Consider the following 119807-nt stretch of genomic DNA (forward strand, 5'->3'; position numbering starts at 1 on the left):
AATAATAATTAGGAGCAGGAGCAGTGATCTGCTTCGCGTCCCTGGAAAAATTGCATACTCACAGCTGAGGATTATGTACGGAGTGCCTTCAACAATGCAACCCGCTCCTCTCCAATTCAGGTCGAGAAGTGTGGTTTGTTAATAGGTGGATTAAAAGCTAATGAATGCACAAGGCTTTGAAAGAGAAAAGCACTGTAAGTACTGAGAAATATTAAGGCTAAAGCAATGGGGATCATAGCCTGCTGGGAAATGGAGTTTAAGTAACGACCAATTAAATTAATAATATTGTAATGGACTGCAGAGTTTGTGAGAGATATTGAAGGAGAGCTGCCCTCTCCTGGATGGAATTGAAACAACTCAATTGTGTGTCATATGCCCTATACATAAATGGAGATTCTCCTTTAGCTCAGGTGGTAGGGGCATTGGCTTTGGGAGAAGAATCCACATGCTATTCCCCCTCTTTCTATAAAGTTCCCAGAGGCTAGCCCTGCAACAGCACCTACATGGACAGATTTTCTTACCAAAATAATAATGGTACTTTGCATTTCTCTCACACCTTCTATTGGAAAATCTCAAAAATTTCCCAGACACTAAGGAATTAGACCCCTTGCGTCTCTGAGAAGAGCTGTGATCCCAGTTTTATAGGTGGGGAAACAAGTCAAGTAGCAGAGTCAACAACAAAACCTGCATACGTGAAGAATAGAAATTAGAGAAAGGACTCTCGAATACCAGGGGGTGTGTTATGATTGAATGCAAGTCATGATGCAGGGTATCGGAAGAGCTGGGGTTGGGGGGCAGAATAGCGGGTGATGGGAGGCCTGTAGGTCAGAATTAAGAGGCATCGGGAAAGCTGTTTTGGGCTAGCTCAGGGCGTCAGGGCAGCAGCTGCAGGTTGGAATTGAGGGGCATCAGCAGAGTGGGGGTCGGGGGAAGCCCAGGGCTGCGGGTCGGGACTGAGGAGCATCGGCACAGCTGTGTGAAGGAAGTTTGCCCAATATCTGCCGGGACTATATTTTTCTCTGTTCAGCCACGAACAGGCCTGGCGCAACAGGGTAACATGCCGAACAATTAGCAGTTCCCTCCTCTGACGAGCCTCTCTCCTTTGGCATTGCCCAGCTTCCCAGAACAGATTTATAATCAGATCAGATAATAAACATCTTGTGCTTTTCATCCTGGGATCTCCACTCTCTGGGCAAAGGGAGGTCTGTACCGCCATTTTAGGGGGAGGCGGAACTGAGTCACGGAGCACAGAAATGAGATGCCAGGGGGTCACACAGCATTAGGATTAGAACTCAGGAGTCCTGCCTCCCTCTACCATGCTCTCATCTTTCGCTTATTAACTGTTTGGCTCGCGGCAGTCTTTTTGTTCAGTCTGTACAGCCCCTAGCACTGTGGGGGTCCTGGGTTCAGTGACTGGGGCTCTTGGACACTACCATAATACACCTAATAAATAACAATAATAATAATAGCCCTCACTGCCGTTCAGACAAAGGTGGGACGGGCAGAGAGCAATAAGGAAGCTATGCCAGGCCGTCTGGGAGAAAGCAGAGAGAGAGAGAGGGAGGGGGTGTGAACGGCGGGATGTTGAGAGAACTGGCCTATTTACTGCAGATCTATAGCATCAAGCAATAATAATCTACCCTCTAAAATTGAATCATGCAAGAGTCTAAACTCCAGGGGACAGTGTGGCCTCATATTGCACCAGGAAATTCAGTCAATAAAATCTGGCCAACTCAGGGTGTGGTACAGCAGCTTCCCTCCCTCCCCAGCTGGCTTTGCCAGGCAGTTAGTCCCTCGGACCTCCGGTACCAGGAACCTGTCCACAGCCTGAGAGATCCTGCAGCAGTATCTGTCTTCAAAGCTGCTTGGCCCCTGTCCAGCCCACAGAATCTCTGCATCAGAGGCAGTTTGACTGGCAAGAGGATCTGGCTCACTGGCCCCAGGTGTTTATTCCAATCTTGGGGATGGAGCCTGTATGCCGGAAGCTCCCACTGCTGCCGATGGGAGCTCTGGGTCTGTGAAGAGCACAGGGTGGGGCCCTGGCAGCCAGGCACTCCCGACTCCATTGCTGCATTACAGTGGGACGCAATGACTACTTTTTCCATGCAACCTGCCATTAGTCAGCGGAACTCACTTCCACATGATAGCATCAAGGCTAAGAGCTTAGAGGGATTCCAGAACGGCTCAGACACGGATGTGGGTAATGAAAATCTCCAGGGGGGAGGAATGAAAGGTGCTGGAAAAGCTGTAAACCTCTCTTCTTAGGGGCATAAACTAACCTCTAGCTCCTTGGGATCAGCCAGGGACTTTCCCTGGGGGGCAGATTATCCCAGCGCTGCAGGGTTCTTGCTCCTTGCTCAGAAGCATCTGGTATTGGCCACTGTTGAAGACAGGATGCTGGGCTAGATGGGCCCATTGATCCAATCCAGGCTAGAGAGTCCTGTGTTTCCTAGGTTTCAGAGTAACAGCCGTGTTAGTCTGTATTCGCAAAAAGAAAAGGAGGACTTGTGGCACCTTAGAGACTAACCAATTTATTTGAGCATGAGCTTTCGTGAGCTACAGCTCACTTCATCAGATGCATACCGTGGAAACTGCAGCAGACTTTATATATACACAGAGAATATGAAACAATACCTCCTCCCACCCCACTGTCCTGCTGGTAATAGCTTATCTAAAGTAATCTTCAGGTTAGGCTAGTGATCCCCACACCGCCCACCTCCTCCACTGCCGGGATCCCTTCCCAACCTGTGCTGCCCAGGCCACCCCTCCATTAGCATCTCTGCACTTGCTCACGAGGCCCAGGAGCAGCGTGCGAGAGGTAGGCAGGCTGGGCGCACGCACGCGTGCAAGCTCACACACAGACACACTCAGGCACACGCAGGCAGGGCCAGATTTAGGGGCAGGCGACTGCCTGGTTGCTGGACTCGGGGGGCGCCAGGCTCGGGGGGCTGGTTTTGTGGCTAGCAACAAAAGGCAAAATAGAACGTCTGAAGTAAAGCGTTTCCGGTATTCCGTACGTGGCTTCATTTTTCACTAACCTAGAATGTTGTCAGGCCTGCCCTGTACATTTCAGTTATTCTTAAAAGGTTTCCATAAGCTTAGAGGAAACTAATTTTTTGTTATTTGCTTATGTCCGGCACGAATAAATACAGCTGTACAGATCCCAATGCGCAAATTGGTCAGCTTATATGACAGGGATAAATCACACAGGCAAATCGTGCTTCAGCGTCGTGACATGGGCTACAAACGCAATCAGAAAGAAGGTATTCAAAGGTTTAACAAATGGGAGGGGGCATCAAAGACGCTCCTCACCTGGGGCGCCATGTGATCTAGGGCCAGCCCTGCACGCACACGCAATGACACATGCATGGACACACACACACACCCCCCAAGTCCCAAGGGCCCAGCAGTGCCCACTTGCCAGGACAGGGAGCGTCAGCCTTAGGCCTGCCCCCTGCAGTTGCCTGATACTCAGCCCAGCTGCACTATTGCTCCCCAGCTGGGCTGCGGGCATGTGCCCGGCTTTCTGGCTACCAGGGCTGCTAAGCCGGCAGCCAAGACTTCCTGCCCCTTCCCTCTCCCTAGGTCCCTCCCCTGGACCTGAGCAGCTGCAATACAGCCCTTCTCCAGGAGGGGACAGCATTGCTCAGGAGCGGGGGGGGCGGGGAGACAAGGCATGTTGGGGGGCAGCACTGGGGGGAAGGAGACAGGTGCAGAGGGGTGAGGAGATGCAGGGGAGGGAAAAGGCTGAGGCTGGGGGGAATAAGTGGGGAGTCAGGCCAGGGAAGTAGGGGAGATGGGGCTCTTTGTGGGGCTGCAGCAGGTGGGCTGGGGAGGGGGCTCTGCTCAGGTGTGGGGCTGGGAAGGGAGAGCAGATGCCAACAGAAGAGTTCAGGGGACGCTTGACAGCAGCAAATACCCTTTGGGACAAAAGAGCTGGGGGGGCGACTTCGGCTGGGGAGTCAGATGCCACGGGGATGGGCAGCACATCCAAGCCCTAGCTAGGCAGACAGGCATGTGTAGGGATAAGATAAGATTCCTCACCCCGAGTGTAGAGATGAACCCCAAACCCAGGATTTAACCCCTCTAACTTTGGGGGGGATTCCGAGTTCCCAACTCCTCCTCTCCACCCCCAGTTCCAAATACCTCCCCCCCCACGGCAAGAGCTTTGGAACCCAGCGCTGGACTTTGCTCTCTGCCCTCCAGCAGCGACTGCCCCACAGCACTCCAGGCATCAGAGCCAGGAGTCAGGTGCTGGCAGGTACGGAAGCCTTTGCCATGTTGTGTAAGCGGCTCTGGGCCCATCTGATCCGCCCTCCTCAGTGGTTTTGTTACTTATTCCCCCTTTCTCCTCTGAGGCAGGAATTGTTTGATCTTGTTTGACAAGGAAGGAATTTCTGCTAGGAATGCAGTCTGGCAGCAAGGAGCCCAGCTGAGTCACCCAGGGCCTCCGGGCTCCTTCCCCGGAGGTTGGAAAAATGGCCCAGGATTCCTACCTGCTTGAGATTATTCTGCTTTGGCCTCCACCCCATAGCCACTGATCTGTTTAACCCCAGGTGGGGAATAAAGAGAAGTGAATTCAGCCTGGGAAATACCATCCACATTTTACAGGTGGAAAACTGAGGCATGAAGTAGTTAAGGACCTCACCCAGGAAGTCTATGGCAGAACAGGGAATCAAACCCTAGTCCCCAGAGCCCTGGCCCAGGGCTCTATCACAAGGCCATCCATTCTCCCCAGACTGTTTGATGACTGAGATGGTGGGCCGGGCCCACTGGACCAAAAGGCCCCGCACTCCTCAGGTGTGGGAGGGGCCACAGGACCCAGATGACAACTGAGCATGGGGGACAAAAAAAAAGTAGAGGGATGGGAGTGCAGGGAATAGGGTCAAAATGAGGGACCCAGAAGGGTACACCGAGCAGAGTGCCCGCTGCCCCGAAAGGGCGTCTGTGGACGCCACCCAGAGGAACTGTGCGTGGACACATGCCTGGTAGAAGCCCCCAGTCACAGAGCTCTCCCCGACCCCATCCAGCTTTCTCCTGCTGGCTTGACGGACAGGGCCTCAGGAGACAGAAATCCCCTCTCTAGCCCCAGAACAAGCACAGCATGGGGATGGCCGGGGCAAGCTTTCCTCATCCCACCTGGCTCATTGCATGCAGACCACCCACCGGCCGCCGGCTCGGGCGTTTGCTGTTCGCACCCTAGAGCCAAGCGGCTCCATATCTCACTCCCCTGAGCTGGAAGCACTGGTCCTAGGCGGCTCGGCGTCAGACTGGCTGGCTCGGTGCCCCCCTTGATGCAGCTCCAGACAGCTGGGAGACACCCCCGCGTTTTCAGCCCGGCACACGCAGGTGTGGGGGTTTATGCAACAAACGCACCACTGGCCATCTAGACGGATCCAGCCGACACCAGCTTTTGCTTGATAAGGGGCAGCAGCAGCTGCTTCTCAACCAGCGTGGCTGCAGGATCAGTGGGGGCCAGAGGCACAGGGCTCTGAGTTTGTGGGGGCTGAACTCCAACGGTCCCGTTGAACCCTACATTCCATGCTCTGCGATGTCTCCTTCCGGCATTCTCTGGTGGCAGCTGGGTCTACTGCAGCTGCTCCAGCCCTACCAGACCTTCAGTGGCAGCAGGTGGTGTTGCACCCCACAGTACATCAGTGGGGGCACTGGATGGGCTTAGCCCCCAATGATCCTACATTCCACACTCCTCTGCCCAGTTTCCCATCTTAACCGACCAGAGATGCCCTTTCCACGCCGTGCACTGTGTATCTGGAGGGGTAGGTCGTTCTGCCTTGAGAACCTTCCAGGTAAAGAGGCCTTTTCCAGAATGGCAGGCTGGGAATCTAACTCCGCCCCCAAATCCCAGGCTCCACCCACAGCTAGATGTGGCTCCTGAGTGACATAGTTATACCAATATAGGTCTGCAGTGTAGACCTGGCCTAAGTCCCAGATTTCAGGGGTAGTTAGTTACCTACATATCCTTGCATAATGACAGGTTTCAGAGTAACAGCCATGTTAGTCTGTATTCGCAAAAAGAAAAGGAGGACTTGTGGCACCTTAGAGACTAACCAATTTATTTGAGCATAAGCTTTCGTGAGCTACAGCTCACTTCATCGGATGCATCTGAAGTGAGCTGTAGCTCACGAAAGCTTATGCTCAAATAAATTTGTTAGTCTGTAAGGTGCCACAAGTCCTCCTTTTCTTTTTGCTAAATATCCTTGAGGATCTGGGCCTAATTGATTTGCCCAAGGTCACAGAGGCAGCGGTGGGAGTTGAAACCAGGTCTCGCTACAGGCAGGCTGGTACACTAACCCCTCCGCCACCCATCTTCTCCACTAAACGATCTACGTCGGCAGGCCTGGCCTCTTGCCAACCGCTCTCTGGCTTCCCAATGGGAACCTGTCCCCAGGTCATGCTGTAGCAAGTCCACTCGCTGCCTCCCCACTAAGAAACCCACAGCCGGTCACGGTCCCAGTGCTGCCCGCCCCAGTGCTCCCCCTGGGGCACGGCCCGTCTGGCGTCCTCCAGGAGGAGCGAAGCTTGGCGTGGTGCACAAGCCAAGCTGAGAACCACCTGACACCCTGCTTCCACCCACCCTGGCTCTGGAGCGACACGCTGGACAGGTTTTTCTTTGCACTTCTCATCAGCAGCTCCATGCCCAATGACTGATCGCCGCCGGGGAGGGGCATCCCTCCAGTGCCCACTGTCCCAGCGGGTCCTGGCTGGCGGTGGATGTCACGTCAAGCTGGGGACTGCGCAATACAATGCAGCCAGTGTCCGGAAAAATCCGGGTGCTGGGAGGATGGACAGGCTGTATGTGTGGGTTGCCATGGCTGCTTCTGGGTGAGTTAGGGGGCGGAGGGTTGTTTATATGCCCCCAACTGTCCCCACGCCTGCACAGGAGGGTGTTTATTCGGGAGTGGGACAGATGATACACGCCCACCAGTTGTGTGGACCTCAGCCGATCAGATTTCTTTAGTCCTGGCCACTCCCTGCATCAGCCGAGCACACACACTGGTCGGGTCATAGTGTGCACTGATCCGGACTCTGACTAGTGCGGCTTGGGGTAAGTGCAGCCTTGTCAGGTCTGTCTCAGTCTCTGAGAAATCCAGCTCTTCTGCTGGCCAGCTGAGCTGCAAACAAGGAGAGTCAGGACCCCTGGGTTCCTTTCCTGGGTCTAGGAGGGGAGTAAAGTCTAGTGGTTAGAGCGGGGGGGGCGGGGCGCGGGGGTCAGGACGCCTGGGTTCCCTTCCCAGCTCTGGAAAGAGAGTGTGTTCCAGTGGTGAGGGCAGGGGACTGGGAGTCAGGACTCCTGCGATCTAGTCTCAGCTCCCCCCGACTCCCACCATGGCCGTGGCCCACTCACTTTCCCCCTCCGCGCCCCAGTTCCCCCATCTGTGGAATGAGGATGACGCTAATTAACAGGGGTGGATCCGCAGCTGGTGATCAAGAGCATGTCCAGTACCTAGATCTCAATGGGGATTAGCTGGACAGACACATACATCTGCCGGCTTCCCACAGCGTGGATTAATTAATTAATAATCATTCTTAGCATTTCTATGGGGAGCTTAACTTCAATTAGTGCTTGAGATGCTGTGGGGAGATGGAGCCCCACTAACTGGCCAGGCTGCCTTACACTTTAGGGGGACTCCTGCTTTTTATGGCTGCCACCCCCAGGGCTTCAGACCAGTAAGGGATCCCTGAGTCCCAATGGGGCTGCAGGGAACAGGGAGAGGAGTACAAAGTGGGGGAGGAGCACTGGGCACGGAGAAGACGGAGCGCATGCCGCCCCCCGCAATGCCGCAATCCCCAGGGCAACACTCCCCCGTGCGTGCTGTGAAAGGCTCTCCCATGCAAGGCTCCCCAGCGTACACCCCCCACCCCGTGCACCAGACTCCCTGCAGACCAGATTAGAATCTCAGCTCCCTGCTCGCAATAGACTAAATGAGTTAGTTCTGCCTGGCAGCTCACTGGGCCGTGGTCACGAGCAAGCGCAGCCGGGAGGTGGAGGCGGGAGCCAGAGAAGGAGGCCATCTCCGGGCCCGTGGCAAAGGCTCCAGCTCCGTGCTAAAGGCCAGGCTGGGAGAGGCAACCTGCAAAAGGCTCCGGGCATCTCGAACTGTCTTTCCTCCCAAGATGTTTGAGTTCAAAAGCAACCCAGAGCCTCGAAACAGCCCAAATAAAAGCCCCCCGTGGCGCTCGCTTCCCCTTGGCGCCTGTCCAAGGCATAGGCTCTTCCAGCCTGTGTCACGGCCTGCGCCCTCCCATCCCCCAGCCTGGTGCGGTTTGAGAAAGAGAGGCTGGGGACGGGGACTGGAAAGCAAGAGGTTTGGGGAGGCTGTTGTGGAAAGTCTCTGGCTGCACTGACGAGCTGGTTGGATCTCCAGACAAAGCAGTCTCGCCTCACTCCAGACATGAGGCCTGGATTGCTAGCACGGGCCTCGTTAATTTCGCCCCTTTGGAGGTTGCTTGTAAAGCCCCATCTGCAATGAACAAATTCCCTTCAAAGGCCACCATCCCCCTCTGCCTGATGGCCAGCGCTCTGGGCTGACACGCCAGGGCCCTCCGCCGCTCAAAGCGGGAGCTGTGACGAATTGGGCGAAAGCACCAACGCTCTGTGGCTGGAGCTGTCACCACTCGCACCCTCCGCAGGTCAGCACAGAGAAGGACCCAGAACACACACTCATCGGTTAGGCTGGCAAAACTGGCTTCAGCAATGGATCCACGCTTTTTAGCTCAGGGAAAATCTCACTGCAGGGAAGTGTGTCTAAGGGCAGATGTGTTCCAGCTGCAGACATGTGCAGGCCAGGTCCCCAGCTGTTGTCAATGAGCAGTGCTATGCTGAAATCAATGGAGCTCCAGACAATGACCGAGCTGTAGGAGTCTGAACATTGGTGTGCCGGGCGCTGCCCAGACACAGAGCGACCGAGATCGGGGCCCCGTCGTGCCGGGCGCTGCCCAGACACAGAGCGACCGAGAACGGGGCCCCGTCGTGCCGGGCGCTGCCCAGACACAGAGCGACCGAGAACGGGGCCCCGTCGTGCCGGGCGCTGCCCAGACACAGAGCGACCGAGATCGGGGCCCCGTCGTGCCGGGCGCTGCCCAGACACAGAGCGACCGAGAACGGGGCCCCGTCGTGCCGGGCGCTGCCCAGACACAGAGCGACCGAGATCGGGGCCCCGTCGTGCCGGGCGCTGCCCAGACACAGAGCGACCGAGATCGGGGCCCCGTCGTGCCGGGCGCTGCCCAGACACAGAGCGACCGAGATCGGGGCCCCGTCGTGCCGGGCGCTGCCCAGACACAGAGCGGCCGAGAACGGGGCCCCGTCGTGCCGGGCGCTGCCCAGACACAGAGCGACCGAGATCGGGGCCCCGTCGTGCCGGGCGCTGCCCAGACACAGAGCGACCGAGATCGGGGCCCCGTCGTGCCGGGCGCTGCCCAGACACAGAGCGACCGAGATCGGGGCCCCGTCGTGCCGGGCGCTGCCCAGACACAGAGCGACCGAGAACGGGGCCCCGTCGTGCCGGGCGCTGCCCAGACACAGAGCGACCGAGAACGGGGCCCCGTCGTGCCGGGCGCTGCCCAGACACAGAGTGACTGAGCTCAGGGCCCCGTCGTGCCGGGCGCTGCCCAGACACACCTGAGAGACAGTGCCCTGCAGGGTGCACAGACGTTTTGGGGAGCCTGAGACAAAATACGAAACAGAGGCTCCCCACCCTTCCAAAAATATTATCCCTGGGGGAAGGCCCTGGACTCGCCCAGCAGCGGTGGCTCCTGTCCCACATGGCTGAGCCTGGCTCCCCACTCTGGGCATTGCAACCTAGTGCATGGGGTTGCAGCACCACTCCAGTTAGGGGGCCCTCTCAAATGGGAGGCCCAGGGCAAAGGGCCCCTTTTGCTCCCCCAGGCAGCCCTGAGTAGCTCACAGTCTAAATAGAGTAGGCAGCTAAGGATGGAAGGGGAAACTGAGGCACAGAACAGCCGCCAAGAGTCTTACAGCAGATAGTGGAATAGAACCCAGGTGTCCTGTCTCCCATGTGGCTCTCTGGCCAGTGCCTTACTCACTGGGGTACATTTAATCCCCTTCAGGGCAGTGCCGGGGGACACACCCCATGAGCAGGGGCACTATGCAGGGGAAGTTTGCTCTGCTGCTGCCCAAGCTGCGTGGATAAGGCAGCCTACATGGCTCCCAATTCCGCCCCTGTGAGTTTGCACCTACCCACGGATCTCCGTCCTCCATCCCCGAGGGCTGCCAAAGGAGCAGGGCGCGTGCAGGAGGCCTGGACCGGGGCAGGGAACCAGCCCGCATACCTGAATCGGATTGGGCTTGAGGAAATCAGGCCTGTGACTGGCCCTGTTGATGGTGGCTGTTTTGGGATGCTGGGGGGATGGTTAAGTCTCCCTGTGGGGGCCTCACCCCCGCCCCTCTCTGCCTTTCAGAGCTGTCCAAAGACAAAGACAACGCCATGCTCCTGGGGGACGGGATGGACAGACGCTCCCTCACCCATGAGATTCTCAGCCAGCTGCCCCTGGCCCAGCAGGTGACTGGTGCCACGGAGCGTGGGAGGAGGGGGGCACCATGGGCATCCCTGCCCGGGGCATTGTGGGCATGGGTGGAAGGGTGTTTTGGGGCGTCTCTGCAGGCATCATGGGTATTTTAAGGATGTTCTTGGGCACCATGGTGAGCGTTTCACCCTAGCAAGTGGGGAGTGGTGAGCACTGTGGGGGGGTGATTTGGGTTTCCATTGGGTTAACCCCAGTGATAGCCAGTAGCATGGAGACCCACAGGTATGCCCCACTAACATCAAGTAGCAGAAAGTCCCACAGGTTACCCTCAATAATGGCAGAAGTCCCACAAGTTAATCCTAGTAATACCCAATGACAGTGAGTTCCAATAATATCCAGTATGAGGGATCCCACAGGTTAAATCATTTCCAGTAGCAGTGAATTCCATGAGTTAACTCTGATAATGATATCCAGTGGCAGGGAGTCCCACATGCTACCCTCAGTAATAGCCCACTGCAGTGAGTCCCACAGATTAACCCCAGTACTATCCAATGGCAGTGGGTCCCACAGGTTAAACTGAGTAATATCCAGTCGCAGGGAGTCCCATGAATTAACTTCAATAATAACCCGGGGCAGTGAGGTCCCACGAGCTAATCATGTTAATATCTAGCAGGAGTGAATCCCCTGGGTTAACCCCACCAATAGCGAGTGACAGGGAGTCCCGCAGGCTCACCTCAACAATATCACACAGCAACAAGTTCCATATATGAATTTCAATAACCACTACTTGCTTAACCGTCTCCACTCTTGCCATAGACAGCAGCCTGGGGGACCCTGGGCACCATCAAACCCTACCTGGGCTTTGACGTGGAGAGTGACGTGCAGCACCTCACAGAGGCCATCGTGGGCAATGGTAACGTGATCCCACCGTGGGGGGGGGGGGAGGGGATCCCAGCACCCAGCTGAATGGGTTCACACCCAGCTTCCCTGCCCGCTTGCTACAGGTGCTGACCATGGGGCCATCCTGGACGTGCTGACCAATCGGACCAGCGCCCAGAGGCAGCAGATCACCAAGGTGTTCCAGGCCCTCACCAAGCAGGTGATGGGAAGGGCCCCGGGGGTGGGGAGCACTGGGCTGGGCTCTCAGCAGCAGCGATGCTGTCTGCTTGGGGCCCATTTCAGGCACTGGAGTCTGGCTGTCCTGCAGAGAGATGCCGTAGTGCACAAGATGGGGCCGTGTGCCGGGCGTTTGGCAACGCACCAGCCATGCGGAAGACAGGGCAGCCACTCAGTGGGCTCCTTTCTGTGTCCCCATGCTCCTTTGGGTTCAACCCCCACCCCGTCATATTAATAACCCAACACATCCTGGTTGCCGCTACGCTGCACAGTGGGCCCCTGAGATCCTGACTGTGACTGTTCTGATCCTCCTATGGCCATAGCCCAGGCCCCAGCACTTGCGCCAACAGAGAATCCCTATTAGCTGTGGGCAGTATAGGGCTTATGCCACATTGCCGAATCTCTCCACTAGGGGGCAGCGGTGCATCCGCAGACACTGGCCGCCTCATTACAGCCTTTTCCCTTTCTCTAGAGGCTTCCATCTGAAACTCTGTGCAAATAATATTTATTAACCCTTGCAGCTCCCCTGTATGGGAGCCCTTATTCTCGCCACTTAACAAATGGGGAAACTGAGGCTGTGCTGAGGTTACACAGCGAGTCAGTGGCAGAACTGTGAATACAGTCTAGGAATCCTGACTTGCTGCCTCTTGCTCTACCCACTGGACCACACCCTCCCAGAACCCAGGAGTCCTGCCTTGTTTCATGCTCCAACTGCTAGACCAGCCCACTTGGGGTGACCATTCGCAGGGCCCTGAGGAAGGGAGCTGCCATGGGGTCCCCCAAATGCATGAAGCCTCCTGTCTCAGGGGAGTTGGGGCCTGGAGCTAGGCCACTGCTTGGCCCCAGTTCTGACCACTCCTGGGCTCTCTTCCAGGACCTGCTGAAATCCATGGAAGCGGCTCTGTCTGGGAACCTGGAGCGGGTCATCGTGGGGCTGCTGAAGCCACCGGCTCAGTACGATGCTCACGAGCTGAGGGCGGCCATGCAGGTACGGCCTGGGGACACAGCACCCCTTTGGGAGGCCAGTGGGGTGCACGCGGCCTATCAGCCCTGCTCCCAACTCTGCGCATGGCCGCGTCCAGCAGTGAGGGGCCCGCCAGAGAGACTACAAACACAGGTGGAAAATACCCAGAGGAAATTTGACAAATTCATCTGGTCAGTGGGAGGGGTTCAAGAGCAGGAAGGGTTGAGGAGGGGGCAGTGAGTGAGGGGCTTGCAAAGGGGATATAGCGGCAGAAAAACTCAAGCGGATTTTGGACTGGCCAAGTCAAGGTTGGGATGTGATATTATCATATATAATATGTATTGTGTTTGTCAGGGTTCCTTCCCCACTCTGAACTCTAGGGTACAGATGTGGGGACCCACATGAAAGACTCCCTAAGCTTATTCTTACCTAGCTTAGGTTAAAACTTCCCCAAGGTACAAACTCTGCCTTGTCCTTGAACCGTATGCTGCCACCACCAAGCGTGTTAAACAAAGAACAGGGAAAGAGCCCACTTGGAGACATCTTCCCCCAAAATATCCCCCCAAGCCCTACACACCCCCTTTCCTGGGGAGGCTTGAGAATAATATCCTAACCAATTGGTTACAAAATCATCAAAAACCCAAACCCCTGGATCTTGGAACAATGGAAAAATCAGTCAGGTTCTTAAAAGAAGGGTTTTATTAAAAAAAGAAAGGTAAAAATCATCTCTGTAAAATCAGGATGGAAAATACTTTACAGGGTATTCAGATTCAAAACACAGAGGATCCCCCTCTGGGCAAAACCTTAAAGTTACAGAAAACAGGAATAAACCTCCCTCTTAACACAGGGGAAATTCACATAAAACAAAAGATAAACCAATCCGCCTTGCCTGGTTTACCTATGCTGGTTGCAATATTGGAGACTTGGATTAGGATGGGTTGGAGAAGATGGATTTCTGTCTGGCCTCTCTCAGTCCCAAGAGAGAACAACACATAAACAAAGGTTTCAGAGTAGCAGCCGTGTTAATCTGTATCCGCAAAAAGAAAAGGAGGACTTGTGGCACCTTAGAGACTAACCAATTTATTTGAGCATAAGCTTTCGTGGGCTACAGCTCACTTCATTGGATAAACATAGAGCACAAACAAAACCCTCCCCTCCACCCCCCACCAAGATTTGAAAGTAACTTGTCTCCTTATTGGTCCTTTGGGTCAGGTGCCAGCCAGGTTAGCTGAGCTTCTTAACCCTTTACAGGTAACAGGATGTTGCCTCTGGCCAGGAGGGTTTTTATAGCACTGTATACAGAAAGGTGGTTACCCTTCCCTTTATTTTTATGACAGTGGTAGAGGCCCCATGGTGCCAGGCGCTGCATAGACACAGACAGTCCCTGCCCCAAGCAGCTCACAGTCAGAACAGACCAGACGAAGAGTTGGAGAGGAAAGTGAGGCACTGTGAGGGGACAGGACTTGCCCAAGCTCACCCAGCTGGTCCGTGGGCATAGAACCCAGGTGTCCTGCCACTCTGGGGTGACCCCTTGGAGGGAGGTCCGAGAAGAGCAGCACAAACAAGGAGGATGGCAGGAGCTGTAGAGAGAGGTTAGAAGGGGGACGTGATAACAGGCGTCAAATGCCGTCCACGTCCCGAGGACTAGCTTGCCATAAAGCAGCATCACTGCCCATCCCCGCTCCTGGCTCAATGCTTCCCCTTTGGGCTGGCCCTCTCCACCCCCTATTCCAGTGAAGCCAGCAGTGGGCTTGCCCTCATCCCATGGCCATGCCAGCCACTCCCATGCCAGCCACTCCTGTACCCGCTCTGTGCCCTTTGCTTTCACAGGGCATGGGCACTGACGAAGATGCTTTGACCGAAATTCTCTCCACTCGATCCAACCAGCAGCTCAGAGAAATCCTGGCCTTTTACCAGCAAGGTAAAAGTGGGGGCGGGGAAGGCCAGGGGCTGTGAGGGGAGCCCCAGTTTAGTGCTGTCTGAGCCCTGGAGGAAGGGCCCTGCTACCCTGAGGACATTTGGATCCGTGTGTCTCTACAGCCAGCTGGGATTCCTTTTTCAATAAAAACGGGCCGGGGGGTGGGGGGAGGGAATCATTTTGTCATCTATCAGCCAGGCTCCTTGCTTGAACTACATCTCCCATGATGCACCACACTCTCCCCTTTTGGTGAGGAAGGTGGTGCATCATGGGAATCACTGGCCATGATGCATCATGGGAAATGTAGTCCAGCCAGGGAGCCTAGCCCAAGAGAGGAAAATGGGGAGCATGAGGCACCTGGACTACAGCTCCCGTGAGGCACCGCAATAGCATTTCCTAATTGAAAGAGTTCAATTTTGGGGCATTCTGCTTTTCAATGAAAAATAAAACTTTTCTGTGGGGGAGTAGGTATGTGTTGCGATTTTGTGTTTTTTAGTCAAAACCCCAATTTTCTGTCAAAAAACAGTTTCAATGAAAAATTTTGGACCAGTCCTATGTGGTCGCACGTTAGGGTCGCTTTCTGTCCCCCCACCCCAAGGCTAGAGTATATATACAGGCTTCGGCGGCTAGCCTAGCAGGGGTGCTCCTTTAACTCAAGCAGAAGAGGTTGCTGCTTTTAAATCCAGAGGTCTCTTGGTTTGATCCCTGCATATATTCTAGCTGGCGGCCGTGTTACCCATGCAAGCCCACTGAGCTGAATTCCCCTTTAACCAGGGTGGTTTCTCTATCTCCAGATTTTAAAGCAGACCCTGAGAAGGACATAGCCTTGGAAACCAGCGGTTGGTTCAAGGAAATTCTCCTGGCGCTAGCAAAGGTAAAACTTTCTTTGGTTCCTTTTCTGCATGACCTGAATGGGCACGTACACTGGGGACCACTGCTCAGCTGCAGAAACCAGCAGAGCAAGGGTGGGGGGCCGAGCATGCACCCACCTGCTTTACCATCTCCAGCACTCCCTTCCCTCAGCATTTGTGGGCATCATGGTACATACAGCTACTGGCAAACAGACAAGCTTCCACCCCACTTGAGACCCAGCTTTGTTTCTGTTAATTACCAGACAGCCACTCTCTGCCTCCTCCACGCAGCCCACCCAAGGGTCCTCTAGTGGCTGAATGTTGTAACTGCGAGCGGACATCCTGTTAGGTGGGTTGTGGGGCGAGGGACTCCAGCTCTGACCACGTCACAAATCCATCTCTCCGGCCTTCTACCCTGCAGGGGAAGCGTGAGCGCGACACCGGGATCATCGACTATGCCCTGATACAGCAGGATGCTGAGGTGAGCCTGGGGATGTGCCCAAGGTGGTGGGGGGTGAGTTGTTGAAATCCTCCTGCTGGACTGATTGGGGGGAGTTCCATGCCTCCTGGGGTCCCCAGGGATCCATGCTCAGAGAGAGGCATTGGGATGGGGTCGCTTTGGGATGGCGTCAGCCTCCTGAGGCCAAGGAGCCGTGGCAGCAGTCAGTACTGCACCTTGCTGTACACCGGCCACAGGCCACAGTAGTGACACGATTGGCACCAATGGGCAGCTGCCCATTGCACCTGTTCATTCCCGTGCTTCTGGATCACGTGCCCCATGCCTGCCTCAGGTCTGAGCTTCCCCAGCGAAGCCAAGCTCAGTGCACCTTTGCTCAGAGCTGCCTGGTTATGGCTCTGGAATAGATGCCCCCGGTCCCATCTTGCTGCATCCCCCAACCCAGAACACAGTGGGGTTAATTCCAGGCTAATGGGGAAGCCGTCTGGGGGGGAATCACTTCTCGCAGCACCCACAGCCCATCACCGCTCTCCTCCTCTTCCAGGCTCTTGCAGACCCAGGAGCCAGCAGCGAGGGGGCTGGTGAGAGGACATGGATAAGCATCTTCACGCAGCGAAGCCCTGAGCATCTCAGCAGAGGCAAGGCCCAGATGTCCTGCTGCAGGAACCTGGCGTCACTCACAGCTGGGAGCTGGCACAGGGAGTCGGGGCATTTCTCTCTCTGTGTCCATGTGGCCTGACCCAGGGGTACCCTGGAAATTTTGTCCATGGGCTGCCCCACCCCCTTGCAGGCATTCGCCACTAGTCCTGCAGGGACATGGCCTCCTGGAAGCAGGGTGCGGCTGGGCAGGGCCCTGGGGGGAAGCCCTGGTACAGGAACCAGCCCCAGAGCAGCGGGGGAGAAGGGGCACTGGCCACCTCACTGTCCACTCAGGTTTGGACCTGCAGCCCCTCTGTCATGACAAGGGTGCTGGTCGGGTCAAGTCTGAGTGAGTGGTGTCATGATCTGACACATGGGGGTTCTAGTGCTGCTTAGGTCTCACCCATGGTCAGTGGGGTGGCCAGCACTGCACCCCCTTCCCACTGCCATGGGGCTGGCTTCTGCACCCCGGCTCCCCATTGGGGGGCTGCCCGGCCTCCAGCGGCCCATGTCCCCTCTGCTCTGCCCCCAGGACTCGTTCAGCAACAGCCTGGAGACCTGCACAAGCATGGGAAGCTGCAGTGGGTACCCGCCCGGGGGAGCCGGCCAGGACGGGGGTGGCAGGCGCACACCATGTGAAAAATGTCTGCAGGCATCCTGGCCCCAGGGTAGATGGTGTCATGTGGGCAACGCTGTATTTCACCAGTGTCGCTCGTTTCGCTCGGCAGGGCGGGAGTGAACCCTACCCTAAGAGTGCAGTGTGGCTGGTCTGTGCAGCGTGTCCCTGCCCCAGGAGTGCTTTGCTGGTACGGCGTCCCGGGACAGCCCCCCGGCAAAGCACGCCACATGCAGGCCAGGACTAACTCTCCCCTTTCCAACTCTGGTAGTGTTCAGTCAGTACCGGAAATCCCACGGGCTGGAGGTGGAGGAGACCATCTGCAAGCGCTTCCGGGGAGATGGCCAGATGGCCATGCTGGCCCTAGGTAAGCACTAACCTGGGCTGCAGTTGGGTCTGGGTCCCCTGAACCTGAGAGCGCCATCAGCCAAGTGCAGTTCAGAGGCAGAAGGGCCCAGGGGTTAGTGTGCCAACTGGGGGTTTGTGCTCTGCTAGGGACTCCCAGGGTGACCTTGGACCAGTCGCTCCATGCCTCAGTTTCCCATGGGGACCGTGGCATTTACCTGCCTCACAGCGGGTTGGATCAATCCGCTAAAGCCTGGGAAGTGCTCAGGGATGGCGGCCGGAGAGGTAGAAGAGAATATTTAGTGGGAGTCACTATTGCAGATTCCCTGTTTTCTGATGGCGTCATCCACGGGTGAGGGCCCCATTTATAAAGGGCTAATCCCTGGCGAATGGACGGGGGATGCACGGTGCAGACATGAGTAGTGGGTGGTGGGCGTGGCTTTGCGGCCATCAGAAGAAGGGAGCATAGATGGTTCTAAGGACCCCATTTGACTTCGTCTAGAGCACCCGATTGATTCACATAGGTTATACGTTCTGTGGGACAGGGACTGGATTTGTACAGTGCCTAGCTCAATGGGGGCGTGGGCCAAGCTACTCATTTATTTATTAACTCGTTATAAACAGACCCTGCAGCATCAAGTGAGAGCCAGGCTTTGGGCTCCACTCAAGGCCTGGAAGAACACGAGCATGCGCAGGGCAGTGGGCACGAAGGGTTCTGGGCTCGATAGGTGACTCAGGGCTGGCACCGAGCTGCCTGGCCTTGAGGGACAAGATGGGCGATCGCTGCCTCTGGGGCACCAGGACAAATGCCACCTCCTTGCTAAGGAGCATTGCCATCCACTGGCCTCTCTGTGCAGCGAGTGCGGTGGGTCTCAGCGCAGTTCCTAGCAGGCCGGTGTTTGCCTGGCAGACGCCAGCTGCAGCGTTGTCTCTAGCGAGCCCCTCGGGCTGGCAGCCCCCCCTGAGTGGCTGAGCACCGAAGGGGTTATGGGGGTGGAACCGCCTGCCCCGTCAGCTATGGGAGAATCCCCAGGAGGTGTGTACAGTACAGGGCTTATGACACCGAGTGGAGCAGTTCTGATTCCATCCATCAAAGTGCAGTGGTGCCCCGTGCATGCCAGCCAGCATGTGCCATGGCTTGAACCCTGGGCCCCTCCTCTCATTTCAGCCTCGGCGTGCAGGAACACCCCACGCTACTTTGCCGAGAAGCTGCACAATGCCATGAAGGTGAGTCGCCTTCAACCCGTGCCAGTGAATCGGCGGTGTATGGGCCCAGCGGCCTTTTGGAGCAGCCCAGCAGTGATGTTCGGGCTGCAGGGGGTTCTGTGCATGCCACTAAGATCAGGCAGGACCTTTAGCCGTCGGGAGGGGGCCGATGCTGCATTAGTCTGCTTGCAGGGGGCAGTTACTGGGCTGTAGAAACCAATGGGGATACAGTGACCCCTACCACCAGAACTTGGGGCTCCACTTCCCATCTATCAGCGGCTGAAATTTCTCCATCTCTCAGCCTGAGCGTGCACCTCCCCTCTCCTCCCCTCCCCCACAGGGCCCCGGCACCGATGACAAAGTCCTGATCCGTGTCCTGGTCTCCCGCAGTGAAACCGACCTGCTGAGCATTCGCTCCGAGTTCAAGAAGTGCCATGGGAAGTCTCTGTACTCCTGTCTCCAGGTCAGCCTGCCGCGCCCGCCCGGGGGCAGAGACAGAGACAGAACCAACACCAGCATGCCCTAGAACCCGGGGGCATAGAGCCGCCAGGCCAAGCACCCCCCCGTGGTCCTGACTCCCACATTCCCTGCTCTACCCACTAGACCCCACTTTCCTCCCAGCACCAGGATTAGAACCCAGGAGTCCTGGATCCCAGCCCCTTGCCTAGTGAGAGCAAGACCGGACCCTGCTCCTTGGAGTCAGGCATAGAATCTGGGCCCTCCACCACCAACTTTCCTGTCCTACCCACTAGACCGCGCTGCTTTCTTCCAGTGTTTGCTGTAAAGGTTTAGGTTGGGAAATGTCTCATTGCTCTCTCCTTTCCTTGCTCCAGGTGGAGATGAGAGGCGATTACCAGGCAGCGCTGCTAGCCTTGTGCAGGGCGGAAGACCTGTAGGGCAGCTGCCAGCTTCGGAGAAACCCGCTGAGCCCATTGGCCTGCAGAAAACGGTGGGGAACAGTGCACCAGGGAGGGAGGGAAGCATGAGTCCGCCCAGTGGCATCGGGTTCATTCCTTTTATCACGTTCACTCATTTTATCATGGAAACAGCCATGAGCTGCACTCAGCAGGGTGCATCTACGCTGCAACCGGGGTATGTGATCGCATCCCCGAGCCTTGAATAACAAGAGCAGGGATGGGGGGCTGCCCGGGCAAGCCCTGCCCTCCCAGGACCCCGGGTATTTAGTTGAGCGGCCTCCATTCATGCAGTGTTTCAACAGGTGCGCGCATCACTGCTGTTGTTGTTGGAGCGAGCTGGCTGGATCCCCGCTGCACGCTCTGCAATCACACTTCCCCAGGGCAGGGCAGACCATTTTTAAATCAAGGTTGGAGGTTTTGCTAAACGTTCTGCCCTAGGAATTGTTTCGGGGCAGGTCTCTGGCCTGCGCAATCCAGGAGGTCAGTCTAGATGATCACAATGGTCCCTTCTGGCCTTGGACTCTAGAAATACCAGGACCTGCAGCCGTCCCGGGGCTGAGAAATCAGGAGTGCTGCCAATTCTTGCGATGTTCTTGAAGTCCCAGCTCCAGGAGTCATGTGATTCTGGCGGAACGTTAGCTTGCATTTTCAAAAAAGGCTTTGTCCACATGGGAAAGTTTTCCAGTATGTTGTTTTTAAACTGATATAGTTATACTGGTATAACCTCCTCCATGGACACGCCTATCCTGGTGCAAGAGGGCCATTTAGCTACGTCACTTGGGAAAGGGTTTAAGTGAAATCCAATACACACCACCGTCCTACTGAAATAAGAGGGGCCACACCCGGGGTTACCCCAGTATTTCTCTCTCTGGCTAATTATAATACCTAGCTCTGATATTGTGCTTTTGTTCAGCAGAGTGCAAAGTGTTTTCTAAGAGAGGGCAGTGTTCCTATCCCAATTTTACAAATGGGGCAACTGAGGCACAGAGCAGGCGGTGACTTGCCCAAGGTCACCCAGCAGGCCAGAGCTGCCATGTCCTCCCAGTCCAGCACTCCAGCTACTAAAACACTGCTGTGTAGACACACTCTCAATTTTTAGCCCTTGGGCTGGTGGAAAGAAGCTTGAGAATGTGACCTGAGGGCAACCCTCAAGGTTCAGAAACCGGGAGCTGGGGAACAGGGAGCCAGACTCCAAATTTATTATTTTTCAACAATCTCATGATTCTTCAGCCATGCTTGTGATATTTGCAGGCCTGATACCTGGTGTTTGATCCCTTGATTTTAGCAACAGAGAGTCAGGAAAATTGGTTTTGGCTCCGGCTTGGCCACTATTAAAATTTCGACCTTCATAACTGTCAATCAGGAGGTGATTTTTTTAAACCAGTATAGTCAGACCAATGGGTCAAACCGTACTGTGTATACCCGTATAAAAGTACCTTATTACTGGTACAGCTGATTCCCCTTCCCCTATAGAACCAGCTATGCTGGCATAATGCACCTCTCTCCTCATATAACTGCATCCCCACTAGGGCCATGCCTACCCTGTAGATCAGTGGCTCTCAACTTTTCCAGACGACTGTACCCCTTTCAGGAGTCTGATTGGTCTTGTGTACCCTCACTTCTGCTTACAAAACCAGACAGAAAAATACAGTTCTGGAAGTTCTCTGCATAGCGCTGGTTGAGAACCACTGCTATAGCCTTCTGCCAGCATCTAGCTGAGATCTAAACAGCTGAGAGCTGCCCCTTTAAGGCCAGGGCTACCCCGACCTCGGCTGGTATAGCTATGGCAGCCAGTAGCATCATCCCCGAGCTACAGTGTTATACCCCCACCGTAGACACAGTTACACGAGCGTTGCTCGTTTCGCTGGGCAGGGCGAGTAAAAGTGCGGTTTTGCCAGTGCAAGCTGCGTCCGCACTAAGCTTGCTTTGCTGTTCTATCACTGTAGTGTAGGGCCAAGCAGGGCCCTGGCTGCAGGGGGGGTTGGCTGCTTTAATTATACCAGGCTGTCGTTCAAAGTGGCACAACTTTCTAGCAGAGACACTTGTGCCTATCTGGCCCCACTCACGGTGGTGTGGACTCAGAGTGCCTCGGAGGCAGGGCCGTGCTGTTATCCCCCTCGTGTGGATGGGGAGCCGGCGCTCACAAAAGTGACGAGATTGGCCCAAGGCCATGCGGGGAGGCTGGGGGTTCTGGTAGGACTGAACGCTGCTAGAATCGAGCACTCGCCATGTTCGTTTCCTGGAAAGAAGCCGATGGGAGGCCCTGCGGCTCTGCTGAACCGAATCACTCCGCCAAAATGAAACACGCATCATTTAAAAAAATAAATGATGAAACCCTTGGTTATGGAAAGAATGAAGCAACCGTCCCCTTTAATTTTCTCAGCCCAGAGGTGGCATGGTGCAGGGTGACCAAGGATCCAGTGGTGGAGTCAGGAAGAGGACCCAGGAGTCCTGACTCCCAGGCCTTCTCCTCACCCCACGTCCCTCCCCAGAGCTGGAAACGCAACCCAGGTGTCCTGCCTCCCAGGGGTCAGTTGCTCAGTGACACCTAAAATGGTCCACTGTTGCTGCAGTACCATGTATTGTTTTTAGGCAGGTCCTACATAAACAGCGACTTTTTAAATTCACCCTTTGCTGGCAACGGAGACTAACGAGAGAAGCAGCGGCTCCCGCAGGGTGACTGACAAGCTGGCAAAGGGGGCCTCAGAAAAGTTAGAAGAAAGAAACACAAATTGGATTCCTGGCTCACTGCTCAAATCATGTCAGTTTCCCACACCGATGCGGTCATAAATATGAAAGGAAGGATAACCACCTTTCTGTATACAGTGCTATAAAATCCCTCCTGGCCAGAGGCAACGTCCTGTTACCTGTAAAAGGTTAAGAAGCTCAGGTAACCTGGCCGGCACCTGACCCAAAATGACCAATGAGGGGACAAGATACTTTCAAATCTGGAGCGGGTGGGGGGGGAAGGCTTTTGTCTGTCTGTGCGATACCTTTTCCGGGAACAGATCAAGGATGCAAGCCCTCCAACTCTTGTAAAATTAGTAAGTAATCTAGCTAGAACATGCTTTAGGTTTTTTTTGTTTTGGCTTGTGAAATTCGCTGTGCTGGAGGAAATGCGTATTCCTGTTTTTGTGTCTTTTTGTAACTTAAGGTTTTGCTAAGAGGGATTCTCTATGTTTTGAATCTGACTGCCTGTAAGATTATCTTCCATTCTGATCTCACAGAGTTGTTCTCTTATCTTTTTTTGTTCTTCTGATAAAGTTCTGTTTTTTTAAGAATCTGATTGGGGTTTTCAGGTCTTAAAAATCCAAGGTTGGTTTGTGCTCATCTTGTTTATTCTCAAGCCTCCCCAGGAAAGGGGGTGTAAGGGCGTGGGGGGATATTTTGGGGAAACAGGAACTCCAAGTGGTCCTTTCCCTGTTCTTTGTCTAAATCACTTGGCGGTGGCAGCATACTGTTCAAAGATAAGGCGAAATTTGTGCCTTGGGAAAGTTTTTAACCTAAGCTGGTAAAAATAAGCTTAAGGGTTTTTTCATGCAGGTCCCCCCATCTGTACCCTAGAGTTCAGAGTGGGGAGGGAACCCTGACAGGTGCTGTGTGGGCCTGGCTGAGGTTAGGACCCAGTGAGGTTGTGCTATGGAGGTGCAGCGTCTTTAGGCTCCTAGATTGGAACAAACCGAATGAAGGCTTGTCTACACTCAAAAGTTAAGTCAGATTAAGGTAGGGCATGAATTTAAATTGCAATGGCTATTCCCGAATAGAGACACTAATTCTGGCAGAAGAGTGCCTTATTTCCTTTGTAGCTTAATCCAGATTAAACTACAGCAGAACAAATTCCCTCAATCCAGACTCAGTGTCCACACAGGATGCTAATCAGGTACAGCTATTCCAGAGTAACTCCACAGGTGGACAAGCCCAGGCACCAAAATTGGGGAGCGGACAGGGAAGGGGGAGGATGGGCTTGGTCCTGACCCAGAACACGCTCTTCTGCCAGTGACCGGCAGGAAGGGAGGTTGTCGAGTCTCAGTCATCTCCAAGGGTGGCCGCATCCCCCAAAGACACTGCAGGTAGCCTGTTTTGGAGGCCCCAATGGTTGGAAGGAAAAGGCAGCTGGCCTCGAGACGTGCTTTGGGCATGGGTGAGACATCGGGGACTTTCACTTTTTAGTCTCCGTTGCCACCAAAACAACAACAAAAAACCCGACAGTCTTCACTGTTTATGTAGGACCGACCTAAAAACACTATGCCTGACTTGCAGAGGAGCAACTCCCACTGGACTTTAATTGGACTTGGAGTGGGGGGGGCCTTCAGGCCCCTGGGAAAGTCAGGCCCCCGGGAAAGTCAGGCCCCCCAACACTCTAAGCTCCTGGGTACTGGAGCAGCTACACAAGCCTCAGTCCTGGGACAGTTACCAGCAATGCCCCCCATGAATTAAAAACCACCATGAGTGATGCTGTGTTCTTTGCAAGAGGCAAAATGCCCCCCCTCCCATGCTGGATGGACAAAAAGATGGACATTCCCGGGGCGGGAGACAAACACCCAGCAGACTGCAGCCCAAGGGCTGGATCGAACAGACAAGCCCCAGAGACTGACATACAGAAAGTCGTCAGACCAGTCCTAGGGAGACAGATGCCCCATGAGCACATAGGAACAAGCCCCCAGCCCTAGAGACACCCCCCACAAACCATCACACCAGTACCCTAGGGAAAGACACTTTTATTTCCAAATGTCTAAGGCAGTGTTACAAATAACAGAGAGTAGAAAAGAGACTAAAACTCCTCAAGCCCGAGAGCGTAAGAGCAGGGGGACAGAGCCAGCCCCCTGGGAAGGCAAGTGCCCAGGTGCTTACCACAGAAGGTTCGTTAGTGTCCTGAAGGTTTGATCCTGATCCCATTCAATCCACGGGGTGGAGGCGGGGGACGTCACAGGATGATGAGGAGCGGGGCAGGGTTAACTAACCCATGGGAGCCACCCTGATCCCGGGTCCTAAATGTGCCCCTCCCCACTGCAGCTTTTCTGGGGAGGAGGCTGTCTGGAAGAGGAAGAGGGATTGGGCAGAACCAGCAAAGGACAGGAACAGGAGATGCCATTCCTGTGGGCTCGGCTGCTGCGGATATGGAACAGCCAGCGAGCATCTCGGTCCTGGCGCTGGGCTCTCTGCCTCTCCTAGGGGCAGGCAGCACCCCCTCTGCCCCGGCCAGCACTGGGATCCAGCCTGCAGTCACCTGGGAGCCGGCGTAACCGCGCTCCCCCGCACTCGAGCTGCAAGTCCCGCTGACTCCTGCATCACTCGGCGTCTCGCGAGCAGGAGAAGGGGCTCCGAGTACCTCCCCTGACCCAGCTAGGTGGCTGCTGATGCCAACGGGGTGCGATAACCACCATCCCGCCTCGGGTTGTTTTCCACAGGGTCTGGTTTAAACCCTCCCTGCTGGAGGGAGGACGGTGCCATGGCAGACAGGGCTAAGGGAAAGCTTTGTCCCAGCAGGGAATTTACATCCAAACCTTCCCCCTGCTCCTACGCTCTGGGCGCTTTACCCTGCAAATTATTTCAATGCACCCTGAAAACGCACTTCCTGCAGCTTGGATCGCGTCATTGGGCTGGAGAGAGTTTGGACCCGACAGATCCCCTCCCCCTGCAATCCACTTGCCCCCCGAGCCACCGCTGGCTCTGCCTCCGTGCCAATGCTGCCTTAGTTAATTAGAGCTGATGGCCTTGCCCACTGAATTCCCAGCGGGACCGCTGAGTGCAGGATCGGGCCCACCCAAGGGGAGACTACACAGGAGGGGGCAGGGGGGAAATTCTGCACTCGCCCAGCCATGAGAATCGAATCAAGGAGGCAGCAACTCATTGGCTAGCACCCTGGGGACCTTCTGCATCCTCCTGTCTGCGTCAAGGCCTTGCAGAGCATCTCTTGGCCCTCCAGCAGGAGGGGGACACACGGGCGTCCCGCCAGCTTTGTAAGTGCACCCCCTGCCCCAGAGACCCTGCACAGGCCGTTGCTCCTTAGTTGCACTGGATTCACGAGAGGCACCGGGCAGCTGCCTGGCACACTCGGTGGGTTAGCTGCCCCCGCTCGAGGGAGGCTGGCAGCTGCTACGTCGTGCCTGTTAAATAAGCCTCTGTGTTTTCACAGCATCACAGCTGCTTCTATCTGTGGATCCCAAAACGTGTGAGGAAGGAGTGGGTGAACTGGTACCATCACCCCCTTTTCTCCCCTCTGCCCCTGCTATATCCGATGGAGAAATGGAGGAACAGGGTAGGGAAGCAACTTGCCCCAGCATCCCACAGCGAGTCAGGGTGAGAGCTGGGAATGGAACCCAGGAGTCCTGGCTCTAAGTCCCCACCAGCTCTAATCACTGATCCCACTCCCCCCCGAGAGCTGGAAAGAGAACCCAGGAGTCCTGGCTCATACTCACACCCCCACCCTCCGCTAAGCTCTAGATCCTACTCTGCTCCCAGAGCTGGGACTGGAACCCAGGAGTCCGGGCTCTGATCACTGAACTCTCTGCCTCTGGGAGAGGAGAGCACTCGGTATCTTTGGGGAGAGCTCAGAGGTACGAGGTACAGCTGAGGGCGTCGGGGGTGAGGAGAAACTGCAGCCAATGCACAGCCCGGCTGGACTCCGCCCTGCACGGTCCCTCCCGCGCTGCGATGCACAGGCCTGGGAGATGCCAGCAGCACGGAACGAGGTTTCACCCCCGCAGCGCGGGAGCCAGGGCTGGGTTCTTCGGGAAGCGGGTCCCGTGCTGGGGAGGGCGGGGGCCGGGGGAAGCGGAGGCGAGGCGAGCCCCACCGAGGCTGTTGTCTGGGAGTCTTCACGGTGACGCGGCAGGACCATGGGAGGGCGAGGGGTCCGAAAGCAGCAGGCAGGGGGGCGAGCGGCTCTAGAGCAGGACACAGTCCGACTCCTGCTTATGTCTGTGCCTGCGTTCACCGGCCAGCCGGCCGGCCGGCTGAGCTCTCCCCTGAAATCAAGGAGACGAAAAAGCAGCTGCTACCTTCAGCGATCTCAGGGTGCTTTTCAGACCAGTCCCATTCCCGCCCCCCGCCTCCCGCCCCAATATCCTCTCCTAGGAGGAGGCGATGGAAGCAAAGAGAGGGGGAGTGACTTGGCACGTGGCCTTGGCGCAGCCAGGGTTGGAACCTGGGGGTCCTGGGGCCAGCCCCCTCTCTAATCATTAGGCAATACTCCTCCCAGAGCTAGGCATCTGAGTCAATGGGCCCCAGTTTCCAGGTCTCCCCCCTGGCACCCTCCACAGGCTTGGGAACAGAAGCCAGGCGCCCGGCTTCACTTCCAGGCTCCAGTCGCTGTCCCGAGAGATGCAGCTGCTGCAGGAGAGGCTTTGGAGTTAGATTCCCATGCAAAGCCACAGATCCCTGATCCGCCCGCTGCCACGGAGCAAAGGCCTGCGGGCCGCGGCTAAGCCGTGGCGAGGAGGAGACAGAATTGCACAGGACAAAGTCGCTGTCCCAGCGCCACCGAGAGTGACCGGCGCGTCGGCCCCACACAAGGGGGAAGACGGGCCTGACCAGAAGAGGGATGCTCGGGCTGAGCTGGGCAACTCCTGGGTGGGAGGGTTAAAGGGAGGCTGGAATGGACCCACCCTGCCCCACCAGGCACGGGGCACGGGTTTGAGTTTCCCTCGTCCTAGCCACAGCACCCCCTGCTGGCTGGTCTCGGAGCAACGCTGACAGGCTCTCCAGGATCCCGGAGGAAGCAAGGTCCTCATGGCAGGGGAGTGGGAGGGGGCTGCAATGTATTCTGGGAGGGAGGCCAGGGCCCATTACCTGCGCGGGAGGCGCTGCTGGCTGCTGGTGCTGCTGGTATTCCTCCTGCTGCAGCTGGCGTGCAAGCTCTAGGTCGCTCAGGGCAGAGGGGCCCTGCTGCTGTTGCTGCAAGGACAGGGCGATCATGTAGTCCTGGGGGCAAGGGGGGGTGGTGGGGAGAGACGTGGTCAGTGCTGGGACTCCCAGGGAGCGAGACACACGGAAGAAGAGATCTCATACCCCAGAGGGTCCCGAAGCCCGACACTAATTGTGCACATACAGGATCACTCGCCCAGCACTGGGAAGCAGCCACCTCTGGGGAGCAACGCCGCAACCTTTTAGCGACGGCGCTGCAAAACGCTTGGAGGCAGGAACGAGAGACAAGTCGCTGAAGGGGTACGTCAGTCTCAACAGGCCTCTGCACGAATTCACTTAGCAGTGATTATCGGGGGGCGGGGGGGGGTTTGGAAGGCTCGGGGGCTCTGGGCTCGGTCACCTGTCCACAGTGACCCCCCTGCCCAGAGGTTCTATCACCCTCGCTCTACAGGGTGTGTGGGGGGGAACGGAAGCTCAGAGGGGTTACGAGACTCAGAGCCACCCAGAGAGACCCTGAGCTCCTATCTCCCTCACTGACCTCCCAGGAGGCCTGGCTCCCAGCGTCACCCTGCTCTAACCACTAGACTACATTGCCCTAAAGATAAGGATCCTGCTACAGTAGATACCGATTCCTGGAGGTGATACATTTCAGTCAGAAGAGCAGGGGAGCTACAAATTCCATTCTCTAGGCCACATATCCTGTCTGGAGCTGGAAAGAAAACCCAGGAGTCCCAGCTCCCAGTCCCCTTTGCTGTAACTACTAGGCCACATTCCCCTCCTCTAGCTGGAAAGGAACCCAGGAGTCCTGAAGCCCAGCCCCCTCTGCTCGAACCGCTCAGATATGCTACTGTAACTAACCACCTCCCAGCGTAGTCGGGCCTCTGCTGAGCCATTTGTTTCCTACCTGGTCCACCTGCCTCTGCTCCTGGGGGGAGCTGCCGGCCGCCTCCTTCCCCAGGGTGTGGCTCAGGTGGAACTCGGCGTCACAGAAGCAGCTGTCCCCATCCACGTTGTGCAGGCTCTCCCAGGTCACCTTCTCCTCCTGCAGGAAGCCCTGGTCCGTGACCAGCAGGTACAGGTGGCCCTGTGGAGAGATGAGTAAGAGACAGCGTCCCCTTGAGAGCCCTCAGAGGGTGGGCAGAGCGGCAGCCTGTGATCCACTAGGGCACAGAGACAACAACCCCTGGGGACGTCGCAATCAAGGGGAACCATCACCCCACCTCTAGTGGGGCACACAAGCCTCCATGCAAGGCAGGAAAGGAACCTAGATGGGAACCTGGGAGGCAGTGACCAAGAGATGGTCAAGTTCAGGATCCTGACACAAGGAAGAAAGGAAAACAGCAGAATACGGACCCTGGACTTCAGAAAAGCAGACTTTGACTCCCTCAAGGAACTGATGGGCAGGATCCCCTGGGAGAATAACATGACGGGGAAAGGAGTCCAGGAGAGCTGGCTGTATTTTAAAGAATCCTTACTGAGGTTACAGGGACAAACCATCCCGATGTGTAGAAAGAATAGTAAATATGGCGGACGACCAGCTTGGCTTAACAGTGAAATCCTTGCTGCTCTTAAATACAAAAAAGAAGCTTACAAGAAGTGGAAGATTGGACAAATGACCAGGGATGAGTATAAAACTATTGCTCGGGCTTGCAGGAGTGAAATCAGGAAGGCCAAATCACACCTGGAGTTGCAGCTAGCAAGAGATGTTAAGAGTAACAAGAAGGGTTTCTTCAGGTATGTTAGCAACAAGAAGAAAGTCAAGGAAAGTGAATGAGGGAGGCAATCTAGTGACAGAGGATGTGGAAAAAGCTAATGTACTCAGTGCTTTTTTTGCCTCTGTCTTCACGAACAAGGTCAGCTCCCTGACTACTGCACTGGGCAGCACAGCATGGGGAGGAGGTGACCAGCCCTCTGTGGAGAAAGAAGTGGTTAGGGACTATTAAGAAAAGCTGGACGAGCACAAGTCCATGGGGCCGGATGCGCTGCATCCAAGAGTGCTAAAGGAGTTGGCGGATGTGACTGCAGAGCCATTGGCCATTATCTTTGAAAACTCATGGCGATCGGGGGAAGTCCCGGACGACTGGAAAAAGGCTAATGTAGTGCCCATCTTTAAAAAAGGGAAGAAGGAGGATCCTGGGAACTGCAGGCCAGTCAGCCTCACCTCAGTCCCTGGAAAAATCATGGAGCAGGCCCTCAAGGAATCAATTCTGAACCACTTAGAGGAGAGGAAAGTGATCAGGAACAGTCAGCATGGATTCACCAAGGGCAAATCATGCCTGACTAATCTAATTGCCTTCTATGATAAGATAACTGGCTCTGTGGATGAGGGGAAAGCAGTGGACGTGTTGTTCCTTGACTTTAGCAAAGCTTTTGACACGGTCTCCCACAGTATTCTTGCCAGCAAGTTACAGAATTATGGGCTAGATGAATGGACTATAAGGTGGGTAGAAAGTTGGCTAGATTGTCGGGCTCAACGGGTAGTGATCAATGGCTTCATGTCTAGTTGGCAGCTGGTATCAAGTGGAGTGCCCCAAGGGTCGGTCCTGGGGCCGGTTTTGTTCAATATCTTCATTAATGATCTGGAGGATGGTGTGGATTGCACCCTCAGCAAGTTTGCAGATGACACTAAACTATGAGGAGAGGTAGATACACTGGAGGATAGGGATAGGATACAGAGGGATCTAGACAAATTGGAGGATTGGGCCAAAAGAAATCTGATGAGGTTCAACAAGGACAAGTGCAGAGTCCTGCACTTAGGACGGAAGAATCCCATGTACCGCTGCAGACTAGGGACCGAATGGCTCGGCAGCAGTTCTGCAGAAAAGGACCTAGGGGGTTACAGTGGACGAGAAGCTGGATATGAGTCAACACTGTGCCCTTGTTGCCAAGAAGGCCAATGGCATTTTGGGATGTATAGGTAGGGGCATTGCCAGCAGATCGAGGGACGTGATCGTTCCCCTCTATTCGACATTGGTGAGGCCTCATCTGGAGTACTGTGTCCAGTTTTAGGCCCCACACTACAAGAAGGATGTGGAAATATTGGAAAACGTTCAGTGGAGGGCAACAAAAATGATTAGGGGACTGGAACACATGACTTATGAGGAGAGGCTGAGGGAACTGGGATTGTTTAATCTGCGGAAGAGAAGAATGAGGGGGGATTTGATAGCTGCTTTCAACTACCTGAAAGGGGGTTCCAAGGAGGATGGACCTAGACTGTTCTCAGTGGTAGCAGATGACAGAACAAGGAGTAATGGTCTCAAGTTGCAGTGGGGGAGGTTTAGGTTGGATATTAGGAAAAACTTTTTCACTAGGAGGGTGGTGAAACAGTGGAATGCGTTACCTAGGGAGGTGGTGGAATCTCCTTCCTTAGAAGTTTTTAAGGTCAGGCTTGACAATGCCCTGGCTGGGATGATTTGATTGGGGATTGGTCCTGCTTTGAGCAGGGGGTTGGACTAGATGACCTCCTGAGGTCCCTTCCAACCCTGATATTCTATGATTCTATGAAAGGGTTAATGGGCTACTGCAGGCCCAAATAGAGACATTGGGGAAACTGAGGCACGGCTGCCACAAATGCTGCAACAGGCCATAAAGGGCTGTGATGGGGCAGCAGCTGTGCCTCAGTTTCCCCAGTGTCTCTATTTGGGCCTTCAGTAGCCCACTAACCCTTTCCTGCCTTGTGTGGAGCCTCCCCAGCTACAGAGCCCACATGTGCAAATGCACGCACCAGCGGTTATGGAAGGCAGAGGTGTGGGTGGAAGGGGCCGGGCTGACCTGGTGCTTGATCATGGTGCTGAAGTGGTTGTTTCTGAAGAAGACACTTAGTTCCCCCTCTTTGACCGCAGCCGTGAGCTCGCACAGGCCGTGGTAGGTCAGCTGGGTGGCTGTGGACTCCAGGAACTGCTCGGCGATCAGGCCTGGGGCGGAGAAACAAGGCGTCAGGTGGGGTGCGGGCATGAACTGGGGGGTTAGACCGGCGCTCAGCGTGGGTGCACCGATGATGGGCGTGAAACCGGTTCAACTTGCGCCTACGAATTTACCGACAGTAGCTAAACCGATTTACCAAACCAGAGAGACACAAGGCGGGACGGAAACCAGCGACACAGGGAAGGGAAGTGACTTGCTCAGCGTCAGAGCAGGGAACAGAACCCAGGTCTCCTGAGTCCCAATCCAGCACCCTACCCACTGGGCCACTCTGCCTAGCAACGCACAGCTTGGGAAGCGAACAAGCTGCAGCCTCACCGAGCAGCGGTAGGAAAACGCATGGGGGGGCTGAGCGGGAATACCTTTGGGGTGGGGGGCAGGTGCTCTGCTGAGCAGCGGTTTAACTCCCTCCACGCCCGTAGAGGAGTCAGCGTTTCTCCAGGCAGCCAGGGAACGGCTCGGATGCCTCGTCCCCAGCTAAACCTCCTGGCGCAACCCGACGGCCTGTTTGTCTGATGCAGGTGCAACGTAACAAAGGCAGGTCGGGAGAGAACAGGGTTTCAGAGCAACCTGGCAAGGCCTTAAACGGAAACGCAGCCAGGCGCGGGGTGGCTCCTCCCTGAGCTTTTCCCACCTGACGACACTGGGTGGGCTGGTGGAAATGGGGTGGGGGGTGGAGTGTCCCTTAACTGCAGCACCCCCGCGCTCAGCACAGCCAGGCCTCTTAAAGGGTCGGATGCACATCCTCTGATTCCCTGGGGAACCCCAGTTCCTCGCTGCCCATGACCAAGCCTGTATCCTGGCTATTCTGCACTCTTCCACTGGCACATGGGGGGGTCCCCTGAAGATGGCACAGGCTCCCATAACTCCTGATTAGGGGAGACTGTACCCACCCCCGTACCAGTGCAGCAGTGAATCTGGCCACGCCGTTTACCCCACTGCAGATCTGAAATCGCTTCCCTCATCAGGCACCTAATGGGGGCGGAGTGCCCTCGTTGTTCCTCCTCTGTTAACGATGTAAAGAGCCCCCAAAAGGCCAGGGGAGCTCTAGCACCCAGGAGGTCCCCCCAGCCGAGGTTTGGGGGAGGGGAGTTGAGCTCTCCAGGGAATGGGGATTTACCTTCGGTGACCAGGTTGGGGTCGCTCGAGTGCTTGCAGGTGATGATCTTCTCCACCAGCTGGTTGTAGCTCAGCTTGCCCACGGCCTGGGCCGCGTCCGGACTCTGGAGCAGAAAGGGGGTGGAGGGGGAGAGGAGACGGCCCAAGGAGCCCGGGGAGGGCTCCAGAGAGGGCTTTTTAAGCAGAAGGGAAAGCCCAGGCCTGACCGGTCACTACCCTGCGGCCCCTTTGCGCCCGTGAGGACGGTGCACGGGGAGTTTAATGCCCAGGCAACCTGCCCCTCCGCCCCACAAGGGGACGCTCCCCTCAAGCAGAGCCAGCCCTGCCCCCACTCCAGGGGTTCTGGCACCGTCCTGTGCTCTGGCTATCCATTGCCTTGCAAAGCCCCATGGGGGGCCAAAGAACCAGAGGTGCCAGTCAGGGCCATATGGGTGCCCACTGCCCCTGCACTGGGGCGGTGCAGGCCGCCTGCCCTCTGTGCCACTGCCAGCAATGGGGCAAACCTGCCCTGGTGTCTCCATTGGTCTTTTAGCTGCACCTTTGGTTTTACGTTGTAAATGAAAGAGTCAGGAGACTGGGGCCCCTGATTATTCCCAGATCTGGGACAGCCGGGCCACCACGCTGCTCCCCTGCCCCCACCTCTCCTGGAAGAAGGCACCCCATCCTTCTGTATGGGGAGAGCTCAGCCACAGTAGCCCGCTCCATCCTTGGCTCTCTGCTGGGCAGCCAACGAGGGCAGCTATTATGTTGGTGGCCTTTTTGGGGTGCAATTCAGACACATCTGCTTTGAAAACGGGACCAGAGCCCTGCTCAGGTCACTCAAACAGCCCTGGGGGGCAGAGTGCTTGGTCACTACCAGCCCGGCTGGATTCAAACTGGCAGCCGACGGGGAAAGAAAGCCTTGCTCTGTTGAAGCCCACAGGAATTTTGCCATCGGCTTCAGCGAGGCCAGGATTTCACCTGCAAAACCCCCGACCCACCCACTCACCCTTGTGTCTCAACATTGGCCCAAACCCTGGCTCTTGGTCCCAGAGATGTTTCTGCTCTTCTCCCACTATCTGGGGGCTGGGCTCGACTTCCTTCTGCAGTCGGGGCCGAAGCTGCCGTCAGCTTGGCCTGACCACACAACATCGCAGAGACAGAATGCACCATCTCCTGCCCAGTTAGACTGGCACCTCCCATGGACCGTCCCCTCCGTTCTTGGAGCGGACGTGGACGCGTGTCACCCCGCTGGGTGGAGTGACGGCCCTTGAACGTGCTCCAAACTCTTCATTTTTCCCCCAGACGTTCCCAGCTACCAGCAGCCATAAGAAGCTGAATTAAGAAGCTCTGGACAGACTTCAGCTTTGTCAATTCCTAAAAACCCCTCTGAGTTTACACCTGCCTTTGTCCTTGCTCATATAATAACCATAATGCCATCCAGCTCTTTCCGACTGCTCTTTCATCAGCAGATCTCACAGCACTTTGCAATGGGAAAACTGAGTCAAGGGGCGGGGACATGACTTGTCCAAGGTCACCCAGCAGGGCAGTGGTAGAGCTGGAGATGCAACTCAGTGCTACAAGGACCGGTCGAGTGCTCTATCCACTAGATCACACTGTCTCCCCCTTCCCTGCTCCACCCCCTCCACACACTGGCTCTGGCTTGTATCCATTCAACGCACAGGGTGGACTTTACAACAATGGCACTCACCTGGGGGTCCACCAGCCAGCCGTGGTACAGCGGGACGTTCAGGAGGTCAAAGACGATGCACTCCGGGGTGTACTCGAAGTCAGAGACGCCCGTGAACCTCACGTTCACGTCAAGCCCCGTGGACAGTTTGGGCAAGACCATCATGGCATCGTTGACGTTCTGGAGTTGGGAAAGAGAGAGGAGAGCACCTTGTGTAGATAGGAGACAGAGGAGCGGTGGCAAAGGAGGGGCTGGGATTCCTGCTTTCCTCCTATCCCTGCCTTGTTGGTCTCTTACATCCTGTTGTCACATCGTTCATAAGCACTCCAGAGTGGGAACCGTCTCTCTGTGACTTGTCCGTGCAGCACCCAGCACAACGGGGCCCTGATCCTCGGCAAATGTTCCTAGCGGTAACGACTGGGAGTCGGGACTCTTGGGTTCTCTTTCTGGCCCTGGCCACTCACTTCACCAATCTGTGTCCTCCCAGCGCAGGGACCGTCTCTTGTGAGGCCAGCACAGCGTCCAGTACAATGGGGTCCCAATCCTGAATCGGGCACTATAACTTAAATACTTCCTAGCCCGGCAGCTATGAGACTCAGTCACGACTTGTCCATGCAGAGACATTAACCAGAGGAGCCATTCCAGAATCGCTCCCCGTGTGGGCACTCCACTCCAGAACACGAGTCACTCTGCCCTAGAACAATCATCACACTTCCAAAGCGGAGTAATTATTCTGGAATGTCACTTTTATTCTGGAACTGAGCATCCACAAGGAGAGCTCCTCCAGGAGAGCTTCTATAGCACTAGTTGAGTCAGTCAATTTCCTGGTGTAGACAAGCCATTAGTGCTTGCAAAATGCTTTGAGCAGAGGAAAGGCCAGCCTGGATCAGACCTGAGCCCACCTACAGCCCAGTATCCCAACTCCCACAACGGCCAGCTCCAGATGCCTTCGAGGAAGGTGCACAAACCCCACAGGAGGCAGACGTGGGATGACCAGTCTCTCCGAACAGCTCCTCCTAGCCCCTTCAGAGATGGATTTCAACCCTGAAGTTCTATCTCCCTTCCAGTGCTCATTTAGTCAGCACTAACTATTCTAGTTTTGGCTATACTTGTTCTCCATATGGACACCCAACTCCTCTTTGAGACGTGCTATATTTTTGGCCTTAGTGGCCTCCAGAAGCAAGGAGTTCCACAGGTTAATCACACATCTCCTTTTATTATCTCAGAATTTACCACCTTTTAATCTCCTCAACTGTCCTCTTGTTCTCATATAAATGAGAGAGAACAGAAGAGCCTGCTCGACATTCTCTGTCCCATTCATCACTGCATATGCTTTTACCGTGTCTCCTCTTATTTGCCTCTTCCGTAAAGGTAAAACAATCCCAATGTTTCCAATCTCGCTTCATTGGAGAGTCTTTTCAGGCCTCCAGTCATTCTTGCTGCCCCTCTAAACCCCAGGCTAGTTCTGCCCTATGCTTTTGGGGCTGGGGTAGCTGGAACAAGCTGCACAGCTGATCAAAATCCAGACAAGATGCTCATGTGGGATGGAGGACACAGGTCTGAAAGGGGCCTTCTGGCTCGCTGAGTCCACAGTCCCTTCTAGCACAGACAACCCTGCCGCGGCAGCCCGTTCAGAAACTGATCAAGCTCCATCTTCAGACTAGTTAGGCCACTTTCCCCTCCTATTGGAGGCTGGTCCAGAACCTTCCTCCTCTGGTGGCTACAAACCTGCTTTTAATTTCCAGCCTCCGTTGACTCCTGGCCAGTTTAATCCCCATTTGTCCTTGGGCCAGCGCTCTCCTTTAGCTTCAATGGCTCCTCTCCCTAGTGGAAAGGGCCGTAGAAGCAGAAGGTATCCTTAGGGTAGACGCAGCTCTGAAATTGCACTCAATCAACTATTCTGCAACTTATCTAAGCAGGCATCTATCTGGCCTTCACCAGCAACAAATGTGAGTGTGGATTTTTTTTAATCCCTATAACCCAGATGGAAAGTGTTACCTAAATAACTTTTATTTATTTTATATCAGGGCTGGCCAAATTTACTGACCCTCCGAGCCGCATAGAACAATCTACAGAAGTTCGAGAGCTGGGGCATAACTGCCGGAGCTCGGGGCTGCTGCCCTGCGGGAGGCACTTACCGGGGCTCGGGGCTGAAACCCCATTCCTGCTGAAGCCCCGAGCCCCGGCAGGCACACTCCATGGAGCGGAAGCCCCGAGATCATCCTCCTCACTGGGCAGAAGCCCCTACCCAACCACCCCGCTGCAAGACAGAGGTCCTGAGCTCGCCCCACAAGTCTGGTAGGTGGAGAATGGGGGGAGCACTGGGGGCTCTGTGAGCCACACACTAATTTCAAAAGAGTCCCATGTGGCTCGTGAACCATGGTTTGGTCACCCCTATTTTATATAGACACACAGATTGGGGTTTTTGTTTGTTTAAATAGATGGAGAAACTGAGGCACTGGGTAGATTAAGTGGCTCGCACAAGGCCATCAACTGGGCCAATGGCAGAACAAGTCCCTGTCCAGTGCTCTAACTTCTCGACTACTCTTGATAGCTACACAGCTCCCAGATTTGCAGGTTCCTTTGCAACATGTGAGGCCTCTCCCCCTCACAGTGGGGCTGCAGTTCAGGATGACAGGATAGGCATTTTTAAACAGGGTTCATGTTGGAGCCCTGCCGCCCGGACCTCCCTCGATACTCTGCAGAAGGAGGGGGTGGATCCAGACGGTCTCACCTGCTGAAAGTTGAGCTGCAGCCCTTCCGAATTCTCTTGGGGTTTGATGGATAAGATGCAGTCGCCTTTGAGACAAGAAAACACCCAGTCCCGATTACTAATGGATGGTACTTACCTAGTCCCCCAATACTGTAATACCTGGGCACCATTCTCTAATGTTTTTATCCTCACAGCCCCCCCGTGAGCCAGAACAGGGCTATTATCCTCATTGTACAGATGGGGAAACGGAGGCACAGAGAGGCTAAGTGACTTGACCAAGGTTACACAGGGAGTCTGTGGCAGAGCCAGGAACTGGAGTATCCTTTTTGCCTCTAGGACCAGGGCAAGGGCTTGGCCTATCCCTGGGCGTGGGCTGGATCTAGATTATGGTCAAGATGGCAAGACGACGATTCCTGCACAGGCTCAATTTGATGGCTCTCTGTCTAGCCCTGCAGCATGGTCCTCATGGGATCAGGGGATGAAGACTGGGATGGAGGCGGGTGTGGGGGGGAACAGAACGGACACACACTAAATGCAGCCTGTTTCCCATTTGTGTTTGGGGCAGGGAAGAAAGGCACCCACACAAGCAGGCAGGAGATAGCATTAAGGGTCCAGTCCTGCCTTCTTCTTTGTGTACCTATGTCATAACCATACAGATAAGAGTAGCATAAAATCCCTCCTTTACCTGTAATGAGTTAAGAAGCTCAAATAACCTAGTTGGCACCTGCCCAAAAGGACCAATAAGGGAAGAAGATCCTTTCAAATCTGTGGGGGGAGGTTTTGTTGTGCTCTCTTTTGTTGTGTGTTCTCTCGGGACAAAGAGAGGGACCAGGCAGGAAAAAAAAACCCTCTCCTAAAACCCTACCTGAAATAAGTATCTAGATTACAAAAATTATAAGTAAAGCAAGGAAATGCGTTAGATTATCTTTTGTTTTAGCTTGTGAATTTTCCCTATGCTAAGAGTGAGGTTTATTTCTGTTTTTTGTAACTTTGAAGTTTTGCCTAACGGGGAATCCTCTGTGTTTTAAATCTTATTACCCTGCAAAATTACCTTCCATCCTGATTTTACAGAGGTGCTTCTTTTACTTTTTTCTTTATAATAAAGTTCCGTTTTTAAGAATCTGATTGGGTTTTAGTGTCCTAAACACCCAAGAGTCTGGTCTGTGCTCACCTTGTTTACCTATTTGGTTGGTATATTATTCTCAAGCCTCCCCAGGAAAGGGGGTGAAGAGGCTTGGGGGGATATTTTGGGGAAACAGGAACTCCAAGTGGTCCTTTCCCTGAATCTTTGTCTAACTCACTTGGTGGTGGCAGCAATCCCATCCAAGGACAAGGAAGAATTTGTGCCTTGGGGAAGTTTTTAACCTAAGATGGTAGAAGTAAGCCTAGGGGGTCTTTCATATGGGTCCCCACATCTGTACCCCAGAGTTCAGAGTGGGGAGGGAACCCTGACATGGTGGCAGCGAATGGGATCGTTTTGAACCAGAAGCACAGACCTGATGATTTTAAAAGAAATTTTTCTTTTGGCTGATTGAAAACCAGGGAGGGTTTTTTTGTTGTTGTTTTTGTTTTTTAAGCTGAGAGCAGCTGGAGATTTTTTCTTTACCTGGAGGCAGAGGAGTTAAGTTACAGCAAGGGAATTTATAAGCTGATTCCCCCCCTCCCCTTTCTAGCTCTCGGGTTAGGGTAGGCTAAGCGCAGGAAGGCTAGGATGATGGAAAGTGAGGTCCAAAAGAAACTAGAATTAGCCAGATTCGAAGCTGAAGAGAGACAGAAAGAACATGAAAGACAGATGGCCTTAAAATGCTTGGAGTTGGAAGCAGAGGAGAGGAAACAGGCAAAACACTTGGAGACAGAAATGGAGACAAAATGCTTGGATACGGAGTTAGAGCTGAAGTGCTTAGATCTGGAAAGGGCTAAGCTGGGTCTACCAGATAACCCTAACAATCCTTCTCCAGGTGCCGCTCCCCATTCCAAAAAATTCCCTACCTACAAGGTAAGTAATGATACAGAGGCCTTCTTAGAAAATTCTGAAAGAGCCTGCCTTGGGTACAGCATCTCTACAGACCAATATATGGTGGAGCTGAGGCCGCAGCTCAGTGGACCCTTAGCAGTGGTGGCAGCAATCCCATCCAAGGACAAGGAAGGATTTGTGCCTTGGGGAAGTTTTTAACCTAAGCTGGTAGAAATAAGCTTAGGGGGTCTTTCATGCGGGTCCCCACATCTGTACCCCAGAGTTCAGAGTGGGGAGGGAACTCTGACATGGTGAATTCCCAGAGAAGCTGATGGGAATTTTGAGCACCCCAGGAACACAGGATAGTTCCAGGAAGCCCAGTGCCCTCAGGTGCTCTCCTGAATTCACCACTTACCGAGATGCGCCATCAACTCGTCTGACGTGATCACTTCCTTCTGGGGGGAGAGTTTCACCTGCAGACAGACGGAAGGTGGGGAAGTTAGTGAAGGACCCTCTCTCCCAGCACTGCTTTGACCCTCAAGGCTTCCCCTTGAATCAGGGCACAGCGATAATCAATACCAATAACATCCTTACGCAGATTAGCCATGCCACATGAGATGGTCCAACTAACCCGGTAGCCCCGCTTCAGCCATATTGGGGTCAGACACTTGGTCCATCTAGTCTGGCTCCTGTCATACTGATTCAGACCATTAGCCCTCTTAACCCATTATCCCACGTTGGGAAACCCACATCGCCACCAGCCAACACTGGATGTTTCAGAAGATGGCACTAAAACAACCACCTCACCATAAGGTGGACTTTTCATCCATCAATTGCTAAACACCTTCCCACACTGCATCAGTCTTGTTACCCGTTTGACAGATGGGAAAACTGAGGCACATAGAGAGGCAGTGACTTGCCCAAGGTCATAGAGCAAATCAGAGGCAGGGTTGGGAATAGAACCAGGTCTCCTGAGTCTCAGGCCCTGATCTACTGGGCCATGCTACCTATCAACGCTGCACAGAGGTAGAAAAATCCTTCCTGACCGCTGCGGTAGCCAGCAGGTGCCTTGAAGCATGAGACTTGACTACACTTATTTTTACCGTAACGGCAGACGCATCCCAGGATACCAAAACCCACTGTGAGTCTTTCCACGCACTTCAGGGGGCTGGCTCTGACCCCGAGATGAGAAGAACCCTGACAACGGGAGTTCAGAGCGCAAATGCTTCAGCGACTACAGAACAGTTCTGCAGCAACAGCAGCTCGGCACGCATTCCCCATGCATGCACTGAGAGGGACCATGTCCTCCCAGGGGTCGCTGGAGAGAGCACACAACAGCAGATAGCTAGCATCAGCCCTCAAGTCCCCCCCTGGAGCAGGTTTCCCCAGTGTCCTGGATACTTATCTGGGTCCCGTTGTATCTGAGCACTTTATAGCCCAAGCGCCTGTGTGGGGCTGGGCTATTATCCCCATTTTACATCTGGGGAAACTGAGGCACGGAGATGCTAATGATTGGCCCAAGGTCTCTCAGAGTCTGTGGCAGAGCAGGGACTTGAACCTAGGTCTCCCCAGTACTAGGTCAGTGCCCTAACCCTCAGGCCATCCAACCTCTCAGTACAAGTAGCCTCCTCTGTGCCACTAGATAACAGCCTCTCACATGAACTACATTAGATCTCTAGGTCCTTACCGCCCCCTCCTCGCACCCAGCACACCTGCTCTGAACAGCAGTACTGGGCCTCCCCTAGCTCCCACCTACCTTCCACTGCAGGAACAGGATGTTCATGATGGCCAGGAGTGGGCAGGGCCCGTTCTCACACTGGGTGATGATGGGTGTCCTCTCCCCTTTCCAGCTGATCCACTTCACGCAATAGAAGTCAGGCTCGGTCTCGCCGGCTGGGGGCCGGGCCTTGGTGGCATCAGACGCCTGCTCTGCGGAGCCTGGGCTAGGGCTGGCGATGGGGTCATCCGGTGGGGAGGTGACCCCTCCCGCTCGGATGCTCCCGCTTGGGGGAGGCTGCTTCTCTTTGGGGTCCGCCCTTCCTTCTGGCTCCCCACGCTCCAGCCACTTGGCTTTGTCACTGGGCCCTGCTCTTGGGGACGGATCCTTCCTTGGGGTGTCCTCATGCTCCTGGCCTGCGGCCTGTTGGCAGCTCGAGCTGCCCTGCCCAGAAGGAGCCTCCTCACTGTGCGTTACCGCAATCCCCTTTGGGCTTTCTGGCTCCTGCCCATTCAGCATGCGGCCCTGCCCTGCTGCAGCCTGGGTTCCATCCTCCATGCCGGCAGCGTCCTCCTCTAGCCCCAGAGGGGCCTGGCAGATTTCAGGTCTGGTGACTTCTGAGTTTACATCGTCCCCTTTCGTGGCCATGGGATCCACCTGCTCAAGTCGGGGCTCCATCTGGCCCAGACAAAACCCCTTCCGCAGTGCCCCTCGATGTCCTTAGTACATTCACCGGGGCAGAGAGCAGATCACGCAGGCTGGTCCCTCTCTGGTAACAAGCTCCAGCTGCAATCCCGGTTCACTTTCCGCTGCAGTCTGACTCTGTCGCGTATTTCGCTCCCGTCCCTGACTCTACAAATTCTCACGGAAGCCAATTCCACTGAACACGACTGGAGGGGGGTAAGCAACAACCACACCTGCTTCTGGAAAAGAAAAAAAAAAAAAAATCCCCACGTCTCAACCTAGCCTTTACAAACCCGTCAAGTCCGTCCAGTAACAATCAAGGACTATGTTTCTTTCAAGGATATAAAAATAGTATGTTTTAAGCAAAACAAACTCTTATTCATTGATCAGGTTCAGAGCTCTTTCCTCTTCCTGTCTATTAATTTAGATTCCCCATTAAATTTGTTCAAATTAATAAAAAAAAGTATATCTAAAAAGAATAAGATTATAATAAATAGCTCCTTTTAAAACAGTCTAATTCTTGTTCCAGAATCGATTTAGTGCTGCTTGGTCAGTCCAGGGTATTTAAAAAAAAATAAAAATCTTTGTTAGGCACTTTGAGGTTTCTATGAAAGTTGGTTTTTTAAAGGTCGCCCCCTCCCAAAAAACCTGATTCCAAACTGATGCCTGGCCTATCCCTTATCAATCAATTTCCTCAAGGCAAATTAATCCCAATCCCTCTTCCTTTCATGTTTTAAATTCAGTTACTCAGCACTGATGAAATGCAATATTCCACCTGCTCTGTGTGCGTATACTTTGGATAATTATAGCCCAAGATCACCTTTAAAAATAAAAAAGGTGTCTGCAACTGGCTTCTCAATGCTTTTCAGGGTGTAGAAAAGTAACAATAATCTAGAAAGAAGGGGAGAAATTTTAACTCAAAACAAAACAAAGACAGAACAACTAGCTTGCAAAACAGGCCTGACGTAATTATAGAAAATGTATGTTCCCACCTCCCGCAATCTATAGAGCAAAGATTTTCCTACAAAAAGTATTTTTAAGTCATGAAATAAAAAAAGCAAAGTCAGTGGGGTTGTTTGGCTAATTCTTGCCCTATCAGTGGTCTGGAATCTCCTGATTCCTCCCAATTCTTTACCTAAAGTCCTTTTCTCTCTAGCCTTGAGGTTATGTCAACAGAGCAGAGGGCTGGTGCTTTCTTATCTTGTTTTGACCTGATCTGTAGATCTTTCCACCTAGTGCGTTGACTTGCCTTTCCAGTTTTTCTCCCGTAGCTGTTTTTCTCCCGTAGCTGTTTTTCTCCCGTAGCTGTTTAACTGGGTTGGGGCATTGGCAGCATTGTCAGATGGAGCTCCAGTAGGAAGACTCCTCCTTGTTCACTGAACAAACACACAGAGGAGAAGAGAAAGAGTGAACTAATAATTCCATTATGAGATTTCCAGTAATCGTTACAGGTCAGCTCATTTGCAGCTGGACAGACACACACCTAATGGATATCAGCTTTGCTTGGCACACAGCAATACAGGCCAGGACTTTCCAGCAACCCGTGTTTTTTTAGGTGCCCAGCTTCAGATGCCTTAAGGGGACCTTGTTTATCTAGGTCCTTTAAAAAGTGTCTGAAGTTGGCTCCCCAGAAACAAAGCCAGCAACATCAGTCCCCTTTTGGAAATCTTGGCTGCATTTCCCGTTTCCGGGCCTTTTTTCCATGCTGATCCCTAGAGCACTGATTCCCTTCCCCATCCCAAACCAACTGCTTCAATTCATTCAAATCCCCCTGCTGTAGCAGGTACAAATTCATCACAGGCAGAGTGGCATAATGGAGAGTGCCCTGGCCTAGGAATTTGGAGAGCTGGGTTCTATTCTCAGCTCTGCCACTGGCCTGCTGGGTGACCTTGAGCAAGTCACTGCCCTGTTCTGTGCCTCAGCTTCCCCACCTGTAAAATGAGGATAATGAGACTGACCTCCTTTGAGATTTACTGATGAAAAATACTAGGGATTATTATTACATGCCTCCGCTGAGTATCCAAGAGATTTAATCACCTTAATCCTTATTCTTCCTCACACCCTCCCCATAACCCCCCCAAATTTATGGCTCTCACTTTTCATATCAAGTCTGAAAGCAAATGAACTGTAAACCCTCCAAGGCAGGGTCAGTGGGTAGATTCTTACAGGGAGACCTTTCAGAATCCTACTCCGGCCCTTTTTGTTTGGTATGGAAGTTGCTTGGCTCACGTGAAGCACAGAAAGAAAGAAAGAAAACCTCTAGCAGCAACAAAAAATACACACCCAGCCAGAAAACAGCACTTAGGGCATGTCCACACACACCACTTGTACCATCTTATACCTGTATAAGTATAAAACAGTAACACCCCTCCAGTGTGGATGCAGTTCCAGCCATTCATCGATTCTAAGGCCAAAAGGGACCACTGTGATCACCTCTAGTCTGACCTCCTGCATAGCACAAGCCATAGGACATCCCTGAATTAATCCCTGTTTGAACCAGAGCAGATCTTTTAAAAGGACATCCAATCTGGATTTTAAAATGGCCAGTGACGGAGAAGCCAACATAGAGAAGAGGTATAAGCTATCCCAGTGTAATGTTTATACTTGTATAACTGCGTTCACACTGGGGGACTGGACTGGTATAACTATATCAGTTAAAAAAAAAGATCCCCCCCGATATAGTTAAGGCTGTGTCTACACTAGAGAACTTTAGAGAGCTTACGACACAGCCGTAAGCTCACTCATGTAGCTGCTCTATGTTGATGGGAGGGAGCTCATGCTACCACTTACGCCGGCGTAACTTATGTCGCTCAGGTGGGCGGCTTAAGTTTTGCTGACATAAGCGGTCACGCAGACATAGCCTCAATCAGTCCAAAAACCTGTGTGTAGACCAGGCCTTCTAAGTTAAAGGAATGATGCCAATCAAATGCATGCAGCCAACACCCTCCCTTGCTTTAAACCCCTCCTTAAGGCGCACTTCCAGAAACCAATCATGATGCAAAGTTAACGATATGCTAGGTAGGTGGCCCGTTAGCACCTCATTAACATCTTGGTCATTTATCATTTAGGCACACAAACCAGCTGTATGGTTCCTTAGCTAAGCCCTGGTCTACACACCAGAGAGAGATCTTAAGGCAGCTTACATCAACCTAACCCTGTAAGCCTACACCCTAAAATGCAGCTCCCACTGGTGTAACTCGCCCACAACACCAACTTAATAACTCCACCTCCGCAAGAGGCGGAGCGCTTAGGTCAAGGTAGTTAGGTTGATGCGGTATCAGTGTAGACACTGCATTGCTTACATCGCCTGTTGCTACTTTTCAGAAGCCGTGCCACAATGCCCCGCACTGACAGTTAAATCGCTGCAAGCGCTCCTGGTGAGGACACAAGGAGCGTACCACGCACGTGCAAAAGCAGTTTAATTACTCTGGTGGCTGTACATCAACATAACTCAGCTCGCCTTCATTTCGTAGTGTAAACTTGCCCTAATAGAGTCTGCCATGCGTGCCACCCATCTTCCCCACACCCTTCTGTCTGCTCTGCGCCCCGCCGGCACTTCTCCACATTTAAACCCTGATCCTGCAGAGACTTAACAAACATGCTTAACTTTATATACTGCAAGCCCCACCGAAGTGGGTGTATTGAGATTGAGCCATTGGCTTCAGCAGGACCACGCCATACTTGGAGGTCATGGGCTCAGCGCAGGAATCAGTGGGCGAAATTCTATGGCCTGTGTTATACAGGAGGTCAGACTAGATTACCATAATAGTCCCTCCTACCCTTAAAAATCTAGGACTCTGAACTGTAATATCTGTAGGGCAAAGACTGTCTTATATTTGTATAGAGCCCAGCACCCTAATAATAATCATAGCTCTCAGCTGGCTCTTTTCAACAGTAGATCGCAAAGCACTTTACAGAAGAGGTCAGATAGGGAAACAAAGGCACAGAGAGGGGAAGCCACTTGCCCAAAGCCACCCAGCAGGCCAGGGGCTGAGTCAGGGGCTGAGTCAGGAGCAGAATCCAGGTCTCTTGAGTCCCAATCCAGAGCACTACCCACTAGCCCACACTACTGGGACCCTGCTCTTGATTTGGCCCTCTGGGTGCTGTTGAAATAAAAAAACAAACAAACATAACAATAATTATTGAGTGAAACAAAGATGCCTTATACCGGTAGGGTTTTATTTGCCTTCCCACACAGGAACAGCTATCCCAGGATACTGCACCTCTCTACCAACATAACCATGTCCACACTAAGGTTATGTCTACACAACACACTTCTGGCGGTCAGCGATGCGAAGAGCTGCGATTCCTGACTGAAACAGCTGTACCAACAAAAGGCCCTAGGGCGGACACAGTTGTGCAAGCAACACTGCGCTTTTCCTGGTCTCGCTTGTTTTGCTCCGGGCAGAGGCTGGAATAAGCTGTACCAGCAAAAGTGCAGTTTTGCCAGTATACACAGGCCCCGTCTACACTACAAACTTACGTCAGCATAACTACATCACTCAGGGGTGTGAAAAATCCCCCCCCGCCCCGAGTGATGCAGTTATACCGAGCTAGCCCTGGGCGCAGACAGCGCTGTCGGCGGGACGGCTTCTCCCGTTAACACAGCTCCCGCCTCTTGCGGAAATGGATGAACGACGCCGACGGGAGAAGCGCTCCCAATGGCGTAGCAGCATCTCCACTGATGCGCTACAGAGGCTTTGGTGCAGCTGCAGCTTTTAAGTGTAGACCTGCCCGCGGCATCCGCTGCAGGAGTGCTTTGTTGGTACAGTATACCAGTATAAGAACGGCCATACTGGGTCAGACCAAAGGTCCATCGAGCCCACTATCCCGTCTTCCGACAGTGGCCAGTGCCAGGTGCCCCAGAGGGAATGAACAGAACAGGGGATCATCAAGTGACCCACCCCCTGTGGCCCATTCCCAGCTTCTGGCAAACAGAGGGTAGGGTCACCATCCCTGCCCACCCTGGCTAATAACCATTGATGGACCTATCCTCCATTAATTTATCTAGTTCTTTCTTGAATCCTGTTATAGTCTTGGCCTTCACAACATCCTCTGGCAAGGAGTTCCACAGGTTGACGGTGCGTTGTGTGAAGAGTATGGCTACACCGGCTGAGCACCGTAGACATGGGCTTGGAGTGGGAGGTTTACTGCTTTATAGTGAAAAAAGAAAAAGGAGTACTTGTGGCATCTTAGAGACTTACAAATTTATTTGAGCATAAGCTTTCATGAGCTACAGCTCACTTCATCGGATGCATTCAGTGGAAAACCAGGCCAATGGGGGCTGCGGGAAGCAGTGCGGGCCAAGGGACATGTTGGCCGCCCTTCCCGCAGCCCCCATTGGCCTGGAGCAGTGAACCACGGCCAATGGGAGCCGCGATCGACCGAACCTGCGGACGCGGCAGGTGAACAAGCGGCGGATCGGCTTTGAGAACCACTGTTCTAGGCTCTTCCCACCTCCTGATGACATGAGCAGCACTAAAGCCTTGGCAGTCAGCTGTTGACGGCTCCATCAGATGGGGATGAAGAACTACAACCAAGGCTCAGAGCTGCAACAGGCCTGAAAACTTGCCTCAGTCAGTCAGGTCTACTGATCTGATTCACACGAGCAGAACGGAAAAAGCGACCGTGTAAAATTTGCCCTTTTCCAGCTACAGCCACAGCTTTAAAAAAAGAAAAAAAAAAGAGGAAAGTCAAGTCATTTCAGCCCAGATCCAGGAAAGCGCTTAATCACATACTAAACTATCAGCACATCCGTAGTACCACGGAAGTCAATTGGAACGGTTCCTGTGCTTAAAAGTTAAGCACATGCTTAAGTGCTTTGCTGGATCAGGACCAGAGAAATTTAAAAGCACCCTTAAAAGCAGCCAGGATACATTAAAGCTTCCTCTATTTGCATGCTGAGTACATAGGGGATTCCAGGGAGAAAGGAGAGTGGTGAAGAGTTGCCAGCTACAGTGCTTTGGAAGCCAGAGTACCCTGCATTGGTAGAAAATGATACGGACGCAGCTGTGAATTCTGTCTTGCCATGGTAATTCACTGCCAGCTCCCTTAATGCCAAATCACGAGCGGTAATGGAGTCTGTTGTGACAGATTACAGAGAGACAGGATCCAGGCGCCCACCATTCACGACAGAAGCATCCAGCTTCCACCTTATTCTCTGCAGTCTAATGTCTGAAAACAAGCTTTCAAAGCCACCTGCAATTTAGGCACCATCTGACCCCTCCTCCGCAACCTCTCTGCCGAGACTAAGGATTGAATGGGTCACGTACATGAGCTTCCCCTTTGGGGGACCCCTCCCCAGACCAAGGTTGAGGCACATTGGCAGTGGGAGAATTGGTGGGGGTTACCTGCCTTGCCAGTGATAGAGGGGACTTGAGATCGGAGACTGTCAAGCCAGCCCTGTTGCCAGCTGGAAATGCTCTTGCTTTAAGAGTATATATCTGATGTTTCTTCCCAAGGAAAATACGATCAGAACATTTGCAGTCACGGTCCTGTCACCAGTCTTGCCTGCCCCAGGTATTAAAATAAATAAAAGTCACTAGTCAGGATCCTAAAGAAATCACGGATTTGTTTTGGGTTTGTTTTTGTTTTTTAATATAGATGTGGGGTTCTTTCTATTCACTTCTCGGCCTCTGAGAGCACTGGCCATTATTTGTCTCCTTGTGCTCCCCTGTCTGAAGTATCCATCTAGTCTCTCTTTTCTTATAGTTTTCTCAGACTAGAAGCTCTTTGGAATGGAGGTCCTCTTTTTGTTCTGTTTGTACAGCACCCTAGCACAGTTCGGTCCTACTTTATGACTATAATACAAGTAATAACTGAGCCTTCAGGTTTCATGTTTTCAATCTTTTCTCCACCACCACCGGGGCTAGACACTTTAAAAAAAGGAAAGTTGCAATTCTCCCACACCACATGACACCAGGAGCTGGGGCTGTAAGAAACACATCAAATATCACAAGACTTGCAACAACAAAACAAAAAATTACAAGAGATGGCAATGTTGTGCTCCAGAATCTCACATTCCTTCCCTGGGCCACTCCCCGGAGCTGTCAAAACAGCCATTGCATCACAGCCGACAGAGACAACTTATCAGAAGTGAAACCCTGAGAAAACACTTTTCACCCAAATTCCTCCTCAGCCATAGTCCACTAGATTGTGTCACTTGCTTATTTCCGTGCTCAGTCTTAAATGGCTAGCAGGCATAGAGTCTAGTGGGGAGAGCAGGACTCCTGGGTTCTATCCCCATCTCTGTCACTGACTTGCTGTAGCCCACTGGGTAAACCAATCCCAGCTTTATGCCTCAGTTTCCCCACCTGTAAAATGAGGATAACAGCACATACCATACCAAAACACATGCGGGGGTGGGAGGGGAGAGGGGGAAGAGAGGAGGGCTTTTAAATGCAAACCTTATTCAGTTAAAAGTTTTGTGACAGGTAAGAACGGTCGTTTACTTTGTACAGGCAGCAAGCAATTTGCTCTGCAAGCCCTCGGACGAGAACACAGATTAGAATCAGAGCTGGTGAAATCATGGGGCTGGATGGGACTATGGCACTGCATTGAAATCAGAGTTGCACCCATTTATTCTGGCGGTGAATTTGGCCCCAGGATAGAAAGGGTTAAGTCGGCAAGGCCTGGGTGGAAAGGGGAAGGGGTCTCCGTTGCCACATGAGAAGCTGGCTTCAAATATCTAGGCCTCAGGACCTAGATGCCACGGGGATGGGAGCTCTATAAATAGCTACAAAAAGGGAGGGCTGACCTTTTTACTGGTGTCCTGTAGGATCATCTGAGGGGACAGAGTCATGGGGACCGCAAAACAACGAAGAGAGCTCGCGTGCCATTCTCCGTGAGAGATGGGTTTAAGAGAGCAGCTTTTAAACAGGCAAACTAGGGTGATCCATGGCACCCATCCCCTTCCCAGAACAGGAGCCGCTTCTGACTGCAAATTACGGGTTTACGAGCTTAGCCTGGAGTGACCCAGTTTCTTAACTGGGGTCCTGTTGTCTGGGCTCTCAGCAGCCACCACGGCTTGCGTGGCTCTCCCGGGCACACTCAGCATGGACTCTCTGAGCCGCTCCCTCCTCCGGGATCCCACGCTCCAGCGCAGCACAATAAAAGGAGCATCTGCGAAGGAGATGGCAGGCCTTAGGCCGGAACCAGAGAGCAGCCAGGGTCCCAGCAAACTTTCCACACTGGATTCATTGCTTAGTGAATTCAGGCAGCCGCTGCCAGGAGGTTGGATGCCACCCAGGCAAAGTTTCCCCCCTGCTTTGGATAACTTCTCCAAGCCAAGTCACAAGCCTCTGGCTCCACCCCTCCTTGTGTCTTACCACATAACAATCTTTTCTCAAGCTTTGCAACACACACACATGCAAAGAGACGCTCCCAAGCTTGTCCATTAATTGTAGGAACACCGCACCCTAGGTGGCTGGGCATTTGTTCCATAATCGTCCTGAGTTCCCTTTGCAAACAAGCCACCAGCAAACCCCAGAGAATGGTTCTGAGCAGCAAAGCATTGAGGCTGGGTCTGCAATGCTTCAGAAGCGGGGGAGCATGCTGCTCTTGGAGGAAGGGGCAAGATGGGTTTGCCCATATGGGTGCCCCCTGCCGACATTAAAAGCAAAGCTTTTACACCATGCAAACAGACACTGCTTGCTCTGGGGATGAGGGAAGTGGCCTGCAGCAGGTTTAGCACTTACAGGAGAGATTATTAGCTCTTAAGAACAACCCCAGTCCCCCCCCCCACCCCAATATTTTATTACAGTGCACCAGCCAAACTGAGTCAGCCACCCCTGCCCCAAAGACAGCCAGCAAATGAGTTGTCGCCTTGCGGCTCCAAACAACCCCCCTAAATTACAGCTGTGACAGTGATCACAACCCACTGATTAGCCCCCTCCCGCACACATACACCCTCTGCAAACTCCCTTCCTCAGCAGCCATATTTCTTTCACAGCTGGCATCTGTCCCACTCCCCACCACGCAAGCCGCGGTGCCTCCAGATTTTTACCTGGCATGGGGGTGCATGTAAAAGTTTCTTTGCAGACTTCACTCTGACGCTGCTTCAGGGCAAAGAACGACTTTTCCTCACCCTCGTCCTGTTGTCAGCACTGCGCTGCTCTCCCGTCCCCTCCCCTCTTAGTGCTCATGTAAATGCAACTAATCCAGATTCTCCTATGACTGTGCTAAATCCCTGTATCTTTCCTCCCCCGGACATATAGATGCATGCAAGCTCTCCTGCCTGCATGGGGTGCCCCAAACATCCCTGGAACTCTCTGAGACTACTTTGCTGCCTTCTCTAGGAAGTTTTTTATTTTTTATTTTTTTCTCCCCCCCTGGGTGCATTGATCAAAGACAGGACTCCAGGCTGATGGGGAAAGAAAAGCCGCGTGGGTTTCTTGGCCTAGCTTTTGAGTTTGCAGAAGAGACATCTGCTGGGTTGGAGGATTTACAGCAGCCAAGGGGGAGGGAAAAGAGATTGTTTCCCCCCTTCCCTCCCAGTTGAAGCAGTGCACAAGAGCTGGCTGGAGAAAGAAAGGCAGGGCAAACAGTAGCAACGAAATTAGCCTTACTTGGTATGTGCAGGAGCTGTCTCATAGGATAAGAGTCCAGGGCCAAAGCAAAGCAGAATTAGCAAATCAACCTACTGGGGATTACACTGAAATATCATCATGCTCATATACGGCCTGCAGGATATGACCTAGTGGGTCAGGTGGCTGGTCCATCAAGTGTCTTATCCAACAACAGCCGGTGCCCAGTTCCCGTGATTTTAATTGTGAATCTGGCAATATTTGGTGCGTGTTTCTTAAAGCTCCAGCTGCTGGAGGCATGTGATTAGGTGTGGCTCTCAGGTGGGGTATGTGTGTTTTAAGTAGGTTTCTAGCTTTCGTGGTTACGGAGAAGAGCTGGAAAATGTGATTGAGACAACAGATGACAAATAAAAAGAACCTCGCTTTAAAAAATAAAAATAAGCAAACAAAAAAGCGCATGTGATTCTTAAGCCAACCTTGTCAGATTTGGGGGGCCTGACTCATCTTTAGGGGAAACGCCTCCATTAAGCAGGTAAACAGTTGTGGGATACTCTTTAAATTTAGGACAGCAGCTGCGGGGGTTGTAACAGAAATGATCAGATAATAATTCAGAGAGTACAATCTGCCTAGCCCTGCAATGACATTAATTAGGAGGGTACACACTTTGTAGCTTGCCTAGGCTGAGCTCAATGCACACCCCAGGGGCTTCTTGCATCCCTCCATTCCCCCCACCCCACAGCTCCCTGGGTACCACACTTCCATATCGCTCTCTTCTAGAGACTCCCTACAATCCCCCCATGCCAGGGGCTGTGCACCCACCATTCCTCCGATATCCCCCATTCCCCCATGCTAGGCACTGCATGCCCCTCATTTCACCAATGCCCATTTCTCTCTCCCCCCATACTGGAGGCTGTGTGCTACCCCATTCTCCTCTCCCTCCATTCTCCCCCTATGTTTCCCATTCCTCTCTGCCCCCATACCAGCAGCTGTGCCCCGCATTCTCTCGTCCTCACCCCAGTCCAGGGTCTCTGTGAGTCACCCCTGCAAACTCCCAGATGAAATAACAAACCCCTGTTGCCTATCTTCATTATAAGGAGTACATCACAGCTCATGGGGTTTTTATACCAGATGCCTCCCTCCAGCAGAGCCAATTCTACTCTTGCCCTGGACAAATATCACCAGAAGACCTTTAAAAACCATCCTGATTGGCATAATGAATGGCACAGAAGCGTGCAGAGCCATTCATGTTTAGGTCACCGGTTCCAACCTAGCCCAGGTTATTAAGTGGCCAAAAAAATATCAGCCTGTCTGAAATGAGCTGGCAGGGACAGGCGCGTGCAACACAAAACCCACCTTCACTCTTGTAGCGTTCCTCCCACGAGATTCATGAGATTTCCAGCTGGGAATCATGAGATTGCAAGAGACTCTTCAGCTTTTCTTAGAAAGGAAACAAGAAAAAAAGTAACTTTCTTGTCCTTATGGTTGAAGAGAACTGCTTAAAAACATGAAGCAATTGAACCCTAAAGTCTCAGATACCAGAAAGCAAAGAAGACCACCCCCCCCCAAAACGTTGCAGTGCTATAAAAAAGTTCATAATTTTAAGCCAATAATGATTTAAAAACAAATATGATTTTTTACCCTTTAGACGTACCCTTTTCTCTTTAATCTGTTCTGTGCTTCATCGGGAAGTGAAACTGGTTCACAGACAACATTGTCGGCCTAATTGCAATTTGCTGCAGGTTATTTTTGCCCTGTGATTATTAGTTTTTTTAATTAAAGTATTTATTGTAAAGGGAGTGTGTGACAGACATGCAACTCACACACTGGCCTCTCTATTTCTGAACTGCAGCTGTCAAAGAAATGCCATCTCCCACAAGCCGGCTGCAGCACTGAATTTGGGTCTCATATCTGAAGCTTAGCTAAAGGCAAGAGGAGTAATTCAGAAGACACAATAAGAAGCAGGGCTGCTGCAACAATGTAGGAAAAAGGACCAGTCCAGAAATGAGCCCTTCTTAAAGGAGAGCCAGTGGGTTATGTAAATAACACAAGTTGGAAGTTAGGTAGCAGGGAATATTGTTTTCTGGCAGTGGTTTTCTGAGGTTTTGGATCAAAGAAATGTAGCGAACAACAAATCAGGATTCAAGGCAACAACCGTTACAGGGTGTGCAAAGCTGGAGGGGGGATGGAGAATCGTGTGACTGTGAAAAGCCAGACCCCCGCCCCATCAGTACTTCCACAGAGCTCCCTCTGTCCTTGTCACTTGGCCTGAATGATCTGCCTCACTTCTGTCAAACTGGATCAACACACAACCCCTTCCCTTTCCTACACACAGCCCCCATATACTCCAGCAACTACTCACCCACCCCTTTCCCACAAATCCCACAACTACACACACTCACAGCTGCTGCCCAGGTGTATTTCCATATAACCCCTCACTTGCAAAGTACTTTCCCCCGACACGGTCACCTACCCATCCCCACAGCACTTGAACACCCCTCATAAGAATGGCCTTACTGGGTCAGACCAAGGGTCCATCTAGCCCAGTATCCCGTCTTCCGACAGTGGCCAGTGCCAGGTGCCTCAGAGGGAATGAACAGAACAGGAAATCATCAAGTGACCCAGCCCCTGTCGCCCATTCCCAGCTTCTGGCAAACAGAGGGTAGGGACACCATCCCTGCCCACCCTGGCTAATAGCCATTGGTGGACCTGTCCTCCATGAACTTATCTAGTTCCTTTTTGAACCCTGTTATGGTCTTGGGCTTCACAACATCCTCTGGCAAAGAGTTCCACAGGTTGACTGTGTGTTGTGTAAAGAAATACTTCCTTTTGTTTGTTTTGAACCTGCTGCCTATTAATTTCATTGGGTGACCCCTCGTTCTTGTGTTATGAGAAGTAGTAAACAACACTTCCTTATCTACTTTCTCTACACCGGTCATGATTTTATAGTCCTCTATCATAGCTCCCCTTAGCTGTCTCTTTTCCAAGCTGAAAAGTCCCAGTCTTATTAATCTCTCCTCACACGGAAGCCGTTCCATCCCCCTCATCATTTTTGTTGCCCCTTTTCTGAACCTTTCCAATTCCAATGTATCTTTTTTGAGATGGGGCGACCACATCTACACGCAGTATTCCAGATGTGGGCATACCAGAGATTTATATAGAGGCAACATGATATTTTCTGTCCTATTATCTATCCCTTTCTTAATGATTCCCAGCATTCTGGTCACTTTTTTGGCTGCCGCTGCACACTGAGCAGATATTTTCAGAGATCGATCCACAAGGACCCCAAGAGCTCTTTCTGGAGTGGTAATAGCGAATTTAGACCCCATCATTGTATATGTCGAGTTGGGATTAAGTTTTCCAAACCCCTCGGCACACAACCACCGCCTCACACGGCTCCCTGCAAACACGCTTATTCCTACATACAAACACACAACTACACACACACTCCCCATCACAACCCCTAGACTACCATCCCTCTACTCATTACACACAAATACTCCCCATCACAATCCCTTACACTCACACCAAATTACACACTAACTACACACACGGTCTCCCGACTCAATTCCCTGCGTTCAGAACCCTCCTACACACACTCCACCATCAGAACCCATACACACTCACTCCCAACTACACATACACATCACAACCCCCTAAACTCACAACCCTCCTATGCACAAACTCACAACTACAGACCCTATCCTGCACACACAACCCTCCCACACATACACCATCGCAACCCTTACAAACACACTCCTGATCAGAACCCCATGCACACTCATTTACAACTACACACACACTCTCCATTACAACCCCCACAATCACAGAAAACTCCCAACATTCACAACCATACACACTGCCCAACCACACTCCCTCCTACACACTCCACCATCACAACCCTTATACACTCACTATACACATACACTCCCCCATCACAATCCGCTACAATCACACCAACCCCATACACACTCACCACACAAACGTACTCTCCCATTGGAACCCCTATGCACTACTCACAGCTACACACACACATCATAATCTCTGACATGCACAATCTTCCAACACATTTACAACCACATTCCCTCCCCATCACAACCCCCTACACTCAGACCAGATTCCTATACACTCTCCACACACACCCCCACACAACCCCCCACACTCCCTTCTAAATTCAGAACCCTCCTATATACTCACAAGTTACCACACACACTCCTGATTACACACACACTCATAATTACTGTACAAACACATCCATCACAACCCCGCACAGTTTCTCCCATTAGACCCTCTCCTACACACAAAACCCTCCGACACACACAAACTCCCCCATCACAGCCCCCCGCAGTCATACCTTTCCCTACACAAACCCCACAGTCACACCCTCTGCTACAAACACAGACAACCCCACAGTCACACTCTCCCCTACACGCATAACCCCCGCAGTCACCCCTCCACTACACACACACAACCCCGCAGTCACACCTTCCCTTACACACCCACACACAACCTCAGCAGTCACACCCTTTCCTACACACCCACATACAACCCCGCAGTCACACCCTCGCCTACACACACACAACCCCGCAGTCACACCCACACCAACACACACAACCCCGCAGTCACACCCTCCCCTACACACACACTACCCCGCAGTCACACCCACACCAACACACACACTACCCCGCAGTCACACCCTCCCCTACACACACACTACCCCGCAGTCACACCCTCCCCTTCACACACAACCCCGCAGTCACACCCTCCCCTACACACGCACTACCCTGCAGTCACACCCACACCAACACACACAACCCCGCAGTCACACCCTCCCCTACACACACACAACCCCGCAGTCACACCCACATGGATACACACAACCCCACAGTCACACCCTCCCCTACACACGCACTACCCCACAGTCACACCCTCCCCTACACACACACTACCCTGCAGTCACACCCACACCAACACACACACTACCCTGCAGTCACACCCACACCAACACACACAACCCCGCAGTCACACCCTCCCTTACACACACACAACCCCACAGTCACACCTCCACTACACACACACAACCCCGCAGTCACACCCTCCCCTTCACACACAACCCCGCAGTCACACCCACACCAACACACACAACCCCGCAGTCACACCCTCCCCTACACACACACAACCCCGCAGTCACACCCTCCCCTTCACACACAACCCCGCAGTCACACCCTCCCCTACACACACACTACCCCGCAGTCACACTCTCCCCTACACACGCACAACCCCGCAGTCACACCCACACAACCCCGCAGTCACACCCACATGGACACACACAACCTCGCAGTCACACCCTCCCCTACACACACACAACCCCGCAGTCACACCCACACCAACACACACACAACCCCGCAGTCACACCCACATGGACACACACAACCTCGCAGTCACACCCTCCCCTACACATGCACTACCCCGCAGTCACACCCACACCAACACACACAACCCCGCAGTCACACCCTCCCCTACACACACACAACCCCGCAGTCACACCCTCCCCTTCACACACAACCCCGCAGTCACACCCTCCCCTACACACACACTACCCCGCAGTCACACTCTCCCCTACACACGCACAACCCCGCAGTCACACCCACACCGACACACACACAACCCCGCAGTCACACCCACATGGACACACACAACCTCGCAGTCACACCCTCCCCTACACACACACAACCCCGCAGTCACACCCACACCAACACACACACAACCCCGCAGTCACACCCACATGGACACACAACCTCGCAGTCACACCCTCCCCTACACACACACAACCCCGCAGTCACACCCACACCAACACACACACTACCCCGCAGTCACACCCACACCAACACACACACAGCCCCGCAGTCACACCCTCCCCTACACACACAACCCCGCGGTCACACCCACCCAGTGACACTCCCGCTCTCTCGCTCCCCGGGGCCGCCTCCATTTCCCGGCAGCCCCGCGTGTGGCTCGTACGGACGGGCCGGGCCGGGCTCCCCAGCCCGGCGGGAGGAGCCGCCCGCTCGCTCCGGAGCCAGGGCCCGCTGCGGCCGCCGCCCCCTGCCCCACTGCCCGCCCGCCATGGAGAGCTTCGTGCGGAGCCGCCGGGCCGCCCTGCAGGTACCGGGCGGGGCGCTGGGGGGCAGGGGCCGGGGGGAGCCCTGGGGGTGAGGGGCTGGGGGAGCTATGGGGGGCAGAGTCTGGAGGGGGCACTGGGGGGTGAGGGGCTGTGGAAGGAGCAGGAGCTATGGGGGGCAGGGGCAGGGGGGAGCAGGAGGGGGGCACTGGGGGGGTGAAGGGCTGTGGAAGGAGCGGGAGCTATGGGGGGCAGGGGCAGCAGGAGGGGGGTATGGGGTGATGGGCTGTGGAAATAGGGGAGCTATGGGGGGCAGGGGCTGGGGGGAGCAGGAGGGGCATGGGGGGTTGAGGGCCTGTGGAAAGAGCGGGAACTATGGGGAGCAGGGGCTGGGCAGAGCAGGAGGGGACATGGGGGGTGAGGGGCTCTGGAGCTATGGGGGGCAGTGGAAGCAGGAGGGGGGCATGGGGGGATGAGGGGCTGTGGAAGCAGTGGGAGCTATGGGGGGCAGAGGCTGGAGGGGAGCAGGAGGGAGGCACTGGGGGGATGAGGGACTGTGGAAGGAGCGGGCGCTATGGAGGGGCTGGAGGGAGGGCGTGGGGGGCCCATGGGCTGGGGGGAGCACAGGGAGACCATAGAGGGAGCTTCATCTCTGGCTCCCACAAAGCTTCCCCTCCATCGGCCTCCTCACAAACCCCAGCCCTCCCTGCTGCTCCCCCAGCCTCGGTGCCCCCTGAACTTCCCCTTCCTGCTCCCCCCAGAACCACACAGCCTGGTCCTGTCTCTCCCGCACCCCAACCCACCTCCCGCACTTGCTGCTCCCCAGCCTGACCTCCACTCCACAGCTCACCCCACTCTCACCCTGTCCATCGCTGCCCCCCACTGCTCCCTGCTCCTTTAGTCCATGGTCCCCTTTGCCTCCCAGCACCCACCAACCGCTGCCCCCGATTCCTCCCCCATCCATCCATGCCCGGTCCTCCAGCTTCCTCCATGCCCCTCCAAACCTCCCCATCCCCCCTTCAATCTCTGCTTCCCCTAACCCCATGGTCCCGCTCCATGCTGCCCCCATGACCTTCTATCTCCCCTCATCCTGGCTCTGGGACTGGCCTGGGATCTAGGCTAAGGTGCCAAGATGCTGCAGGGATGGGCACCAACGTAAGAGCCTAGTTTGATGTAGCCCATTTACACCTGCAGAACTAGGACAAAGTGTACCCGGGGACTGAATTATTCTCTCTTTGGTGGCGGGACTGAAACCAGCACTTAGCCAAACATATTGGTCCTGGAACTGACCTTATACCTCGACCTTGAAAATCACGGTGCTCTGATTACTATCGTGCTTTCCCCCTGCCCCTGCAGCTTTTCGAAAATGACATTAGCAGCTGATCTCTCCTGATCCAGGAGAGTTAGAGACAGTTAGAGACTGAGGTTGGCATCTTCAAAGGATTCTTACAGTGAAGTTAGACTCCCATATCCCACTGACTTTCAGTGAAAGGTGGGTACCAAACTCCTTTCAAGTTCCGAGGAGAATCCCAGCCTAAGACTTTCTACTACTGGGGTGCTGGACTCTGAAGCACTGTCTGCTGTCTTAAGAACCCCTAGAACCAGTGACAGCTAAAATCATGGGTGAATTTAAGTAGAGAACGAAATTTAAACAAGATACACCTTTAAAGTGACTTACCAGAGATTATAAGAAATATATATACCCCACTTCAAATCACAGGAGGGTCAATTTTCCAGGGGTGTCTAGTTCTGATGTTTCATGTGATGCTGGACTTAAATTCTACCATCAGGCTAGCGTTTTGTTTTGGTGCTAGTTCAAATTGGCTTTTGCATATCCTGGACCCATATAATTTCCTTTACCTGTGGGACCCGTTGACTGACAAATATTATGAAAACAGGCTGAAGTTGTGGAAACAAAGGGGCTGGTGTTTAATGTTAGTGTGTATGGGCAGGGAGAGGGAGTGTCAGAAGTGGATGCACAAAATGACTCCGTTTTTGCCCTTAGGGAGAAGCTGTTGTTTTCATGTCTTTAGCATTTTCAGTTCTGCTGTGATGGGCAGCTGTGCACAGTGCTAAAGTGAACAGGTTACAGTGTCAAAATAAGAAGCGCAGGAAATAGAGGTGGTAAAGACCTGTTAGAATTTAGTGTCGCCTTGTTTGTATTGGAGACTTATCTCCAGGAATGAGGTAGACCTTGGCTGTAACACTGAACAGATACATTTTAGAAATTAAGGTGCTCCACTAATTTGAAAATCAGCAAAGGTCTCGCTTGCTAGTGTACATGTGATCTCTGCCCAGGCTATAAACTCATGGTAAGGGCGAAGTTGTGTGTCAGATCCGAGACTTTACTGCACTGTGAATCTGGAGAGAATTCTCTTTGCACTGGGCTAGGGCACCCTCACCAATGTGTAACTCTCCAACAGCAGTCACAGGCTGACAGCTCTGTATGATGTGGGGCATTCTGACATATGAGCAAAGTGGCAAAAGAATGGACTTGTGGTTAAGATACGTGACTGCGAGTCAGGAAACATGGGTTCTGTTCCTGCCGCAGACGTCCAATGTCACATGAGACAAGTCTCTGGGCCTCAGTTTCCCCATCTGTACAACACCTCCCTATTGCACAGGGCTGTGGGAGCGGAACATCTGACATCATATATCTTTGGAGCAACCTTTTCAGAGACGGGTTAGCATAGAGTGCTGTAAGCATGTTCAAAAGGACCCTATAGATGAAGACCTGTCAGTCAAATGAAATATGAGTGGGCCCTCCTTTAGGGATTCATTCTGGCCTCCGGGCCCTGCTTGTCTTTTCAAGGCCTAGTACTTTTTTGCTTTGCTTATGTGAAATAAATTAGTAAGGCTGGGATATGCAATTAAACAGTCATCGCTGGCCTCTGAAGTATTTGAGATGGTGATATACATGAGAAGCTTGGGGATGTCGTGATTAGCATGAACCTATCAGAAACAGCGTAATCCATGTGGGGAAATGAAAATGGAAGATTCCCTGCCTCTTACAATAGAGTGTGTTTCTTCCCATCTCCCCAAGTGTGCCAAAATTCAAGTGAAGGCAACAGTTCTATGCAAGCAGGTTTGTGTGGGGTAAACAGCTGAGAATTGCTGAGTGTTTTATTACAATGAGTTTTGACATCCCAATGCTGTTTGTGGCCATTCCACGAGTTTGCGTTTGGGCAGAAATTCTCATGCCACGAGCTCCTCTGTCTCTCTGCATCTGGAAAATGTCATTCATCTTATTTGATCAAGGGATACAAAAATATTAAAACCCCCAAAACCTTGATAACGTGATACAATGCTTTTTGCAGAGACATTCTAATGGATGCAATGGAGAATTAGGTCACTCAGTTAGCTACAGGCCGTGACAATATCAGTGTGCTTGAGGAGCAATGGAAGATATGAAAGAAGAGTCTTGTCTATTTTGATCCTGTTTACTATGCAATTTAAATTACATTTCTCTTCTAATAGCTTTAGATTTCCTAACCAGAGTTTAGCGCTGTCATGCTTCTCTACACTGATACCTTGTTATGGTAAGGTAATTATAGATGAGTATTTTAATGCAGTTCTTTGAGGAGAGACATGAGCTAGTCAGCAGCAGGTAATATGTTTAATCTCTCTCTGCACAGAGGTGTAAAAATATCAGCTGAGATTTAAAAGGAATTTATTTGACATTTCAGTATACAGTAGAAACTCCCTATTTCTCGGCTAATCCCCGGCTTTGATCGTTCTTTCTGAAAACCCTCCCCAGTTCTTGGGGGGTGGGGGGAGGGAATAAATAGCAAAGCTAATGCAGTGATGTCTCCTGTTACTAATACTTACTGTTGTTATTCGTAGTAGGGTAACACTCAGAGGCTCCAGCTGAGATCAGGGCCCCATTGAGCCTCGTGCTGCACAGACACTGAATAACTGAGATGAGGGGCCCATCATACTGGCTGCTGCACGCACACAGAGAGACCGAGATCTGGGGCCCATTGTGCCAGCCGCTGCACACACACACAGAGTAAGAAACGGTCCCTGTCCTGAAGAGTTTACGATCTAAATAGACAAAAGGTGGAAGGAGAGGAAGAAGATTATCCCCTCTTTGCAGATGGGAAAACTGAGGTGCAGAGCAATTTCACTGACTTTCCTAGAACCCAGATCTCCTGGGTCCCAGTCTAGTGCCTTAGCTGCAAGACCAACCTTCCTCCCCACAGTTACAAAGTGCTATGAAGAATTATCCCCACTTTCCCTAGTGTTTCTTCCACGGTGAAATGGATAGGTTAGCAACATGGTGTCTTACCCATTCCGGGAGCAGCTCATCTTCCCCAGTGTTGAGTGTGTGTTTTGAATGCTAGGCCATGGACTGCATGCGTTTCACATGTCTGTCTCCAAGGGTGAGGCCGTCAGCAGATGCCCAAAGGACTCTTGAATTAGTGCTAAAATTGCCTCATCGCGATCTGTTTGTGCCCCCTGCGTCTGTTCCTGGAGATGCTGCTTGCGGTGACCCTGAAGTTGCTGCTTTTTGGCTGGTGACACTTGTGGGAGAAGCACAAGGCCTCCATAAGGTGAGGCAGGCATTCCTGTCCTCCCATCCCATGGAGGTTATGCTGAAGGACAGTCCCCCACCTTTCCATGTTGCTAGAGTCTTGAAGGCAGGTGACACCCAATAAACCTACCTTCCAGTGCTGCAGTGAGGAGGGGAGGGCTGGGACACTGACTCCCAAAGAGTAGGACTTCACTTTTCCTTTCTCCTTCCCGCCCTGCTGCCTGGTATCATTGCCCGTCCTGCTCACCGACCGGCCCGCTTCTCTGCGCTGGGTGGCAGAGAGGACGTAGCAGTGGGACTAAGGCCTTATTTAACACAAGGGTTTTTAGCCAGTGGTGTATCGTATTGTGTTCACTGCCTCGGGCCTGATTCTTCCTTGCTCTGCACCATGTGCAATCACTGACACAGTGCAGGTTTCAAGATCGGGTATTTATTTTTCGGGGTTGTAAAAATGCAAGGGGTGGTTAAAAAGGAATAGTCTTCCCCAGTGCACAATTGACTTCCTGTATGCTGGGGTTATTTTTGCCTTCCTCTGAAGCATCAGCGATGGGCTACAGCTGGAGACGGGAGACTGGACGGGGTGGGGCAGTGCTCTGAGGTGATACCGAGAATCCTTTTTTCTTAGATGCCTGGCTGGTGGGTCTTGCTCACATATTCAGGGTCTCGAAGGAATTTCCTCCCCTGGGCACGTTCCACCTAATCAGTTCCCTGCCATGGTGGCACCTTGGTCTCTCCTGTTCTCTGCCTGTGGCACACAGTTCAGTCTCCTGAGAGCTGAAATGTTTTGGTTTAGTCTTTGGGCTTAATATTGGGGTGTCTGGGTGAAATGTGTGATACAGGAGGCCAGACTAGATGATCTAATCCAGGGGTCAGCAATTTTCGGCAGGTGGCCCATCAGGGTAATCCACTGGCAGACCGCGAGACATTTTGTTTACGTTGACCATCCGCAGGCACGGCCCCCCGCATCTCCCAGTGACCGCGGTTCGCCATTCCCGGCACCTGATCTAATCGGTCTCTTCCAACCTTAAACTCGCATGAAACTATAAAAAAGCAGCATATGTCTTTGGTTCTAAGTGCTCCATGGTGCATGGTTTGCTCTAGGAAGCCTCCTTCGCCCCATTGTTAACGTAAATCATCACCCAGCTCTTAGAACCGTATTTCCCGTCTTTATGGTCTCCACTGGAGTTGTCTGGGTTACCAAAAGCAAATGGACCTGGCAGCGTACCCCGGCAGGACTGTTTCAGACCAGGGCGGAAGGAACTAATTCAAAGCTAAAGGGCCCTATCAGAGAAAGCTCCACCAGCTGCTCCATCTCTCTGATGGGAGCGGGGAGTGCCCTGCTCTGACTGCATCTGTGGCAGTAGGACCTGGGGAGAAGAACAGTTGTTGGTAAATAGGTCCCTGGCCATGTACTCAAATCTGCCTCGCTGCTGAATCAGTGTTGGGTTTATACAGACTTTGCACCGGGGTGAATGAGGCCCGTACGATACACACGCTGCATTGGTGTAAGGCTTCGTTTATATCTGCACTAGGGATTGGCCTCAGCATAACTACTCCGGTGGCTAAAAGCCAGGCCATAGACAAAGCCTGAGTGGTGGGGTGTAACCTAAATGCTGACCTGGTGAAGGGGTCCCCTTGTTCTGGAGATCAAACAGGACACAGAGAGGGGTGGAAGTGTGGAGAGCTGGGACAAAAAGCTGCTTTCTCCTGGCCTGACGGACTCTGCTGGCTGCAGAGAGGAGCTGGGAGGATGAATGCAGGGTGGGTGTTCTTCCATAATAACTGTTTGTTTGGGGCTGCACATAAACAACCTCTGTGTGCGGCTCACTGAGTGTGGCCTGTTTGCGCCAAGCGCATCAGTGACGTCGTCTGGCTGCTATTTGTGTGCGTCTTTGCCTGCCGCAAAAATAAGTCTGCTGCATTTGCTTGAGACTCGCGTGAAGTCATGCTTATGCTGGGCCTGCAAATTAATGCTGCCTGCCTGTGAGACAATGCGCGTTACCTTTGCAAGGCTAAAAAGAAAAAGAAAAGTTGGGCAGGAGAAAAGTTGATGTTAAAACCCTGAGTGGCAGTGTGGCTCAATGGGACAGCACGTTGAACTGGGCCTCCTGGGTTCTAGACCTAGCTCTGCCAGTGACCGCAGGCAAATCATTTTCCCATTCTCTGCCTCAGTTTCCCCTCCCTTTCTGTTTTGTTTACTTAGGCTGTAAGCTCTTGGCAGCAGGAACTGTCCTGGGTACAGTGCCTGACATAGTGGGGTTCCACTCTCAGTGCAGACCTCTCTAGGCACTGCGGTAAATTGCTCTGAATACTGCCCTGGCCCAAGCAGAGTGGTGACCCAAGCACCCAAGTGATTTATTCAGAGTCGACGAGGTTTGGACTCTTCAGCGTCTAGATTTTTTTTGAAAATGGGAGTTAGGCTCCTAAGTCACTTTTGAAAATGTTCCACTAAGTGAATTGTGTAAGGAAGTCTGAGGCAAAACAGGGACTTGAACCCACATCTCCTGAGCCCCAGGCTGGTATTTTAACCACTGCACCATCCCTCCTCTCTAGATCCAGCTCACTATCCTGTCTCTCATAGAGGCCAGAACCAGCTGCTTCAGAGGAAGGTGCAAGCCACCCTTACAGTGGGCCGCTACGGAATAACCTCCTTGTAAAGGAATTTTCTTCCTGTCACCTTCACTTAGAGTCAGTGTATGCCCTGAAGCAGGAAGATTTATTTCCCTTCTGATCTTTTCTTTAATCCCACCTAAAGTATCTTTGGAGGCCCTCATTACCAGTATAAAAGACCAATCCTTGTGAATCTGACTGAGCTGTTCGCCTTGCTGAAATCTTGTGGCAGTGAGTCCCACAGGCCAGGTGCACGCTGTATAGAAATAAAACCATTTCCTTTCCACAGTCTGTTACTGACTGCCTTCTGCTGAATAATATCCCCTTGTTCTAACCAGGCCCCTGGACTGAGCACGAGAGCATACTCCCTCCCGGAGCTGAGTCTTGTGTTCTGGGAAGATAACTCGAACTGTTCCAAGTTCTCTTCTCTCCATTGTCAGCTATTTTCATACTCAATCATATTCCCTCTCACACGTCGCTTCTGAAAACTAAACCGTCTCCGCCTTTTCAATCTGGATGTTTTCCCATAAGGTCCTCTCTGTTCTGGCAATCTCGTTCTGGAATAGCGGGGCCAGAATTGAATCCAGTATCCCAGGAAGAGAGCTACCATTGCTAGAGGTATTATTATTTTTTGTTTGGATTGCAGTCCCAGGATCAAAAATCGAGATATGCCCGGTGTTATAGAAGTGAGTCAGTGCTGACTAGGATAAAGCAACTCTCCTATATGGTGGTGCAGTCATTGAGTCAAGGCGGGATGTCTTTGTACAATATACATGCCTGCCCACCCAGAAGGTATGGGCTCGATGCAGAAGTTACTGGGTGAGGTTCTGTGGCTGGTGGTATGTAGTAGATCAGACTACATGCTCAGAATGGTCCCATAAAAATCTAGGTCTCTATGAATATGCTGCTTGTATTATTTAGATGGAAAGACAATTTTAATTGCCTTTGCTCCCCTGAAAAAAATCCATTCTGATTCCAAAAGGTGCCAGGGTGTCTCTTACAATCCTAATGGATCAGACCTGTCATGTTGATTTAATGTGTTTGCAGGAATGGCTGGGACATCGCTGCCATTCCCAGATAGCGCAAAGGTAAATTAGCTTTGAAAAGGCTGCACACATCCCTCTCCGAGACCTTTGAGTGCCTTTTAGTGCAAATTGCTTGTGCATTTCTCGGTGAGGTTGTTTTCTTTCCTCCCCGGGGGCCATATGCTGCTGTTTTGCATGTTCGCTCGGTAACATGCAGCTCTTAACTCTGCTCCATAAATGCATTATCCCAGCCTTGCTTATCTAAAGTGCTTGGCCAGCCAGCGCCCAGCGCTTCGAACCCGGCACCGAGTGTGTCCGCCTGTTCTCTTGACGGTAACTGGGAAACGGATGCTGCCTCTTTGCACCTGGGAGGAATGGCAAATCGCTTTTAGGGAGCTGGTGCAAATCTGCCTTGTTTGCTGTCTGACAAGGAGGGCTTCTTTGCTGCTGCATCCGTTTGCTTTTGCAGGTACCAAAAGCTTCATTCATAAGCGGTCACCGAGACCTTGCTACCCATGTGTAGTTTCCAGGCTCACTTTTCATTGGCAAGTTTCAGCACCGGAGCAAAAGGGCCAGTGTAGAGATTGGAGCGTCGGAACCAGCTCAGAGGCCGTAAGAGTCTCAGCCAACCCTTCACCCCACATTCACATTGAACCTCAAATGTCTTGGGGCTGATTCTCCTTTTGCCCTGCACTTCGTGCAGTCACGTACGCTGTTGTAAAATGCTGGCAGGTCAGCATAGTTGTGCTGTTGTAAATGACTTCATGGCAAACAGAGAATCATGCCCCTCCGTTTTAAACTCCCTCCTTCATCCCTTTCCGTTTTCCTTGCATCTGAATTTCTGGCTGCAGCCAGAGGAGTCTGCTTATCTTCCCACGTGCACTGACCTAATACTGGTCTAAACTGGAGTTACAGGAGTAAAATGGTGTGAAAGGAGAATCTGGCCCACAGCTTGTTCTTGCAGCTCTCTTTGCACATGCCTTCCCTTCCCCCCCCGCCCCCCCCCCCAGATGTTTTAGAACCAAAGAGAATCGATAGTAGCTGGCGTTTCGATTGCGTCTCTGACGAGCCGGTTATGGGCTTGCTGTGTTAGGAGCACAGCGTCCTGAGATCTGGCTGCCTGTGTTTTGTTATAGGCTGCCAGAAACCTTCTCTTTTGCTCCGTGAACCCCAGATGTTTATCTCCCCTTCAAAACACAGAGCAGCCTACTGACCCCCTGTGAGCACAGAGCAAAGCAATTGCCAGTGGTACCGACATTGCCTTCCTCCAAGGGCCATTTGTACGCAGCAGGCCTCACACCCTCTCTGTGCTGTTGGACAATATTGGATTATTAACCTTATTTTACAGGCACAAAGTTTCAGAGCTAGGAATGGGCCCCAGGAGTCCTGATACCCAGGGCCCTGGTCTGAGCACGAGAGCGTGCTCCCTCCCAGAGCTGAGTCCTGGCTCCCAGTCCCCTGGTTTAGCCACTGAACGACGCTGGCGAGTGGAAAACATTGGTGCAGCTCCTTCTTGCTGTGTTCCCGCAGGGATTCCATTCCTTTGTCAGTTTCATGCTGGGTCAAGGTGGTCACTGCGGGGCTGACAGCCCGGTGTGCGTCTCTGAACACTGCCAGTCTGTAAACCTGGGGGAGTGGGAGGCGAATCTGGCACTACAGAGAGCGCTTGCGGGTGCGTCTCTAATCAGCTGAACGTCTCCCCCTATATTGGCTCCTCTAACCCAGAGGTGGCCGGTGACTGTTACCTTTGGAGCATCTTGGTGGCTGGGTCGGGCATATGCTCTGGGGGCCCGGGGATGATCAGGTTCAAGTGTGGTGCTGGATTGCTCAGCAGATGAACTTGGGAGCCTCAGGTCCTTAAGCCAGCAAAGGGTCTAGAATGACCAAGGCTTCCTGGGCCAGACAGAGAGGAGCCGGGCGGGAAGACCCTGCCATGTCAGCCCCCGATGCCGCTCACGGTTCAGCCTGCCCACAGGGGAGACGGTGCGTGTTTTCCTTCTTCATCAGCTCATAGGAGTGAGTCTTTTTCCCGTGCAAGCGACATTGGGCCTGCTCTGCCTGGATTCAAAGCCTGCTGTCTCTTGGCAGGAGCATGTCCAGCACAGGCAGGAAGTCCACGTGGTGCTGGGGAATGAAGCCTGCGATCTGGACTCCATGGTGTCGGCGCTTGCCCTGGCTTATTACTTGGCAAAGGTGAGTGCTGCCCTGAGGCTTGGCTCCGCTTTGGAGCTCTGCTTCGGCTGGGGTGGAATTAATGGGGATGGGGAGGGAAGGGGCTCTCTCTGTGCAAGGGGGCACATGGGGCAATTGGGTTGGTGACCACATAGCACTGAGACCAATGAACACTAGGGCTGCTGTGTGATGCCTGGACCCCCCTGGGCTGGGCTTTCCATAGCCAAGGCCTGCTGCTAATTGTCCCTGAGGTTCACTGTTTTCTCCTGCAGACCTCTCTGGAGTCCAGGGCGGCATTCGTCCCTGTACTGAACATCCCCCGCTCGGAGTTCCCCTTGCGCACAGAGAGCACCTTCCTCCTGCAGGAGCAGCAGATCCCCGACAGCTGCCTGATCTTCCGGGATGAGATCGACCTGCATGCGCTGCACCAGGCTGGCCTCCTCTCCTTGACGCTGGTTGACCACCACATCCTGCCGAGGCAAGTGGAGAGGCGGTGCGGGGGACTTTGGAGATCTGGGGGGGGGGGGCTAATCCTGGCTCTGCCACCGACCTACTGGGTGACCTTGGGCAAGTCACTTCCCCTCTTCGTGCCTCAGTTTCCCCATCTGTAAAATGAGGCCAAGGACACTGAGCCACCTTTATAAAGTTTTGAGATCTACGGATGGAACACGTGATACGGCAGCTCAGTGTTATCATTAAATCACTGGTGGGGGCTCCAGGCAGGACGGAGTGGGGAGTAAATGATGGGCAAATGAAGATATTATTACTTGTATTGTGGTACAATCCTGGCCCAGGACCCTGTTGTGCTAGGCACCATACGGATGCAGAACAGAAGGAGGGCCTCTGCCCCTACGAGCTTGCAATCGAAGTAGATGATATTGCTTAGCCTTATAAACAGAAGGACTGTCTTGTCCACGGCGTGGATGGCATCCTTGCTGGATTATGCAAGACGGGTGCACAAGGGCAGGTGGGAACCCCTAAAGAAGAGGTGGGCAAACTATGGCCCACGGGCCACATCTGGCCTGCGGGCCCATCCTGCCCGGTCCCTGAGCTCCTGGCTGGAGAGGCTAACCCCCAGCCCCTCCCCCACTGTCCCTCCTCCCCCGCAGCCTCAGCTCACAGCATCGCTAGTGCTCTGCCCCGCTGCTCCTGCCAGGCAGCGTGGCTGGCTCTGGCCGTGCGGCGGGGCTCCAAGCTCCTGTCGCTCTGAGTGGCATGGTAAGGGGGCGGGGTGCTGGGGGGTTGGATAAGGGGCAGGGGGTCCCCAGTGGGCAGTCAGGGGACAGAGAGCAGGGGGCAGCTGGGGGGGGCGGAGGTTCTGGGGGGTGGTCAGGAGACAGGGAGCAGGGGGCGGTTGGATAGGCGTGGGAGTCCTGGGGGCCCTGTCGGGGGCGTGGGTGTGGATAGGGGTCAGGGGGCAGTTGGACGGGGCGGAGGTTCGGGGGGGGCGGTCAGGGAGCGGGAAGTGGGAGGGGGCAGATAGGGGGCGGGGGCCAGGCTGTTTGGGGAGGCACAGCCTTCCCCACCTGGCTCTCCATACAGTTTCGCGACCCTGATGTGGCCCTCGAGCCAAAAAGTTTGCCCACCCCTGCCCTAGAGGAGCGAGTGACTCACTTTTAAAATATTCCTAATCTTGCTGTCAGCTCATGTCTCATGGGCACTGGGGAAGAGACGGGTCTTTCCCAGGGACAGCTCCCTGCACACGGGGTCAGCATAGGACAAGGCACAGAGGGCTTGGGCCGGGTGGGTTGCTACCCACCACAGCAGATCTGATGTCCAGACAAGTTCATGAACCCTTCAGCTGCCTTGGGAGGAGCCGGGAGACCTCTTGTGGAAGGGACCTACAGACAGGAGCCACGGCGTCCCCACAGCTGCTCTGCATCCCTGGGTGCTCTGGGAGGGTTTTGCTAAAGGGGATGAGGTGTAAAATCTCTGATATGAGCAGGCAGGTGTGCGCAGCATCCCCCTGCGTCTCTGGGAACCCGAACCCGATGGCATTCTCCCTTCGTCTTCTACATGCGTGTCTGCCGTCCTTTCCTGTGCCCGCCTTGCCGCCACCCCACTCCTACACCACCCTCACCCCTGCCCACGCTCCATGTATTGTCTCCCCCTCTACATGGCTACCCCAACCTCACCGCCCCTCCCACCCCCCGCAGTTGCCATATCATCCTTTCCCTGTTTAGGGGCTGAAAACCCCCTCCCCTCACTGCAGCACCGCCCTCAGCCCAGCACCTTTGCATGTGCATGTCAGTATATTTTCAGTGTGGAGGAAATAAGCCCCCATCGGCCTTTATTGGTGGGGGGCGGGGTAAGAAAAGAGCCCGAGAGGAGGAATTTTCAGTCCGTCCCCAGGGTGATGCTATAAATACACAATAACGCCCACCAGGGTGCGCCATAATGCCCTTGGACGCTCTCGGGTGGATGGTGTAGCCAAAAGGACAGAGTCCATCCCTGGGGTGATTCCATTGACCCTAAGTCCCTCATTTTGGCGTGGGGGTGGGGGGAGAAATTGCAGAGAGAAACGCCTGGGGACGAAACCGGGGTCTTTCTCGGCCTGCGCCCACCTCTCCAGAGGGGGGTGCTCTCACGGGCACCGCCGCTCACGTCCCCGTCTTGCCCGCCCAGCGGAGACGCAGCCCTGGAGGAGGCCGTGATCGAGGTGATCGACCATCGGCCCCTGGAGAGGGAGCCTCGGTGCAGAGTCACCGCGGAGCTGGTGGGCTCCTGCGCCACGCTGGTGACGGAGAGGATTGTGCAGGGCCCAGCGGAGCTGTTGGACAGACAGACGGCCGCCCTGCTACTCGGTGAGAGCAGTGCTAGCCTGCTTTGACGTTCAGGGAGGGGTGTAGAGTTCTGGGGCGGAGACCCACAGCTGCAAGTATCAGGCCCGTCTCCCAGGCTGTATCCTGCTGGCTGTAAAACCGACCCCTAAGCAGCAGCATGCTCAGCAGAGCTGCATCTGCACCAACCCAGGAAGCAGCAAATCCTGGACTCCTGCAAGGCCAGTCTATTGCAGCAGGGCTTTGCTTAGGGGAGATATAACAAGCACCTGTCTAGACCCCAAGGCTCTAACTCCCCAGCTCATGTCTAAGATCACAAAAACCGTGTATGGTCTCTGTTTGCTCCTGGCTTGGCTCACACTGTGATTCTGTGTCAACTGCTGCTCCCTTTGCTTTAAAGGTACAATACTTCTGGATTGTGTTAATATGACTCCAGAAGCTGGGAAAGTGACTCCCAAAGACACTCAGTATGTGGCCCTGTTGGAATCCAAGTTCCCAGACCTCCCAGCGAGGAGCGTCCTGTTTGAGGCTCTGCAGACAGCCAAGTTCGATGTGTCAGGTACCAGCTTTTCGCGGATTGATCGGGGATCAAGTGGGACAGATGGGGAAGGCAGGGACTGTGTGGAGCTTATATAGTTGGAGGCATTAAATCAGACGAGTATCCGAATTCATCTGAAAACAGTCCAAGAATCCACCTGGCAGAGTGGTCAGAGGGTTGCGTGTGCGAATGATGTCTGAGTCTTTTGGAGCGTCAAAACGCAAAGCTCCCTGGAAGTGATCCAAGCTCCCGCTGGGAATGAACATCCCTCTTCACTCACGTTTGCCCCTCTCATTTTTCCAGGGCTCACTACGGACCAGATGCTGCGAAAGGACCTTAAGGCGCTGTCGAGCGACGGGCTCGTTCTGGCCATCAGTGCTGTGTACGTGACGCTGGAGGTAAGGATCAATAAAACATGGGGATACTGAGGCGCAGGGAAGTGAAGTGACTTGCCCCGGACCACAGAGGGAGTCGGTGGCAGAGCTGGGAATAGAGCCCAGGAGTGAAAGCACCTTTTGCCTGCTGGGTATCTGTGCATTTTGCTATTTAAATGTTATCCTGTGCAAGTGGGAAGAAGCTGATCCTACGGTTGGGAGCTAGGTTTTCTCCCTAGCCCTGCCAATGAAGTGGGGAATAATGCTGCCCATCTACCTCGCAGGGCAATGGAGGGTTTTCTATCTCTCCATGGTACTTATCAGAGTAGTATCTGAGCACCTTCCCTCACAACCTGCCTCTGAGGCAGAACAATGCTGTTATCCCCATCATACAGGTGGGGAACTGAGTCACAGAGAGGGAACTTGCCCAAGGTCACCCAGCAGGCCAGTGGCTGAGCTGGGAATAGAACCCAGGTCTCCTACATCCCAGTCTGTTGCTCTATCCATTAGATCACACTGCTGCCAAATAGGCATTCCTTCTCCAAGGAGCCTATAGTCTGAACAGTTCAGACATAACAGGTGCATGAGACAAGTGGGTGGTGCTGGGGGTGGGGGAGGACGACAGGGTAGTAAGACGGGCAGGAGCTGGCAGCGTTGCCTGCCGTCCTGTCCCGTCGCGTGCCTGTGCGTTCCGGACTCTGACGCCGCTCGCTGGTCTTGCCTAGGCCTTCCTGCAGCGGCCTGGCTTGCAGCAGGACCTGTGCGCCTTCTGCCAGCGGTATGGCTACGGCGGGTTGGTAGCCATGACAATATCCTTCAATGAGCGGAACGAGCCATTCCGGCAGCTCGCGGTGTACAGCCAGCACGCGGCGGTGCGCACAGCGGTGAGCATCGTTGGGGCATGCTGCCTACCTGCCCGGGGTCTGCCCTCAGATTCTCAAGGGATATTCCAGAGCCGCCCGCCCTTCCTCAGTGACCAGTCCCAGAAGCCCATGCATATAACAAACTGAGGGCAAGCACTAGATCCCCTGCTTGCGCCCTGATCCTGTACAGCCTTTAAACAGGTGCTTTACTGCAGTCACATAGAATCATAGGACCGGAGGGGACCTCAAGAGGTCATCTAGTCCAGTCCCCTGCACTCATGGCAGGACTAAGTATTATCTAGACCATCCCTGACAGAGGTTTGTCCAACCTGCTCTTAAAGGTCTCCAATGATGGAGATTCCACAACCTCCCCGGGCAATTTATTCCAGTGCTTAACCACCCTGACAGTAAGGAAGTTTTTCCTAATGTCCAGCCTAAACCTCCCTTGCTGCAATTTAAGCCCATTACTTCTTGTCCTGTCCTCAGAGGTTACGAGAACAATATTTCTCCCTCCTCCTTGTAACAACCGTTTATGTACATGGAAACTGCTATCCTGGCCCCCTTCAGTCTTCTCTTCTCCAGACTAGACAAACTCATTTTTTTCAGCCTTCCCTCATAGGTCATGTTTTCTAGACATGTATGACTTAGATTCTGACCCAGCAAAGCACTTATCTGACTTGCTCTCATAGTGGCCCATTGCTCTAGTCTGGCCGTTGCTTGACCCCTGATAATCCCTGCCCCCAAAGCTGCCCCTCCCTGCCGCCCCCATCTTGGGAACCTCTAGAAATGGAGCAAGGGGAGGAACTGGACCTTGGTTGTTGCTTCTGCAAAGAGCCCAGAGCAGAAACGGATTTGTTCCTGCTGCAGATGGGGCAGAATGTGAAGGGGTTTGGGAGCCAAAACTTGGGATCTGGGGGTTTTGTTTGTACAACGTAAAACACAAGGGAGCTGCCTGCAGGAAGAGCCCCCGCTGGGTATCAGACTCTCTGGGTGCCCCTGGACTTGTGAATTCCCAGATCAGCGTGCTGGGCTATAACCAGCACCTTCCTCTTTGCTGCAGTGGCAGGTGGCTGGCTGGGAGAGGATTTACAGGGTGGTGGCACGTCCCCGGTGGTTTACCTCCTCCGGCCCCCGCCCTCCTGCGGACCTGGCCCCCAGCTCAGCAGAGCGCTGAAGTCCTGTGGGAATCAGTCCCTTATGAAACACCCACCCAAATGCTTTGCTGAATCGGGGCCCAGGTGCACAAACTGTACAGCACCTTCCACGGCTGTCTGGTTCCAAGCACTGTCCACCCTGGAAACCGGCTCACCTGCCTGTTGTGCTGAGCTCCCAGCCGAGCCACTCTCCACCCAAGTGGAAGCAAAACCGCTTGAGAGCCCTGTTCCCCTCCCCCCGCCACCTCGGTGGGTGTTTCTAGGTCTCCGCAAATCCCCCCTCCCTCAACCCCTCAAGGCTCAGCACTGCAGCCCCCCCATCCCCTGCCCATCAGAGCTTGTTCATGCCACAGTCGCTCCCGTAGCCGGTGGGGTAGCTGCTGAGCTGTGTAGGCTTCGGCGTTCACCCTTCGGCTCCAAGGCCACCCCCAGCGCAGCAGCCCACGTGCCTGCAGAGTTTGCTTCGGTGCTTTCCAGAGCCTGGCGAGAACCTACCACGAGAGTGGGGGCGGAGGGGGGAGGCCATGTTTACTCCCCCCATCCCCAGCTATGCAGCAACGGCTCCCCCCACCACCACCCCCTCCGATCCCTCGCCACCGCTCGTCACTCATTAACCATGGTCAAAGGTTTAAAGCCGTGGGAGGGATCGTGGGCTAATCGCCCGGGTGGGTCAGAGATCACAGCAGCCGAGGGGACCGAGCGGGAGACAGCAGCCTTAGAGATGAGAGGTAAGAGGCTCCTTTTTCCATCCCTGCAACCAGCTCTGCTCCAACGGGAAATGCCCTCCGTGTGATCCTGCCCCGACGTGCACCCTCGGCACCTCCCGCACCCAGTGCTTTGCCTCTGGAGGCTGAATCCAGAGGCTGGACTAGGCAGACACAAGCTGAATGACGATCATTAGAAACCAGCCTGTCTCCCCCGGCTGCCGACACACACACATCTGCCCTGTCAGCCGCTGTCCACTCATTTTACTTGTTCCTTAACGCTCAGCTCTGAGCTCGCGGTCCCCTGGGGTTGTCTGGGGGGGGGCGTGAAACCCTTCCCTGGGCTGTGGGGGACACGTGCGTTTTCTCTCAGTTGACTGGCTGCCCAGGCACAGGAGACTTGGAGTCTGACACTCAGCTACCCTAATAAGGGTAGCTCCTTTGGAGTCTGTGGGCCAGATCTCCAGCTAGTGTAAATCCGCCTTAGCTCTATTGGAGTCTGTGGGCCAGAGCCACAGCTGGTGTAAATCCATCGTAGCTCCATTGGAGTCTGTGGGCCAGATCCCTGATTGGAGCTCCAGCAGATTTACCCCATTGGAATCCATGGGCCAGATCCCCAGCTGGTGTAAATCAGTGTCGCTCTCTTGGGATGTGCCGACTGACACCAACTGAGGATCTGGCCCGCTCTCTGACAGACAGCAACCTGGGAGCTGTATCCAAGCTTGTGGGGAGAGCGACCCTGGGATCAGAAGAGCCTGGCTGGGAGCACCGAGAGCAGAGACCCCAGCTCTGGGCTCTGCTTGCACCCTGGCATTGCAGACCTGCTACAGCAGCAATGGTGGGGTGCAGCAGAATGGGGCTCCCGCCCAGGATCCAATCAGTGTGAGGCAAGCTATGTATAATTCCCTCTCCCTTCAAATGATGTAAATTCGTGGAGCTGCACCAGTTTACAACCAGGGGGGGATCTGGCCCTGAGCATATCCGAATAACTTGGCTAGTGCCCCAAACGGCAGAAATGTAGGAGGGGAGTTGGGGGGTCAGCCCAGTACAGCTCCGGCTTTGCTGTACTATGCGTGTCATGATCCCATCCCTGCTGCGTTGTGACAGCAGGTTCAGCCTTCGGGAGGGTCCTTGGCTCTCAGCCGGCTCCTCAACCCCCCGCGTTTCTGTCCCCAATAGGTATGTGGCGTTCTGGAGCGTGCTAATAACCCGCCCCTGGACCTCTCCCCTCTGGGGAGCCTCTACCCCAACCTCTGTGCCTACCACCAAGGCAACACAGTTGCATCGCGTAAGAAAGTCCTCCCGATCCTTAAAGACTTCCTAAGGGAGCGGGACACAGCGGCTGGCACCATGCATCCTGCGGACAAAGATTCCTGTGGCACGACGAGACCAGAGCCAAAAGACTCCTCTGCCGGTTGCGGTGAAAGCGACGAGAACCCGGAGGACTCGGATGTGGCTGGCGAAGCGGGTGCCCTGGAGTACGAGCCAAGGGGCAGGAGAGATCCGGGCAGGTGCCCGAGGCATGGGGATGCCTTGCTGGAGGACGATGCCCCGTTGCCTCCCACCCCCATGAACAGCCTGGTGGATGAGTGCCCTCTGGACAGGGGGCTGCCCAAGCTGTCGGTGGAGGCGATCTTCGAGAAGTTCAGCCACATCACGGTGGTGCGCCCCTCTGCCAGCAGCAGCCCCGAGAAGAAATGACACCGGGGCTGGTGCCCGCTCGGGTTTCAGGGAAGCGATTGCAATCCTGGCGCTCTGGGATTAGATGCGTGGCCTCTTTCTGTGTGTGGATGAAACACGTCCGTCTGTCTCACGGGGACGTGGACCCTGGCCTCTGCAATAAAAGCCAGACACAGGCACTTTTGTCAGCGATGCTCCAGAACCGACTTCCAGCCAGCTCCTCCTCCAGCGGGGAATTTCATGGGAAAGCCAAACCAAAACACCAGCAGCGTGGCACCCCCCCCCCCCATGCAAAGTGCAGCTGCACTTTAAAGGCACCGAGGGGTTTGATCCTGACCAGACTGTGCCCACAAGTACCACCTCCTTCTTCTCTGTTACAGTGATTTCTTTAAACCCTGCCCTGGCGCAACCCCAGCTGCCTCTTGCGTCACCGTGCCCTAGGTTGTGAGCGGTTGTGCTGTGTTATGCGGAAGAATGCCCAGGTCCAGCAGCCCCTGAGTCCCATTCCACGTTGTGTCCCCTTCCTGTGTGCACCGGCTTCCCCCTCGCATCGTGGGAGGGGAGATCTCGGCCCCACTCTTGTTGAACCCTGTGTGGATTTGGCAGCGTCGTTTCCACCCAGAATCCCCCGTTGGGGAACAGCAATAAAGGAGAGGAACTTCTCTCCCGTCTCCTCTCCTCCCGGTCCATGTGACACAGTCGGCCGTCATGCCTCCTGTGAGCCATTGGGTCTGCCATGTACCTGCCTGCCTGCGCAGCACCGTGCGTAAAGGAAAACTCTTCCTTCCCACCGTCCCCATTATCTGTGGTCATCATTGTCCAGTCCCTTTGAAACCCTGGCTGGGCAGCTTTGGAAAGTGACCCCCGGGGCAGTGAATTCCAGCCAGCTGTCCGGGGGTTGTGTGAAGGGGTTTCTAGTGATTGGTTCCTAAAGCTCTGCCCTTGAAAGGGAGCTGAGCCCAGGGCCAGGACAAACTGCTTTGAGGTCCTGTTAGCAAACCAGGGCCAGCCCGGCTCTGTGGGGAGGGGGCTGGGGTCTCTCCTTGTTAGCCCCATGGGAACAGCCCGGCTCTGCGGGGAGGAGGCTGGGGTTTATTCCTCCTTGTGCATCATGTATGGAATCATTACTAATTTCCAGTTACAGGTTTTATAGGGCATTTTTGTTGTCGTCCCCCTCCCGCCTGCCCGGTGCACAAGAAGGAAGGAGCCTGGCTTGACTTTTGGAGCCCTGGCTGAGTTTGCAGGGCTCGCAATGAGGAAAACCCTCCTCAGTGCTCGTGAATTGGGCGTGTTTGCTTCTGAGTCACTGAGGGAATAACCACAAAATCCCAGCCTGCTGTCTTTACTGGCCTACTGGAGAGCTGAGCTACCTGTCCCTTGGCACGGTCCAACCTGCGGGTGGGGAAATGGATGGTACAGAATGCCCCAATGCGTCCGTCCCTTCTCCCGAGGGGACTGGCAGGGTGTCCCTGTGAGCCACAGCATAGTTCCCCTTTGAAAGTAGCCATTAATGAGGTACTTTTCAGGTGGCGACTATTCATTAAACTATCAAAGGGGCACACTATCAGCTTGCCCTTAACTCAGCCTCTTTTGGTGTGGGCTCACTTGATTTCAGGCGCGGTTTTGTGTCTACAATTCTGTGAGCTGGCAATTCAGAGTGCTTGAGGCCTTGTCTACATGGGAAATTTGCACCAGTTCAAGTTAAATTGGCTTTTTAACCAATATTGTTAAATCAGTGCAAACCCCTGCGTGGGCTCTGAGGGGGGAGAGGGGCTTATTTCAGTTTAATTTAAGCCAGTTCCCAATTGGCTTCAGTTAAACAAAATCAGCCACTCGTAACGGAAATCAGTTTCCACACGGGTTATGGCCGTATATTGATTTAAATTCACACCATGGATTTATGCCAGTGCAAATGTCCCATGTAGCCACGACCTTAAATGATTTATGCTTGCCACCTAGCAGCTTCCGTTGTTCAGAGGGATGGGTGTGAGATTCCCCTTGTCCTCAGAGGGTAGGGGGTGGGAGATGAGCTCTTTAGATAATCTGGCCCCAAAGGAACGTGTGATCCCATTTTATTCAGGTAGCTACACAGGAACGGAGCCCTCCGGCAAACTTGGCCCCATGGTCCTGACTCTTGTCTGCAAATCAGGAGTTCAAGCAGCAAATTGACCGAAATTGCAGGTTGGTACAATTGGGCCTGCAAAAACCAGAAACTCTGGCCTCGAAATCTTTTCCAGGCTCCGTTCCTTGGAAATGGCCCTAGTCCGTCGCCCTGCTGGTGCTTTCGTTAAGGACGGACTTCCACCCTGTGGCGGTCGTTCTGATGCACCTGGCACCCAGGAACTGGCCTTCTCCAGAATTGTCATTCTGGGCTCTCACATGATAATTGTAATGGGTCTGTGCCTCCTAGAGAGGCCTCAGGTACTGACACTGCAGGTTAGCAAGTAACCGCGTGTGCCCCCAAGCCGGGTCCATTCTGTGGGGCACTTGCATGAAGGGGAAAAACTCCCTGACCCCATAGTCCGACCCCCATGTAACCCCATTGTCTGCGGTGGCTGTGAATAAGCCTCGGGTGCTAGAACCCCCAGGCGTGTTCCTCAGTGCGTCATGAATTCCCCTCCTCCCTTTGATCTTGTGAATCATCTAACCCCGGTACGTCTCTATGGTACGTGCACCCTAGAGAGACCCCCTTGTGGCGGAGCCCTGAGCCTCCTACGCTACTGTCTGTGTCTGTCCATACGTCCCACAACCAAAGGCTCTAACAGGTGGGTCTGGGAGCTGCACTGATGGACGACGTCGATACCGGGAAATGAATGCTGTGTCTGAATCCCTCTCGATTTAGTAGCTATAATGCGGTCTGTCTACGAAAGCAACGTGCATCCTTATTCATGGAGGACACCTCGAGAGGTTCAGGCTCCGAGGCTGTCAGTCCTACACCGTGCACCAGAAGTAAGACAGAACCAGGTATGCAGGGTGTGATCTCCCTCTTTGTGTGTATTGTAGTGGTACGCAGGAACCCCAGTCACAGACCAAGACCCCATGGTGCTAGGTGCCGTACAAACACAGAACAGACAATCTGTGTCCTAAAGAGCAGGGAAGCAGAAAGGCCCTGGAGGGTTTAATGAAAGCTTTAGTATCTGCCTGGTAGAGTTGGGGGTGACATTACACAGCCCTTTTCCAAGTTGTCTTTGCAACACCCCTCTGGGTGAGTGTGGTCATTATACCTGCTGTGCAGCTGGGGGAAACTGAGGCACAGCGGGGGATGTGTCCTACCATCAGCGAGTTGGTGTCCACTGGGGTATGATTTCAGGAGCTCCCAGCTCAGGCTGCCCCACATGGTAATCAAAGGAGCCAGGATGCGTTTGCGATCTGTGGGGCAAAGAAAATCTGCTTCGGGGTGGGGGAAGGGAGATATTGAACTTGTGGGGAGTGGGGTAGGAAAACTCTCAGTTCTATCAGAGCTGGGGTTTAATTCACCCTTGTGCAGGGATAGGGGAGCAGCACAAAGCTTAATGCATCACATAAGCCAGCAAAATTGGCCTCCGTGCCCTGATTTAGGAAAGCATCCCTATTCGGGAGGGGTGCTTAAAGTTAAACACGTGCTTAAGTGATTTCCTGAGTCGGGGTTGGATAGATCTTTGGAGGGGGGGGTGTCAATTTCACTCTGGATGCAGGCTGCTGTTAAACTGGGTATCAGGTGAAGTAACATACAGTATGTAATAAAGGCAAAACAAGATGAGAAGCAGCTTTATTTCAATGGAGGGGAGCGAGGCACAGTGAAGAGAATGCGGTTTGCTTTTTCATCCAGTGTAGCATTGTGTAAATCACATTTTAGCAAGAGAACCAATGAGCACCTCAGTTGTCACTGTGGGTCTGTAAGCCTTTCTGTTCCATTCCCAGCAAGCCCCTCCGCAGCGGAGTGAGCGGCTGTTCTCAGCTGGCAGGGTTTCCGATGGTAACGTTTTGTTAGTCTTTTTTTTTTTTTTTAAATGATTTGACACGGTAATTTCCCTTCCAGCACTTTTGGGGTGTTGTATTTTTATGTAGGCCGCAGGTCTACTAAAATGTGCTACGTTTCAAAATTTATTTCAAAATTGTTGTATGAAAAAAGAGAAATATTACGTAACCAAAGTTTTTTTTGTTTTTGTAATTCTGATGATCTTGCATTTTAAGGATTAAATTTGTGTGCTTTCCTGGCTGTGTTGTTGTTTGTGTGTGTACTTTAACACACACATGCTCTCCCCCTGCTCATGGTGGTGTATATTTTAGAACCACCACCCCTCATCCACCCCCCCATTCATGGTTAAGGATTCTGTGACTTTCCGTGACTTCTGCAGCGGCCAGTGTGGCTGGTTCCGGGGTTGCCCAAGCGGGGTTGCCGCTGCTGGGGCAGTTTGGGTGTGGGAGGGGGCTCGGGGTTGGGGTGAGGGGGGGCGCTTATTGGGGGGGGTTTTCCCGAAAGTGGCCAGCACATCCCTCTAGCTCCTAGGCGGAGGGGCGGGGGGCTCTGCATGCTGCCACTGCCTGGAGGCACCACCCCCACAGCTCCTATTGGCTGTGGTTCCCGGCCAATGGGAGCTGCCTGCCCCACCAGCACCAGCAGGGGTCGCGGGCTATTTCCCCCCCCCCCCCCCGGTGCCCCCAGACCGCCTCCTCAGAGCACCCCTGGCCCAAGTTTTACTCATGGGTATAGTGCAAGTCATGGACAGGTCACAGGCCGTGAATTTTTGTTTACTGCCCGCGACCTGTCCATGACTTTTACTAAAAATACCCATGACTAAAACGTAGCCTTATTCATGGTATTTGTTGTGTGGATCATAATCAAACACAAAAGACCGAACAACCCTTTTTGTGACAAATTCTGCTCTTGCTTAGATGCAGGTGGATTGACCACCTCTTCTGGATCTAAAAGCACCAGCCTCTCCATCTTGCGCTAAAAGAGCACGTGACTCATTGTTAGCTCTTAGGCAGTAGCAGACTTATCAGGCTCTGTGCTCTGTAGTCACTAGAGAGGGTAAAGAACCACACTGGTATCCTCACACCCATTTCACAAATTTGAAGGGTGTGTCTGGAGGCCAGGGCTGCCTCCGTGATAAGACTGAAGAGTGGGGAGGACAGAGGGTGAAATTCACCCATGTGCAAAGGGAACGTGAGTGGTGCACAGAGCAGCCCCCCTCCTCAAAGCAGAGCAGGTTTCTCCAGGAGGCTTGATTTGCCATCTCCTTGCACCAGTGCAGAGTGGGGCGTGAAACTCCGCTGCATCACAATGGTAGCATTGTTGCACTTACTTTGCACTGGTGTAAAAGACAGCCCTGTGACAATCACGGCATGAACACAAGAGACGTTAGATAAAAACATAAATTCTCTTGCTGGAAGGTCATAACAACACAACTGTATTTCTTAGCATTCAGAATGATAATACATAAGAACCCCAAAACAGAGAGAGGCAAAACGGGCTGCTCCCTAAAACAGAGGCATAGCTTGATACACCTTGCTCTAGGCTGGCTCTCTGTAGAGACTGAACATTACTGCTAGATCCAGTCTTACGCTTCCCTACAGAGCTCTTGCAAGCAGAACCAGGAAAAAGCCCTAAAATTTAAAGTGACAGTTTACACTTTTAAACTGTTTTAAGACACTCCAAGCACAAAGGTGCAGTGCAATGCCAAAGGGGGCCTGTGATGACCACCATAAAAGCGCAAATGTCTGGGTGTCTATGCCAGTTAAGCACCCACATCCCTTTGAAATTTCAAAGGCTGCTTTGGAAATTTCGGTCTAAACACTCCTTTCCTTCTGCCAGATCTGGATTAAAGGTCCCTTGTAAAGAGAAAAGTAAACTGGGGTCACACCCATATTTTTACTGCCTTGTTTTGTTTAAAGGCCTGAAAGCCTTTTAAAATTGGCCCTGCTTGGTTTTATACTTTTAGAAATATCAGGCATATCAATTCTCTTTTCTGCTGCGTGGGCTCAGAGAACTAAATGGGGAGCAGCCTCCCGGGAGCTGGGAGGATCTTTAATGAAGAGAGCATTCTTCCCAACTGTTTGCCGAGCATTTGAGTTAAATGGGTGTTTGTTTTTTTAAAGGATGCCTAAAGTTAAGCATATGCTCAAGTGCTTAACTAAGACTAAAAAAAAGATAGATAGTTTTTTGTTTTGTTTTTTTGGTCAGATCACTGTTTAAACACATTTATGAGTCACACTTTGCCCCGACTTGCTTTTTTCAGTCAAATGTGTAACCGAAGCTCGGGTATTTACCTAATAGTTCCTGGCAGTGGCAGCATCCCATTGTAATGAGGAAAATAAATGTTTGATTTTGCAGCTTGAAAGACAAAACACAATAGCTGAGGTGCTAAGCAGGGTTCTCTCTCCCCTACCTTTACCAGACACACACTTTGATTGCTTAGCTTTGAAAGGGTAGGGAGGGTCGGGGGGAACAGAAAAAGCTTTACGGGCCTGTTCCTGAACTAGTGGAGAATTGGCAAGATTGTGCCACAAGAAATAATGAAACCGGATTGAGATGGGGAGCGCCTTTTATCCAGGCTCAGTCAAACTTTTAGTTATTGTTAATGCCAATTTAAAACTCAAAGGCCTGACCGGGGAGAGGGGAGGGAGAAAAACTTTCTTCGTTAAAGATACAACAGTCTGACCCTATCCCTAAAGGCTGAAAAACACTCTCAGTCCATATCACTTTGGCCCTGCAAAAGCAGGGATGGCCGGCTTTGAAAGCCTTACGGCTGTTCTTTTTAAAAAAAAAAAACCAAAACAACAACCCTGCTTTGATGACTCAATTCAACTACATGAGCAAGAGGTTTGGAGGCTCATCTAAGCGGAAAGACCAGTCTTCCCACAATTCCGCAGTGAGCTTCAGTTCGTTCCACCCTGGAAACATGACATCATCAGAGCACGCTCTCATTGGCCGAGCAGTACCTCTGAGGGCAGATGCAGACACAGCTGACGGATCCCTGGTGCCAATGATCAGATCACGCCTGGGTTGGAAAAGTCACCCTTGTATGTAGACTGAAGAAGGCGTGTGCGCACAAGCGTCTGTGCACAAGCGTGTGCACAGGTCTATGTTAGATTGTAAGGCCAGAGGGGCCTATTAGCTCATCTAGTCTGACCTGTATAACAGGGGCTGGAGAATTGCACCCTATTACCTTGTATGAGTTTTGTTTATTTTAAAGGGCTGCTGGAAGATACGAACTGCGGACCATTTGTGATGAAGCTGGGGAAAATTCCCCCCTGAATTCTGAAACTCTGCTGCATGACGGAAACAGCATTTGTTGGACTTCTCTATATTACCAGAGCAATTTAAGGCCCAAACTGAGATCAGGGTCACATTGTGCTGGGTGTTGCACAGACACAACCTGAGAGACTCTCTGCCCCAAAGAACTCCCAGTCTAGATAGGCAAAGACAGGCTGATAGTTGTCATTTTACAGATGGGAAAACTGAGGTCCAGAGCGATGGTGCGATGTGTCAAAGGTCACACAGGGAGTTAGTGGCAGAGCTGGGAACTGCATGCAGGGGTCTTAGTCCCCTCACTCAGCCCCAAGAAAGTTCTATCACTTAATTAGAGCTTTTTTTTCAGTTGAGTTGCTCAAAGCCCTCCCGTCCGACAGCCTGGTGAGCGGCACGGACGGACAAGGGGGTTCCGTGACGAGCCCAAGGGTGAGTTCGTTCTGCACGCCGTTCCTTTTCCTTTTCAGTACAGCATGTGTCCCCTTACGTACAGGGCAGGGACGCTGGGCAATCCCGAAAGCCAGGGCCAAGGCGTGACTGTGTTTCTGAGTGAAGTGTGTGGCAGAGAAAACAGGAAGCCGGTGAGGCAGTGGCTGGTCCTTGAAGCAGGGGAAGTGGCGGCGGGGGGGGCATGTTGCTGCGGCAACCCACAGCCAAGTGTGGTTCCTGGCAGCTGCCCGTCGGCGTTTCGCAGCAACCCAGGCTGCTCTGAGTCAATGGAAAAGCTGAGCTGGGCCTGGAGGCTGGGGGAGGGTTTGTCGGTGTCGTTAACGGCCCTGGTCGCTTCCCCTGGATGCTGGCCCAGCACACTAGAGAGCAGGTCGGGGCTCAAATTCTTGCTGGGGCCTCATATTCCCCCATCCTGGGGTTCCTGCCCATGAGAGAGGCTGGGAGCCAGAGACTGCAAGCTCCTTCACAGTGGGGACCGTCTTTTTGCTCTCTTTTTCTGCAGCACCTAGCACATCTAGGTACAACTGCAATACAGAGGATGCCTTTGGATCCCTCAGTGCTGCCTCCCTAGTTGGCGGGGGGGGGGGGAGGGGGGAATTTTGGCTATTGCCTGGCACTCCTTGTCCTTTTGCCCTTTTCCTGCTTCCCCTCCCCAACAAAAGGCTGAAGGAGCTGCTGCTGCAGCGTGCTCAGAATGAGCCAGTCAGGGGAATGAGGCCCCCAGGAATCTTGCCGGGAACAGAGGGGGGCATTGTTCCGTACTGGAGTGGGGAATCTGAGGCACAGAGACTGGCCGAAGGTCATCGAGTGAGTCAGCAGCAGAGCCAGGAATAGGACGCAGGAGTCCCTCTGTCTCAGATAACTAGCCCCTGCGACCGGCGGGGGGACCTTTTTCTCAGGTCCCTAGGACATGGCTGCTTGTCTCCTCCCACTGTGCCTAGGATCTAATACCAGGACGGGTAACCTTGCTGTAGAGTTACCTACAGCTGCAGCCCCCAGTTTTGCCCTGAGCTTGGGGGGGCCAGTTGGGATCCAGGGGTTTTGCCGGAAGCTGATGCTGTCCTTGGAGGACGTTTCATTATGATGGAGCCCTGTGCCTGGGCCCACCTGCCTAGGCCCAGATACAGCAGCCGGCAAACTGGGGGTAACAGAGAGCAATCACCCCCATACACACACGGCCCCTTCTGCCACTCCAGAGCATTGTTTCCAGGGGCGGAACAATGGGCACTAGGACCCAGCGAATTCTCACCAGGTGGAGTCAGGAGGTGCGAATGCAGACAAACCAGTTTGGGATGAGCAGTACAGGGGCCATAACTGGTGTCCTAGAGCCACAGGAGGGAAAATCCATTGGGGATTTGGCTCCCCAAGAAGGGGGGAAAAACCCGGCTAACTTCAGTGTTTTCTGAGGGCTGGAACAATGGGTTCCTACGTCTATGATGAGAAACTCCAGCCTCAAAGGTGAGTAGCCCAGCTGGGTGTCTTTGACCCCACTCAGGCCAGATTCTGATCTCCGTTAATCCAGATCAGTCATTCTCGCGTATCCCTGCTGGGGGTACACACAGGTCTTCCAGGGGGTACATCAACTCATCTCAATATTTGCCTAGTCTTGCAACAGGCTGCACAAAAAGCAACTAGCAAAATCCGTACAAACTAAAATTTCATACAATGACTTGTTTATCCTGCTCTGTATACTATACACTGAAATTTAAGTGTGATATTTCTATTCCAATTGATTTATTTCATAAGTACATGGTAACAACGAGAGTCAGTCAGCAATTTTGCAGTAACAGTGAGCTGTGACACTTCTGTGTTTCTATGTCCGCTGTTGCAAGCAAGTAGTTTTAAGTGAGGTGAAACTTAGGGGTACGCAAGACAAATCAGACTCCTGAAAGGGGTACAATAGTCAGGAAAGGTTGAGAGCCACTGATCCAGAGCGACTCCACTCCAGTTTAAATGAGATCCGGAGTGTCCGACGCTGTTTGAATCTAGCTTGGGAGATTCAGGTTCCCAGTTCACTGCATTGGCTGGGCCAATGAGATAGGCAGCTTCAGGATTCTCTCCAGAGTGTACCTGGTGGTGCCCATCGGTGTGGTGTCTAAACACGGTGGAACCAGCAAACACTGTTTGGGATTGTTGCGGGAGGCATCTGGAGAATCAGGCATGTGTTGTCCTTGCGATTTTATTGACTGAATCATACCGTGCCGGGCCTTTCAGACAGGCTGATAAATCCAGCTCAGAAAGTGGATGGTTTCTGAAAGTGGGGCCCGATCCTGTAGTGATTCTGCCAAGCAGAGGGCCAGGTTTTTCAGTGCTTAGCACCCACAATTGGGACAAGACTTTCTGAAGATCTCATGGGAGTTGAGCTGAAATTCCAGCCATAATACAGTGGAATGTGTGCTGCAGTAAGCTACTACTCCCCTAGTGTTTTCAGAATCAGGCTCAGAGACTGTCATGTAAACCTTACAAGACAGGGTCGGCCTCAGTCTGTTCTTACAGTAGCGAGCAGGGATTCCAATTTGGATTGGGACCCCGTTGTACTGGATGCTGTCACTGGAAGACACAGTCCCTGCCCCAAGGTGCTTACAATCCAGCAGCATACAACCAGGCATGGGAGAAAGATACACAGCCTGGATTTTCAAAAGTGACTAGTGATTTTTGGCTGCCACAACTTTGGGCAAAATTTGTCAGTCAAAACTTTTTTTGTCCTGCTGTAAAATGCAGATTTGGCAGCCCCAAAATTTCAAAAAACAAATACTCCCTGAAAGTCAAAATGCAACTTTTTGATTTTCCAATTCAAAAAGACTTGTTGTTTTGACATTTTCTTTCAATTTACTTTTAAAAAAATGTAAAAAGTTTTAAAAAATGCTCAAAATCCAAACAAAATGTTCCACTTGAGGTCGAATGAAACGTTTCATATGACCTGAAATTAGGTTTTTGTTTTTGTTTTTTTTACTTTTTGATTTGCCAAAAATTTTGGATTTGGGTTGAATGAAATTTTTTTTTTGCTGCTTTTTTGGAATTGCCAGTTATATGAGATGCTTGTAAGGGATGTGGGTGAAATCACAGGCCCCACTGAAATCACAGGCAAAATTCCATTGACTTCCAGGGGCCCAGGATTTTGCCCGTGGTGTTCAGACCGAATAGGGGTCCAGCAATTTCTGGAAATCAGGGCTCCTTAGTGTCTGTGGTTTGCAGTGTTGCCAATCCAAAGAGTTTTTTTTTTTTTTTTTTTTTTAAACTGAGTCATGCCTCAAAAAATCAGTAATAATGAATTTTGGGTTCTTTGTCTTTGTCTTCTGGAGTTTGAGCCTTTAGGGGTCAAGTTTTGAACCACAATCACAAGGGCTGCATACTTTCTTGTTTTCTTTAAATGAAAGTTGAGATTCTGACACGACTCTAGGAGCTGGGACTTTTAGGAGTGACCCTCCCCCACCTCTCCAAATAGCATGAGAATCCTAATTTTATTGGCAGCCCAAAATCACTAGTTACTGTTGAAAATTGAGGCCCCATATATCCCTGGTTTCAATTCTACCCTTACTTAGATTGGGAACTCAGAGGGATTGGGAACTCAGAGGATGACTGTCTCTTTGTTCTTTCAGAGAGGCAGCCGTGTTAGTCTGTATCAGCAAAAACAACAAGGAGTCCTTGTGGCACCTTAGAGACTAACACATTTATTTGGGCAAAAGCTTTCGTGGACTAGAACCCACTTCATCAGATGCATGGAGTGGAAAATACTTGATAAGGCAACTCCTATCTTTTCATGTGCTGTGTATTTATACCTGCTGCTGTATTTTCATTCCATGCATCTGATGAAATGGGTTCTAACCCGCGAAAGTTTATGCCCAGATAAATTTGTTAGTCTCTAAGGTGCCACAAGGACTCCTTGTTGTTTGTTCTTTGTTTGTACAGTGCCTAGCACAATGACATTTTGGCTCATGACATTACCACTATATAAATAATAACAATAATACCCTGACTTTTATTAGCTGGCTAATTATTTTACACCTCTCAGAAGAAGTGGGTCTTGAGGAGGGATTTGAGGGGAGGGGGAGGCAGGCTGGTGGGTAAGATGGGGCTAGAGCTCCATGATGGGGAAAAGCTGCATGAAAGATGATTCCTAAGGAGAGAAATGATGTTTTGAAACACTGTCAGTTTCCAGCAGCCAGGGGTCAGATCTTGAGCTGATGTCACAGGGAATGGAATGATCAGGATTTAGACAGCTGTAAATTCTATTATTATTTGTGTTGCGGTCGCCCTGATCTTGACCAGGAGCCCAGTGCGCTAGGCGCTGTACAAACAGAACAGCAAGACAGTCCCTTCCCCAATATGCTTTATAACAACATGTGGATTTTGCTGAACGCTGCTTATACATCCCACTCAATGGTCACAAACGCTAAATGATCGTTGCCACTTAAAGATTTTGAATCCAATTAAATATTTCCCTTTGCCCTCCCTCTGGCTGGCTTGTCAGTTTAGACCAGACACTCTTCAGGGTGGGGATGGTGTGTCTCATTATTTAGAGGAAGGTCTCTGGCCTGTGCTATGCAGGATGATCGTGGCGTCCCTTCTGGGCGTAGAATCGATGGATTCGGGTTAGCAGGGCATTCTGGAGCTGGAAAGGGCTCCGTTACTGCTCCTGGTGGGGCGAAACCAGTTGAGAGCCCGTGTTAAGGTTCAGAAGGCAGGTGAGGCATAATCACTGGAGAATTACACAGGGAGTCGCTCCAGCTTGCCAGCCTGCTTCATGACTTGTTTGTTTTCTTTGGAGGAGGGTGGAGCAGAAAAAACACCCAAACTCTTGCTGTTGAACAGAGAGGGTGGATGTTTCATTGTCTCTGTGCCTCTGTCCGCTGAAGACAGGGCGAGGAGAAAGTGGTGGGACTTGATGCTCTGCCCACAACCCTGTGCTCCGCCCAAAATCCCCCTTTCCCCCTTTAAAATGAGCAGGAACGAAATAGCAAATGTTAACGACCACCATTAGGCTTCAGAGTCAGCATGTCACTCGGCAGTAAAGCGCTTTACTGAGGATTTCATAACTCGCCCTGCTGGAACTGCAGGTGCAGCTTTGCCAAGCGGGAGGTGATTTTGTGGGAGCTGGATTTTAAACCAGAATGCCGGAAATCACACCCGCCGGGGGATTTTATAGCCCATGTGAAAGATAGCGCCTCCATCAGGACCTAGCGCCAGCAGCTCACAAGGGGAGAGTACACCCTGTTGCATTGCGGACACCACTTCCTGTAACAGCCTGAGCAGGGAGGCAGTGTGGCCTAGTGGACAGAACAGCGGACTGGCACTCAGGAGACCAGCATTGCTTTGAGACCTACTGAGAAAAAAGGTAGGTAGGCATTACTATTAGTCTGCTTCTTAGGTCTCCCCTCCAAATATTGACCAGGTCTGACCCTGCATAGTTGCTCAGACACAACTTACAGGATGGGGGACTCTATCCTGGGAAGCAGCAAATCTGCAGGAGATTTGAGAGTCGTGGTGGATAATCAACTGCACATGAACTCCCAGTGCAACATAGTGGCCAAGAGGGCTTATGCGATCCTGCGATGCAGAAAGAGGGGAATCTTGAGGAGGAGCAGAGAGGTGATTTTGTATTTGGCACTGGTGGGATCCAGTTCTGGTGCCCACAATTCAAGGATGTTGATAAATTGGAGAGGGGTCAGTGAAGAGCCACGAGACTGATTAAAGGTTAGAAAACCTGCCTTACCGTGAGAGACGCAAGGAGCTCGATCTGTTTAGCTTAACAAAGAGAAGGTTAAGGGGTGCCTTATAGGTATAAGTAACTACATGAGGAACAAATATTTACTAGTGGTCTCTTCCATCTAGTAGAGAAAGGGGTAACAGGATCCAACGGCTGGAAGTTGACACTAGACAAATTCAGCCAGGAAATAAGGGGTGAGTTTTTAACAGTGAGCGCAATTAACCATTAGAACAACTTACTAAGGATCATGGTGGATTCTCCACTGACAAGTTTTTAAATCCAGTTTGGAGGTTGTTCTCCAAGATCTGCTCCAGAAATGATTTGGCAGAGGTCTCTGGCCTGTGCGATCCAGGAGGTCAGACCAGATGGTCACAACGGTCCCTTGTGGCTTTGGAATCTGTGATGAGTGCACGTTTGATGGCAACACAATAGCAAAGAAGCCAGGAGAAACCGTGGGCAGCACCCCCTCCCCGCAGCCCCAGCCGTGTTTGAGACCATCCCGCTGCCTCACCCCATCTGTATGCACCACACAGTTCTGGCCCCACGGGGTCCCGCTAACCGAGTCGTGTGCCAGCCTGTCTGGGAGCTCCCAGTCCAGGGCAGGTTGGAGCAGCAGGGCGTGTGCCTGGAAGCCACAGATCACCGGGAAGGAATGTGTTGGCAGCACGGAAGGTGTTGTTATGCTCATTAAGATGCTAATCACGTTGTCCTGATGAGAGAGGCCAGCTGGGCAGGGGAAAAAGAACAGGAGGACTTGTGGCCCCTTAGAGACTAACTAATTTATTAGAGCATAAGCTTTCGTGGGCTACAGCCCACCTCATCGGATGCATAGAATGGAACATATAGTAATATATATATATATACACATACAGATAAGTTGGAAGTTACCATACAAACTGTGAGAAGCTAATTAGTTAAGATGAGCTATTATCAGCAGGAGAAAAAAACTTTTGTAGTGATGATGAAGATGGCCCATTTAGACAGTTGACAAGAAGGTGCGAGGACACTTAACATGGGGAAATAGATTCAATATGTGAATGACCCAGCCACTCCCAGGCTCTATTCAAACCCAAGTTAATGGTATCTAGTTTGCATATTAATTCCAGCTCAGCAGTTTCTCGTTGGAGTCTGTTTTTGAAGCTTTTCTGTTGCAAAATTGCCACCCTTAAGTCTTTTACTGAGTGGCCAGAGAGGTTGAAGTGTTCTCCTACCGGTTTTTGAATGTTATGATTCCTGATGTCAGATTTGTGCCCATTTATTCTTTTACGTAGAGACTGTCTGGTTTGACCAATGTACATGGCAGAGGGGCATTGCTGGCACAGGATGGCATATATCACATTGGTAGATGTGCAGGTGACTAATGTGATTAGATCCTATGATGGTGTCACTTGAATAAATATGTGGACAGAGTTGGCATCGGGCTTTGTTGCAAGGACAGGTTCCTGGGTTAGTGTTTTTAGGGTGTGGTTTGTGGTTGCTGGTGAGTGTTTGCTTCGGGCTGGGGGGATGTCTGTAAGCGACAGTGTGTGTGTGTGTGTGTGTGTGTGTGTGTGTGTGTGTATGTATATATATATATACAATAGATATAGATCGATATATCTATCTTCTTATTATATGTTCCATTCTATGCATCCGATGAAGTGGGCCGTAGCTCACGAAAGCTTACGCTCTAATAAATTTCAGAGTAACAGCCGTGTTAGTCTGTATTCGCAAAAAGAAAAGGAGTACTTGTGGCACCTTAGAGACTAACCAATTTATTTGAGCATGAGCTTTCGTGAGCTACAGCTCACTTCATCAGATGCATACCGTGGAAACTGCAGCAGACTTTATATATACACAGAGAATATGAAACAATACCTCCTCCCACCCCACTGTCCTGCTGGTAATAGCTTATCTAAAGTAATCTTCAGGTTAGGCCATTTCCAGCACAAATCCAGGTTTTCTCACCCTCCACCCCCCCACACAAATTCACTCTCCTGCTGGTGATAGCCCATCCAAAGTGACAACTCTTTACACAATGTGCATGATAATGAAGTTAGGCCATTTCCTGCACAAATCTAGGTTCTCTCACTCCCTCACCCCCCTCCAAAAACCCACCCCCATACACACACAAACTCACTCTCCTGCTGGTAATAGCTCATCCAAACTGACCATTCTCCAAGTTTAAATCCAAGTTAAACCAGAACATCTGGGGGGGAGGGGGGGGGAGGAAAAAACAAGAGGAAATAGGCTACCTTGCATAATGACTTAGCCACTCCCAGTCTCTATTTAAGCCTAAATTAATAGTATCCAATTTGCAAATGAATTCCAATTCAGCAGTTTCTCGCTGGAGTCTGGATTTGAAGTTTTTTTGTTTTAAGATAGCGACCTTCATGTCTGTGATTGCGTGACCAGAGAGATTGCAGTGTTCTCCGACTGGTTTATGAATGTTATAATTCTTGACATCTGATTTGTGTCCATTTATTCTTTTACGTAGAAACTGTCCAGTTTGACCAATGTACATGGCAGAGGGGCATTGCTGGCACATGATGGCATAAATCACATTGGTGGATGTGCAGGTGAACGAGCCTCTGATAGTGTGGCTGATGTTATTAGGCCCTGTGATGGTGTCCCCTGAATAGATATGTGGGCACAATTGGCAACGGGCTTTGTTGCAAGGATAAGTTCCTGGGTTAGTGGTTCTGTTGTGTGGAATGTGGTTGTTGGTGAGTATTTGCTTCAGGTTGCGGGGCTGTCTGTAGGCAAGGACTGGCCTGTCTCCCAAGATTTGTGAGAGTGTTGGGTCATCCTTTAGGATAGGTTGTAGATCCTTAATAATGCATTGGAGGGGTTTTAGTTGGGGGCTGAAGGTGACGGCTAGTGGCGTTCTGTTATTTTCTTTGTTAGGCCTGTCCTGTAGTAGGTAACTTCTGGGAACTCTTCTGGCTCTATCAATCTGTTTCTTTACTTCCGCAGGTGGGTATTGTAGTTGTAAGAAAGCTTGACAGAGATCTTGTAGGTGTTTGTCTCTGTCTGAGGGGTTGGAGCAAATGCGGTTGTATCGCAGAGCTTGGCTGTTGACGATGGATCGTGTGGTGTGGTCAGGGTGAAAGCTGGAGGCATGCAGGTAGGAATAGCGGTCAGTAGGTTTCTGGTATAGGGTGGTGTTTATGTGACCATCGTTTATTAGCACTGTAGTGTCCAAGAAGTGGATCTTTTGTGTGGACTGGACCAGGCTGAGGTTGATGGTGGGATGGAAATTGTTGAAATCATGGTGGAATTCCTCAAGGGCTTCTTTTCCATGGGTCCAGATGATGAAGATGTCATCAATATAGCGCAAGTAGAGTAGGGGCTTTAGGGGACGAGAGCTGAGGAAGCGTTGTTCTAAATCAGCCATAAAAATGTTGGCATACTGTGGGGCCATGCGGGTACCCATAGCAGTGCCGCTGATCTGAAGGTATACATTGTCCCCAAATGTGAAATAGTTATGGGTAAGGACAAAGTCACAAAGTTCAGCCACCAGGTTAGCCGTGACATTATCGGGGATAGTGTTCTGGACGGCTTGTAGTCCATCTTTGTGTGGAATGTTGGTGTAGAGGGCTTCTACATCCATAGTGGCCAGGATGGTGTTATCAGGAAGATCACCGATGGATTGAAGTTTCCTCAGGAAGTCAGTGGTGTCTCGAAGGTAGCTGGGAGTGCTGGTAGCGTAGGGCCTGAGGAGGGAGTCTACATAGCCAGACAATCCTGCTGTCAGGGTGCCAATGCCTGAAATGATGGGGCGCCCAGGAGTTCCAGGTTTATGGATCTTGGGTAGTAGATAGAATACCCCAGGTCAGGGTTCCAGGGGTGTGTCTGTGCGGATTTGATCTTGTGCTTTTTCAGGAAGTTTCTTGAGCAAATGCTGTAGTTGCTTTTGGTAACTCTCAGTGGGATCATAGGGTAATGGCTTGTAGAAACTCGTGTTGGAGAGCTGCCGAGCAGCCTCTTGTTCATATTCCGACCTATTCATGATGACATCAGCACCTCCTTTGTCAGCCTTTTTGATTATGATGTCAGAGTTGTTTCTGAGGCTGTGGATGGCATTGTGTTCCGCATAGCTGAGGTTATGGGGCAAGTGATGCTGCTTTTCCACAATTTCAGCCCGTGCACGTCGGCGGAAGCACTCTATGTAGAAGTCCAGTCTGCTGTTTCGACCTTCAGGAGGAGTCCACCTAGAATCCTTCTTTCTGTAGTGTTGGTAGGGAGACCTCTGTGGATTAGTATGTTGTTCAGAGGTATTTTGGAAATATTCCTTGAGTCGGAGACGTCGAAAATAGGATTCTAGGTCACCACAGAACTGTATCATGTTCGTGGGGGTGGAGGGGCAGAAGGAGAGGGCCTAATAACATCACAGGGCCTAATAACATCAGCCACACTATCAGAGGCTCGTTCACCTGCACATCCACCAATGTGATTTATGCCATCATGTGCCAGCAATGCCCCTCTGCCATGTACATTGGTCAAACTGGACAGTCTCTACGTAAAAGAATAAATGGACACAAATCAGATGTCAAGAATTATAACATTCATAAACCAGTCGGAGAACACTGCAATCTCTCTGGTCACGCAATCACAGACATGAAGGTCGCTATCTTAAAACAAAAAAACTTCAAATCCAGACTCCAGCGAGAAACTGCTGAATTGGAATTCATTTGCAAATTGGATACTATTAATTTAGGCTTAAATAGAGACTGGGAGTGGCTAAGTCATTATGCAAGGTAGCCTATTTCCTCTTGTTTTTTCCTCCCCCCCCCACCCCCCCAGATGTTCTGGTTTAACTTGGATTTAAACTTGGAGAATGGTCAGTTTGGATGAGCTATTACCAGCAGGAGAGTGAGTTTGTGTGTGTATGGGGGTGGGTTTTTGGAGGGGGGTGAGGGAGTGAGAGAACCTAGATTTGTGCAGGAAATGGCCTAACTTCATTATCATGCACATTGTGTAAAGAGTTGTCACTTTGGATGGGCTATCACCAGCAGGAGAGTGAATTTGTGTGGGGGGGTGGAGGGTGAGAAAACCTGGATTTGTGCTGGAAATGGCCTAACCTGAAGATTACTTTAGATAAGCTATTACCAGCAGGACAGTGGGGTGGGATTGTTTCATATTCTCTGTGTATATATAAAGTCTGCTGCAGTTTCCACGGTATGCATCTGATGAAGTGAGCTGTAGCTCACGAAAGCTCATGCTCAAATAAATTGGTTAGTCTCTAAGGTGCCACAAGTACTCCTTTTCTTCTAATAAATTTGTTAGTCTCTAAGGTGCCACAAGTCCTCCTGTTCTTTTTGCGGGTACAGACTAACTTGGCTGCTGCTCTGAAACCTGTCATTGGGCAGGGGAAGACACCCCAATCCCTGCAGGAGGGTACCCCTGGTTCTTAGTGTCACGTCACTGCTTCCTCCTCTCCCTTCTGCTGACACCGATGTTTTTTTACCCATGCCCCTACACTGCTTACGTCCCCACAGGCCTGGTCTGCTGGCTTCATCCAGCCCAGCTGTTCTGTGCTTCAGGGCACAGGCACCAGGGTCCGGAGGGAACTGAATCCCTTTCCCGCTGCAACACGGCAGAAGTTATTGGAGACAGACTAGAGGGAGCAGGGTCTTAGCTGGTGCAGCCAGAGCTAAGGCCCTGTCTACACTGTGGGTGCTACAGCTTCACAGCTAGGGCCCTGTAGTGCGGCTACTTCCTACAGCAACAGAAGTGAGCATTTCATTGCTGTTGGATCTCCCCAAGCAGTCTGCCGTCAGACTAACCGCATCTACCGCAGGGGTTAGACTGGCACAGCAACAGCGCTTGGGGGTGTGGATGTGTCACCCCCCTCCGCCCTGTAGCTATGTAGAGCCGAATGTTAAGGGTAGTTTAGGGAGTCGCCTGTGGGATGATCTGGGCGCCAGCAGGACCGGGATAGAACCCAGGAAGCTGCGGGGGGCCCAACGAAATGAATAGGTGGCAGGTTTCCAACAAACGTAAGGAAGTTCTTCACACAACGCACGGTCAGCCTGTGACCCAGGCAGAGTGTGGATGAAAATCTGGTAAACTTTCAGTTTCCGTTCTGCAGGAAATTCCTTTCAAAATTTTCTTCCATCGCAAATTAACAGGAAGAGTTGAAATTCCGAATGCTGCATTTTGACTTTTGTATTAATGGTGGAATTAATTTGCATCGCAGCCAATCACCATACAATCTTGAGCTTTGGAAGAAGGCTATAAAAGTCGCCGGCCCGGAATAGAGAAGTGGCAAGACAGAAGAAGATACAATATCATCAATAGGATATAAAATAACATAAACGTCAGAATGATCGAGTGAAAACAAAGTGCTTTGACCTTATTGAAAGGAAACATTTGGATCATTATCCACGGATACATTCTCAGGAGCCATTTTGATTTTGTTCAGTCAGGATTTTCTGATCGGAAACGGTCGGAAAATTTTCAACCAGCGCTTGAGCGACGTATTAGCTCTACTGACCTCAACAAAGCTGCTCCCCCTGATGCTCAAAGAGAATCCCCCTCCCTTTCCTCCTTCTGCCTGCAAAGAAGTTGTATGGCAGGCCCCTCTGAGGGTGATTGGAGCATCACCAGCCCCAGCTGTTCAAACATACGGAGTCAGGCCCTAAAAAAACCATGAGATTCTATTAAAAAATTAATCTTGAGTTCTTTTTTCTTTGCTGTTTGGCTTCTGAGCCTTTAGGGTTGCGCTCGGGTCCTGTTCTCAAGTTTTTTTTTCTGCAGCCACGAGGCTAGAAATGTACTTTTAGCTTGAAGAAGAATCGCAAGAGTTGTTGATGCTTGATTGTTTTCTATATGACCGTAACGGCTCGGCCAGGGCCCCGTTGTGCTGGGCGCTGCCCAGACACAGCCCCTGCACCAAAGAGCTTACAGCCTGAATACACAGGAGGGACAAAAGAGGAGCGGGAAGTGGTTTGCCCAAAGTCACACAACAGATCAGAGCTGGGATTAGAACCCAGACCTCCTGCCTCACTGCATCTGAACATACTGCATTGGACAGAAAATCAGTCCCATGCTCTGTCTCAGAGGTGGGCAAACCACGGCCTGCCGGCCACATCCGGCCCGCAGGACCCTCCTGCCCGGCCCCTGAGCTCCTGGCCCGGGAGGCTCGCCCCCAGCCCCTCCCCTGCTGTTCCCCCTCCCCTGCAGCCTCAGCTCTCTGCGCCTCTGGCACAATGCTCTGGGCGGCGAGCTCTGGCCGGGCAGCGCAGCTGCAGAGCCGCGGCCTGAGCCGGTGCTCTGTGCTGCGCGTGCGTGGCTGGCTCCAGCCGGGCGGCGCGGCTGCCTGTCCTGGTGCTCTGGGTGGCGCGGTAAGGGGGCGTTGGACAGGGGGCAGGGGAGATCGGGGTGGGGGTCAGGGTGGTCAGAGGGCAGGGAACAGGGGGGTTGGATGGGGCAAGGGTCCGAGGGCGGGGTTGGATGCGGCAGTGGGGGGCGGTCAGGAGAAGGGGTTCCGGGGTCGGTCAGGGAGAAGGGGTGGTTGGATGGGGCAGAGGTTTCGCGGGAGCAGTCAGGAAGGAGGTGGGGGGTTGGATGGGGCGGCGGGGGGCAGTCGGGGGCAGTCAGGAGTAGGGGTTCTGGTGGTGGTCAGGGGACAGGGAGAAGGGGTGGTTGGATGGGGCAGGGATCCCAGGGGGGCAGTGAGGAAGGAGAGGGGGGTTGGATGGGGTGGGGGGGGCAGGGGTCCTGGGGGGGCAGTCAGGGAGAAGGGGTGGTTGGATGGGGCAGGGGTTCTGCGGGGGGGCAGTCAGGAATGAGAGGAGGGGTTGGATGGGGCAGCAGAGGGGCAGGGAGTCCAGGGCCGGTCAGGGGACAGGGAGCAGGGCTGGTGGTGGTGGTGGATGGGGCAGGAGTCCTGGGGGGGCTGTCGGGATGGGGTGGGGGTTGGATGGGGCAGGAGTCCTGCAGGGGGGGGCCATCAGGGGGCAAGAAGTGGGGGGTGGGGGCATGAGGGACGGGGGTTGAGCCATGCCAGGCTGTTTGGGGAGGCACAGCTTCCCCTGACCGGCCCTCCATACAATTTCAGAAACCCGATGTGGCCCTCGGGCAAGAAGTTTGCCCGCCCCTGCTCTATCTGTTAGACCACGCTGCCAGCTGGCAATGCCCCCTCGCTGCACTACCATTAGCTTGAACCCACTTAGCTGGCGCGAGGAGGCGAGACTGCTGGAAGCGCGTCCCAGCCCGAAGGCACTCTCCCGCGTCTCTTAGAGGAGAGAGTTTGCCTTCTTGCGTCACCCCGAGCGGGGAGCTGGGCTGGCGAACGCAGCACCCGTTTTGTGCCTAGCAATGAAGCGCTCAGGAGGCAGGGCCGGCTGCAGCATCGAGCCGTTAAAGATCCCGCCTGTTTATCTTGCAGAGCAAACCAAGCAGGGTCAATCTCCGTCTGCCGCTAGTGGCTAGGCCGGCTGGCGTCGAGCATCGAATGGTCCACGTAAGAGCAGCTAGGCCAGGGGTGGTTTCTCCAGGTCCGTGCCTTTAGCTCTGAAGGGCCTGGATTCGAAACTCACTGGGGACCCGGCTGCAGGGTGTCATTACCAAATCGGTGCTCTAAAGCCCGTCTGCTGCACGGAGCACGTTTGCAGAGGTGCCATGGGGAGTCAGGCACCAAAATGGTACCGGAAGCCGATGGGAACCGGCCGCCTAACGCCTTCAAAACCCCCGGCCGCGGTGAGTTAATTCAGAAGCCCCTTTGCAAGGAAGAGAAGCGGATTCATCTCCCCCTGCCCGCCCGTGCCAATCCACCTTTGCTCCTTGTTTTCTAATGGGGTCTCCTACTGTTGACAAAAGATTCCTAGTCCCCGCTCCCAAAGTGGGCCCAAAGTGACACCTGTTTTCTAACCTCCCCTGCTTGCTGGATTTAAGTTTCCTTAGAGACGCAGAGTGGCTGGGTGCTACGCTGGCTCTCCGGGCTTGTGTAAACAGGACCAGCCCTGCGCTAGACTACAGGGCTTGCTAGGGTGGCGCTGGGTTGATTTTCTTGGGCGTGCCAGCGGGTGCCGCCAGGTACAGGGCTGATATCCGCTGGCTCAAGAAAGGGAAAGCTGCCGGCTCTAAGTAGCTGCTCCGATGTTTTCCTTCTTTGCGACGGGCCCAAGTGGCAGTGGGGCCCGCTGGACGCGTTTGTAACTGAGCAGTGTTGAGAGGTAATTGCCAACTGCCTCAAGAGGCCGGGGGGCAGTTACGGGATCCCCTACACGCCAGCTGAGGTGATTCTAGCCTGGCGCTAGCTGGAGATGGACGCTCAAACAGGCGGAGCTGTGATCACCCTGTATGTTTCAACACAGGGCTTCCGCCTTGGGGCAGGCTCGGGGCAAGGGGACGTGGGCCAGGCACAGCATGGACTCTGCCAGCCAGGCTGTCATGGAAAGGGTGGGTGGGTGGCTGCCTCCTGCTGGCGTCTTGGTTCCTCCCCAGCTGCAGCGGGGGTGTAAGTCGGGCTTTGGGGGACAGCATGGGTGGGGGAGGGGGATGGTGGCCATGCCGCAGGCTCAGCGCTCTTGCATCCAGGAGAACTCAGCACCCTCTGGGGTTCAGGGGGGTGGGATCCGAATGTGAACCCGGGTTCCAGTCTCGGGGCTTGAGTCCATCTCCTGGGTGCCGTAGGCTGGGGAAGAGCAGAGCTGAGCTCTCTGCGTGGGCACTCTGCCATCCCGTTCCCACCTTGCCATGGTAGAAACGGGGTGGCGGGGATCTTAGATGATGGGGAATAGGAGGGGAATCAGGAGGGGCTGGGTCATGGACGATGGATGTGGAGGCAGGACCTGAGTGACAGAAGGTGGGGGGGGTCCGGCAATGGGGTTGGGTGGGGGGTGGGTGTTAGAGGGAAAAAGAGGAGGAGATGGAGACATGGGTGACGGGGGAAGGGGCTATGGGAAGGGGGGAGGTGAGGTGTGAGTCCGGTGGGGAGGCAGGGCCCAGGTGGCAGGAGGTGGGGGTCAGGTGACAGGCTTGGGGCAGGGAGGTGGGGCCTGGGTGCCCAGGTGGGGGGATGGGGCCTGGGTGCCCAGGCTGGGGGAGGTGGCCGGGGGACAATCTTCTCTCTTGCAGTGAGGTCCCTGCTCCAGAGGAGCTGGAAGAACGGGGGACCCCCCCTTGGTCTGGCACCAAGAATGCCCTCTGGAGTCCATATTGGGCCATGCCAGACCAAGCCTGGAGGGGAGCCGAGCGGTGGCAGAGGGTGCCCTCGCTGAGGGATGGGCATGCCCTGCCCACCCGCAGCAGGGGCAAAGCAGGGAGCAGCTGCCCTGTGGTCCTGGCGGTGCTGGGTTTGGTACTGGTCCCTCTGGGCAGGAGGCTGTGTGGGGGCATCCAGGGGCTCTGGGGAAAGACCCACAGCCCAGGGAAGGCCTCCCAGCAGCAGGGCCAGATACCTCAGCCCTGCCCTGTGGGGACCCGCCTCGAGGCGTAAGACAGGAGCCCCTTCCCTCCTGGGGCTCTGTGCCCAGGCTGCCAGTGAGGGACCCCTGATGTTAGCGCCAGCTGGGGCAGGGACATCTGGGACACAAGGCTGAGCCCCAGCAAACTCATTCCATGTGGGAGGTGGTAACAGCTCCTGGTTTCTAGGAGCCCGGCTGGGTCTGAGCCGTGGATGGGCTCCATTCACAGCCTGGGGGGCCTGGCCCTGGGAAGGCTGCAATCTGGGTTCAGGCCAAACCTCCTGCTGAGGACGGAACTGCCCTTGGGGTCGTCCCTGTTTAGATGCGTTCTCCTGGCCAATCATAGACTGGCCCGAACCCGGTTCCTCCAGCCCACGCTCTCCTCTGTTGGCATTGTAGCGACCAGAAGGATCCGGAGAAGCAGGACGTGGCCAAGCAGCAGGAGGGAGCCGTATCCATCCAGGACATGGAGCTGAAGGAGGAGTGGCAAGACGAGGAGTTCCCGGGGTGAGAGATGCAGCGGGAAGGGGGGGGTTCTGGCTGGGATCCTCACCGCATCTCCTGTCGCCCCATCCCGGGGGCAATGGGAGGTGACACACACGGCCCCGGCCCCGCTCACATCACTGTCCCTGGGGGACCCCAAAGGGCTGGCACCAGCATGGTGAATTTGAGCTGCACTGTCAGGAGAATGGGGGCGTCCTTGGTGATCAGTGGTTCAGTCTGCGGTGTGGGGAGGGACTAGAAAATCCAGAACGGGTGTCGGTCTGATGAGGCAGCTGGCGCCAGGGAGCTCAGGGCTCAGCCAAGGGGTTCGACGTATGGAAAGGGTCAACTGCCCCCTTCCAGCCAGTGTCTTTCAAGAAGCCACATGACTGGTAGAGGCAGCGTGGACCAGCAGATAGCCCCCTCGCCTGGCGGTCTCAGGACTTCTGGGTTCTGTGGCTGACTCAGGGCAAGGAATGCACTAATTTAGTGGATAGAATGGGGGACGGGCAACCTGGACTCCAGGCTTCTGTGCCCAGCTCTGCTAGTGACCCGGGGAGAGTTGCTTCCTGGCTCTGTGCCTCAGTTTCTCCTCCTGTAGAATAGGGATTGATGGACAAAATGACTAGCAAACAGTTGGCCATAAAGAGGAAGCAAAGTCTATATTTAACCCCCGCAGCGGAAAGCACCCGGCACAGACACTCTGAGCACACGCAAAGCACAATTGGTGTCTGTGACTGGATCCATCAGGCGGCAGGGGTTGTATTCCCATCTCCTTCCAACAGGCAGCTGTTGCTAGCGGTCACGTGCAGAACGGTGCACAGCTCTGCTGTTTACCCAGCGGGGAGTGTCGTGGGGGAGGAGGGAGGGAAGGGGAGAGGGCAGAAAAGGAACCGCGTTATAAATGACAGGAGCTGGGGTTTGAGAGCCAGGACGAAGCCTTCTGGGGGACCTGGGTTCAAATCCTCAGGTGAAATGAGTTGGGTGGTCTCAGTTGGCCCACTACATTGTGCGGCTGTCTGGTCCGGCTCGTCCTAGAGGTGAGAGGTCAGAGGGCCATCGGCAGAGCTGTGTGTGTGAGGAGCCAAGGCCTGGACTAGCAAGTGGGGGGGCTGTGGATTGGCCCTGAGGGGCACGGGCAGCCCAGGACTGGAATAGCGGGGACAGCAGGGCAGGGTTTCAGCAGCAGAGCCTCCTGTATGTGAAACTTGCTCCACAGCTGACTCCGCTGTAGGTAGCTCTGGCGCTAGGCCAGTGTCATTATTTCCATTTAACAGATGGGGAAACTGAGGCACAATGTGATGCCATAACATTCACTCGAGGGCACAATCCCCACCCTGGCTCTAGCCACTCGCCTCCCCTCCCAGAGCCAGGAATGGAACCCGTGAGCCCTGACTCCCCACCCCCCTGTTCTAACCATTAGATCACACTCCCTTCCCAGAGATGGGGATAGAACCCAGGACTCCTAGCCCCCTCCCCCACCGGAACATAGCAGATCAGAGCTGGGAGAGATGCTCTAGCCCGCGTTTCTCAACCTTTTTGATACCAGGGACCGGCTGGCGTCAGGGAGATCTCAGGGACCGGCGCCAGTCCACGGACCGGTCATTGAGAAACACTAGCCGTCCCTGCCCCGACCCCGTGAGTGTCTCATCCTCCCCTGTCTTGCAGGCCTCTCCCGGAGGAGGTCTCTGAGGAGGACCTTGAAGACTCTGGCGGGGAGCCCAGCCCAGGTAAGGCCATGCCCGGAGGGGGGCGGGTGAAGGTAGGAGGGCAAGACCCCAAGAACACCAGCCGGGAAGGCTCTGGGTGTGAGCACGCTGGGGGTGCTGAAGGGCAAGGGCTGCGTCCCCCCGGATCTCCAGTCCCACAAACACCCCCGGGGCACAGCTGACCTGGGTGGGAAGGTTTTGTCCACTCGGCCCCAATCCAGCTATCGGTGCATAAGCAGCGGTGTTTTCTGGACCATACGTTTTCCTTCCCTCCCCTCCCTATTTTCTGTTTCACATCCTTTCTCTCTTGCTCTTGTTTGCCTTGATCCTTCCACCCCCCCACCCCCAGTCGCCCCCAACACCCTGGAGCTTTGTGGGAAGCGGCATATGAAGAAGCGGCTGCCGGCGCCAGATCTCAGCCTGTCTTTGGACCGGGCCGAGGGCTCGGTGCTGTCGGGCGACTACCCGGACCGCACGCCGGACGGCAGCCTGGACATCAACGTGGACGAGCTGGAGACGCCGTCCGAGAGCGAGCTGCTGGATGGGCCTGAGGGCGGCCATGACTTCGACTGGGAAGGTGGGGCCAGAGAGAGGATGCGCCCGTGGCTGGATTGGGCTGGGCTGAGCATCAGGGCAGGGGAGGGTTGAGTGGGGGGCAGGTCTGGTTGAGATGTGGGGGTGGGTGGGAAGCAGGCCTGGCTGGGGCTCGTAATGGCGGGGGGCATAGACAAAGCTGAGGTGGTGGGTTGGGATCGGCAGGGGGAGTTGAAGTGGTGGGTCAGGAAGGGCGAGTGAAAATGGGGGGCAGGCTTGGTGTGGGGCTGGGACTGGCTGGAGATTTGGAAGGGCGGTTCCAGGGAAGTTGAGTGTGATGGGTTCGGTCACAGGGACCCCCTTGGGACTATCACCTGATGTGCTGAAACTACCTCTGAGTCCATTTTCCCTGCCAGCTTGGGACTCCAGAACCCTGCCTTGTTGAGCCAGACACACTAGCCTGCTGCAACCCAGACCCAGGGTCTGGACCATGCCCCCAAGAACTGCAGGCTTTAAGTGAAAACAGATTAGCAGGTTACCTGCCTCCAGCACCCAGACACCCAGCTCCCCGTGGGATCCAAACCCCAAATAAATACGTTTTACTCTGTATAAAGCTTATCCAGGGTAAATTCATAAACTGTCTGCCCTCTATAACACTGATAGAGAGAGATGCACAACTGTTTTCTCCCCCATGTATTAATCACTTCCTCTGGGTTTATTAATAAACAAAAATGATTTTATTAAGTATAAAAAGTAGGATTTAAGTGGTTTCAAGTAATAACAGACAGAACAAAGAAAAGTTACCAAGCAATATAAAGCAAAAACATGCAAGTCTAAGCCTAATACATTAAGAAACTGAGTACAGGTAAATCCCACCCTCAGAGATGTTCCAATAAGCTTCTTTCACAGACTAGGCTCCTTCCTGGTCTGGGCCCAATCCTTTTCCCTGGTACAGTCCTTGTTAATTCCAGCAAACATCTTAGGTGGAAACTAGGGGTTTTCTCATGACTTGCCTCCCCCTTTTATAGCTTTGGCACAAGGCGGGAATCGTTTGCCTCTCTGGGTCCCCACCCCTCCTTCTAACTGGAAAAGTACCAGTTTTAAGATGGATTCCAATATCATGTGACCTGGTCACATGTCCTGTGAGACCTCATTCTTCATTTCCCACACAGGTACACAGGAAGGTTTGCAACTAAACAGAGCCATTTACAACCAATTGTCCTAGATAATGGGAGCCATCAAGATTCTAAACCACCATTAATGGCCCACACTTTGCATAATTACAGTAGGACCTCAGAGTTATACTTCATATTTCTAGCTTCAGATACAAGAATGACACATGCATACAAATAGGAGGAATATATTCAGTAGGTTATAACCTTTGTTATGATACCTTATAAGAGACCTTTTGCGTAAAGCATATTCCAGTTACATCATATTCACTGTCATAAGCATATTTCCATATGGAGTGCAATGTCACTTTGAATTTGGTTAGAGGTTGGGGTGAAGGGAGGGGGGCCTGAGGGGTGGGGTTAAAGGAAGGTGTGGGGTTTGGTTGGAGCTTTGATGGGGAGTATTGGGTAGGGGGTTGGGGTGGAGTGGTGAGGGATTGGTTGGTGAGTGAGGGGTTGGGGGGGTCGAGAGGTTGGTTGGTTGTTGGAGTTGGGGGATGGTGGGGGGGTGAGGGGTTGGTAGTGGTGCGGGGTTGAAGGGTTGGGAGGTCGAGGGTTGGTTGTGGCAAGGGGTTGGTTGGTTGGGATGAGGGGTCGAGGGGTTGGTTGTGGTGAGGGGTTGGGGGGTCAGGGGTGGTTGGTTGTGGTGAGGGCTTGGGGGGGTCAAGGGTGGATGTTTGGCTGAAAGGTTCCAAGGGAGCTGGGTTTGGAGGGAAGGTTTGGGAGGGGACTGGGGTCACTTTCGGGGGGGGGTGATTCTCCTTTCCTTGGCCTCATTTCCTCACACCCATTGATACCCATCTCATGGGCACCCTAGTGCCCCAAGGGGGCCGTACATTGCAGAACACAAGGCAGGGCCCAGGTGCTTTCTGGTTATTGGTAAAAGTTCAGAAAAGAGCCCAGGAGCCTTTCCTAATACACCCGCCCCGCCCTTGTCCCTTCTCTCCACAGATGAACTGCCCAGGGCCCGGCGCCTGGACAGCAGCCTGCTTGAGGAGAAACTCAGTGAGGGGCGCATGGTGGACGTTGAGGACAAGGACGGACGGAAGTGGAGGATTTTCCTGACGGACGAGCAGGAGCAGAAAGTGGATCTGAGCATCGTCGAGCCCTACAAGAGGGTCATCTCCCATGGAGGTAACGGGAGAGCTCATAGCCCTGGGGTCTGGTGCTTAGAATGGGAGGCAGCAGGACACCTGGGTTCTATTCTCGGCTCTGGGAGGGAAACTTGGTGCAAGGGGGCTGGGATTCAGGACTCCTGCGTTCTCCTGGGAGTTGGGTCCCAGAGTTATGATTTACATGGTGCCCGTCAGTACCCCAGGCACTTTACGGGGCATAGCAAGCACAGCCAATCGGAGGAAGCTCCTGCCCCAAGAAATCCATGACCCCAGCCCTACGGGACCCTGGCATCCAAGCCTGCTGTAGTAAACCCAGTTCCACACAGCCTGCGTGCCCAGAGGACCATGGGACGCTGTTCACAATGGCAGCCCCGTCTGTGTGGGTCAGGGGCCAAGCAAAGCTGCCAAACTGACCTGGTCTGGGCCAGTCCCAGAGCTTCCCTGTGGGGGAGGACAGGTGTGCCGAGGTGTAAGGTGGCGGGGCTAGGCGCCTGTTCCAGCTGGACCCACTCGCTCTGCTCTGCCGCTCCAGGGTACTACGGGGAAGGCCTCAATGCCATCATCCTCTTTGCCTCCTGCTACCTGCCCCACAGCAGCATCCCTGACTATCCGTACGTGATGGAGCACCTGTTCAGGTGAGCATGCTGCCCCCTGCTGGCTAGTGAACGAGCTGCAGGGGTAACAGCCTGGGACGGGGGAATGGGCGGTGAGCTGGGGATGGCTCTGGCCGCCCTTCTGGAAAGTGACTCCGACGTAAAGCTGTGGTCACTGGAGGGGCAGAAGGGATGTTGCCTCTTTAAGCCATCTGCATGGGGTACGTTCCCAGGCTGGGCTCGGCTTCCCCCCACCTCAGACTCAATTCCTCTGGGACTCAGCGCAGCACAGAGGGGCAGGGGAGCCAGCATCAGATGCTCATTATATTCAGTCTGCCCTGGCAGCATAAAGGAGCCTTAAAGTGGGTGCAAACAGCCCCCTGAAACAGCCCCCTTCTGTGGACCTGGTGTAGGGGCCCTGTACCCTGCCCTGGCATAGCGGGCAGATTGGGCCTGTGGCCGCAGTGCAGTGTGCTCTGGCTATTCCCTGCTGCAAGTAGGATTCCCGCGGCTCCTGTAATTTACTCCATGGCACCAGAATATGGGGGAGCCCAAAGGTGGCATAAAACCACCCTAACCCTGAGGTCAGGGACCGAATACCTGGAAATCGGGACCCTACTGGTGAGAGCAGCAGGAATGGATAAACCCCTGAATAGCCTTGAAGTCCATTGGGGAGGTAGGGGGCAGCCCTCCTTTGCCCTGGGATTCTTGGAATCTCCCCATAAACATCAGGAGGTATTGGGATGCCATCGCAGCTGTTTCTCTGGCCCTTTACTGTCCTGGTAAATTGACCCTGAAAGTGCCAAAACCTTCTTTTAAAATAAGCCTCTCTCTTATAACAGTCTCCTCCCCAGCCCTGCCTGGCTGCCTGCAGCGCTGCCAACGGGAACACGGGCTGTTCCCCTTCTGAACTCACTCAGTCTCTTCCGTTCCCAGACCATAAATGAGGACCGTCAGTGCACTAGTCAGGACTGGGAAGCTGCTGGCACAGGAAGGGTTAAATGCAACAGCAATGTGCACTTTGTGAACGCCTAATATAGAATATGGGCTAGTAGTTAGTGCTGGTGACTGGGCATCAGGACTCCTGGGTTCTCTGCCCAGCTCTGGGTGGGGAATGTGGCCTATTGGTTAGCGTGAGCAACAGGGGGTCAGGACTCCTGTGTTCTATTCCTGACTCATTGCGTGACCTTGGGCTAGTCACAGCCCTGCTCTGTGCCTCTGTTTCCCCATCTGTGAAATAGGGGTGGGGGATAAGAAAATTTACCTCACTGTTGGGGGGCGTGGGTGTGATGTGAAGCTAAATCCACGACTGTAGCATGGAGGCGCTTTGTGCCTAGAGGAGGGCTGGTTCCAGGCTGCAACACTGGACCTCCTTTCTGCTCTCCTGGCAGGTACATCATCGGGACCCTGGAGGTGATGGTGGCAGAAAGCTACATACTGGTGTGTCTGAATGGTGCCACGCTCCGCAGCCAGATCCCGTCCTTCGGCTGGATAAAGCAATGCTACCGGACCATTGACCGGCGGTAAGACGCAGCAGGGGACCGAACACCGGGGGAACGCTGCTTCCCCAGCCCACAAAAGGGAAGGCACCCCTTCACTGTTAGCCCCGTCCCTCTTCCGTTCCCCCCTTACTCTAGCTGCTGGGGAGCCAGGACTACATCAGCAACTTGCTGAAGAGCTGGGAACAGAACACACGAGTCCTAATTCCCAACCACCCTGCTCTCATCACTAGATGCCCCCCCCCCCCCCAGGGTGGGGAATAGAACTCAGGAGTCCAGACCCCAGGAGTCCTAAATACCTTCGCTCCCGGAGCCGGGAATAGAACCCAGGAGTTTTCACACTGAGTCATCTGCATTAACTCACAGACTCCACTCCCCATCCAGAGCTGCTTTGTTGCCCATATGGAAGACTCGAGACTGGGTGGGTTCCCTGTTCAGTTCAGCGGTGGCTCTGGCTGGCTGCAATTTCAACTCCTTTCCCCCACACACACCCCCGATCCCAGCCAGAATCTGTACCCGAGTCACTGGCAACAGGGAAACAGCTGCTTCCTACCTGGCTTGCACGGCGCGAAGGCCAGTGAGGCTGACACTGTGATACAGACTGGGCCATAAAAAAAATCCCAGCCTGGGTGAGGATGGAAACTGCAGCCTCCCTCGGAGGGGCTGGGAGAAGGGACTGCGCTGGGCTGTGGTGAGTATAAAGGGAGGGTTCTCTCACGAGGCTGCTGGACAGAAGCAGACCCTATGGCTGTCTCTGGCACCCCAGCTCCCAGCCTCTGGGCTTTGTAAGCAGAGGATTTAATCTGGAATAAAGTGATTTTTTTATTCCAGAATGGAGTGTCCATATGCGGAGTTACCCTGGTCAGTTTCCCCACGTAGACAAGCCCTTAGCTACCTCTAAAAGAAAGAGCTCCTGGACTTCAGAGGCCCTGCCTTGGACCTGGGGCCCATCCAGAAACCTCCTACTGGCTCCTGATGGTTAGATGTTGGTAACCTATTACCTCGAATCAGGATGGTTTATAGCCCTTCCAAGCCCCGTTTTTTTTAAAGCTAGGATTTTCAAAGGCATGCAGCTCCGGTTGAATCCTAGCGGGATTCCTTGACTCCCATTAGCCTCCTTCAATGCCGGCCTCAGCACTGATGACTGTAACAAGGGAGTCTTGTTGGCCTGACCAACATCAGGCCGTATTTTCAGTCCTGCTGAACTCTTGGCTTCAGGGATATCTTGTGTCAGTGAGTTCCACCAGCTAATCGATACCTCGTGTCCTGTATTCTTTGCATTGTTTCAGGCTCCGTAAGAACCTGAAGGCCATGATTATTGTCCATCCCACCTGGTACGTCAAGGCGCTGATGACCGTTATCCGCCCCTTCCTCAGGTAGTGTGGGCTGGACTCTTTACTTGGCCTGTGGGAGGCTACCAACAGAGGGGTGTGTGTGCGTGTACATGTGTGCGAGGAGGTTGGCGGCCACCCAGCCTGCAGTATCAGAACACCCCTGGAGATCGTGCCCAGACTGCTCATGGGCCCGGCGGGCTCCATGTTGTTAGCGTCAGACCATCCATGAGCCTCACCAGGCTCCAGCGTCTGCAAGGCCAACTGCTACCCTAAGGGGGCGCCAGGAATAGCCAGTGCCTGGTGCATCCTCTTGCTCTGCAGGACCTGAGCGCGTTAACCCCTCGCTGGCTGGAGAGGCTCGAGCCCGCCTACCCCACAGACTATTCCACGCGAAGAGCTTTTTATGCCTTCAGCAATATTTCCTCCCCGAGCCTGGGCCTCCTCGCGGCGACTAGCAATGCAGGCCAGGGCTCTGCAGCCCAGAGAGCGGTGCTGTTAGCTACATGGGTGCATGGGGCAGGGCAGCATGGAGCAAGATTCTAGCCCAGGATTTCTTGGATGCCCTTCACCAGCATTCCCTAGGTGCCCAGATACCGTGACAATGAGCACCGTGTAAAGACCTGGATTTCGCCTGCCAGCTGCAGCCTTGTCATAGTGGTTCCTTCTCCCCACGAAACTCAGGAAGCAGCTCTGCAGTCTGGGGAAGGGTTAAGCCCTTAAACCAGACTGGCCCATCGAGCAAAGTGGGGTGCCAAACACAAGCCAGCCTGACACATGCTGTTCAGCAGAGGGCAGTGTTGTACATTACAGGTACCAGTTCGTATTACAGTCCCTCCAGAACAGCAGCAGGATGGGATGTGGCTGAGATTGCAGGGCTAACAGCTGGGAGTCAGATACAGGCCCCCTGCCATACAGCTGCGGGGGATGGATACATGCTAATGATACATGGATACATGCTAATGATTTCATGATTCAGGGGCCCAATGTGAGGCATCTGAAAGGAGCCTGTGTTTTTTCAGAATGCACCAAGCACATGCCAACTCTCTTCATGTTTGATGTTTGTCTTAAAGCCCCAGCTCCCAGAGTTAGGTGATGACGGGAAAAATCTTGGCTTTTGTTGAAAAAAAGAAAGGCGTTTCCTGCCCTCGTGGCTGTAGAGGAAAGCTTGGCATGTGACCCAGTGCATAATAAAGGCTCGAAGACCAGACAACAAATAAAAGGGAACTTGTTTGGCTTAAAAATCATGAGATTTTTTTTAAAAAACCCCACAATCTCTTGATTTATTTGACATGTGACTCTGGAATGCTTGGAGTTGGCAACGCTGCCCCAACCCTCTGAAAATCAGGCCCCTTTTAGGTGTGTCAAGTGGGGTCCCCAGAGACAGACACCTCAATTTACTAGTCAGTTTCAAAAGTCCTGACCTTAACCTATCTGTGTGCGTGAGAGTCCTAACCGAAACCTGTTTGTGTGTGAGCGTGCGCTGTTTGCGTCAAGAGTGAAGAAAATACAAAAACCCATGTGCCTTCCCGCACAGAGCATTTTCGGTCAAGCCGGGGTGTCCGGCTTTCGAAGGCTTGATTAATTCACGGATCCGAATGCCCTTCTCAAAGGTCTTTGCAGGCTTTTGCTGCAGTCTCCTCACTCTCTCTCCCCCTGAAAGCTTTACTGAGTCTGTGGTGGGAGCAGTGCTGCGAGGGGGTATTTAACATTTCCTCCGAACGCCTAGCTGTAACGCACCGCATGGAGACCCTTCCCTTGTAGTGTGTGAAACGTTGAATGCGCCACATAAAAGTGCCGGCCTGGCTCACGAAGGCTTGGGGATGAGATAAGTGGGCCAGATTCTTGCCTGGTGTAAACTGGCATAGTTCCATGAGCTTACACCCATTTGCGCCACACCAGAGTGCCTTTTGCCCACAGATTGCTGGTTCCAATCCCGCTTGGGATCAACTGGCTGTTTGTTGGCCTGTGTGCAGTCAGCTGATAGGACTCAGCACTTGGGCTGTCTAACTGGTGCTAAAGTATCAGCCGTGGCAGCAGACAGGCCTGGGAGACTCCATAGACGAGCTACAGCGTATCTTCCCCCAAACCACGGAGCTTCCCCCCAGCATGCATGGGGTTGTGCAAAGGGGGAATCTCATGTTTCAGGGCTTGAGCTGATGGCCTGCAGGGGTCATTCTGGCCAGATGCATTCTGGGCAATGTTCCCTCTAATTTTTGACAGGCCATGTGCGCAAAAAATTTCTTCTGTGCAAATTTTTGTGCATGCGTTGTTTTGCCGTGTGCACGGGGTTTAGGATCTGTATGCATGTGCACAACTTAGAGGGAACAGTGATTTTTTTTTTCTGCCACAGCAGAGATTGGCCACAGCTGGAGACAGGACACTGGACAGGCACTGTGCATGGGTGGGTGGCTAGTTAGATGCAAGTCACGTTGCTTAACACGTTCGTGGAAGGTGCCTCGGTGCTGGGGGCGGGCTAGGAACCTGGGTAGAACAGGCCAGACTAGAGGGTTGTCATCCTGGTGCCCTGCAAGACACCCTGATGGGAAAACAACTGCTCATGTGACCTGAATAACCTATCCCCCCCTTCTGCCTCCTCTCCCAGCTCCAAGTTTGGCAGGAAAGTGCAGTTCGTGGACAGCCTGTGGGAGCTGTCGCAACAGATTCCTCTGGAGCAAGTGCACATCCCCGACTGCATCCGACAGTGAGTTGAGCATCCTTCCCTCCTCGTCTCGATGGCTGGCGCCTCTCGTGCTGGTTGTGGGGTGCGGCAGGTTCGACTAGGCTGGGATTCATCCGCCTCCAGGGCAGTGAGGACTAAGTGGAAGCCTTTGAATTCCCCCCCCCCGGCCCCATCACCTTCTTCCCCTTTTTATTTCTCCACACCCTAATTTTTGTCATCTCCTGCCCCCCCCGGGAGGGGGGGCTATTAACCCTTCACACGTAGGCAGGTCAGTGTTATTGCCCCCTTATACAGGGAAGGGAAGGGAGTTAGGAATAGAACCCAGGTGTCCTGGCTCCCAGTGCTACACCGGGAGCGGGCTTGCACTGGTGTAGCTGCCCCAGTTCAGACCAGTTGTGTTGATGCCTGCGCCGGCAACTTGCACTGGTGTACATCACCCCCGTGCAAAACCACGTTGGTGCAGACAAGGCCAGAGATTGCAAAGCAAAATCATCCCTGTTCCCCTTTTGAGCCAACCTCTCATCTCGGGTCCGGGTCCCATTTTGTGTTGCAGGCCCAAGAGACCTGGCATGGCTTTACCCCACCACTGCCCCTGCTGCATTCTGTGCCACTCCAGGAGCCAGAACACCCCCTTGGTGTAACACAGAGCGCCCTGGCCCATCCCAGCTGCCTACGCGGGGTCACTAGGGTACACTGTGCCTACCTTGGGGGGAATTCTCCCCTGGCCCAGGGGCTGAAGCAGAGGACAAAATCTGGGCCAATGGCCACATCAGTGCCTTTATTTCTTCTCTTTTCTCCCCTAGGCTGGATCACAGCTGGAACAGCTCCAGGGACACACAGCGGTGATGCCAGCGGGAGGCTGCACAGCAGCAGACCCCAGCGCTAATAGGGGCAGTCACGCTGCATAGCTCTGTTACTTCTTCCCACCAGTGTTCCTTTAAAGGAGAAACTGAAGCGACCGGGTTTGGGAAAGGCACTTGCCGCCAGGGCTTTGTAAATAGGTCCAGCTTAAATGGATGCTTAAACACTGGGGGGGGCTTCTCAGGTTAGGCCGGCTTAAATGGAGGACTTGGCTTACACAGGTTTTTATGTGAGTGCTGTTAGCAGTTAGAAACGGAGCATATGCGTTCTTGGGCTCAGTCCAGGGGTTCTCTGGCCTGTGAGACAGGAGGTCAAACCACATGATCTAACCGCCCCTTGTGGTCTTGCAATCCCTCAACTACAAGGCAATTGGATAGTTCCGCAGCCTGAGCCCGCTGACCCAGACCAGCTGCAGGGTTTTTATCGCAATGTAGACGTACTCCTGTGGACCTAAAACCAGAGTGGCTGTTGGTCTCACTCGGACTGATCCCAGTTGGCTTTATGGATGGAAATAAGTTTTTTCACCTGCACAGCTGCTACAGCTACAGGAGAGGGAGTCATTTCGCCGTAGCGCAGCGCTGGCCAAGGAAGCAGGAGTTCCTGTGAGCCCCGAAGAGCTGATCCAGCTCTTGAAGAAGGCACTGGGTTCCGTTCTGCCTCCTGCATCCTTGGCGGAACCAGCTCCAGCATTTTGTTCCCAAGAGGCAGAAAATGCCCAGGTCCTGGCAGCTGGAAAAGTGATGCTCCGGTTTGTACGCTGACCAGCTCCAGGTTAGCCTGGAAGGGAGAGGGGAGAACAGGGACCCGGTGAGGAAAGCAGAGCAGCAGTGTTAGCTTTGTTAATTCCTGGCACCTTTCAAGGGAAGTGTCTCTGTTTGCAAAGGGCACCGAAGCAGCCAGGACCCAGGTGTCTGGAAATACCATGCCCAGGGTCAAAAGACTTCACTCTGCATCCTGCCAGATCTCCCCCTAGGCAGTGATGGGACGCTGCAAGCTGGGGAGTGGGACAAGGGCAAATGTATTTCACAAAGAGTGTTTTTCTCCCAAGTGTTTATTGTCCGAAGTCTGACGCAGGAAACTAACCAGCTCTCCCAACACCCAGCCCCATTATAACCTTGCATTTAGCTTTCCCAGACTACGCTTCCATGCTGTTTGTCTCTCTCCGCTGCCCAGTCATGCATCATTAGTCCTTGATTAGTGTGAGATCTCTCGGGTGTGTGTCCTCAGCCCCGCATATCATTGCCCCGCGTGCAGGGGGGCGAGGAAGCTGCCAGAGTTAACCCTGTGTTACCCAGACATTTTTAAGCAACAACTGGCCATCCACATTACCAACAAACCCCTAGGCTGTTAAAGCTGCAGGAAGTTTTCAGAGCTAAGAGGGAGATCTTCCAAGGCACAGCTGGCTATGCGCTCCCCAGGTGCCACTGACTTCCAGTGGGTGCCCAACAGCCCTGGGTGGCTTTGGCATGTCATCCCCAAAGTCACTCTTCACCCCTTGGCTGTTCACTTTTGTTTTGCCTTTCACTTCGGTTGATGGTGCTGTGTTTGGGTTCCCAGTACTGCAAGGGGGTCGAATTTTCACAAGTACCTCAGGGACTTACATGCATTTTCAAGTCCAGAGCCTCAAAGGTGCTTAGGTGCCTAACTCCCACGCATGTCACTGGGAGTTGGGCACCTAAATATGTCTGAGATGCTGGGTCTTCAGAGCCTAGATCTCACTGAAAGGCTATGGGACTTGGGGTAAAATTTTCAAAAGCATTTAGGCGACAGGTGCCCAAGTCCCATTTTCAAAAGTGACTTAGGCAAGATTTTCAAAAGGGTCTAGTGATTTTAGGGGTCTGATTTGAGGGGGCCTGACTTTCTGAGGGAGGGTGCTCAGCACTTTATGAAAAGGAGGGACCTTTAAGGTATCACAAGCTGTAGTTGCCCCTTCACCCCCCCCCGCCACCCCAACAACGAGGCACCCAAAATCGCCACTCACATTTCAAAATCCCAGCCTAAGTCTCAGGTAAAGTCCATGAGATTTAGGCTCCTAAGTGCCTTAGTCTCTTTTGAAAATGGGATTTGAGGGCCAGATTTTTAAAGGTACTTACGAGCCGAAAGGCACACAGAGGTGCTATGGGGAGGTTCAAAAGTGCCTAATTCCCATTGGTGTGGAGTTGAGACACCTAGGTGCTTCTGAAACTCCCACGAGGTTCCCTGTCTGCACCTTTAGACACCTAAATACTTTTTAAAATGCATCCCTAGGCTCCTAAGTCACTTAGGGGCTTTTGAAAATGTTACCCTTGATCTAAACCCCAGCTGTGTTCTTTGATGTAAATATAGCAGCTGTGCCTTAGACTGGAAGCTCTTTGGGGCAGGGACTATTTGTGCTGTTTGTGCAGCACCAGCATCATGGGGTCCCGAGCCATGACCAGGGCTGCCAGGCCCAACCACAGTCCACATCATACCACTAGCATCAAGGATGACATGAGGGGAGAAAAGAGGGGCTCAGGGGGACCCCCAAAATATCTGTAACTGAGGTGAAATGGGAGGGGATGGGGCCTCAGTGAACACGATGGGCCGGGGCCCCAAATTTCTCTCGATAGGCCTGACTGGAACCGCAGTGGGGGTCTCTGAGCCCAGGCTCCAGTCCAAGCTCACACTGCAATTTTTAGCCTCCCGAGCCCGAATCAGCCAATCTGGGCCAGCCGTGGCCATGCTGCAGGTCTTCTATTGCAGTGTAGCTGTGCCTATTGTCTGGGGCAAGCTGGAGGGGGTTTCCTGAGAGCAGCAGATGGCACTCCCCTCCCCTGAGAGTCTGGGTACCATCCCCCCCCGAATCCTATCCCTCCCAGGGCATGGCAGATGCCGCACAGCTGGGCAGAACCCATGGCACCGTGGTAACTATTTTGAAAAGGCTCCTGCATGGTCTGGTGCTTGCACCTTTTGCACATTCACACGCCGATGCGGTTTACCGCTGATGCTATAGGCACTGTATTTATTGTACCACGTTTGGATGTTTACAAAAATGAAATAAAGTGACGGGACACACGTCTGGTTCCTTAGCTCAGTTTCTCTGGCCACACTGGTGGCCAGGAGGCATTTTCAAAGCTCTGGGCCACGGGCAAAAATGATCAACCACATGCATCCCAACTCCTTTGGGTCAGTGTCTGGGAAGAAGGCAGCAAAAGTGGAGCTTATTGTAGACAGTGGCCAGGCATCATACCTGTTCTGACCTCTGTGTTTCTCATGCAACAGTGGAGGACTTTGCTAACTCCTACAAATCAAAACCGTGCAGACCCTGGCTCCCTTGCTCAGCTCACACAGCGAGGTGGACTTAAAACCCAGGCGTTCTCCCTGCAATCACAACAGCAACTGTTGACAACAGCAATTGTTGCCAGAAGCTGGGAATGGGCGACAGGGGATGGGTCACTTGATGATTCCCTGTTCTGTTCATTCCCTCTGGGGCACCTGGCACTGGCCGCTGTTGGAAGGCAGGATACTGGGCTCGATGGACCTTTGGTCTGACCCAGTAGGGCCGTTCTTATGTTAGATTAACTGTTTTCATTAGTGACAGGTTTCAGAGTAACAGCCGTGTTAGTCTGTATTCGCAAAAAGAAAAGGAGTACTTGTGGCACCTTAGAGACTAACCAATTTATTTGAGCATAAGCTTTCGTGAGCTACAGCTCACTTCATCGGATGCATACTGTGGAAAGTGTAGAAGATCTTTTTATATACACACAAAGCATGAAAAAATACCTCCTCCCACCCCACTTTCCTGCTGGTAATAGCTTATCTAAAGTGACCACTCTCCTTACAATGTGTATGATAATAAAGGTGGGCCATTTCCAGCACAAATCCAGGGTTTAACAAGAATGTCTGGGGGGGGAGGGGTAGGAAAAAACAAGGGGAAATAGGTTACCTTGCATAATGACTTAGCCACTCCCAGTCTCTATTCAAGCCTAAGTTAACTGTATCCAATTTGCAAATGAATTCCAATTCAACAGTTTCTCGCTGGAGTCTGGATTTGAAGTTTTTTTGTTTTAATATTGCGACCTTTAGGTCTGAGATCGAGTGATCAGAGCGATTGAAGTGTTCTCCGACTGGTTTATGAATGTTATAATTCTTGACATCTGATTTGTGTCCATTTATTCTTTTACGTAGAGACTGTCCAGTTTGACCAATGTACATGGCAGAGGGGCATTGCTGGCACATGATGGCATATATCACATCGGTGGATGTGCAGGTGAACAAGCCTCTGATAGTGTGGCTGATGTTATTAGGCCCTGTGATGGTGTCCCGTGAATAGATATGAGGGCACAGTTGGCAACGGGCTTTGTTGCAAGGACAGGTTCCTGGGTTAGTGGTTCTGTTGTGTGGTATGTGGTTGCTGGTGAGTATTTGCTTCAGGTTGGGGGGCTGTCTGTAGGCAAGGACTGGCCTGTCTCCCAAGATTTGTGAGAGTGTTGGGTCATCCTTCAGGATAGGTTGTAGATTATAACATTCATAAACCAGTCGGAGAACACGTCAATCTCTCTGGTCACTCGATCTCAGACCTAAAGGTCGCAATATTAAAACAAAAAAACTTCAAATCCAGACTCCAGCGAGAAACTGTTGAATTGGAATTCATTTGCAAATTGGATACAATTAACTTAGGCTTGAATAGAGACTGGGAGTGGCTAAGTCATTATGCAAGGTAACCTATTTCCCCTTGTTTTTTCCTACCCCCCCCCCCGACATTCTTGTTAAACCCTGGATTTGTGCTGGAAATGGCCCACCTTGATTATCATACACATTGTAAGGAGAGTGGTCACTTTAGATAAGCTATTACCAGCAGGAGAGTTGGTTGGGGGGGGGGGGGGAGAAAACCTGGATTTGTGCTGGAAAGGGCCCAATTGATTACCATACACATTTTCAGGAGAGCGATCGCTAATGTCAGCTAATGTCAGGAGGGCAGAGGAAAAAACCACACCCCCAACTGCCATAGCTCTGGCAGCAAAAGCCCCAGTGTAAATGTAGACAGACCAAGTCCTTGTGCCTGTATAGATTATTCCCTTCAGGAAACTGCTATAAACTATACCAGCAGAAGTATAAACTGCATCATTCCTCGGAGGGTTTGTGAGACAGCAATACCAAGAAACCCTTTCTAGCGTAGGCAACAACCTCAATGAGATGGTGCCACTCTTATCATAAGCAGACGGCACTGATGCTTGAATAGGCTGGTTTCTGTTTGAATGTCGTGTAGCATGCACATATGGTTTGGTCCATCTACGTGCTCTGTGCTGAGCAGCTCAAATGCTGAGCATACTTTGCTGCATGCTAGGTGAAATTGGCCTGGATTTGAAACAGGCCTGAGCCCCAGTCCTTCGCTCTGCAAAAATACATGGCTGCAAAATGGCTTAATTTGGGTTAGAAAAGGAGGGGAGGCAGAGTAAATCACTGAGCATAGAGTTGACTAACCAATTTATTTGAGCATGAGCTTTCGTGAGCTACAGCATAAAAAAGAAGCTTACAAGAAGTGGAAGGTTGGACATATGACCAGGGAAGAGTATAAAAATATTGCTCGGGCATGGAGGAATGATATCAGGAGGGCCAAATCGCACCTGGAGCTGCAGCTAGCGAGAGATGTTAAGAGTAACAAGAAGGGTTTCTTCAGGTATGTTGGCAACAAGAAGAAAGCCAAGGAAAGTGTGGGCCCCTTAATGAATGAGGGAGGCAACCTAGTGACAGAGGATGTGGAAAAAGCTAATGTACTCAATGCTTTTTTTGCCTCTGTCTTCACGAGCAAGGTCAGCTCCCAAACTGCTGTGCTGGGCATCACAACATGGGGAATAGATGGCCAGCCCTCTGTGGAGAAAGAGGTGGTTAGGGACTATTTAGAAAAGCTGGACGTGCACAAGTCCATGGGGCCGGACGAGTTGCATCCGAGAGTGCTAAAGGAACTGGCGGCTGTGATTGCAGAGCCATTGGCCATTATCTTTGAAAACTCATGGCGAACGGGGGAAGTCCCGGATGACTGGAAAAAGGCTAATGTAGTGCCAATCTTTAAAAAAGGGAAGAAGGAGGATCCTGGAAACTACAGGCCAGTGAGCCTCACCTCAGTCCCTGGAAAAATCATGGAGCAGGTCCTCAAAGAATCAATCCTGAAGCACTTACATGAGAGGAAAGTGATCAGGAACAGTCAGCATGGATTCACCAAGGGAAGGTCATGCCTGACTAATCTAATCGCCTTCTATGATGAGATTACTGGTTCTGTGGATGAAGGGAAAGCAGTGGATGTATTGTATCTTGACTTTAGCAAAGCTTTTGACACGGTCTCCCATAGTATTCTTGTCAGCAAGTTAAAGAAGTATGGGCTGGATGAATGCACTATAAGGTGGGTAGAAAGTTGGCTAGATTGTCGGGCTCAACGGGTAGTGATCAATGGCTCCATGTCTAGTTGGCAGCCGGTGTCAAGTGGAGTGCCCCAGGGGTCGGTCCTGGGGCCGGTTTTGTTCAATATCTTCATAAATGATCTGGAGGATGGTGTGGATTGCACTCTCAGCAAATTTGCGGATGATACTAAACTGGGAGGAGTGGTAGATACACTGGAGGGCAGGGATAGGATACAGAGGGACCTAGACAAATTGGAGGATTGGGCCAAAAGAAATCTGATGAGGTTCAATAAGGATAAGTGCAGGGTCCTGCACTTAGGATGGAAGAACCCAATGCACAGCTACAGACTAGGGACCGAATGGCTAGGCAGCAGTTCTGTGGAAAAGGACCTAGGGCTGACAGTGGACGAGAAGCTGGATATGAGTCAGCAGTGTGCCCTTGTTGCCAAGAAGGCCAATGGCATTTTTGGATGTATAAGTAGGGGCATAGCGAGCAGATCGAGGGACGTGATCGTCCCCCTCTATTCGACATTGGTGAGGCCTTATCTGGAGTACTGTGTCCAGTTTTGGGCCCCACACTACAAGAAGGATGTGGATAAATTGGAGAGAGTCCAGCGAAGGGCAACAAAAATGATTAGGGGTCTGGAACACACGAGTTATGAGGAGAGACTGAGGGAACTGGGATTGTTTAGTCTGCAGAAGAGAAGACTGAGCGGGGATTTGATAGCTGCTTTCAACTACCTGAGAGGTAGTTCCAGAGAGGATGGTTCTAGACTATTCTCAGTGGTGGAAGAGGACAGGACAAGGAGTAATGGTCTCAAGTTGCAGTGGGGGAGGTTTAGGTTGGATATTAGGAAAAACTTTTTCACTAGGAGGGTGGTGAAACACTGGAATGCGTTGCCTAGGGAGGTGGTGGAATCTCCTTCCTTAGAAGTTTTTAAGGTCAGGCTTGACAAAGCCCTGGATGGGATGATTTAATTGGGGATGGGTCCTGCTTTTGAGCAGGGGCTTGGACTAGATGACCTCCTGAGGTCCCTTCCAACCCTGATATTCTATGATTCATCGGATGCATACTGTGGAAACTGCAGAAGACATTATATATATATATATGTGTAGCTCACGAAAGCTCATGCTCAAATAAATTGGTTAGTCTCTAAGGTGCCATAAGTACTCCTTTTCTTTTTGCAAATACAGACTAACACAGCTGTTACTCTGAAACCTGAGCATAGAGTTGTAAGGGGCGGGTCGCCCTCAAGGACCACTTAAACTGGGACCCTCGCAGGGGGTGGTTAGTTCCTGAGGGCTGGGCAATGGGCAAAGGCTGCAGCTATGTGGCCTTTGCAGGAGCTGAGCTTGGCCTCTGTCACTCTGGGAACCTGCAAAGGGCACAGATGCCTTTTGTGTGGTTTGGTTAGAAAAGGCCACGTTAGAGCACACGGAACAAAGCCAGCACCCGCTTCTCCCCCGCAGCACCCGCTACAGCGGCAGCTACATTGTCACGCTCCCCCAGGACCCCTTGCAAATCTGCACCTCCACTCGCCGGGGCCCCCTGAAAAATCCACCACACCCCTCCCAGGCCCTCCTGAAAAGCCACAAATTCCCAGACCAGATGCCATCCTCCCTCCCCCGCCCCGTTCTGGTCCAGGCACCAAGCCAAACCTGCATCTGGGTCAATGCATACACCCTGCCGGTGCAGCAGGCTAAGGGTGTGTCACCTCTTCCCCCCCCCGCCACCCGCCCCGCGGGTGCTGCCCTGCAAAATGCAACCAGCCCCCAAACCCCATGCCGTGCAAAGCAGCAAATGCCTCCTCCTCCTCGGTGCTGCCGGACTCAACAGGCGCCATGCAACCCGCTCGCATACAAAAAACGTGCAACCGCCTCCTTCTCCCCGGCGCTCGGCGGGGGAGGGTCTGTCCTCTACACCAGGGCTTGCAATGGTACCCCCCCTCCCCCAAACACTTATCCCGCAGCTGGGTGGGGCTCTGCCGGCTGCACCAGCTCTTGCAATGCGACCCCCTCACCCCCTTATCCCGCAGCTGGGGGGGGGGGCTCTGCCGGCTGCACCAGCTCTTGCAATGCGACCTCCCCACCCCCACTTACCCTGCAGCTGGGTGGGGCTCTGCCGGCTACACCAGGGCTTACAATGCGACCCCCCCCACCCCCACTTACCCCGCAGCTGCGTGGGGCTCTGTCGGCTGCACCAGGGCTTGCAATGCGACCCCCCACCCCCACTTACCCCGCAGCTGCGTGGGGCTCTGCCAGCTGCACCAGGGCTTGCAATGCGACCCCCCACCCCCTTATCCCGCAGCTGGGTGGGGCTCTGCCGGCTGCACCAGGGCTTGCAATGCGATCCCCCCACCCCCTTATCCCGCAGCTGCGTGGGGCTCTGTCGGCTGCACCAGGGCTTGCAATGCGACCCCCCCCACCCCCTT

At 53.0% G+C, this 119807-nt stretch overlaps 4 protein-coding genes across 10 annotated transcripts; 3 read left to right on the top strand and 1 right to left on the bottom strand.

Moving 5' to 3' along the window:
- Nucleotides 1–10506: 10506 nt before the first annotated feature.
- Nucleotides 10507–19514, top strand: ANXA9 (annexin A9). The gene is given in 11 exon segments (XM_077841291.1): nt 10507–10541; nt 11323–11605; nt 12497–12610; nt 14417–14507; nt 15299–15378; nt 15777–15836; nt 16357–16450; nt 17339–17434; nt 18581–18639; nt 18959–19081; nt 19452–19514. Coding segments are annotated over 11 exon segments (1098 nt in total).
- Nucleotides 19515–24235: 4721 nt separating this feature from the next.
- On the bottom strand, nt 24236–50513 carry MINDY1 (MINDY lysine 48 deubiquitinase 1). 6 transcript variants are annotated; one of them, XM_077841105.1, is made up of 12 exons: nt 50183–50513; nt 48935–49299; nt 42428–42554; nt 40534–41417; nt 39193–39250; nt 36845–36909; nt 34132–34290; nt 32443–32545; nt 31173–31315; nt 28306–28485; nt 27327–27458; nt 24236–26503 (listed from the first exon to the last, which is right to left on the bottom strand). In XM_077841105.1, exons 4-12 carry the CDS (start codon nt 41170–41172, stop codon nt 26423–26425), a joined length of 1560 nt encoding a protein of 519 aa, XP_077697231.1. In that variant the 5' UTR covers nt 41173–41417; nt 42428–42554; nt 48935–49299; nt 50183–50513; the 3' UTR covers nt 24236–26422. The 6 variants fall into 6 exon arrangements, with proteins under 6 accessions (XP_077697231.1, XP_077697234.1, XP_077697230.1 ...); XM_077841108.1 differs by lacking the exon at nt 48935–49299 and having other exon boundaries at nt 27327–27431; XM_077841104.1 differs by lacking the exon at nt 48935–49299.
- Nucleotides 50514–56735: 6222 nt separating this feature from the next.
- PRUNE1 (prune exopolyphosphatase 1) lies at nt 56736–75916 on the top strand. Of its 2 annotated transcripts, XM_077841484.1 has the most exons (8): nt 56736–56864; nt 67078–67182; nt 67434–67639; nt 69787–69965; nt 70342–70500; nt 70783–70877; nt 71579–71737; nt 74754–75916. In XM_077841484.1, exons 1-8 carry the CDS (start codon nt 56826–56828, stop codon nt 75273–75275), a joined length of 1464 nt encoding a protein of 487 aa, XP_077697610.1. In that variant the 5' UTR covers nt 56736–56825; the 3' UTR covers nt 75276–75916. The 2 variants fall into 2 exon arrangements, with proteins under 2 accessions (XP_077697610.1, XP_077697611.1); XM_077841485.1 differs by lacking the exon at nt 71579–71737.
- A 25702-nt stretch (nt 75917–101618) lies between these two features.
- Nucleotides 101619–110183, top strand: BNIPL (BCL2 interacting protein like). Its single transcript, XM_077840815.1, has 6 exons — nt 101619–101808; nt 103889–104071; nt 104585–104687; nt 106037–106168; nt 107434–107520; nt 110081–110183. Exons 1-6 carry the CDS (start codon nt 101619–101621, stop codon nt 110181–110183), a joined length of 798 nt encoding a protein of 265 aa, XP_077696941.1.
- Nucleotides 110184–119807: the final 9624 nt, after the last annotated feature.

This window comes from Eretmochelys imbricata, chromosome 24, assembly GCF_965152235.1.
Source record: "Eretmochelys imbricata isolate rEreImb1 chromosome 24, rEreImb1.hap1, whole genome shotgun sequence".
NCBI lineage: Eukaryota > Metazoa > Chordata > Testudines > Cheloniidae > Eretmochelys > Eretmochelys imbricata.

Coding starts and splice junctions, on each gene's coding strand:
- MINDY1 (XM_077841106.1), bottom strand. CDS start 41,172: ATGGAGCCCCGACTTGAGCAGGTGGATCCCATGGCCACGAAAGGGGAC. Junction 36,910..39,192: donor CGAGTTGATGGCGCATCTCG/GTAAGTGGTGAA, acceptor CTTGTCTCAAAG/GCGACTGCATCTTATCCATC. Junction 34,291..36,844: donor TGCAGCTCAACTTTCAGCAG/GTGAGACCGTCT, acceptor TCCCAACTCCAG/AACGTCAACGATGCCATGAT.
- PRUNE1 (XM_077841484.1), top strand. CDS start 56,826: ATGGAGAGCTTCGTGCGGAGCCGCCGGGCCGCCCTGCAG. Junction 67,640..69,786: donor GACCACCACATCCTGCCGAG/GCAAGTGGAGAG, acceptor TTGCCCGCCCAG/CGGAGACGCAGCCCTGGAGG. Junction 70,878..71,578: donor CTGTGTACGTGACGCTGGAG/GTAAGGATCAAT, acceptor GGTCTTGCCTAG/GCCTTCCTGCAGCGGCCTGG.
- BNIPL (XM_077840815.1), top strand. CDS start 101,619: ATGAAGAAGCGGCTGCCGGCGCCAGATCTCAGCCTGTCTTTGGACCGG. Junction 101,809..103,888: donor CCATGACTTCGACTGGGAAG/GTGGGGCCAGAG, acceptor TTCTCTCCACAG/ATGAACTGCCCAGGGCCCGG. Junction 104,688..106,036: donor GTGATGGAGCACCTGTTCAG/GTGAGCATGCTG, acceptor CTCTCCTGGCAG/GTACATCATCGGGACCCTGG.